The 136,651-nt window shown below is 33.9% G+C and overlaps 11 protein-coding genes and 3 long non-coding RNA genes across 26 annotated transcripts in view; 10 read left to right on the top strand and 4 right to left on the bottom strand.

The window, feature by feature from the left end:
- Positions 1-5,202: 5,202 nt before the first annotated feature.
- ccl34b.9 (chemokine (C-C motif) ligand 34b, duplicate 9) lies at positions 5,203-6,655 on the top strand. Its single transcript, NM_001177936.1, is given in 5 exon segments — positions 5,203-5,283; positions 5,458-5,499; positions 5,870-5,990; positions 6,088-6,169; positions 6,592-6,655. Coding segments are annotated over 5 exon segments (351 nt in total). The 5' UTR covers positions 5,203-5,204; the 3' UTR covers positions 6,619-6,655.
- An 8,524-nt stretch (positions 6,656-15,179) lies between these two features.
- Positions 15,180-18,886, top strand: ccl34b.8 (chemokine (C-C motif) ligand 34b, duplicate 8). 2 transcript variants are annotated; one of them, NM_001386569.1, is given in 5 exon segments: positions 15,180-15,302; positions 15,458-15,497; positions 15,939-16,058; positions 16,159-16,240; positions 17,534-17,812. In NM_001386569.1, coding segments are annotated over 5 exon segments (357 nt in total). In that variant the 5' UTR covers positions 15,180-15,223; the 3' UTR covers positions 17,570-17,812.
- A 1,890-nt stretch (positions 18,887-20,776) lies between these two features.
- Positions 20,777-21,175, top strand: LOC141380699 (uncharacterized). Its single transcript, XR_012399375.1, has 2 exons — positions 20,777-20,893; positions 21,101-21,175. It is a non-coding gene; the product is annotated as an uncharacterized lncRNA (long non-coding RNA).
- Positions 21,176-28,123: 6,948 nt separating this feature from the next.
- LOC108182577 (uncharacterized) lies at positions 28,124-28,493 on the top strand. Its single transcript, XR_001797855.4, has 2 exons — positions 28,124-28,211; positions 28,419-28,493. It is a non-coding gene; the product is annotated as an uncharacterized lncRNA (long non-coding RNA).
- A 9,562-nt stretch (positions 28,494-38,055) lies between these two features.
- LOC100002392 (chemokine CCL-C17a) lies at positions 38,056-41,296 on the top strand. Of its 2 annotated transcripts, none has more exons than NM_001361396.1 (4): positions 38,056-38,190; positions 38,276-38,393; positions 38,636-38,710; positions 38,826-39,416. In NM_001361396.1, the coding sequence occupies exons 1-4, from the start codon at positions 38,118-38,120 to the stop codon at positions 38,983-38,985; spliced, it is 426 nt and encodes a 141-aa protein (NP_001348325.1). In that variant the 5' UTR covers positions 38,056-38,117; the 3' UTR covers positions 38,986-39,416. The 2 variants fall into 2 exon arrangements, with proteins under 2 accessions (NP_001348325.1, XP_068073943.1); XM_068217842.2 differs by having other exon boundaries at positions 38,060-38,190; positions 38,829-41,296.
- A 6,724-nt stretch (positions 41,297-48,020) lies between these two features.
- LOC100141478 (chemokine CCL-CUa) lies at positions 48,021-51,649 on the top strand. The gene is made up of 4 exons (XM_073940878.1): positions 48,021-48,170; positions 50,478-50,604; positions 50,858-50,932; positions 51,087-51,649. The coding sequence occupies exons 1-4, from the start codon at positions 48,101-48,103 to the stop codon at positions 51,148-51,150; spliced, it is 336 nt and encodes a 111-aa protein (XP_073796979.1). The 5' UTR covers positions 48,021-48,100; the 3' UTR covers positions 51,151-51,649.
- Positions 51,650-53,208: 1,559 nt separating this feature from the next.
- On the top strand, positions 53,209-55,843 carry ccl34b.4 (chemokine (C-C motif) ligand 34b, duplicate 4). Of its 2 annotated transcripts, none has more exon segments than NM_001115049.2 (4): positions 53,209-53,417; positions 54,596-54,722; positions 55,389-55,456; positions 55,547-55,843. In NM_001115049.2, coding segments are annotated over 4 exon segments (297 nt in total). In that variant the 5' UTR covers positions 53,209-53,338; the 3' UTR covers positions 55,570-55,843.
- A 2,233-nt stretch (positions 55,844-58,076) lies between these two features.
- On the top strand, positions 58,077-67,567 carry LOC137489252 (uncharacterized). Of its 4 annotated transcripts, none has more exons than XM_073940871.1 (9): positions 58,077-58,407; positions 63,101-63,215; positions 63,295-63,369; positions 63,678-63,737; positions 64,287-64,399; positions 65,492-65,606; positions 65,690-65,764; positions 66,095-66,154; positions 66,267-67,427. In XM_073940871.1, the coding sequence occupies exons 2-9, from the start codon at positions 63,115-63,117 to the stop codon at positions 66,403-66,405; spliced, it is 738 nt and encodes a 245-aa protein (XP_073796972.1). In that variant the 5' UTR covers positions 58,077-58,407; positions 63,101-63,114; the 3' UTR covers positions 66,406-67,427. The 4 variants fall into 4 exon arrangements, 3 of the variants coding, with proteins under 3 accessions (XP_073796972.1, XP_073796971.1, XP_068075499.2); XM_073940870.1 differs by lacking the exon at positions 58,077-58,407 and adding an exon at positions 62,032-63,017 and having other exon boundaries at positions 66,267-67,567; XM_068219398.2 differs by lacking the exon at positions 58,077-58,407 and adding an exon at positions 62,032-63,017 and having other exon boundaries at positions 63,104-63,215.
- Positions 67,187-79,301, bottom strand: LOC141380721 (uncharacterized). The gene is made up of 8 exons (XM_073940872.1): positions 79,284-79,301; positions 79,114-79,192; positions 78,596-78,940; positions 78,335-78,475; positions 78,208-78,263; positions 70,276-70,334; positions 68,273-68,363; positions 67,187-68,145 (listed from the first exon to the last, which is right to left on the bottom strand). The coding sequence occupies exons 2-8, from the start codon at positions 79,136-79,138 to the stop codon at positions 68,095-68,097; spliced, it is 768 nt and encodes a 255-aa protein (XP_073796973.1). The 5' UTR covers positions 79,139-79,192; positions 79,284-79,301; the 3' UTR covers positions 67,187-68,094.
- Positions 71,278-73,945, top strand: ccl34b.1 (chemokine (C-C motif) ligand 34b, duplicate 1). 2 transcript variants are annotated; one of them, XM_021470202.3, is made up of 4 exons: positions 71,278-71,398; positions 71,481-71,592; positions 71,679-71,753; positions 73,744-73,945. In XM_021470202.3, exons 1-4 carry the CDS (start codon positions 71,326-71,328, stop codon positions 73,772-73,774), a joined length of 291 nt encoding a protein of 96 aa, XP_021325877.1. In that variant the 5' UTR covers positions 71,278-71,325; the 3' UTR covers positions 73,775-73,945.
- A 2,916-nt stretch (positions 79,302-82,217) lies between the features above and the next one.
- Positions 82,218-85,400, bottom strand: LOC141380722 (uncharacterized). Of its 3 annotated transcripts, XM_073940875.1 has the most exons (6): positions 85,046-85,400; positions 84,901-84,939; positions 84,415-84,768; positions 83,943-84,041; positions 83,805-83,860; positions 82,553-83,063 (listed from the first exon to the last, which is right to left on the bottom strand). In XM_073940875.1, exons 2-6 carry the CDS (start codon positions 84,920-84,922, stop codon positions 82,989-82,991), a joined length of 606 nt encoding a protein of 201 aa, XP_073796976.1. In that variant the 5' UTR covers positions 84,923-84,939; positions 85,046-85,400; the 3' UTR covers positions 82,553-82,988. The 3 variants fall into 3 exon arrangements, with proteins under 3 accessions (XP_073796975.1, XP_073796976.1, XP_073796977.1); XM_073940876.1 differs by lacking the exon at positions 85,046-85,400 and having other exon boundaries at positions 83,943-84,101; positions 84,230-84,768; positions 84,901-84,950; XM_073940874.1 differs by lacking the exons at positions 84,901-84,939; positions 85,046-85,400 and having other exon boundaries at positions 82,218-83,063; positions 83,943-84,101; positions 84,415-84,834.
- Positions 85,401-85,914: 514 nt separating this feature from the next.
- LOC141380723 (uncharacterized) lies at positions 85,915-91,963 on the bottom strand. The gene is made up of 5 exons (XM_073940877.1): positions 90,481-91,963; positions 89,930-90,277; positions 89,627-89,767; positions 86,158-86,213; positions 85,915-86,083 (listed from the first exon to the last, which is right to left on the bottom strand). The coding sequence occupies exons 1-5, from the start codon at positions 90,494-90,496 to the stop codon at positions 86,015-86,017; spliced, it is 630 nt and encodes a 209-aa protein (XP_073796978.1). The 5' UTR covers positions 90,497-91,963; the 3' UTR covers positions 85,915-86,014.
- A 22,821-nt stretch (positions 91,964-114,784) lies between these two features.
- Positions 114,785-136,651, top strand: part of LOC141380719 (uncharacterized) — a 34,160-nt gene continuing 12,293 nt past the window's right edge. The window contains exon 1 of the transcript XR_012399437.1: positions 114,785-114,862. The gene's annotated coding sequence lies outside the window, so the exon portion shown is untranslated. The remainder of the gene's footprint in view (positions 114,863-136,651) is intronic.
- LOC141380720 (uncharacterized) overlaps positions 135,713-136,651 on the bottom strand; it is a 22,800-nt gene continuing 21,861 nt past the window's right edge. For 3 of the 4 annotated variants that reach the window (XR_012399439.1, XR_012399441.1, XR_012399440.1), the window contains one exon: positions 135,721-136,651. This exon is cut by the window's right edge and continues 3,048 nt beyond it. This is a non-coding gene — a long non-coding RNA (uncharacterized lncRNA). The other variant, XR_012399438.1, reaches the window with a different exon arrangement.

Below are 136,651 nucleotides of genomic sequence, written 5' to 3'. Positions count from 1 at the left end.
ATGTTGTTCTGTTTATGATAAACTTTGGCTGCAGTTTTGTACCACCTTTTTCTACCACTTTCAATACTTGAGTTCTTTATAGTAGACTGAATTCTGACTGGATCAAAAATTGTTCTTGTTGCTGTTATTTGTTATAGCTGTTGTGTGGATTTTTGTACACATTTAAAACAAATTCTAGAACTGTATCTTAATCCTAATCTTGTGAATGGGCCTTTAGTGGTCTTGTTTCTGAAGCCTGAAATTTAATTAAAATGGCAAAGTCTCTTATTTATAAAGTTTTTTCTGTCTTTTTTTGCAGCTGTTGACCAAAAAGGCAAAATCTGCTTCAGGAATCCCACAACAGAAGAACCACAGATTGAAATCAGAGCTTGTTTCAACCTTCGAAAAACAAGACATTGTCCTGCGTGTTGTGTGTTGTAAGTTAGTACAGAAACCTTCAAAAATACAATCTCCCCGTCAATAATATACAGTGAGTGGTCACTTTATCTTTACAGGTTTATTGATAAAAAGAACAGGATGTGCTGTATAAATCTTAAAGCACCTTGGCTCAGTGCAAAGATAGAACATCTAGAAAAGGTTAGAATTGTAAATATAATAAAATGTAATATGGAAAAGCTAAACTGAATATAATACATAAACCTCTCACAAGGATTTAGACAAACATATTGCAATCGTATTGGCAAATCGAGCAAAAACACGTTCTAAACAGATTTATGTTGTTGTTTTTGTTGTTCTTATTCAACAGAAGGGGATAAAGTGTAAAAATAAACACTGAAAACTAGGCAGCTGTGAATGTTATCCAGAGTTTGAACTTCAGCACCCACACTACAAAGAAGAAGGGGGGGGGGGGGGTCTATGCTACGCTATACAATCCTGCTTATTTCATTCATTTTCTTTTCGCCTTAATCCCTTTATTAATCTGGGGTTACCACAGCAGAATAAACCGCTAATCTATCCAGCATATGTTTTACGCAGCGGATGCCCTTCCAGTCGCAACCCATACTGGGAAAATCCTGCTTCTTTCTATGCTGAAATTTTTTTTTTTTAAAGGAGTGGTCCAGAATGTGATTTTAAGGCTTGGTTGTGTTTATTAGATGCAAAGCAATGTATGCTCATGTTTCACTTGAAGGAAATCATGTTATTTTTTCATAAATCTAACTTTAAGTGTACACAGCTACTCAGATAACATGAAAACGGCTGACATATTTCCTAGTTCCTTTGAAAGGCTCGCCCTCAAGTGACTCTGATTCGTCATCGTCATAATGTGCTGCGATTAGTGGATCGACTCCACTTCACGCCCGTACAAGCACGTGATTTTCTGCTGGTTAACAGTCAGTCAACCTCCTGCCTGCTCTCTAAAATAAAATCTGACAAGTGTCTGTAACAAGTGAAAATGGGGTGCGGCTCCTTTAAGAGACATTTTTATTGCGTGTGTCTATGTGTGTGCGTGAATGTGTGAACTTTCTGTAGACATGTGTAACGTGCACGGGAATTTCTTTTTCTCTGATGTTCGGATTAAGTTATTTTCTGTAATATATCGTGACACTGTTGACAGAAGAATAAAACACAAGATGTGGGATGTGACCTGTATGAGCCTTGATTTATTTTTCTGCTGCTTCACGAGTTAGGCGAGCTCTCCTGTTTTTTTTTTTTTTAACTTAACACGTTACACGACGTCTTTCACATATATCCGGAATATGCAGGTGTAAGTAATATGAATCATCCACATATCTTTTGCGACTTCATAATCTGAGATGTAAAAATGCATGGAAAAGCTGCCTATAGAGAAACAATGCAAAGTCGCGCACACACATAGAGAGAGGCTGCACGCGCTGGTTAAGTGTGTGTCTGTTTACAGCAGTTTGACTGATAAATATGAATTTGTAGCTAAATCATTTGTGGTGCAAAACAGCATTTCCCGTTGTTTACATTGCTGCTACAGCATACCGTTAATGCTAGACATTGTACAAGTCATGATCAATTTTAACAAATAAAAACACCTGCAGGTTGTAGTTCACAGCTTCTGCTTTGAGGAGATTTTAACCAAATCCACCACTGAACTGGAAGAGATTCTGGAAGCTGTTTTGTCAAATCATGCTTGTGGAAATAGCGTTTGGACGCATTTTAGCTTTTCCGCTGCAACCAGTTTGTTCAGTAGCTCGTCGTGTATGTCGGCGGACTTGAGACGCAAAGAAGAGCTGACCACCACCACGAAGATGACGATGACCGGGTTTGAGTCCGGGGAAGAGTGGTTTCAGAAATCAGGTAAGACAAAAACAGAATCCCAAAAAAAAAGTGAACAAGTTCATAACAGGGTGAGAATGTGGTAAAATCCAACAACTTGGTAAAAATCAGAAGAGGGCTTTTCTTTTTCAGGACAGCTTTTGTAAATTTTTGGTTGGGTTTAGGGAAGTAAGCGGGTGGGTCAATCTGTAAAATTAATTAGGTTCAGGAAAGGAAGAGGGTGGGTCAGCAGCCGAATGGCCGGTCGCCCAGTCAATCATTTTGCCAGACGAACAGATGGTCGTTCGACAGCGGCCTCTGGTGGGTTAACGCGAGAACAGCACGGGCACTAACAGCACTCGCGATAGACATTTGAGATGTGAAAAAGCGCACACAGCGGCCTCTCATGGATTAGCGAAAACAAAAACTGCAAAAATATGTACCTCCCGGGACGTATTTCGCGGTCTCTCTAGAAACGTCCACGGGACTACGTTTTCAGAATGAGCCTGGGTTGCTTGAATTCATCAGGAGGGGAGATATATTCTGCAATTTTATTTATTTAATATTTTGGGTAATTGTTTCTCATAGGAACATAATTGATTTTCACCATTTACAGTAGTAGATTGTGATTTTACACCCATCTAAATCCAAAATGTCTTTTTTCTTATCTGACGACTAGTGTAAAAACCTTTAATTAACTCCAGACCCATTTCCAGTCTTCTTTTTTAATTAAAATTCATCCCAGAAAACTATAGGCACAATTAGATAAAATTAGCAGAGGTGCCCGACGTAGGGCCTGTGAGCCAAAGTTGGCCCATGGCAACCTTTAGTTTGGCCCACCATCCCATCTGAAAAAAGAGAGAAAATGATGGGGAGTTGGTTGAGTCAAATGAGAGAGATCGTCATTTCAAATTTAATGTACCCTTTACTTTCTTAGTTTAATCGAGGAGCTACAAAAATATTATGTTTTAATTAAATGTTGTAAATGAATCAGACTTTTTAAACGTAAATACTGTCAGTTGACAGATACAGGACAATGCACAAGACCTCAGTGAGCAAATCGAGGTAAAGGCAGGAGCAGCTTGACTAGTGTATTCAGCATTGAACACTATTGTGTTATAAATGGAATTATTTATGTTTCTACTAAAGAGTTCATTATAAAATGTTCAAAATATACTGCATTATTAATTGATATCTTTTAAAGCAATGCTTTCTAGTTATTTTTAAATATTAGCAAATAAATTGGGAACTAACCCATGGCAAATTTAATGTAATATGGTTAAGAATGTTTAACTTTGGCCCACAGCCCTCAATCAAGTTTGGTTTTTGGTCTTTTATAAGAAAAGGTTTGGGCACCCTTGATCTATAGGAACCACTTCTGTCTAGATTTTTTTTCTCTTCATAGTACAGAAACTGCCCTTTTAAGAGTAGGGAATGAACTCATCCTCTCTGACTCAGATGATTTTAGCTTTCTGGTTTTGTAAATGCAGCTTTTCACACAGTTCACCATTCTGTACAATTAGATTTAGTCTTCAGTGGCTAGGTTCATATGTTTTGAATAGGGAACAGTTCATTAACAGTGAGTACATTTACATGGAAACCAATAATCAGATGTTAATATGATTAAAATAATACTCTGATTAAGAGTCTACATTGTAAACAGCGATTTTTGATTAATTTAATCCAATTAAGGTCATAACCGAACTAAACAGAAATCGAATTAGCACATGTGGAGTATGCCGATTTTAGTTGCATTATTGAAGTGTAAGATATGTAAACACCGCAATCAAGCTATTACCGTCATGTTGGATTTTTGCCGCATTTGGCGACAGGATAGTCTACACACACACGGCTGTTTGACACTATTCTCTGCACTATGGAGTCAGTAAAGAACCACAGACACCTGCATTGTAAAATGCAGAGTTTTTGTTCCATACACCTTGCGGTATCAAATTTTATTAAAACAACACTCTTCCAGCAGTTCATACTTGCATCCAATATCTCAGTTTGTCACGTGGACATGCATGAAATGTTCCTGAATGAAAGTGAAAGTGCCAATCTTGAGTTTAAGTCGACAAATTAAAAATGAAACACCTGAAATTACATGAAACGTGGAAAGCGCAATAACCCACTGACATTAATCAAATTATGTGCCATAACATGTAAAAATGGATCATGAAAGGAACATTCAAAAGCAACTCATGTAAACACCTTCATATTATTGTCTTATTCAGATTAAGGCAAACAATTCGATTACTGGTGTATATGTAAACATAATCATTGATAAATATAAATCTGATTATTTATTTTTTTCTAGAAGTATACCACAAGTTTCTGTCCTTGGTCCACTCCTATTCTTAATCTAAAGCATGCTTTAACTGGGTCAGGTCAACCTCCCACGTTTTCTAAATGCATGCTTTGTCTAACAGACTGAAACTAACATCTACGTTTTTTTTTTTTTTTTGTTTTGTTTTTTCATGACACCTTTAAGCTTGTGTGATATATACATTTTGTAGAAGGCCTAGATAAAGTTACGCTCCTGTAGTCCACACACACACATTCACCTATCAAATATTGTCCTGCAAGACTCACGAGACTCCTGTGTGAATGCAGGCCTTTAGTTCAGTCACTTATTTTACACTCCTTTCCACATTCTAGTTTGAGGCTAAGGCCTTTGTTAAAATGCACATTGAGGCCTTAGACACATTTCAGAACATCCCTACACATGATGATAATTGCAAATGCTTGATTTGTCACATCAAAAAAAAAAAAAAAAGTTTCAATGTAACTATAGAACATTGGTTCTGATAACCATCTTTGAGAAGCAAATGTTTTGAAACTTCCCGGAATGATTATTCATGTTTTTGTATTTACTTAATTCTTATAAAGTATGAAGAAAGACAAAACTTCCTTCTTCTGAGCAAATAAAAAGCTAGAGATGATCAGAGGTAGGAGATCATTCGTGAAATCATTCAGCAATCATGCATCTGTCCACAGCTTCTCATCAATTGATCATTTCATCGGCTTTGCTTTTGCTTCTCTGTGCTTCTGCATCAGGGGGTGAGTATCATTTACTGCATGCAAAAATATGTTTATCATTTTAGAAAAAAAGTTCATGTTTTACGTCATAAATTAATTTCCCAGTGGGTTAAGAAAAAAAATTACCTAAAAAAATTGTATTTTAATTTTCAATCAAATGTATCTCACTTTAAGGATTTTAAAATCTTTTAATAGATTATTTTATGCCGGTTATGAGTCCTGTTACCCCACCGGAATGTAAGTATATTGAAATATATTACTACATTGATGCTTACATCAGTAAACTAAAGATTGTTCTGTTTATTATAACAGTGCTGCAGTTTTTTACCCTTCTAAAACCTCAAATTGTTGATTTATTTTTTATTATTCATCATCAGTTGGGATATAAATGTTTTTACAGTGATTAAATTGCAATGTGGACTACTGTAGTTTCTCTGTGCTGCTATTGTTTAAGTTTCGATGTGAACTCATTGTTTTAAATTATTTTTAAAACTGTTCCTTTATCCTGATCGGATATCATGTAAATAGGCTTTTAGTGTTTATTCAGCAGAAGTCCTGAACTCATGGGAAAGTCTTTTATTTCTGGAGGTTTCTTTTCTATTTGCAGCCGCTCCTATGGACCTTAGAGGTATGGTTTGCTGCAAGAAATTTACAAGAAAGGAACCACAGATCAAAATAAATAGTTGTTTCTTTGTTCAAGAAATGAGCAACTGTCTTAAGAGTGTGGTGTAAGTCAGTCCAAAAGCTTAAAAAAAATCTACTTAATAACTCCTGGTCAAAGATCTGCAGATGTATTTGTAAATGTATTTTATTTCATCTTTACAGATTAATTGATGAAATGAACAAGATGCACTGCATTCATCCTAAAGCTCCATGGCTCAGTGCAAGAATAAAGCGTCTAGAAGAGGTGAGAATTTACAGATTAGGTTTTTGGGGGGAAAATGTGGATAATATAAGGAATACTAAGGAAAAGTTAAAAATGAATGAAATACAAATCCTCTCACGAGTTCATATAAACAATCTTACAGAGCTCAGCATAAGTAAGTATACCCCATTTTGAAAATGAATAATCTTATGCATTTCTCAGTAAATTGGTAATATATTATGCATTTTAACAACATAGATTTGTTAAAAATATATATTTCTTACAATAACATTTTTGTCACCTTGATTTTTGCTTTTTTTACAGTTTGTATTTAATATTTTTCCTTATATATAAATTTGGGTGTATTAGTTTATGGAGTGTTATTGCAAGTTTTTTGTTACATAAGCTGCAGATTTGGCTTCAGTACTATTTTGTACAGTTTTTCTACCATTTTTATTCAACAGATTGGAGTACAGTGTACAGTATATTAAAAAATAGGAGTGGACATCTTGATCTTCACCTTGCAGCCACACCGGAAAGGAATTTCCATCCAGTCATGTTATACTGTACTACACAATCCTGCTTTAAAATGTAAAAACACACGATTCTGTTTGAAAAAAAATATGCTCAATCTATTGCACAAGCAATGGCTTGCTGCCATGTAGTCTAACTGTGGTTATCACTTTGTCTTGTCTTCAAATTTTTTTTTGTTCTTTCATTATTTTAATGCATTACCCAGTTTCATTAAATACTGTTTTTGCTTAATGAATTTGGTTTATTTAGTTTGTTAACAGCATCATATTTCTTTCTCAATTATGACATCAGTTCTATTTATTAAAGTGCTTAAGTTTCTGAGGAAAAAAATACATATATTTATGCAGTTTTAAGTTTGATGTTGGAGAAAATATAAGTGGTCACTAACTTTAACAATTATTTATCTGTGATGTATTCATTTTTGTAAGTCTTGTGGATACTGTTATGCAGCCCACACACACATTCACCTATCAAATATTGTCCTGCACTACACTCAGGTGCATCAGCTCCTGCGAGACTCCTGTGCGAATACAGGCTTCCAGTTCAGTCCCTTATTTTACACTCCTTTCTGCATTCCAGTTTGAGGCTTGTCCAAAGACACATTTCAGAAAACCTCTGCACATGATAATAATTGGAAATCCTTGATTTGTCACATCAAACAAATGTACATTTGGCTAATTTTACTATATGGAGCAATGATTATGACAGTCATAAATGGCCATATTTAACCCTCTGGTAGGCTTTTGTCATTTTAGACCAGATTATTTTGCGTTTTGAAATTTAAAAAAATGATAGAATCAACCTAATGGTCTACATCTCATTGACTTTGTTGGCATTTTGAATGTGAAGGCCATTATTGCAGCAAGTTTAATAGTGGTTGTTACGGTCCCTAACTTAACTAAGACTCGTGACCAAAAGACAACGTAACATAATAAACAACGGCCAAAGTGCTCCAGCTAAATTATTTATTAACATAACATAACCAACAAAACAATCCAAATACTGTATACTGTAAGAAGGCATCAGGTGTAACAAATGCCGAGATTTCCTTTGCACGTTGAGTTAATGGCACCTGCCAAAATCCTTTAAGAAGGTCTAACTTTGTCACAAACACAGCCGACCCCACACGGTCAACACAGTCTTCCAAACAAGGAAGAGGGTGACAGTCAGGTTTTGTGACATTGTTATCCCTTCCAAAGTCTGTGCAGAAACGTTCAAATCCATCAGACTTCATAGCCAAAAGACAGGGCGAGCTCCATGAGCTAATACTAGGTTCTGCAATACCATGCGCCAACATATAATTGACTTGATTTTGTAGTCGCTGACGTTTCACAGGGTTGACGCGGTATGGATGTTGTTTAATCGCAGCATTAGCACCAACATCGATGTCATGCTGCAGCACATGAGTCTGAGATAGAACATCTGAAAACAGGGAAACATGACACTTAATTAATTTAATTATGTCTGTTCTCTGTAAATCAGAAAGATGCAAAAAACAAGAGTCAAGATTAGCAAGCCTCTCAGAATTTTTTAAACATCCTTGAACTGTAGCCACAGATGGACTCTCAATGACAACCCGGAAAATGATTGTACCTGCAACACACTTGAGACAGTTGAACACTAAGTGTTAGGCATAGATGGAGCTGTTTTTATTTTTTTAGAGCTGTGAGGAATCATTTGCCCACGATCATAATAAGGTTTGATCATGGCAGAGTCTGCTACGACGAACACGGTCGGGGGTAGCAACCACATAATCCCTATCACTTACCCTTTTTTCAATGACATAAGGTCCACTATACCTCGCTTAAAGGCTACAGCCAGGAATCGGTAAAAATACCAAAACTTTGTCCCCCGGCTTAAACTGTCTGTCCACACTGTTCTTATCAAACCAGTTTTTCATCCTGGATTGAGCAACTGCTAAATTCTGTTTAGCCAGATCACATGCACGATGTAGCTTGTGCCGAAAAGAGCTAACATGATCCAGTATATTTTTTTGTTCCGATTCATTCAACCAATTGTCTCGCAGCAATTTCAAAGGGCCACAGATATTATGTGCAAACACCAAGTCTGCTGGGCTGAAGCCAGTAGATTCCTGCACCACTTCTCGAGCTGCAAACAAAAGCAAGTGCACACCCTCATCCCAATCTTTTTCAAACTCCAGGCAATATGCACGAAGCATTGATTTAAGGGTCTGATGAAATCTCTCCAATGTGCCCTGGCTTTCAAGATGGTAAGCACTTGAAAAGTTATGGGATATTTTCAGCTGATTGGTGACCTGTTTAAAAACACGAGACATAAAATTTGTCCCCTGGTCTGTTTGAATTACCTTGGGAAGCCCAAACAGTGAGAAGAACTTGGTCAGTGCTTTTACTACTGACGCGGCCGTAATTTTGCGCATGGGTATGGCCTCAGGAAAATGTGTTGAAGCGCACATAATGGTCAACAAAAATTTACTGCCAGATTTGGTACGAGGCAATGGGCCTACACAGTCCACCACGACATGGTCAAACGGCGAGTCTACAGCTGGAATAGGATATAAAGGGTAAGGTGGAATCAGTGGATTTGACTTTCCAGCTATTTGACAAGTATGACATGTTCTACAATGCCACTTCACATTCTGTTATAGACCTGGCCAAAAAAAATTATGCAAAATACGATCATAGGTTTTGGTGACACCCAAATGTCTAGCTAAGGGGTTGTCATGAGCTAAACTGAGTATTTCACCTCGAGCTTTTTTGGAACAACAATTTGTGTTACAGTGCTCCAATCATCATGCAAAGAAACAGAAGATGGCGTCCACTTGCGCATTAAAATGTTATTTTTGACAAAATAACCAGACACATTGTCGATAAGCTTCTCTTCAGGGACAGCCAATTCATACAGAGAAACGAGCGAATCATCACTCCTTTGTTCAGAAATTAGATGTTCTTTTGACATACGAACCCCACTAAAGCTCTCAGACAGCTCGGAACGTTCTAGCACATTGTCAGCTGATGAGTTTTCACATTTTTCATCCAACTCTGTAAAATCAGAGACTGAAGATGGAGAACTCAGAACAGGGCCACTATCAGAGTCTACTTTAGGTTCTCTGTCAAGATCTATCATAAAACTATCCTCCAAGCCATCAGAGTCTATCAAGTTAGCTTTAGCCATTGACCGAGTGACAGCACATACAGGAAACACTGTTGGATACTTCACCTGCAGTTCATCTGGGCCTTCAGACAAAAAGGGCACAGCAGTTACTTCAGGATTCACTAAGATTTTGCCCCCAGCAAGATCATTCCCCAAGAGAAAATCCACTCCTTTTATTGGAAAAGCTGTGCATGCTGCTACTGCTACTGGACCAGACACCAGATCAGACTCAAGCTGGACAGAATGCATTGGCAGGTAACAAGTTTCATTCCAAATCCCTGAACAATCTCATTGCAGTTTAACGAAGTTTTATCTGAAAGAGGCAACACACTTTGTAGAATGATAGATCGAGAAGCAGCAGTATCACGCAAGATGGTTACAGGAACTTTTACATCACTGTCTGACACAGAAACAACTCCCTTCATTATAAATGGTGAGTAAATCTCCAAATCAACACACCCAGACTGAAAAAGGTTTGATGTTGAGACTTTTTCTACCAGTGTCACAGTTTTAGGCTTCTTTTTATTCAACAAAAAACAGCTGTTGATTAAATGACCACGTTTTTTGCAATAAGCACCTACTGGCCTTGGCCTAGCCGCATATTTAGCACTGTGCTCAGTGTGAAAGTGCGTGACAGGACTACGCTGCAACGGAGAGAAAGATGGCTTTTCAAAGCTCTCTCTGTGAGTCAGAACATATTCATCGGCTAATACCGCAGCATCTAGTACATTAGTGACTTTCTGTTCATTCAAGTACGTTGCAATTTTGTCTGGTAGACAATTTTTGAATTCCTCCATTAGAATTAGATCAAGAAGCTGTTCTAAATTTTTCACTTCTTGTGCAGAACACCAACGTTCAAAAAGTACAGTTTTTTCACGACCAAATTCGACGTAAGTTTGGCTTTCAGCTTTTTTATAACGCCTAAACTTTTGCCAATAGGCCTCGGGTACTAATTCATAAGACCTTAAAACAGCAGATTTCACCTGATCATATTTTAAACTTAATTCAGGTGAAAGAGAAGCAAATGCCTCCTGGGCATTTCCTGTGAATACACATTGCAAAATAATAGTCCATATTTCTTTAGGCCATTTCAATGTCGTAGCCACTCGTTCAAAAAGTACAAAATATTTGTCCACATATCTCTGTGAAAAAGGAGGAATTAAACAAATGCATTTATTAATGTCAAAGTCTGTTTCCGGATCAAAATCCCTTGACTGCCTAGACAAACGAGCAGATTCTCGTCTTCCAATTTCCTGTATCTCAAATTTACGCAGCTCAAATTCATGCTTTAGCTCTTTTTCCTTGAGCTCCAATCGCCGTATTTCTACTTGCAACTCAAGTCTACGCAATTCAGAGTCAGGCTGCACATCAGCACGTGAAGTGACAGCACTAACAGGAGGAAGGATACTCATTTCACATAAGGCTGTATGCAATTCATTTTTAATTTTCTGTTTTTTCTCTTGTTTAAAGAGTGGTACATCAAAGTGAGCAGCAATAGAGAACAGATTACTTTTAGTACACTGTTCAAGTTTCTCTATGCTCGGATGAGCAACAAATTCATCTAAACTAAACTCCATAATAAGATTGAAAAATACGCAGTCAAAGTATTAATAACAAATAAGCAAAAAAATCAAATCTGCGTCAAATCTTAATCATCCAACAGCAAAATACAAACTTCCGCAAATTAACTATATAACAAAATAGAAAGATAATGCAAAGGAAAGTGAAGTGACAACAAACGTTACAAAGTATACTAAATGCGAGCAAATACACCCCTCTATCTGCGCCTGCCTAACGGAACTTCACCTGTCTAACTCACCTAGTCTTCACGCAGTTCAGCGGCGGGTTATTATGCACTAAAAACCAGCAGGATTGTGAGACAATCTATAATAGACGACCCCACAAAACCCTACGGACGTGCTCCCGAGATATCTGCGTTAACAGATAACACTAATCGCCTCTTTGCGACACTACAAAAACAAAAAAACAGACGAAGTCCAAAGGACAACGCCTCTTCAACCTAACGGGAGTAGGCCGCTATGCAGTTAACAGTATACAAAAACACTTCACTTACCTGCATTTCCAGCAAGCTTTGCCATGCAACCGCGTTGATAAAGCAAAACAAACACGATGTTCACACACACATGCACACGCTCCGGTGTGACACGCTACGCGGGATTCCCTATGACGTGAAATTACGTTATGAGGAATTCCCCATGAGAACCAAACATAATAGTCTAACGATCTATCGTTCAGTATACTCAAACAAGTTTGGTATCAAAAAGAGAACAAAGTGAAACAACTTAAAAAGAAGCGGACGAGCCCCCAATTATGTTACAGTCCCTAACTTAAATAAGACTCGTGACCAAAAGACAATGTAACATAATAAACAACGGCCAAAGTGCTCCAGCTAAATTATTTATTAACATAACAAAACCAACAAAACAATCCAAATTGACAAGAGATGGGGAGCCCAACAACATAATAAAGAACAACCAAACAAACCTAAAGCAGGTTGGAGCTCCCCACTCCAAACAAATATCAAAAGGAAAGCATAAAGAAGACACAACAATAAAGCCGTCAAAGACTGTGGTGACGTGGAGGAATGAGGGGCCGTAGAAGTCCGCTTCCGTTCGTTTTAAAGGCCTGACGCCACCCGATTAACCAATAGAAAACTGAAAAGGGAAAAAGACAAACAAGATCAATTGAAAGTAATTATTAAGGGCAGGAGTGAACCCCACCCGCAACAGTGGTAATAAAATAGTCACACTTGTGGACTTCGCCAGTCAAAAATGACTGTTATAGGAAATGAATGGGAAATAAGCTAAAATATAAACATTCAGAAAATATTTTGTTTGCAAAATACAAATCCACCATGATGTTGAAAATGTGCTCAGCAGTGAAGGGCTGACACTCAAAGTGTAAAATAGAAACACACACTCATATAATGTCACCATATACTGTAATGTCATGCTTTTCTTTTTTGTTACAACCATTCATTCATTCATTTTTTTTTCAGCTTAGTCTCTTTATTAATCTGGGGTCGCCACAGCAGAATGAACCACCAACTTATCCAGCATATGTTTTACACAGCGGATGCCCTTCCAGCCGCAACCCGTAAACGCTTGCATTCACACTCATACATTACGGCAAATTTAGCTTATTCAATTCACCTGTATCACGTGTCTTTGGACTGTGGGGGAAACCAAAACACCCAGAGGAAACCCAACACGTGGAGAACATGCAAACTCCACACAAAAATGGCAATTGACCCAGCCAGGACTTCAACCAGCGAATGTTTTGATGTGAGGCAACAGTGCTAACCACTGAGCCACTGTCACTGTCAAAATATGGATATTTAGAGAATATTTTGTTTTCACAATCAACACATCTACCATAAAGCTGAAAGAAAGTGCACAGAAATAAAGAGGTGACACTTTAAGTGTGAAATACACACACCATCATACAAAATGGCAAGGCTTTTCTGTAGTCTCTTTATAGCAATATGTACAGTTTTACTGTAATCATAATATAAACAGTAACACTTCAAATGACATTTTCAAACAAAAACTTGTCAAAAAATTGTCTAAAGCAGAGGTGCCCAAATTAGGGCCTGCAGGCCAAGTTGGCCCATGGTAACCAATTATTTGGCCTGCCATCTGAGAAGAGAGGGAGAATGATTGGGATGGTTTCGAGATTGTCATTTAAAATGTAATGTAACCCTTTATTTGTTTATTTTATTGTTCAACTCCAAAATAACAACTAACTAAAATTAAATGTAAATGCAGATTCTGCTTGACTAGTGTATTCAGCGCTGAACTCCACTGTGTTAGAAATGTAATGTATTGCAATAAGTTTTAATCAAAACTAAAATTTATTCTGCATTAGTTAATATTTCAAAGTGAAGTTTTCTATTTATTTTTAATTATTTTGAAATATTACACAAGGCAATTTTTTTTGTAAAATAGTTTGGCATATTTATCTTCGGCACACAGCTCTCAATTATGTTTGGTTTTTGGCCCTTCATACGAAAAAGTTTGGGCACTCCTGGTCTAAAAGTATATTCCAAATCCACAGTTGCTTAGTAATGTCTAAATAACTAAGGAATTCACAAGCAGCTTTGTACAGATAGTAATAGGCATGGGCCGGTGTAAGATTCTAACGATATGACAACCTTGCATAAAAATATCACGGTTTCATGGTATTGTGATTACTGCTCTAAAATATATACTTTTAAATGTCTGAGTAAAAAAACAAGAACTTTTTCTGCTTTGAACACAATGGCCCACATTACACACTTCCATACTATGTAGTTGGAAGTAGTTTATGTAGTTTATGTAGCTAAAAACAGTATGCGAGTCGAGTAGTATGTCCGAGTTCCTAGAATTCAAAAAACAGTATGCGAGAAGTACTCGGATGACCTGCTTTGGGCGAGATTCTGAAGTGTGTATCCGATGGACGCAACAGTATGCTCTCCCATAATGCACCACAATAGAATTTATTAATGGGAGTGAAGAGGATATGTCACATGCTGATGACAAAATGACATCCGTAGTACGTCTGAGCTCATATACTACTTACATTCATACTGTATAGAACGTACTTTTCTAACGGTCGAGTAGTAAATCAAATTTGAAAGCTGTACCGACTGAGTAGTAGGTGAATTCGGACGCAGTCAACATATTTGATTTTGCTGTCTTTATTAGTTTCATAAACACAAATTTCTTTACAATTTAAAACAACATCTTTGGATAACTTTTCTGCTGGAGATACTGTTGCCCTAAGAATGTAAAAAAAAAATAAAAAAAATAAAAAATCTCAGAAATATAGTGGGAATGGAATGACAGAACATTTTAGGGGTTTTAAAACACTGACTTGTCCAAACCATGGTATATCTTGAAAACAGTTATCGTCCCATGCCTAGATAGTAATACTAGAACCTAGTGGTTACACCATATTGTTATAACTAGATGATGCTAATCTGCCTTTTGATTTTGAATGGCACAGTCTCTATTTTAACAGGGAATACTGCAAAATTAATAAAAATAATAGACAATAAAAATGACAAAATGGGAGAAAGTGAATGTTAATTACTGCATAAACAATAATTATTACCACAAACCCTCTCCAAATTCTAAATAATACAGGAAAAATGTATGAAACAAAAACTTGACTGATTTTACTAAAACAAAACAGAGGGTACTTTACAGGCATTCGTCTATTTTTAAGACCACAAGTGTGATTCTCAATAAGGAACGCCAGTGGGTTTCGAAGCAAAGATTATGAAACTTCCCGGAATGATTATCCATATTTTTGCTTTCACTTAATTCTTGTGAAGTATGAAGAAAGACAATACTTCCTTCTTCTGAGCAAATAAATAGCAAGAGTGGATCAGAAGCAGGAGATCATCTGTGAAATCATTCAGCAATCATGCGTCTGTCCTCAGCTTTTCATCAAATGATCATTTTGTCCGCTTTGCTTTTTCTCCTGTGTGCTTTTACATCAGGAGGTGAGTATACTTTACTGCATGCAAAAACAAATGTTTATTTTTTATCCTTTTAAAAAAAAAATCTATGTTTTATTGACCTAATGATTTAATGTCATTTTAATATTTAAGCAAATTGATCTCACTTTTAGGTTTTTCACATTTTATTATTTTTATAGATCATCTTTTGCAGGTTGCGTACCCTGTTCCCACCAGGGATTGTAAGTATAATATATGAATATATTGATGTTTAAATCAGTAAATTACATATTGTTCTGTTTATTAATTACTTGTGATGCAGTTTTTTTTATCCCTTTAAAACTTTAAACTATCAATGTTTTTGTTATTCATTAGAATGTAACTGTTCTGACAGGCATTCAATTGCTATACAATAGTCAACATTTGAAGTGGATCAAAAAACCTTTCATAAAAGTTTTCCTAAAACATATTTGAATCTTTAAATGTAGACTACTGTAGTTTCTCTGTGCTGCTATTGTAAGAGTTTTGATGTGAGCTCATTATTTAAAATATTTTTTTAACTGTATCTTCATCCTGATCTGCCTTGATGTGAATGGGCCTTTAGTGTTTATACAGCAGAAGTCCTGAAATCATGGCAAAGTCTTTTATTTCTGGAGGTTTCTTTTCTGTCTGATTTGCAGCTTCTCGTTTCGACCGCAAAGATACAGTTTGCTGCAAGACATCTACGACAAATGAACCACAGATCAAAATAAATAGCTGTTACTTCCTTCAAGAAATAAGCAAGTGTCTTAAGTCTGTGCTGTAAGTCAGTCTAAATACTTTAAAAAGTCACTTGCTTAATAACTCCTGGTCAAAGAGTTGTTGATGTATTTGTAAATGTATTTTTATTTCATCTTTACAGGTTCATTGATGTAAAGAACAAGATGCACTGCATAGATCCGACAGCTCCATGGCTTGAGGCAAGAATAAAGCGTCTAGAAGAGGTGAGAATAAACAGATTACAATTTTTTTAAACTGTGGATAAAATAAGTGATATGGAACCATTATAATTTGATAGAATAGAAAAATGTATTTATGGTTTATGCAAGCATAAATGAGTACACCCCAATTTGAAAATTAATATTTTTATCTATTTCTCGATAAATACAGGTAACATATTATGGTGCTTTTGAACAAAATAGGTTATATACAGTTGAAGTCAGAATTATTAGCCTGCCTTTGAATTTGTTTTAATTTTTTTAATATTTCCCAAATTATGTTTAACAGAGCAAGGAAATTTTCACAGTATCTCTGATCATTTTTCTCTGGAGAAAGTCTTATTTGTTTTATTTTGGCTAGAATAAAAGCAGTTATTAATTTTTTAAACACCATTTTAAGGACAAGTTATTTGCCCCTTTAGGCTAATTATTTTTCAGATGGTCTACAGAACAAACCATTGTTATACAATAATTTGCCTAATTACCCTAACCTGCATAGTTAACCTAATTAACCTAGTTAAGCCTTTAAATGTTGCTTTAAGCAGTCTCGAAAAATATCTAGTCAGATATTATTTACTGTCAATATGGCAAAGATAAAATAAGTTATTAGAAATGAGCTATTAAAACTATTTTGTTCAGAAATGTGTTGAAAAAAATCTTCTCTTCATTAAACAGAAATTGGGGAATAAATAAACTCTAATAATTCAGGGGGGCTAATAATTCTGACTTCAACTGTATATATATATATATATATATATATATATATATATATATATATATATATATATATATATATTTATATATATATATATATTTATATATATATATATATATATATATATATATATATATATATATATATATATATATATATATAATTTATTATTATTTATTTATTTTTTTATTTTTTATTTTTTTCACCAAACATCTGTAAGAATAGAAAGATAATACATTTAAATAAATAAAAAATACAGACTACAACATTTTAATTTCATAAATTGTTTGTTTTTTTCTCGATTTTTGCTGTTTTTATTTGATCTAATAATTTTCCAAAACATATAAATGTGGGTGTACTAGTTTTGGACAGTTATTGTAAGTTATTTTGTTGGACTAGCTCCAGATTTGGCTTCAGTACTGACCAAACTCTTGTATATGCACAAATATATATTGTAAAGCGTCAAGTTAAAAAATATTCATTTAAAAGATAGATTTGTGTGGGGTGTACTCATATATGCTAAGCACTGTATATTGGCATATCAAGCGCAAAGCCACAGTTTGTCTTCTGTTTTCATTCAACAGAATGGGGTAAAGTGTATAAAAACAAAAGCACATTAGGACTGGACATCGGAGAACTTCACTCAGACCTTGATCTTCACTATGCTGGAACTACACCAGAAAGAGATTTTCATCCAGTAGTGTTACTTTACAACATATTCCTGCCTTAAACTGTAAACACACAATTCTGTGCTGGGATATAATAGATTTGAGAAAAGCTTTTTGGTTTACTTTTTACTAAACTGTACTGTAAAAGTTGTCCTTTGACTTGACATAGCGAAAATAAAGAAAAACAACTTATAATAATACACAAATAGCATGAGAGTGATTTATCTTCATTGTTGGAAACTTAACTTCATATGTTGTTAGCAGGTGTTTCTAAATCTCAAGTCTCTTCCCAAACTGACTACTCCATTATGATAGATGAGCTATAGTTCATCCCTCTTCTATTTTACATATAGTTTTGTTGAACTACTGTATAATCTACATTTTAAATCCCAAATCAATCAAATCAAAATCCAATCATGTTTTTTTACCTTTGTAATATTGTAATATTAACTGTTAATTTGGTTGCAAACGAAAAAAGTATTTATTTAAACCTCAGATACATAAGACAAGAAGTCAAACTCGACAATATTGGCAGGTCACAACCTTTTTTATATTTCAAAGGTACTGTAAACATTTAGCTGCTCATGAACTTACATTAACTAAACAGCGAATATTACTCCATCTTTGCAGCAATTTTACAAGCAAAAATCTTGATTTACAGTAACTCCCCATTACTGTATTCAGTTTAAGAGTTTAATTTTTATACCCATGATAGTTTAGCACATTTCTTCCTATCAAGCTCTGAGAATTTGCTTTCAGTAACCAAATTCTGGCTAACTGGTGTGGGTGGTAGGGCTTTCTGTGCCTTTGCTGCCACATTTCGGAATGAACTACAAAGTCTCTGGATTATTTCCACACTTCAGACCTTTAAAATTCCTCTCAAATCTGACTTATTTATAACATGTTTCTTATCAGATTTATTGCCTTAATCTTGTATTAAGTCATTGAAATAGTGCCTATTATTGTATCTCTGTCCACTGATGGGTTGCTTATGTGCTTCTTTTATCTCCATTCATTCTAGTCTATAGATGAAAGCCTTTTTTTAAATTAATAAATGTCAACTTTATGCTGTGCACATGTATTTTTTAGGTTTCTTGTTAATGGAAAACTGTTTGTTTTTTATACATCTGACTAAATGCAAATACATTTAGAAAAAAATGTATTTAAATTTCCTCAAAACAATCCTAATATCACATGCATTTTTGATTCTCGTTTAACTTTGTTCTTCTTTAGATGTTATCACATAAAACACACATTTTGCCATCAACCAAAAAAAAAACCTTCGTATGGGATAACCTAAAACACAGTTAACACAACCACAACATTTGTGTTGAGCTTAGCAAACACAAATGTCACCCTATTTATTGTATTGCTGATGTCTTTAAGCTTATGTAATTTAATCATTTGGTAGAAGTCATGTGGACACCGTCAGTTATGCTCCCGCAGCCCACACATATTCACCAATCAAATATTGCTGTCAATGCAGGCCCCTAGTTCAGTCCCATTATTTTACATTCCTTTCCACATTCCAGTTTGAGGCTTGTCCGAAGACACATTTCAGAATCCCTACACATGATTATGATTGCAAATTCTAGATTTGTCACATCACAAAAATGTACATTTGGCTATTTCACTATGGAGTAAGGACTACCCGGAATGATCATCCATGTTTTTCCATTCACATGTTTCTTGTGAATTACGAAAAAAGACAACCCTTCCTCCTTCTGGTCAAATAAATAGCAAGAGTGGATCAGAAGCAGAAGATCATTCGTGAAATCATTCAGCAATCATGCGTCTGTTCTCAGCTTCTTATCAAATGATGATTTCGTCCGCTTTGCTTTTGCTCCTGTGTGCTTTTACATCAGGAGGTGAGTATACTTTACTGCATGCAAATATATATATATATATATATATATATATATATATATATATATATATATATATATATATATATATATATATATATATATATATATTGTATTTGTTATCATTTTAGAAAAAAAGGTTTATGTTCTACTCCATAAATTAATTTGCCAGTGGGTTAAGAAACATTGACCTAATGATTGAATGTCACTTTAATATTCAAGCAAATTGATCTCACTTTAAGTATTTTCACATTTTATTATTTTTTTATAGATCATCTTTTGCAGGTTGCGCACCCTGTTCTCACCCAGGATGGTAAGTATAATAATATATGACTATATTAATTCTGAAATCAGTGAATTACATATTGTTCTGTTTATTATAAACTTATGCTGCAGTTTTTTTAGCCTTCTAAAACCTTAAACTTGCAATGTTTATTATTCATCAGTAAACACTGTAAACATTTTCCTATAGAATCTAGCATACTGGCAGCAGTTTGCTAGTAATTTACTGTAAATCAATTACAGTAAATATACTGCATTTACATTTACAGCACCATTTATCTGACTGTATATGTATTATAGTATTGTATATCTTTACTGTGAAATATCCTGTCGTTTTTACAATGCAATTTAAAACACAATAAAATACTTCATAACTGTCCTGCAGTAAAATACAGTTCATATTACAGTTCAATTCTGTGATATTGACTACAATTGTTAACAATGTAGAATTAAAGTGTTCTCACAGTGATTTAATTGCAATATAGTAGTCAACATTTGGAAGTGGACAACACATATTTGTGTCTTAAGACAATGTGGATCCACATTTTGATTTACTTACAATGTAGATACTGTAGCTTCTTTTGCTGCTATTATTAGAGTTTTGATGTGAGCTCATCATTTAAATGATTTTTCGGACTGTATCTTTATCCTGATCTGCCTTGATGTGAATGGGCCTTTAGTGCTTATACAGCTGAAGTCCTCAAATCAAGCTAAAATTAGTAAGTATTTTATTTCTGGAGGTATCTTTTTTTGTCTGATTTGCAGCCACTGATTCGGACCCTAAAGAACCAGTTTGCTGCAAGACACTTACAACAAATGAACCACAGATCAAAATAAATAGTTGTTACTTCCTTCAAGAAACAAGTGACTGTCTTAAGTGTGTGCTGTAAGTCAGTCCAAAAGCTTTCAAAAATGTAATCTGCTTGTAAGTGACCACTAAATCATTATATGCCTTTAAATAATTTTAGAGCATCAGAGCATGTCACGTGTTTCGGTAGCCTAGGTGACTAATAGGTTAATCAGGCTAGCAGGAGCGAAGAGAAGACACGTTGCTGTGCGATTTATGGAAAAAAGGAGGCTTAATCCTGCACAATTTATTTAATAGAACCCTTTGGGAAAGCGGAGCGAGGTATGTGAAGTTAATATTTAAGTCACATGAGTTCATTTGTATGTATATGTTAATCGTGAGCTCTGCCTTCTTATTAGTTGTTTCAAACTGTCGTTATATACTTCATTGTTTCACTTTCATATGTCGCTCTGTACATTATATCTTTATTTGTCGTATTATTCTGTATACAAGTTGTTTTTATTGATTTTTTGTTGTTTCTTTGTGTAGTTTCACGGTGCTACGCAACGAAAGTTTAATGGCTCTCGTCTTGAGCATAATAAAGAATCAAGCACCCGTCAGAAACTCTCTGTCTCGTTCATGGAAACCAAAGGGCATCTACAGTGAAACTCGGCGCTTAAAGGAACCACGCATCTGTTTCATCGAGACGCAGGCTGGCAGCTGGCAGGGTCGTGACGTCATCGCACAGGCTGATCGGAGGCTGCAGTTACCCATACTAGTCGGAGGTGGCGCGCGTGCTGTCATTCACTGTTGCAGATACAGTGGGAGACTTTGAGTGGCAAGAGAGTTTAAGAACAACATATTCTTACGTAAGCAGCATCAAGTCATCTTGAACTTAGTAATTTTAATGCTTTAAAGGAAAAGCAAATAATTTATGGACATTTGAGTTAAAAGGGTTACATTTAAAAAGGACTTTAAATAAAAGGAAATAAATAATGTTATAAAGAACATTTACTTCATAGTTTAAGATTTGAATTACATTATTTGAGTAGAATTTAAGAGAAGGAAAAAAAAGAACTTAATTTATTTTATTTAGCATTAGAAAAATTACAATCAGTGTTAATGTTAGCTGTACTTATTTGAAAACTGACATTTCCTTGTTATTCCTGTTACAAGCTAATATTTTGGATGTCATATACTGCTGTTTGCATTTATATTGATCTTGTTTGCTAATTTATTTGGGTGCTTACGTGCTAGAGGTCTGGTGAGAGTGTTATTATTCACTGCTTAAGTTCCTCTTTAATTATGGAAGCTGTACACGCTGAAGAGGCTATGGAAGATACACATAGTACACATGAAGAAGCGCATGCAGTCAAACAAGCAGATGAAATGTCACTCCCAACAGTAGAAATAAGCAACCCAGTTGTGCAGCAGGTCAGATCAAGCACACGTGAAAGAAGCTTCACAGAAAGGGGTCTGGAAATGCGTGAACAGGAAGCCAAGCGACAAGAGAAAGCTTTCCATAAAGCTTATAACAGTTGGAAAGAGACTGCAAAAGATTGCAGATCAACACTAAAAATGTTCTGTTCACGTGAGAATCTAGAACAAATTCAGCAAGACATTCAAAATCAATGTAATCTAGTCCATCAGCATTATGAGCCAATATTGCGTAACCATGCTACATCTCCAGACATTGTCAATCGTATGGATGCTTGTGCTGCACTGACTGCTGAAATTATTGATCTTGTGAGTAAGCGGCTGGAGACAATAGGTGAAGATTACAATGAAGAGCTTGTGAAGGAAAGAGTGAGACAAGTCTTAAATAAAGATGAATATGGATCAATCTTTGGATGCACAAAAACAAACACAGTTATGTCAGAGTCATCGCTAGGATCAGGTAATCAGTCAAAGACCTCTTCCAAGATATCAAGTAAGCGAGCTGAAGCAGAAGCTGAACTTGCAGCAAAACAAGAGCAAGCTAAAGCTATGCAGGAAATCCATGATCAACAAGCAAAACTTAATAAAATGGAGAGTGAATGGAAGCTTTCTGAAGCTAAAATGCTAGCAGAAATAAAGCAAAGGGAGGTAGAAATGCAGCTTAAGCTTGAAGAAGAAAGAAAACGGCTGCATCAGTTGCAAGTAGACAAGGAAGTAAAAGTAGCAGCAGCTCGTGTGAAAGTGTACAATGATCTTGAAGGGATCAGTCAATTTAATGATAAAGAAATAGATTCTAGCATTCACAGATTTCAGTTAAACCCAGAAGCTGAATTGTTCTTGCCTCAGCAAACATTCAAGGCAGAGCATGAAGCCCAGCCATCTCAGAATAATGTTTCTTTAGCTCAAGCAATAGCAGACTCACTAAGCACACATCGACTGCCTGTGCCTGAACCCATGATCTTCGCTGGTGATCCATTGAAATTCATAGATTGGAAGATGTCCTTCATAGCTCTTATAGAAAGAAAGCCCCTCCCACCTGGTGAGAAGATGTTCTATCTTAAAAAGTACCTTGTTGGAGAAGCTCGTAAGGCTGTGGAGGGATATTTCTATAGAAATTCAGAGGATGCATACCATGGAGCATGGAAGGTCCTGCAAGATAGATATGGGAATTCATTCATACTACAAAAAGCCTTTAGAGACAAGCTGATGAGGTGGCCCAAAATTGGGATAAATGACCCACTTGCACTGCGAGACTTCACAGATTTCCTGCAAGGATGTGCTGAGGCAATGCCACACATTAAGGGATTATCTATTCTAAATGACTGTGAAGAAAACTACAAGCTACTAAAGAAACTTCCTGAATGGGTTGTACACAAATGGAATCGAATTGTGACGGAAGAATTAGATGCATCAGGGGACTATCCAAGTTTCAAGTGTTTTACAGAGTTCTTGCAAAAGGAAACTAGAATAGCTTGTAACCCCATTACTTCCCCATTCATGAATATGAAAAATTCAGATGAAAAGTTCCCCAAGCGAGCTAAGGCGCTCAGTACAAAGACTGACGTGAAAGAGTTCAGTTCTAAAGGGCTTAATACATCTAGCGTAAAGTCAAAAGTATCATGCATTGTCTGTAAAGATGAAAACCACAGCATTGTCCAATGTTCTGCATTTGGAGAAAAAACCATTGAAGACAAGAAGAACTTCATTCAAGAAAATCAGCTCTGTTATGGGTGTCTCAGGAAAGGGCACATTGTAAAAAAATGCAGAAGACGACATAAGTGTGGAACATGTGGCCGCAATCACCCCACATGCTTACATGAAGAAAGACATATGGTGTCTCCAAAACCATTAAATAAAACTTCAACAGAAGTACAAGCAAGTCAGGAAGTTCAGAAAGTTATGGCCCATGCACTCACACAAAGCTCTTCTGCTACTTCCAGTATTGTGCCAGTCCTTATTTCAACAGTGGAAGAGCCTCAAAGGGAAGTACTCACTTATGCGCTACTGGACACGCAGAGTGACTCAACATTCATTTTGGAAGATCTTCTTGATGATCTAAATGCAGTCAAGCAACAAGTTCAACTTAGATTAAGCACTATGACAGCTGTGGATACTATAACGGCAAGTAACAGGGTTTGCGGTCTGCAAGTTAGAGGACTCCAAGCAGCAAACTCCATTCAGTTACGGCAAGCATATACAAGAGACTTCATTCCTGTTGATAAGTCCTATATCCCAACGAAGAGCACAGCATTGGAGTGGCCTCACCTAAAACATCTGGCCAATCAATTGCCACCACTGCAGAACTGCGAAGTCGGATTATTAATCGGATATGACTGCCCTTCAGCTCTAGCTCCCCTTGAAGTCATAATTGGTCATGAAAATGAACCATTCGCACAAAGAACTGAACTTGGTTGGAGCATTATAGGTCTCTCTAATCCACACCTAGACAGGCAGGGAAATCAGAGCTTTGTCCACAGAGTTGCAGTCAAGGAGATATTTGTTCCATCACCCAATGATGTCTTGAAAATTCTTGAGTCAGATTTTAATGAGAAAGGTTATGAGGATAAAAGTGTGTCTCAAGAGGATGTTCGTTTCATTCAACATCTCAGTACCAACATCAAACAGAAGGATAATGGACATTATGAACTTCCCCTCCCTTTCAAGAGTATCAGCCAACCATCACTGCCAAATAATAGAAGGCTGGCAGTTGCCCGGCTGCAGCAATTGAAGAAAAAGCTCAAATCTAACAAGCAATATTCGGATGACTACAAAGTCTTCATGAAGGAAGTCGTTGACAAAGGTGATGCTGAACTAGCCCCTGAGATATCAGAAGGAGAGACTGTATGGTATATTCCACACCACGGAGTATACCACCCTCAGAAACCAGGTAAGCTGAGGGTTGTGTTCGACTGTTCAGCTAAGTTTAGTGGTATATCTCTAAACGACACTCTGTTGACTGGGCCTGATCTAATAAATTCATTAGTTGGAGTACTCTGCCGCTTCAGAAAGGAGCTAGTCGCAGTCACCTGTGATATAGAAAAGATGTTTCACCAGTTCCTTGTTCCTCCAGACGAACGTAATTATCTGAGGTTCTTATGGTGGGAGGATGGAGACTGGGAGAAAGAGCCTCAAGACTATCGCATGACAGTCCATCTCTTTGGCGCTACATCGTCTCCTGGGTGTGCCAATTTCGGTTTGAAGTACCTGGCACAGCAGTACGAAGTTAAACACCCAACAGCTTCAGAGTTTGTTAAAAGAAACTTCTATGTAGACGATGGGCTAGCCAGTGTTCGTTCAATTGATGAAGCCAAGGAACTAATTACTGATGCTCAAGCACTCTGTAAACAAGGAGGTTTACGGCTTCATAAATTCAACTCCAATAAGGAAGATGTTCTCTGCTGCATAGACCCATCTGAAAGGGATATTGTCTCTAAACCTCTCAATTTAAACCCTGAAGCAACACCAACAGGACGTGTACTTGGTGTTCAGTGGTCAACAAGGGATGACAATTTTCAATTCAACATCAACTATAAAGATCAGCCATCGACCCGCCGTGGAATCTTGTCTGTCATTAGTTCCCTGTTCGACCCAATTGGGTTTGTGGCACCATTTATTCTTCAGGGAAAGTGCATTCTGCAGGAACTATGTCGGAAAAACATTGGATGGGATGATCAGCTACCAGAAGACATGTATTCACGGTGGGAGGATTGGAAAGGTGGACTTCAAAGGCTTAAAGAAGTTGTCATACCAAGATGTTATCACCCTGACACCTTCAATGAGATCATTGAAACGGAGCTGCACCACTTCTCCGATGCGAGCAACATTGGATATGGAGCTTGCTCTTATCTTCGTTTCAAAAATGACAAAGGTAAAGTGCACTGCAGTTTGGTAATGGCAAAGGCTAGAGTCGCACCTACAAAAGTCACAAGTATACCAAGACTGGAACTTGCGGCGGCTGTTCTATCTGCAAAGATAAGTGTCATGCTAAAGACAGAGCTTGAAATGAAGATTGACAGAGAATTCTTTTGGACAGATTCACAGGTTGTTTTGGCTTATATTAATAACGAAGCAAGACGGTTTCATGTATTCGTTGCTAACCGTGTCCAACTCATAAGGGACATTACAGATCCAAGCCTGTGGTACTATATTAATACCTTAGAGAACCCGGCTGATCATGCTTCTCGAGGGTTTCATGCCTCTGACAGTGCTACTTCAACCTGGTTAAGGGGTCCCAAATTTCTGTGGGAACAAGAAGTGAATCCAACACCACATACCTCTGCCAATTTGCTTGTTGGTGACCCCGAAGTTAAACCAGTCCAAACATTTGTGACCACAGTTAGTGACAGTTCCGACATTTTAAGTCGTTTCAGACGATTTTCTTGCTGGTCAATGCTTCTGAAGGTTGTGGCAAGGATAAAAAGACTTGGATTGAAACAGAAATGCTCCACTGACCATATAACTGTTGAGGAGCGTCAGAGAGCTGCTGAAGTGGTGATCAAGCTCATGCAGCAGGAAGCATTTTCCAAAGAAATGAGAATGATTGAAAATGGGATTGCTCTTCCAAATTCTAGTGCGTTGTATCAACTGGATCCTGTTTTGGACAAAGGTCTTCTTCGGGTAGGGGGAAGATTGAAGAAGTCATCACTCAGTCAAGACCTCAAACATCCTGTGATTCTACCAAGGGATAGTTACATCACCAAGCTAATTCTGTCACATTATCATGCCAAAATTTGCCATCAGGGTCGAACTCAAACTCAAATGCAGCTTAGAATGAATGGATTCTGGGTCATTGGAGGTAGCAAATCAGTTGCTAAGCTGATACACAAGTGTGTGCAGTGTCGAAGACTTAGACGACCGACAGAAGAACAACGAATGGCCGAACTTCCCAAGGAGCGTGTCGAAGTATCTGCTCCCTTTACATTTTGTGGCATGGACTGTTTTGGGCCATTTGTCGTGAAGAGAGCTCGCAAAGAATACAAGCGATACGGTCTAATTTTCACTTGTCTGTCATCTCGCGCAGTTCATATTGAAATGATTGAAGATTTGTCCACAGATGCCTTCATCAATGCATTGAGATGCTTTATAAGCCTCAGAGGAGCAGTTTGCAAACTTTATTGTGATCAAGGTACAAACTTTGTCGGGGCCAGGAACGAATTCAAAGATTGCCTGAAACAAGTCGACATCAAAACTCTGGAAGTCTTTCTCGCAGAGAAACAATGTGAGTTTGCCTTTAATGCTCCTTCTGCAAGTCACACTGGAGGTGTCTGGGAACGACAAATACGAACTGTGCGCAGTGTACTTAATGCCACAATTGCACTGTGTCCTGGTAGACTTGACGATGCTTCACTTAGAACATTGTTCTATGAGGCAATGGCCATAGTTAACAGTCGCCCGCTTACAGTAGATGGCATTAATGATCCAAATTCACTAGAGCCTCTAACTCCAAACCACCTAATACTTATGAAGTCTGATGTTGCACTTCCACCTCCAGGAAAATTTGTTAAAGAAGACATGTACGCTACAAAAAGATGGCGAAGAGTCCAATACTTGGTTGAGCAATTTTGGAGTCGCTGGAAGAAGGAATACTTGCTTAACATTTCAACACGCCAAAAGTGGCACACTCCTCGCAGAAACCTCAGAGTAAATGATGTTGTAATAATCAAAGAGGATATGCTCCCAAGAAGTCAATGGCAGTTGGGCAGAGTGGTTGAAACTGTCAAAGAGAGTGATGGATTTGTGAGACGAGTAAAGGTACGAGTAGCAGAACGAAAGCTCACTAACAAACGTAATCAGACCCCCAAGCTCTCAATCATTGAAAGACCGATTCAGAAATTAGTTGTACTTCTTGAAGAAGACTGACTGTTAGTAACTGGGATGATACACTCTCATCAGACCAAATAATTATTTCTGAAATACTTGATAGTCATGAAAAGTAAAGTGGTCATGTTATAGTTCAAAATCATGTTCTGATTAATTTCAGTTTGTTCTTTCAATTCATCATAAAATGATTGGTGGGAGTGTAAGTGACCACTAAATCATTATATGCCTTTAAATAATTTTAGAGCATCAGAGCATGTCACGTGTTTCGGTAGCCTAGGTGACTAATAGGTTAATCAGGCTAGCAGGAGCGAAGAGAAGACACGTTGCTGTGCGATTTATGGAAAAAAGGAGGCTTAATCCTGCACAATTTATTTAATAGAACCCTTTGGGAAAGCGGAGCGAGGTATGTGAAGTTAATATTTAAGTCACATGAGTTCATTTGTATGTATATGTTAATCGTGAGCTCTGCCTTCTTATTAGTTGTTTCAAACTGTCGTTATATACTTCATTGTTTCACTTTCATATGTCGCTCTGTACATTATATCTTTATTTGTCGTATTATTCTGTATACAAGTTGTTTTTATTGATTTTTTGTTGTTTCTTTGTGTAGTTTCACGGTGCTACGCAACGAAAGTTTAATGGCTCTCGTCTTGAGCATAATAAAGAATCAAGCACCCGTCAGAAACTCTCTGTCTCGTTCATGGAAACCAAAGGGCATCTACACTGCTTAATAACTCCTGGTCAAAGAGCAGTAGACGTATTTGTAAATGTATTTTTATTTAATCTTTACAGTTTCGTTGATGACATGAACAGGATGTACTGCATAGATCTGACAGCTCCGTGGCTCAGTGAAAGAATAAAACGTCTAGAAGAGGTGAGAACTTACAGATACTGTAATATGGAACCGTTGTAATTTAATAAAATACAAAAACCTCTTATAGGTTTATCCAAACAATCGTACAGAGCTCAGCATAAATGAGTAAACCCACTTCTGAAAATGAATGTTCTTATACATTTTTTTAGTCAATATAGGTAATAAATTCTGGTGCATTTGACCAAAATAGATTTTATAAAAATAAAAAACAATTATAAAATAATATTTTTGTCACTAAACATCTTTAGAATTAGAAAGATAACAAATAAAAATAAAAATTACAAACTACAAAATTTCAACTAAATTTGATATATTGTGGTTTCTTAGACTGAATTTAATATTTTTCTCAAACAGATAAATATGGGTGTACGAGTTTATGGAGTGTTATAGTACGTTACTTTGTTAGACTAGATTTGGCTTCAGTACTGACCAAACTGATATATATTGTAAAGCATCCTATTAAAAATATTAATTTAAAAGATAGATTTGCGTGGGGTGTAATAGTATATGCTAAGCACTGTATATTGGCATATCAAGTGCAAACACACAGATTTTCTTCTGTTTTTATTTAACAGGATGGAGTACAGTGTATAAATAAACCTAATAATGCACACACTGGGACTGGACATCTGTGAACATCAACCAGAACGTGATCTTCACTATGCAGGAACTACAGAAGAAAGAGATTTTCATACAGTCATGTTATACTGTACTGCAAAATTCTACTTTAAACTGTAAATGCATGATTCTATGCAGGAAAAAAATATGTTGAATCTATTGCACAAAGAAAATAATTTGCCATTTTCTTTTCTTTTTTCTTTGCTCTCTGCCATGTAGTCTAACTGTGGTTATCACTTTGTCTTGTCTTGTATTTTTTCTTTTTCTTATATTATTTTAATGCATTACCCAGTTTCAATAAAACTGTTTTTGCTTAATATATTTGGTTTTGTTTAGTTAATAATATTTTAATTTTCTCAATTATGACATCAGTTCAATTTCTAAACATAAAGTGCTTAAGTTTTTGGCATTTGGGGGGTAAAATAGATATATTTATGTAGTTTTAAGTTTGATGTTGGAGAAAATATAATTTTTTGTTTACTTTTTACTGAACTGTACTGTAAAATGTATCATATGGTATGACATACAGTAGTAAAAATAAAGAAAAGCGACTCTCAATAATATACAAATAGCCTGAGAGGGATTTATCTTATTATTTGTACACTTATCTGTCATTCATTCATTCATTTTCTTGTCGGCTTAGTCCTTTTATTAATCCGGGGTTTGCCACAGCGGAATAAACCGCCAACTTATCCAGCAAGTTTTTATGCAGCGAATGCCCTTCCAGCTGCAACCCATCTCTGGGAAAACACTTATCTTTATAGAGTGCTATTTAGTTTAGATGAAATTATGACCAATCTTTTACCAATGACTTGTCAGACTTGTTGGACACTTTCATTAAACTGGATTGTCAAAACTTAATAACATCATAGTGTTTCAATAAAAATATGTGAAATATGTACCATTCTGAGATCTAATAGGGGCACATCATGGGTTTCACAGGGGGCTTCAGTCACATGATCTCGAATGAGTCCTTCAACTAATAAAATTATTATAACAAGAGGTTAATAGAAGAAGAAATGTTAACCATTTACTGCATATTAATTAAAGACAATACAAATTATATTCATTTTTGCCATGTGTGACAGTGAAAAAGAAGTCATGTCAACAACTCAAATACAGTCAAGTGTGTGTGCAGATAAAGAGAAACTTTAAATAAATTCTTACTTAAAGTTGGCCTTTTTTACAGAAAAAAAATCTGTAACACTACATATTGAGGGTGCATTAGTTAACGTTAATCAATGCATTAGTTAACATGAACTACCAATGAATAACGCATCCATTAAGCATTACATAACCTTTGTTAATGCTAACTAAACATTCATTTATGTGTTAGCTAAAGCATCAAACATGATCAAACAGTAAACAAGGACTTTGTTCAGCATTTCTTAGGCCCCTTGGCCCTTCTCCTTACCCCTGCCCCTCGATTTTCGCGTTCCCGTGAAGGGGTAGGGGTGTCCCAATTCTCTTTAGCTTGAAGGCGTGTCCAGAGGATCTAGCGAGACTTGGTGGTGTTTCAGTAGTGAACAGCTGTTCACTGTTACTAGAAATGTACAGCTACAAACCAAACCACCTTCAGATTGATGTGTTTCAACAGATATAGACAGTTTCTACTGTATTTTAAGTTTACATTTAGGGTTGGTTGTTTATTTTAATGGATATAGATCAATAGATGAATAGAAGTCTGATTCAAAGCTGCAGCAGTGTTTTTGCCATCTCCTGTAGTCCTGTCAGGTTCCTTTACTGATAAAAAGTCTCAAGTACTCAAGTACTAGAGTATTGAGTGAGCAATTATATATATATATATATATATATATATATATATATATATATATATATATATATATATATATATAAGGGAATAACAAAAGGCAAAATAAATGTTTTGCCAATAAATAAAGCTTTAAAATATTCTTTTTCTCTAGACAATTGGTTAAATCCTTTAAAAAGTTTTCAGAGGAAAAGGTGGGCCTCGAAGTGAAAAAGGTTGAGAAACCCCTGCACTTAACAACGTACTTGTTAATAGATGATTAGATAACTTAACCTATTAATGAACAACACATTTATAAAGCAATACCATATCCTTGTTCATAAGAACTTACAATGTTAGTTGTGTTAGTTAACATAAACAAAAAAAAATCAGGTTCAAATACAAAAACTTTGCTCATTTTAACTACTCTACCAATTGGTAGAGCTTATGATAAGTGTATAGTTCCTGATCAGCGTCAGAGACAAAGGGGGGCTCTGTTGAAGTGCTTTACATTGAAACCTCAGCTTCATCTGTTATTCATGTTTGTTAACTATTTACTAAAACGATTTATCATTAATAAAGCATTTGTTAATAGAATTGAGAACCTTATTGTTAAGTGTACACCGTTAATGTATTAAGTAAACATTAACTAATTAATCTGTTCATGTAAAAAAGATCCATTAAGTGTAAATTAACATAAACAAGATTAAGTAATGCTGAACAAAGGCGTTGTTTACTGTTAGATCATGTTTACTAATGCTTTAGCTAACACATAAATGTTTAGTTAGCATTAACAAAGGGTAAGTAAGGCTTAATAGATGCGTTATTCATTGTTAGTTTATGTTAACTAATGCATTAACTAACGTTTACTAATGTACTCTTATTGTAAAGTGTTGCCAAAAAAGGTAACACTTTACAATAAGGTTCATTAGTTAATGCATTTACTAACATGAACTAACCATGAACAACACATGTACAACATTTATTAATCATAATTGAACATTAACTAATGCATTATTAACATCCAAGTCCATGCTTGTTAACATTAGTTAATGCACCGTGAGTTAACATGAACTAACAATGAACTACTGTATTTTCGTTAACGTTAACTAACATGAACAAAAACAGTAGTAGATGTATTGTTCATGGTTTGTTCATGTTAGTAAAAGCATTTATTAACATTAACTAATGAACCTTATTGTAAAGTGTGACCGTGATTTGTAAATACTGCAATACTTAATTTAGTTATGAAAAATTAATCAGTAACAAAGTATGAAAGTGAAGTTATTAAAAACATTATAAATGGACTTTTAAGTCAATAACACATCATTTGTATGTAGTTATAAACTGCTTACTAATGTCTTATAATGTAGAGCTAATGCTTAACAGATGATGACTAAACTATTTGCTAATGCTTAACAAATGATTCACAGTGTGTAGTTATTATAAAGTGTTACAAATATTTCTCTGAAATCAGTTTAACTGAATGAAAGTATTATAAGTTATTTTCTACTTCCACCTCACAATGAGTAAGCTTACATGGACGCCAATGCTCCGATTTTAATATGATTAAGACAGTACTCCATGTAAACAGCGATTTTTGATTAATTTAATCCAATTAAGGTCATAATTAAACTAAACAGAAATCAAATTAAGACATGGTGAAGTATTTTAGTCACATTATTAAAGTGCAGTCCAGACATGTAAACACCGGAATCACAATAATACTGTCACTCATGTAGAGCAAAAGTAAATGAGCAACATCTAATAAAATGATTGGAAAGAATCAGACTGTCTAAGGAGGGTCTTTGTGGTTTGTGTGTGTGTCAGTAGCTTTCTGAGACAGATTTTATACAGAGGTCACAGTAATCAAGATGAACACACACACACACACACACACACACACACACACAAACACTCTATGACTGTCAGATGAAACGACTGTGTCATACGTTCCATTTCTCTGTAACACCCTAATGATGGGAACTGTGCATCATCTTCCTCTAGTAATTGTCAGACATATCTAAGAATGTGCATTTGCTGATTTACTTTGAAAAGATCAGCAGAAACAACTTGACTAAAGTATAACTACATGAAAATGTATTTTATGTTAGCTGTTTGCTAACTGAACTCCCACCAAAAACGTAACATACTGTATAATAGTAAAAATAACACACAAGCACTTAGTCTTGCTTCTAAACTAATTTCTCTCTCAATACATAGTGTTCAAACAGAGATCAACCTCAATTTTCTTTAAGCATGACACAGATTTAAGAGATAGTTATAACTGAGTTGCATATTAGGCATGAAACGATAATCGTTTTCAAGGTATAGCAGTTTGAAAAGTCAAGGTTTTAAAAACGCCAAAATGTTTTGCTATACTGTTCCTATTGGTACTGTATGTAGATTTTTTTTATTTTAATGTTTTTAGGACAACTGCATCTCCAGCAGAAAAGATATCCAAAGATGCCATTTTAAATTGTAACGAGAACAGCAAATGTCAGTGAATTATTATTATTATTATTATTTGAATTATTTAGTGTAACATGTTTACAGTTACAACATAGTTTAAATGTTTCAAAGGGGAAAAAAGTTTTAGTTTTTTACCCAGACATTTAAAAAGCACATATTTTACAGTGGTAATCACAATACCGTGAAACCTGATATTTTTATCCAAGGTTATTATACCATTAGAATCTTATGAGAATCATATACATCATCAGTGTCAGTCAATAATAAGCATTATTAAAGCCGATTTTAAAGCAAAGTCCCTTTAAGGCAAGTCATTTTACTCTGTGGCCATCTTTGAAACACCTCTCGAGCAGTATGCTCAGGCATTCTGTCTAAATGAGGAAACATTAAATTCTCCAAAATTGCTTACCAAGCTTATAATAAAATTCATATAAGGAATCACCACTAAAATTACTGTAACAACAACTGTCTCTTTAGTTTCATTTGTAAATGTTCGAATCACACACAATCGGCAGAAACTCACCTAGAAACGAACAAACGGAAAATTGTCAGTCTATCGTGATCGATGTTTGTCTCCTTTACTAGAGGGTGGGGCTTTATTTGCCATATTGACCGTAACACTTTTCCCCATTCAAAACTATACAAGTGACACAAATCTGTGTGAAGTTATATCCGTTTATGAGTTTTTTATGTGTTAAACACAAAAGAAGACATTTTGAAAAAAGCCATTGACATCCAAAGTAGGAAAAACAAATACAATGTTAGTCAGAGGTTACAGGTTTCTAGCATTTTTCAAAATAACTTCCTTTGTGTTAAAAAAACTCAAGAAACCCAAACATAAGAGCTTCACACAAGTAAGCTGTCTTCCAGGCAGGTTTAATTCACAAGGTGATTCAAATGAAAGTGATTTGACATCATTGGTTTAACATGAATTTTGCTCTTGGGTTCCAATTAAGATGTAAATTCTCCATGTGGTGAATGTGCAAAGAGTTTTTGAGAGTGTTTAGATCAGAGGTCACCAATCCTGGTCCTGGAGGGCTGGTGTCCCTACAGGGTTTTGCTCCAACTTGCCTCAACACACCAGCCTGGATGTTTCAAGTATACCAAGTAAGAGCTTGATTAGCTTGTTCAGGTGCTACTTTTTGAACGGGAGGTAGGACAATTTGACAAAGTAGGAGAATACAGAGGGACAATGTAGAACAATTGGATACTATATCAGTTGGAGACTGTACCAAAAAGAGGGAATTCTGTAAATTTACAAAAGTTTTCCAGTATAGATAACAAGACGGGAGGGTGGTGGGAGATGGGTGTAAAATACGGGAGACTACCGAGAAAAACAGGAGTGTTGTTAGGTATGGTTTAGACCTTCTGAAATTTTATTTATTTCTAGCAAAAATAAAATGTAATAACAATAATAATAATAATAATAATACAAATATTAATAATAAGAGCTATTCAAAATGATCAGAGCACCATGCTCGGGAAATAAACACAAAAGCACAGAACTGAATCTAATACTGATACTGGCATCCCAAGTTACAACTACAGAGCCCAGCCTATAACATGCTTATAGTTGTGTATTTTTTTCCATCTTTTTTTTTTTTTGTTTGTTTGTTTTTTTTGATGTTGGGAGATATTGCATGTAGCATAATTTGCATGTATAAGCAAGCTACAATCAACATTGGAATGATTAAATTGACCACATGCATTAGTTTTTTGGTGCAAACATGTATTTTTCCCTAAAAGGCCCATACACGTTTTAAAGCAGAAGTGCTGCTAAAAAAAGCGCCTGGGTAAGATGTGTGGATTTAGGGTTTTTTATGATGTGGTCACATACTGATGAAGCTCTTCATTGGTCAGTTTGAATGGCTCAGTTTTTGAGCTTTGGTCATATTGTCAAGGAATTGACAATTCTATGCTGTTATTTTATAACTCAGTTGTAATCACAGCAAATTATTCTTATTAAATCATTTCATTTTCAAGCACTCTGTGAATTACTTTTGATTTAACTTTAACACTAAATTGCCTTGTAATATCACATAATAGTAATGCTCTCCCACATATTAGGCTATTATAACTGCCCTCATTTCCAGTTTTGGTATAAGATTGCAGAAGAATGTTTTAACTAGAAATGTCAAGCTTTTCATAATCATACTGACTTGTTTAAGTTATTAGGCAAAACTACGGTTAGAACCACTGTAGTTAAACCTCATTCTTACAATATTGAGGTCATTGAAACAGCATTTGAATGTCCATTTATGTTTGTGATCTGGCATACCATTTATACAATGAGCACATTTTACAAGATAAGATGATCAGTATCAATTAAAGCCAAACTCAACTTTAGTCTTTCAGCCATCTTTCCTTACTCTCATCAGATGATTAGTGATGATTACTAGATCTGACTGACTGTGTTTATATAGCAAGAGCTGATGCTTTCATATTAGAATTGTTACAATCATAATACTTCTAAACTAAACGACAAACAGTGTAGGTGGTGCGATGGTGGCCTTGTAAAGTAAATATAGCTGTGGGACAGATTTTAACCTCAAATAGAAACATCATCACAGCCTCAGGTCATAAGATATCAACACGCACATCCTACACGATATACATGACCTTAAAATGATAATGTAGATTATTTTGCTTTACCCTAACCCCAACCTAACAGTCTACTTATAATCTATTGAGAATTAGTTGGCATGTAGATGCAATGTAACTTAAATTCAACAAACAGACCATCAAAATAAAGTGTGACCTCTGTTTTTGTGTTAATGTCCATACAATGAATTCTATCGAATCCAAAACAGCACTGAACATTAATTCTCAAATATTTTGAGAAGACAAATTAACACATTAACAAAAATATATTTACAGTTTTATCTAAGGTATTTAGTTATTAAACATTATATTATATTACACAAACTATTATATAACTCAATAACATTACAGGGTTATTTTACCCAAAAATGAAAATGCTGTTATTATTTACTCACCTTCCTGCTGTTCCAAAACCCTGATACCTACATTCATCTTAAAAAAAAAAACCTCCATAGACATCAACAATCCTGAGACATAAAAAAAAGACATTTCATGTGTCTTAAGTGGTTCAAATGTAATCACACAAAAACGTTTGCCACAAACAGTCACAATCACCAGCGATTTAACCCTGGAGAACATTCACCATCACCCAGACAATCCTGTAACCAAAGGAACTACAAATCCTGCCATCCACCACACACTCACACCTGTTCCAGTTCTTCTTTTTATTACACACACACACAGCAGGGAGCTGCTTAAAAACTGATTACATGGACCATATATATATATAGCACACAAACACATACGTTGCTGAGTCTTGTTGTCTTGGAACACTACGCAGCATTCTCTTCTCGTCTAGCCTATAGCCATGTTTTGAACCCTTGCCTTGTTAACTCGTTTTGATTCCTTGCCAACTGTATTGACCATTCACGATTCTGAATTATCTGTATGTATCTGTTTACTCCTGTTTTACCATTGCCTGTCTGACTAATCTTATGAATAAACTGCATTTTTATCCTTAACCCTGTTGTCCAGCACTGTTTGCTCCAAAAACACCCTAATGCCTTTGTATCTAATGGCAAATATATACATTGTATTGTCTGTTGTGCGCACCCTGACCTAACATGAAAGTAAAGAAATTGGTTATTTTACAGGTTTTTCTGGCGCACAAAAGTGTTCTTGGAGCTTCGTATTATCTTAGAACTGTTGTTGCCTATAGAAGGTCAGAGAGCTCTCAGATTTCATATAAAATGTCTTAATTTGCATAATTCTGCATCTCAGGGGTTGGAAAGGATATGAGGGTATGATATGAATTATTAATACAATTTTCATTTTTGGGTGAACTCACCCATTAACCTTGTATTTTATGTGTGTTAAAATCGCTCAGTAAGCATGCTGTCATACTGCCAGTGAAACAGTCTTGTATTTCAAGAGAAAATGACCATATGGAGAAACTAAGAGAGAAAACATTGTGAAATGGAAAACTAGGCCCTTGCCATACTGCTAACTTACCAGAAAATTTCCCCAACAAACCCCAAAGATGAAGAAATAGTAAATGGTCAGCTCTCTTCCTTCCTTCCTATTTTGCTTTATTCAAATGAGCAGCGTTTCAAGATGAAATACTTTTAGCCAATGAAAAATCTAATCTAATGTACACTATCTATTGACATTTAAAAATAAATACTATTTATTTTGCCAAGCATACAAGGAATTTCTATCTATTAAATTGCTGACACCTACTGTAATGTTAAACATTAAATCGAGAAGCTCTTTTTTCAGAGATCTCCCATCTGCATTTGAATATTTTGATTGAGCAGTTCACATTTCACATCTACTGTGAAAAATGACTTCACTCCCTTCATGGAACCAAATGGAAATCCAAATACAATGATGAAATCATCTACAAAAATAAATGTGGCCGCAGTTAAGAGGATGTAGCCTATGCATTCAAGTTCCGCTTTATTGACTACTTAAGACGAACTAGTACGAGTCCTGAATGCATTCTCTCTCAGACACAAGAAGCGAGAGTTCAGATTTTAAGAACGACTGTGACAATGGAAACACAAAGAATCCTCGTGAGGAGTTTGACAATTGTTGTTATTGCATCTGTTATCTGGGGTGTAACAGGTAAAGCACTCTTAACTGTTTTTATATTATTCTACCTGAAAAAAAAGCTAAATATTGAGGTTTATCTTGTTTTCTGTCTTTGCAGATGCCATTGAAGAAAAGGGGACAAATTGCTGTAAATCAGTCTCCACAGTAGTGGTGACTGATCCGATCATCGGTGTCAGGATGCAAAATCAAAGTCTTCCATGTGTGAAGGCCATCATGTAAGAAAGGGTTCATTTCTTAAAAAAAAAAAAAAAAAAAAAAAAAGATAACATTTTTTGGAAAAGCTACTTTTATTGGAGAATGCTTTATAAAAAAAATCAACATTTGAATAAAAAAAATATTTCACATTTATTTAAATCCATTAATTGAAATTTCTTTTTAATTTAATGTGAAATAAATATACAAGCAACTTTATTTAGTTTAGTTTATTTTTTTTTTATGTTTTCATTCTCTTTGACAGCTTTGAGACTGATCGAGGGGATTTCTGCTCTGACCCCAGACAGCCATGGGTGCGGAGGAAAGTCATGCAGTTTATGTAAGTTAAACAAAACTATTTTGATACAACTTGTAGCAAAATAGGAGCTTTAATATTATTTTGTTCAAGCTGTTTAATTGTTTGTAATTTATTTTATTTATTGCCTTTTTAACAGCAGAAATTTCAAAACCAATCAACAGACATCCACGCAAACACTGACATCTACACCAACACTGACATCCACGCCACCACTGACATCCACGCCACCGATGACATTCACGCCAGAACCAACGTCATCCATTAGTGAGCAAACTAATGGGGAGGGATCTGCTTAAGCTCCAGACAGATTGTGAATCAAGAATATCTAAGAGTAAACTCATTATGACATATCATTATATTTCCATGAAGTTATTTTTAACCTTGTTATAAAGTTTTGCTGTTGTATTTTGAAAATGTGACATTTACTAAGTTAAGCCTATTTAAATTTAATATTTAAATGTTATGTTGTCAAATAGAAGCATAACTATTATGTAGAGAAACCTGAATGAGACAGTTCTTAATTTATTAAATTATTTCAGAAAATAAACTATGTGAAACATATTGTTAGCTTGTATTTTATTTCACATTGAAATATAAGTCACTCACTTTACTGATAATGGACTTATGCCATTAAAGTGTGACGCAAGTCTGAGTGAATTGCAGATTGATTTGAAAGAGAACAAACCTGGATTTTATTATGAGTGTATGTTGCAAATGCAATATGAAACTTCAAATAAACTGTGATCAGCAGCTACTGTTTGCTTGTGGTTGATGTTTCTGAATGTATGAAGGATGTTCTTCCTCTGGCATGAAGACACTTTTTCTCTTTGTCATATTTTTCTTTGTAACTGAACTCTGGCTGTGTACTATTTCTGTGCTGTGTGGGATTTTGGTCCCTTTCCCCCTACATTTATGTTGTTAATGGACATTTCTTCAACCTTAAAAATTACTTTTGCTATATAAAGGTCACATTAAAACTGTGTCAATTTTAAAGCTGCTTATGTCCTTTATGTGTATTTAATAAACCATAACCATAATTTCCTCCACACAATGACATAACACAAGACAAATGTGAGGAGTAATGGAAATGGGTATAATCTGAAAACATCCACATAACCAAAAGGGCTCATATAAAGAAAAAATAGGTTATAGATGATTAAATATTACATCAAAACATCAATAAATAAACATTACCCAACTTATTAAAGTATAAAAAATCTTTAAAAAAAACATCTAATATAGCAGGATGGTGCCAGAATGAACCAGAAGATGATAAAAAAATGCAGTGTAGCGATGACCAAGGAGAAAATGAATGGGAGGATGTAATAAGGAGAGCTAGAATTAAGAAATTGACTGATCATGAGAGAAAGAAAATATTTCAGATGGGTGAATCATAGAGTTGACTCAAGGTCTGATTTGTTAAGTATGGTTGTGAGGTTTGAGGGAGTAGGAAAAGGTAAAGAAAGTTAAAGCATTGAGACTCACAAACCAAATTTGCATCTATGGAGAGAGTACTGGGAGAGAGAAATTTGATGATTGGTTATTGTAGTCCAGGGAAAGTTGTAGAAGGTAAAGACAGTAAGGTAACAAAAGTGACTGTATGAATACAAAAAAAGACTGCTGCATAGTAATAGAAAGAGTCCCATATTTAGATGGTTTTAGGGTGGTGAGACACTGCAGATCTCAAATTTGCCAAAAGAATAAGGTGAATAGAAAGAGATGGGCCCTGAAGTGAAAAAGGTTGAGAACCCCTGCACAAAAGTGTTCTTGGAGCTTCGTATTGTCTTTTAACTGTTGACTATGGATGGTGAGAGCTTTCAGATTTCATCTAAAATGTCTTAATTTGCACTCTACATCTTAGGGTATTGGAAGGACATAAGAAGAGCAGCAATTGGAAAACTTGAACCTTGCCATCCTGTCGGCACCAATAGCCTGGTTAAGTGCACCGACATAGAGCACTCTGGTGTTCACAGTGATCTGAGTTGGATTCCTGGCTTTAGGTCCTTTTCCGATCCTTCCCCCCTCTCTGCTCCCAATGCTTGTCCTGTCCCAATAAAATGTGATAACCCCCTAAAAAAATCATTACTAAGACCCTTGCCATCCCACTAACCAGCAAAACTCCAACTAAGTCCTAAGATGAAAAAAAGCTAAATGTTTTCCTTTCTTCCTATTTTGCTTTATGAGCAAAACCACAAGATAAAATACATTTGAACTTTTAAAAAAATATATAATATACTGGTCATCCTTTATTGGTATTTAAAAATAAAAATATTTTATTTTACCAAGCATCCAAGCAAGGTGCTTTAACTATAGGCTGAAAACTTCAATTTGAGGGTATTTATATCCAAAAACAGGTAACCAGTGTATGAATTACAGTAGTTTGCATATGTGCCTCCCACTTGTTAAAGGGCCAAAAGTAATTGGACAATTGGCTTCTCAGCTGTTCCATGGCTAAGTGTGTGTTATTCCCTCATTATCCCAATAACAATAAGCAGATACGAGTTCCAGATTTAATTTCAAGTGTGCTATTTGCATTTGGAATCTGTTACTGTCAACTCTCAAGATAAGATCCAAAGAGATGTCACTATAGTGTAGCAAGCCAAAATTAGGCTGAAAAACAAACAAACAAACCCATCAAAGAGAAAGCAAAAAAAAAAAACTGTTTGAAACATTCTTAAAAAGAAAAAAAAACGCATCAGTGAGCTCAGCAACACCAAAAGACCCGGAAGACCAAATAACTGTGGTGGACAACTGAAGAATTATTTCCCTGGTAAAGAAAACACCATCCACAACAGTTGGCCAGATCAAGAACACTCCCTAGGATGTTGGTGTATGTGTGTCAAAGTCAACAATCAAGAGAAGACCTCACCAGAGTGAATACAGAGGATTCACGACAAAATGTAAACCATTGGTGAGCCTCAAAAACAGGAAGGCCAGATAAGCCTCTAAAAAAGCCTTCACAGTGCTGGAACAACATCCTATGGACAGATGAGATCAAGATCAACTTGTACCAGAGTGATAAGAAGAGAAGAGTATGGAGAAAGAAAGGAACTGCTCATGATCCTAAGCAGTGAAGCATGGTGGTGGTAGTGTCATGGTGAGGGCATGTGGGCGTATGACTCATTCTTTTGTATTTATTGATGATGTGACTGCTGACAAAGGGATGAATTCTGAAGGGGTTCAGGCAATATTTTGTGCTCATATTAAGCTCAATACTTCAGAACTCATTAGACGGTCCTTCACAGAGCAGATGGACAATGACCCAAAGAATACTGCAAAAGCAACCAAAGAGTTTTTGAAAGGAAAGAAGTGGAATGTCATGCAATAGCCATGTCAAACCCCAAACCTGAATCCGATTGAGCATGCATTTCACTTGCTAAAGACAAAACTAAAGGGAAAATGCCCCAAGAATAAGCAGGAACTGAAGACAGTTGTAGTAATGGACCCCAGCATCTGGTGATGTCTAAGGATTCCAGACTTCAGGCTATAATTGACTGCAAACGATTTGCAACCAAGTATTAAAAAGTGAAAGTTTTATTTATGATTATTATTCTGTCCCATTACATTTGGTCCCTTAACAAGTGAGAGGCACATATGCAAACTGTTGTAATTCCTAAACTGTTAACCTAATTTGGATATAAATACTGTATCTTCAAATTAAAGCACGTCTTGTTCATTTCAGTTTATATCCATTATGTTGGTGTATAGAACCAAAAATGTTAGAATTGTGTCGATGTCCCAGTATTTATAGACCTGACTGTATAACTATTAAATTGCTGACACCTACTGTAATGTTAAACATTAAATCAAGAAGCTCTTTCTTCAGAGATCCCCTATTTGCATTTGCATATATTAATTTAGCAACTGACATTTCCCACCTACTGTGAATAATGACTTCACTCCCCTCATGAAACCAAATGGAAATCCAGATTCAATGACGAAACAGAACATTGATGAAATCATCTACAAAAATAAATCTGGCCGCAGTTAAGAGGATGCAGCCCATGCTGTTCAAGTTCCGCTTTATTGACTACTTAAGACGAACTAGTTAGAGTCCTGAATACATTCTCTCTCAGACACAAGAAGCGAGAGTTCAGACTTCAAGATTGACTGTGAAAATGGACAAAAGGATCCTCATGAGGAGTTTCGCTATTGTTGTTATTGTGTCTGCTATCTGGACTGTAACAGGTAAAATACTCTAAACTGTTCCTATATTATTCTAACTGATGGAAAGATGCAGAAAGTTGAAGTTTATTTTGCTTTTCTATCATAGCAGATGCGGAAAGGGTGATAAACTGCTGTAGATCAGTCTCCACAGTAGAGGTGACTGATCCTATCATCGGTGTCAGGATACAACGTAAAAGTCTTCCATGTGTAAATGCCATCATGTAAGAATCACAATTCATTCCAGAAAACCCATGTTTGATCAGAAGTGATTGAACTTTTTTTGAAGAAGCAAACATTATTACAGAATGTTTTACATAAATAAAACAGTCTTTCAATTTAAAAACAGCATACGACTTTAAATATTGGTTTGTTAAATGTTTTATTATTCTTGACAGCTTTGAGACTGATCGAGGGGATTTCTGCTCTGATCCCAGACAGCCATGGGTGCGGAGGAAAGCTCAGCAATTTCTGTAAGTAAAACACAACAATTATGTAGCAAAATAAAACCTTTAAAATGATTCATATTGTCACATATTTCATAGGAAACATTTGTGTTCGCATTGTTGTATTGTATGTTATTAATTTATTTATTTGTTGCTTTTTTTAACAGCAGAAATTTGAAAATCAGTCAACAGACATCCACGTCACTGCCAACATCATCTATTAGTGAGCGCAATGTGGAGGGATCTGCTAAAGCTCCAGACAGATTGTAAACTAATTTTCTAAGAGTCAACTTATTATGACATATTAATATATTTCTATAAAGTTATTTTTAAGCTTGTTATAAATTTTTGCTGTTGTATTTTGAAAATGTAACTATTACTAAGTTATGCCTATTTAAATTGAATATTTAAACGTTATGTTGTCAAATAGAAGCACAATTATAATGTAGAGAAATTTGAATGAGACTGTTCTTAACTTATTAACTTATTTTGGAAAATGAACTATGTCAAACATACTGTAAGCTTATATTTTATTTCACATTGAAATATACGTCACTCAATTTACTGATATTGGACTTATGTCATTAAATTGTGACGCAAGTCTGAGTGAATCACAGATTGATTTAAATGAGAACAAACCTGGATTTATTGTAAGTGTATGATGCAAATGTATTGCAATATGAAACTGCAAATAAACTGTGATCAGCAGCTACTGTTTGCTTGTGGTTGATGTTTCTGAATGCATGAAAGATCCTTTGGCATGAAGACACTTTTCTCTTTGCCATATTATTTATTTATTTAAATTTTGTAACTGATTTCTGGCTGCGTACTTTTTCTGTGCTGTGTAACATGCAGTGTGATTTTGGTCCGTTTTCCCAAAATCTATGTAATTGATGGACAAATTTTTAACCTTATAACCTTTAAAAATACTTCTGCTATATGAAGCAGACTGCTATACTTCTGCACATTAAAATTGTGTGCATGTAAATGCTGCTTTTAAAATGTCCTTTATGTGTAAATTTACAGTAATTAAATGTGGTCCACTTAGTGTAAATAATAAGAAAATATGGGTGAAAATATGTATTTATTATGCAAACCATTGCACTTTCAACTTTTCTTACAGTGTAAATTTTAGTATAATGACCACGACTATGACTTTCAATTGTAAATGTGCAACAAAATAATTAAAATTTAACTGTATGTATTTATAATGCATAAAGTTCAGGCAACATGCAAATAAACTCAAAATTGTAAAAATAAAGTTATTTTAAAACTCCCAGAATTTTTTTAACCATAATTTCCCCCACAACATGACAGTAAACACTGAAAATGGACTCTTTGAAAATAATCACATAACCAAAAGGCCTCATATGAAAAAAAAAAAATTTATAGATGACTTAAATATTAAATCAAAACATCAATAAATGAACATTACTAAACCTATTAAAGTATAAAATACCTTATATATATATATATATATATATATATATATATATATATATATATATATATATATATATATATATATATATATATATATATATATATATATAGCAAGTTGGTGCCAGAATTAGCCAGAAAATGATTTTTTTTTTTAAATTGCAGTGTAGCGATGACCAAGGAGAAAATAAATGGGAGGATGTAATAAGGAGAGCTACAACTTAGAAACTGACTAGTCATGAGAGAGAGAGAATAAGTCAGATGGGTGAAGCTGGGTAAGCAAGAAAAGTTGATTCGAGGTTTGACTTTCTAAATGTGGTTGTAAGGATTTGAGGGGTTATTGGTAACAAAACTGTTGCATAGGAGTGGTAGAAAGAGTCTCCTATTTAGAGTGTTCTAATGTATGAGACCTTAAATTTGCCAAACTGAATAAAAAATTAAACAGAGATTCTTCTTGCTAATATTGACAGACAAAAATACCACCTAAAGAAGTAGTCTTTAGATTTATAAGTCTAATGTAAGGAAAAAGCCTGTGAGACATTATACTGTAACTGCCAGAAATTTTGTCATAAAGGGACGTAAAATCAGAGAAGATGTGCTAAATGTGGAGGAGATCATGAGTACTGGAAATGTGGGGAGGGTGTTAAGCCAAAGTGTTGGTATTGTGGAGGCAACCATAGTACTGCTTTCTGGGGATGACGAAATCCAGCATAATCCGTTGCTTATGCTGAAACCATTAGAGAGAGTAAAGGAAAATGCAGAATTAGGATTCTATATATCACAAGTGTAAAACTATGTTCCTGGAGGGCCACAGATCTTGAACAGTTTAGCTTTAAACCCAATTAAACATAGCTGATGAAACTTAAGAATTTAGTCTTTCAGGTTTGTTTTTAAATGTATTTGAAATATGTGTTGAAGCAGGGTTGGAACTAAACTGTGCAGGGCTATGGCCCTCCGTTGGTCTATATCAGTGTTTCTCAACCACTTACCTGGAGGACCACCAACACTGCATGTTTTGGATGTCTCTTTTGTCTGTCACACCCATTACAGGTCTTTCCGTCTCCGCTAATGAGCTGATGATCTGAATCAGGTGAGTTTGGTTAAGGAGACATGAGTGGCATCCCAAATGGCACACTATACACTAATGTACTATGTACTTATGCACTGACACACTCAACAGCATAGTATATTTATGTAGTATCATCCCAAATGCAACACTAGTGCTACATCCCAATTCGCATACTATCCATCCAAAATAGTATTCGAAAATAGAATTAGTATGTCCCAAACCCTAGTATGTTGAAAAGAGTCTGTCGTAGATTCCCGGATGGCCTACTATTTACAGTAAAAATACAAAGTGTAGAAGCGTCCATACTCTAACCGCCAATATTGCCCACGTTGGACCTGAATTTGGCTTTGGTAAAGTTGCTTTAGACTGTTAATCAATATCTAGCCAACTGAAACATATTTAAACCAAGTTTTCCATGTTATATTTCATCTGCAACAAAAATGTGAACTTATATCAAGATATGTTTGGACATTACTTCAGAATGCATAATAACAATAATAACAACAACAACAACAACAATAATAATAATAATAATAATAATAATAATAATAACAGTAATAATAATAATAATAATAATTCCTTACATTTCATTCCTTACACTCAAAGCACTTTTACACATTTTTGGGGGGGATCTCCTCCTCCTCATCCACCTGCATGATGTGACGGCAGCCATATTGCGCCAGACCGCAGGAGAGGAGACAGAGTGATGAAGCCAATTATTATATGCAGATGGTAAGGAGGCCATGATGGACAGAGGCCAGTGGGCAAATTTTGCCAGGCTCCCGGGGTTAAATCCCTACTCTTTTTTTAAAGGACATCCTAGTATTTTTAACAACCACAGAGAGTCTTGGTTTAACGTCTCATCCGAAAGACGGTGCTCAATTACAGTATAGCATCCCCTTCGCTATACTGGGGCATTAGGATCCACACAGACCGCAGGTAGAGTGCCCCCTACTGGCTTCACTAACACCACTTACAGCAGCAACCTAGCTTTTCCATGTGGTCTCCTATCCAGGTACTTAGCTTTAGTGGGCAAACATGAGAGTTGCAGATACTGTAGCTAGCTGCCAGCAAATTACCCAAAGACTTGAGATTTATCTGCATGAAGACTACGAATGACAGATTATCCTGCTGCTCATTCTCCAATATGATAGGTAATTAAACATGAAAGAAATGTGAATGATGTGTTGAGACGATTGACAAGGAATGTACCCAAGCAAAATAACAATCTGTTAACGAGGAAGTATGTCCCAACGCTTGCATACTCTTCTGTTACACTCAAAGGTGTATACTTTTCCTTTACAAAAAAGTACATACATTTAGGGCATAGTATAAGTATGTTAATTGGGACACGGCATAATTTTTTTTTTACTAAGCGAAAATTCAAACCATTTTTTTCTGATGAGGTTTGACGGTTGCCAAATATTGACATAAATAACTAAACTACCAAATGATACCTGCCATGAATATAACCACATTCACTATAGGTGCTATAATCACTCTAGTGGAAGAATTTTGCTTTAACAATCCAAAATAAATAAAGTAATACAACATCAGTGCCAAAAGCTCTGCTCCTTCCGCTATGCGAGCAAAGCAGCGGCCGTTGAGTGTGTGAAATGTCCAACAATCCACACTTCATTTTACCACTTGAATATGTGCATAACCCGGGAATTGAAAGTGCACTTATTCTTTTTAGAGTTTTCAGTGTGAATGTACTACTCACACTATTTATACTACAAAACGGCATAGAATAGTGCATATGTATGGAAAATGTGCAGAGTTGGTGGTCCTCTAGGAACATGGTTGAGAAACACTGCTCTATATGATAAAGGAAGAAAGTAAAATTAATATATAAAAAAATAAGTTAAGATTGTGTTGGAATTGTCTAAAAAGAGTTGAAAGTAAGCATTTTAGGGAGTGTGGTTTGAATCACAGCTAACATGGAGAATTAATGTTAAGGACAAACATTAAAAAGTGACACAAGATTAGATGTATTGCAAGTGTTGACAGGGAGCAGATTTGAATGGGAATCAGATTAATTACAATACTTATATAATTCCCTAATAATATCTAGAAAGGATTATGGGAGCATTTGGGTCTGCAGCAAAATCAGTATTAGCAAGGCTGGATAAATGAGGTACATGGGAAGTAAGCATCTCCAGAAGATGGCAGTAATGCAATATGTAAGTTGCTATTAAAACCCAAAGAAGAAGTAGTAGTAGCAGCGCTTTCACAACAAACTAGTCTGAAGACTTCTTCCTCTTGTCTTTATCTTAATATTTTTCACAAAACATGATGAGTATTTGTTGGAAATTAGCTCTGATGATGATGGTGGTTCTTGTTACATCACAGAAGGCTTCAAGTAAGTTCTAGGATATCTGTATCACTGGATTTATAGTTTATAGTACTGCTTTATAATAATCTACTGATCAATGTGAAGTTGCTTATTTAAATTTTGATTATAATGATAGGTTTAATTCAATTGATGCCAACATGCTTTAATAGTCTAGTATGAGGCACACACAAAAATTAAAATGTCATAAAATGGGATGTTTTACAGTATTCAATGGTTTAAAAAAAAACAAATAAATGTATACAGTACAAAACAAAATTAAAACAAGGGGGTCCTGATAATACCTTGAGGTCTCCAGTCATAAAAGGGTGTGTATAAATTCTGCTGCACATTGTTTATAATGCTACTTGTGCTGTCATTTTAGCATTTTAGTGACCATTATGTGTCTAATCTAAATGGTTTTTATTACCATAAACAAGACAACATGTCAGCGAAGCGCCACTGTGGTCAAGTATGTAAACGTAAGTGTGACAGCGATATGCCAGTTCAATCCTTTAAACTGTCATGGTGATATCATGAGTCAGATTTTCACCCTTAACATGAAAAATTACCACAACCTCAGGCCACAACAAGATCTCAGCACACTATTCATAAATAATATGCATCACAAAATATTGCTAAAAATGGCTTTCTTCTGTGAAAAGCACACAAAAAAACTTAGGAAGAGGCTTTGTTTTGAATAATTCCATGGTCTGTTGAAAATTGTGATTCTGATTGGCTAGAAGTTGTGCAATAAAACTGTTTAAATGTACAGGTAGCTTCAGTCAGTTTTGATCACAGTGTGAAATTAATGTTTCCCTCAAACATTAATAGGAACCACAGGAACTAACAGTTGCCAGAGCATTAATTCCTCCAAGTAATCTCAACGTGTGCTTCAAAAGAGAGCCAACACAAGTAACTATGGGCTGTTAGATATGGTTGTATCATTTACATGCACACACACAACATGTCTGCCTGTGACTGATTCAAAATGGGCACTAAGGGATCTAACATAACTGATTAAACTTCAGTCACATAATGCAATGCAAAGAGCAAACTAGTTTTAACTTGTCTATAGCTTATCTATTACTTGTCTAATAAGCAAATGAACACATAATGTTGGTGTAACAGTTGGGGATATACAATGTCTGCTTCATGTTTGGCAGTTCTTTGCCTCCACTTCTTGCATTTAAAATTCTTCAGCAACTCCCTCACACATTTGAAAAGTGTGCATCGCTTTACCACAGCAAATGGAATAGCGGGAAAGAGGCTAATTCTTTGTACCTTGATTACAATCTGTTACATCCTAGCTGCCTTTTGCATTATTTCTTCCATCTCGTGGACATAATGCAGGCGCAAATTGAAAGCACGAGGTGGTTCATCATTTCCAGGACGGGCACGCAGAGCTCGGTGGGCACGATCCACAAGTGGAGATTTCTGTAGTGACAAGGCTTCTGTCAGGAGTTGGGCAGAGAATCTCTAGGCTTCACTCCGAATTCAGCACCCTCTTTAATGTTCAGTAAAGATCTATACATTTTTTAGTAAGTTGCTCCATGGTGAGCTTCAGTTTAACCAGATCATGTTCCATCTTAACTATAGTGTCCGAAGAAGTGGAAGTGTAACTAGGCTTAATTTCGCAGCATGATCATCCGTCGTAACTTTAATCTCCGAAATTGCCAAGTTCTCCTCTGATAGTGACAGCAAGTTGCTGTCTTCGTATCTAAAATTTACCCAATGTTTGATTTGATTGAGTGACGTTCTGTGTGGAGGGAAGATATCGCGTTAAGGATGACTGAACTTTCCGCCTCTGGAGCATCCTCTTCAGGTGTTTCTTCCACACAAGACCCGGAGGTCTGTCATGGGCTGGTCTGGGTTTTTCCAGATTTTGCCGGCTTAATAAGAAAACTAGACAAATTAAATCCTGAAGTCGGTTAGTAGTTTCTAGAATGTGAGACTATACATATATTAGTGCTCACAATCTTTTACAAGATGTTCTGACAAAGTTATATTAGATTTTTCACTAAGCTGTCTTGAGGTGCATGGTACCCTCTCATATCGAAACTGGAAGTCCGTCTAAAATCCTTTAAAAGGTTAAGTATCCCTTACATGTATTTTTGTCCATATAATGAATAATTTATTTAAATTTGTAATAAGTTCTTAAAATATTTTATTTATAAAAAACTTATTCAGATTTGTATGACTTTTTTTTTATTTATGCTTATTTTAAGAGTGGCTGTGTTCAAATCTGTCAGTAAGCATGCCCTGAAAAAATGCCTTGTGTGCTGTTTCAAAAGAATCTAACCAGCAAAACTTCCCAACAACTTCCCTGTTTTTCAGTCTTTACAGATGCCACTGATAAATATGGGACAAATTGCTGTAAATCAGTCTCCAAAGTGGAGGTGACTGATCCTATCATTGGTATCAGAATACAACGTAAAAGTCATCTATGTGTAAAGGCCATCATGTAAGAATCACAATTCATTCCAGAAAACCCATGTTTGATCAGAAGTGATTTAACTTTTATAAAGAAAAAAATAACATTATTAAAGAATATTTTACAAAATAATTCAACCTATCATTTTAAAACTAGAAATTTAATGTTTTATTTATATTTCGTAGTAATTAATAGTGAATTAAGTATTAAAGCAACTTTTTAAGTCTTGAGCTCAACAACATACTGTACGACTTTAAGTATCGGTTTTCATTTATTTTGACAGCTTTGAGACTGAACAAGGGGATTTCTGCTCTGATCCCAGACAACCATGGGCGCGGAGGAAAGTTCAGCAGTTTTTGTAAGTAGAACAAATCAATTCTGAAGAAACTAGTAGTAAAATAAAAACTTTAAAATGATACATATTGTCACATATTCCATAGGGTACATTTTTATTCACATTGTTTAATTGTTTGCATTTACAGTATTTTATTTATTTATTGCTTTTTTCATAGGAGAACACTTTTCATAAAAACAATTTCAACGCCACCACCAACATCATCCATTAGTGAGATGTGAAATGTGAAAGGATCTGGCAGGATTATGGATCATAAATGACTAAAAGTAAACTCAATATGAAATCAACATATAGTATCACAAAGAAAGTATTTTTAAAACCATTTTTAAAGTTTTGCTGTTGTATAATCGAAATATTTACATGATTCACAATAAATATAGTATATTGTAAATTACATTGATGATACAAAGCAAGTTGACAGTGATGATTCCTGAACTGAACTACAGTCAAACAAATTGTTAGCTTATATTGTATAGTATATTGTATTTCACATTGAAAAATAGTTAATTCACATTACTGACAATAGACAATTGACTAATAGAAGTCTGAGTGAATTGCAGATTGATTTATATGAATTTCTTTGTCAGTCTATTATGTATTATGTATTATTAGTATTTTTACTTTTCTTTGTAACTGGTTTCTGGCTGTGTACAATTTGTTACAGAAGTACATTTCATCCATAATCAAGTTATGTTGCATAAATAAATTGGTTCAAGTCTTTTTTCCAACATTTATTTAAAAAATGGATGTTCCATCAATTTGAGAAATCCTTTATCTTACAATCTTTTAATCATAAGTTGTAATTATTATTATGGATTTTGTTTGTTTTAATTAATTAGGCAACTTTAAAATGTATTTTGTGTAGATTTAAAAAAAAAGTTGATTCAGTGTACAGAAAGAAAGAAAGAAAGAAAAAATGTAAAAACAAAAAAGGATGTGTATTATTTTTTCACAGTTGTTTTCTCCAGAATGTTTAATTATTCATTATGAAAAACATTTACATTTGAAAACGAGCAACTGGTTGTTGATTATTTGGGAGAAAATGGATCTACTGAACTTAAACTATTCTCAGTTAAGGAGACCCAAAGTTATAGGTGATAAAAATATATATATATAAATTATATATAATTATTTTTTTGTCTTAGGACTATTTTAAATACTATTTTTGATTTATTTATATATTATTAGTAGTATTTGTTGTTATTATTATCATTATTATTATTATTATTATTATTATTAAAATAGTATTGCATTTTTTAACAAGTGTTTTTATTTGTTTTACATTTTTCAATAATTACCAAGCAACACAACAACAATAAAAAAAAATTAATACACAAAATAATCATGATAGTACAACAAAAATAATGGTGATAATAATAATAATTAATAATAAATTGATAATAAATAAGTTATTATTAAAAAAACAATTAGGGCATATAAACATAAAAAGTTTTCAACGAAAATACAAAGAGGCAGTCAATAGGGGTAGTGAGCATAGCATCACACTGCTGCTCAGAATCCACGTTATATTGGTCCAGGTGATCAAAAAATGGTTGCCATATATTGTAAGCCTATCAAGATTATCAGTAACTCCTTAGTGGACTCTTTCCATGTGCAATATTTGAATGAGATGATTTAATCATGTCTTAAATTAAGGAAAAGAGTCTGATTTCCGGAGATTCAGAAAGACACTCTTAGCAATAATCATTTAATAAATTATGATTTTGTATGGACACATTATAATCCTGTAGAGAACCAGAGTACCCACATTTCTGGGTTGGGTGTAAAGGGAAAACCATATCAGAAAACCATTAAATAGTATTGTGTTTTGATAAGTTTAAAGCTTTATAGTGTTTTCATTACAATTTTATCCGTTTTATATATTCTATTTTATATTTTCATAATATTATCTACTTTATCTAGTTTTTATTTATTTTAGTTTTAGCTATTCTAGTACATGAACTGAAACAAATGAAATACTAAGCAATTACGTTTTAAGAAAAAGATTTTTTTTAATAAAGTAAACAAGTATTTTATTTTAAACAGTATACGTGTTGTTTTTATATAGATTACAGTTATAGTTAACTATAATAACCCTTAGTTAACACAAATTAAAACCTACGTGCCATTGTGGTTTGTTAGTTCATTTTCCTTCTGGGGGGATATTGGTTTCTCATAAATTATGCTGATTCGTAAAACTGACTGTTTTGTGGGTGCGAAGTGTGAAAACCTGTGAAGGCAGATGATCACTTGATGCAATGGTTTCAGAATTATGCTGGAGCATTTTGTGACACATTCATTCCACCTGCTGTAAAACTTTTAAAAGATCTCCTCCTAATTAAGTACCCACATTATCAACACACGCACAGCTGACCTTCACCAAACACCTTGATCTGGACACCAAGAACTATGGCCTGGACTGCTAGATTACTCACCATTGCTGTTTTGATCGCCCTAATGGGATGCTTTACTGGAGCGCAAGCCAACTGTAAGTAACTAAACATGCATCATTTTAGATATCAATATCAGTCATGCAGTCTCTTTGTGTATTACTGCTTATAGAAAATAAAAAAAATAAATTTACAGGATGTCAAACTGCTTTGATCATGATTTATGGCTAGTTTGTCACATGACTCTACAAGTTACTCTGGCTAGAGATGCACATCCTGTTGTAAAAAACATGTATAAAAGGACTCAGGGCTAGATAGCATCTTCAAAAAACATACTTGCCTGCAGACTTCTTCCTCTTCTCTTTATCTGAACATTTTTTCGCAAAACATCATGCATCTTAGCTGCAAATTAGCTCTGATGATGATGGTTTTTGTTTGTGTTACCGCACAGCAAGGAAACTGTAAGTTCTTTACTGTATTCATATTTATGGATTTGATTATTATTATTATTATTATTATTATTAATATTATTGTTGTTGTTTAGGGGTTGGTTATACTCAAACATTTTATTTATTTTATTTAATTCACATCAACAGGCATTCGTGAGGCATAATATTCTAGTAATGATGTTTAAACAAAGCCAAAAATGAATATTGTGATAATTTACTCACCGTTTCTGATATTCATTTAGTTTTGCCTGTAATATATAGAGTTATTAGTAAATAATTATTTTATTATTATGATTTTTTATTCTTTTTCAAAGATTTGCCAAATGATGTTTAACAGAGCAAGAAATTTTTCACAGTATTTCCGAGAATATTTTTTCTTCCGGAAAACATCTTAAATGTTTTATTACGGCTAGAAGGAAAGCAGTTTTTAATTTAAAAAAAAACAAAAACATTTTAAGGTCAATATTATTAGCCCCCTTAAACATTTTTTTTTCAATTGTCTACAAAACAAACCACTCTAATACAACGCTTGCCTAATTACCCCAACTTGCCTATCCTTAACCTAATTAGCCTTAGTACTTTAAGCTGAATACTAGTTCTACTAATAAGCGTAAATACAAAAATAACTGCAAATTTGTTCATTTTTGCATGAATGTCCTTGTATTGTTAGTGACAGCACTGCTGCACTATGCCGTTAAGCTGTTATGCAGTTTTGTTTTCTTTAATGGTGCCCTTATCAAGCTCACGATCTTCTCGTTTTCACACATATACGCTACACTATGTCTAGAGCATGATGTTGGAAATTAAAATCTCTGCATTTCTTTCAGATCGTCGCCCCACTCGAGTTGGAGTAACATGCTGTAAGGAGGTGTCCAGGGGAAGAATCCCTCCTGATATTAAACTGACTGCGTACAAGCATCAGCCTGCTCTGAGTCCATGTGTTGATGCTATAATGTAAGTTCTCACTTCATAGTCTACATTCCTTTATACAGCTGAAGTCAGAATTATTAGCCCCCTTTTAATTTTTTTTTTTTTTTTTTTTTTTTTTTACGTTTCCCAAGTGATGTTTTACAGAGCAAGGAAATCTTCGCAGTATGTCTGATAATATTTTTTTCTTCTGGAGAAAGTCTTGTTTGTTTTATTTCAGCTAAAATAAAAGCAGTTTTAAATTTTTTTGAAACATTTTAAGAACAAAATTATTAGTTCTTTTAAACTAATTAGATTTTTCCAATAGTCTACAGAACAAACCGTTGTTATAAAATAACTTGTCTAATTACCCTAACCTGCCTAGTTCACCTTATTAACCTAGTTAAGCCTTTAAATGTCAATTTAAGCTGTATAGAAGTGTCTTAAAAATATCTAGTAAAATATTATTTACTGTCATCATGGCAAAGATAAAATAAATCAGTTATTAGAAATGAGTTACTAAAACTATTATGTTTAGAAATTTGTTGAAAAATATCTTCTCTCCATTAAACATAAATTGGGGGGGGGGGGGGATAAACGGGGGCTAATAATTAAGAGGGGCTAATAACTCTGACTTCAACTCTATGTATATTATATCAGTTTTTTATATGTACAATATTGTGTTCATCTCATTACTGTATTTCTGTCCTACAGCTTCTACGCAGAGAAGGAAAGGTACTGCACTGACCCAAAAGCACGCTGGATTCAAAACCGACTGCAAGGTAAAACACCTGCATTATTATGGTATCTTAATACAATGATTATTCTGGTTTTTAAAAACAAAACTAAATACATGATCATCTTTTCTCCAGGTCTGAAAGAATTGAATGACTGAGTCAATGAAGGCCTTGAAGATGCTGCAAAACTGTCTATATATCATTCCTAGATCTTTATCTATGCATTTTTTATTATTTATGCCAAAAAGCATCGTTACATTATTTAGCTTTATTAAAAGATTAGTTTACGTAATTGCTTTGTTTTGACTGTTTTAAAATTACATGTAATTTTTGCTAATTAACAATTTAAGTTCTGCTTATTTCAGACAAATATCCAACCTTCCCTCTGTATCATATTTAAGCTGATTTAATAAATAAACAGTTCACATTTTATGAAATGGAAATGCGTGATTACTTACCCCTTTATGTCATTCTAAATTCATGTATTTTCTCCTTTGATATACTATAATGTGTTTTGATGCTTCAAAGATTTCCTCCACCAATACCTAAAAAGGAAAATACAGACAATTTTGAGGGATGTAAACAATAACAATTGTCCCAACATATTTATTGATATACATTTTTAATTTCAGTAGCTTTTGAGAATCTAAAAAAAAATCTATACATTGATAAATATTATTATGATCACTGTTATAATACAATAGTTATGCAATAGTTTAACAATAAGCTGTAAATGTTCATGGGCCAATTACAACACTACATTGAAATGGTTTATAATATTAAGTAAAATATTCCTTTGCCTACTAACATTTATTCCAGTAATAACAAGTGCGCCATCTAGTGGTGAACAACAACTAATGCTGAAATTAGGTATACAATGTTTTGTTTTGATTTAGCTCATTAATGGTAATAACGATTGCAGCTTAGCCAGAAACGAAATTGATACATATAACTGCATTTATAAACAGCCTGTGCCATAAAAAGTAGAAACTTTGCATACATGAAGTAAAACATGCTAAAAATACGTTCAATTACGAGAGAAAAGCATCACATACAATGAGTTAATTCGTTTTATTGTATACACTTATTTAAACTATATTTAATTGTATTATATATCAGTTTGACCATATAATTATAAACCTTATAAAATATGAATCTACAGGGAGTGCAGAATTATTAGGCAAGTTGTATTTTTGAGGAATCATTTTATTATTGAACAACAACCATGTTCTCAATGAACCACAAAAACTCATTAATATCAAAGCTGAATATTTTTGGAAGTAGTTTTTAGTTTGTTTTTAGTTTTAGCTATTTTAGGGGGAAATCTCTGTGTGCAGGTGACTATTACTGTTCATAATTATTAGGCAACTTAACAAAAAACAAATATATACCCATTTCAATTATTTATTTTTACCAGTGAAACCAATATAACATCTCTACGTTCACAAATATACATTTCTGACATTCAAAAACAAAACAAAAACTAATCAGTGACCAATATAGCCACCTTTCTTTGCAAGGACACTCAAAAGCCTGCCATCCATGGATTCTGTCAGTGTTCTGATCTGTTCACCATCAACATTGCGTGCAGCAGCAACCACAGCCTACCAGACACTGTTCAGAGAGGTGTACTGTTTTTCCTCTTTGTAAATCTCACATTTGATGATGGACCACAGGTTCTCAATGGGGTTCAAATCAGGTGAACAAGTAGGCCATGTCATTAGTTTTTCTTCTTTTATACCCTTTCTGGCCAGCCACGCTGTGGAGTACTTGGATGCGTGTGATGGAGCATTGTCCTGCATGAAAATCATGTTTTTCTTGAAGGATGCAGACTTCTTCCTGTACCACTGCTTGATGAGGGTGTCTTCCAGAAACTGGCAATAGGACTGGGAGTTGAGCTTGACTCCATCCTCAACCTGAAAAGGCCCCACAAGCTCATCTTTGATGATACCAGCCCAAACCAGTACTCCACCTCCACCTTGCCGGCGTCTGAGTCGGACTGGAGCTCTCTGCCCTTTACCAATCTAGCCACGGGCCCATCCATCTAGCCCATCAAGACTCACTCTCATTTTATCAGTCCATAAAACCTTAGAAAAATCAGTCTTGAGATATTTCTTGGCCCAGTCTTGACATTTCAGCTTGTGTGTCTTGTTTAGTGGTCGTCTTTCAGCCTTTCTTACCTTGGCCATGTTTCTGAGTATTGCACACCTTGTGCTTTTGGGCACTCCAGTGATGTTGCAGCTCTGAAATATGGCCAAACTGGTGGCAAGTGGCATCTTGGCAGCTGCACGCTTGACTTTTCTCAGTTCATGGGCAGCTATTTTGTGCCTTTGTTTTTCCATATGCTTTTTGCGACCCTGTTGACTATTTTGAATGAAATGCTTGATTGTTCGATGATCACGCTTCAGAAGCTTTGCAATTTTAAGAGTACTGCATCCCTCTGCAAGATATCTCACTATTTTTGACTTTTCTGAGCCTGTCAAGTCCTTCTTTTGACCCATTTTGCCAAAGGAAAGGAAGTTGCCTAATTATTATACACACCTGATATAGGGTGTTGATGTCATTAGACCACACCCCTTCTCAATACAGAGATGCACATCACCTAATATTCTTTATTGGTAGTAGGCTTTCGAGCTTATATAGCTTGGAGTAAGACAACATCCATAAAGAGGATGATGTGGTCAAAATACTCATTTGCCTAATAATTCTGCACCCCCTGTATAAATACATAAGTGTTTTGATACTTTCAGTGGGGAAAGTGTTACCTGCCGATCAGGGCCCAGATGGTACACATGTTGCCTGCTGAACTATAAATGACCAGAAGTAAACGAGAATCGCGCTAACGAGAAGTTAATTCTGCGCGTTATTAACTCTGTTGTAAAATCGATGGTTCCAAGCTGTGTGAACAAGTTGCTCAAATATCTCCAATAGTTTCTGGATACTGCAGAGAGATGTCAGCACTCAGTGGAACGAGTGACGTCACTGAAGAAGGCTCGGTAAAGTTTTATTTAGCATAGTCAAGTTGATCTTTCTGAATCGTGTGTTTTTTGCGGAATGGATGTTGAGACTGTTATGCATTTGTTTGTTTTTTTGTTTTTTGATTGTATGCATGTTAAACATTTCTGGTTTGATGTTGAATGTCTATTTAATATACTTAGTGGTCATAGAATTATTATTAAGAAAAGAGATGTCATATTTTATATAGATAAAAAGAAATAGATAAGAATATCCTGTTTATGTTAAATCTGTTGATATAATTGGGCAAGTTACATATACACAAGTGTAAATGGTCGAAGAGGAAGCCTAACATTTTCTGTTTTAAGGCTGATTTAAAAATTTTATTTTGAGACTCTTAAAGGACTTTCAAGTCGTAATGTACTGCGACCAGAACTGTGAATATACTTAAAAAGCTAAACTCCTCTTCTCTATGGTGAATGTTATGTATACCCGCTCTTGTTCTTTATTTGTTTTTTCTTTTTTGTTACTTTGTTTATACATGTTGTGCTAAAATTTGTAATATTGTAAGACTTGTTATGCATTTAACTGGAAATGTTCAGCAAATACAATATATATATATATATATATATATATATATATATATATATATATATATATATATATATATATATATATATATATATATATATATATATATATATATATACATAAATGTAAATTTAAATGTAAAATTGAAAATGTTAAATTTTCAAACTTAAAACCGTTTTTATAGATTTATGTCTAACTCCTTTACAAAAGGCTTTAAAAACATCTGAAATTTGTAAATTTTATAATCTTTTTCTTTAATGAGAGATGTTTATACAGCTTCAGTTTTTTTTTTTGTTTTTTTCAAAATGTTTTCTTTTTGTTTCTCCATCTTCTCCATAATGTACTGTATTTGTTTAGTCTTACTTTACACATATTAATAAAATAATAATAATAATAATAAAAGCTCGGTAAAGTTGGTTTTAAAGGTGCAGGTGATTGTCTTCAGAAATATTTTTGTTGTGCTGGTTGTGGTTAAAAGTCTCTTCACATTCCAATAGTATTGATTAAAGTAAATGACCTAAATGTTTTATGTATTTTTTATGTTCTGGGTAAGTCATTAAACAAAAAAATGTTCATCCAATCAAATATTGTTGATTTGTACATCTGTGCATCCATTCCCGCAAAAATAGCATGTAAGTATATGGCTTAGTAATAAGTGTAATTCCTGCACACCGCCGGCCAACTACTAAGCATACAGGTTGATGAACTACAGGAAAGTGACTATGTCTCTTCATAACTATACTGTACACAAGTAGAGATTGGCAATACCTCTCATCATAAGTACAAGTAATGATAATAATAATAATAATAATAATAATAATAATAATAATAATAATAAGTCTTAACATTTATATAGCGCTTTTCTGGGCACTCAAAGTGCTTTACACAATAGGGGAATCTCCTCATCCACCACCATTGTGCAGCATCCACCTGGATGACACGACGACAGCCATTTTGCACCAGACCGCACACCACACAGCAGCTGACTGGTGGAGAGGAGACAGAGTGATGAAGCCAATTATGACATAGGGAGGGTTAGGAGGCCATGATAGACAGAAGCTAGTGGGCAGAATTGGCAAGGATGCCAGGGTTAAACCGCTACTCATTTTCGAAGGACATCCTGGGATTTTTAATGAGTACAGAGAGTCAGGACCTCGGTTTAACGTCTCATTCAAAAGACAGCACTCAGTGAGCAGTATAGAGTCCCCGTCACTATACTGGGGCATTAGGACCCACACAGACTGCAGGTTGAGCACCCCCTGCTGGCCTCACTAACACCGCTTCCGGCTGCAACCCAGCTTTCCCATGTGGTCTCCCATCCAGGTACTGACCGGGTGCAGCCCTGCTTAGCTTCAGTGGGTGATTATGTGAGAGTTGCAGAGAGATAGCTGCCGGCGAGTAGTAAAAAATACATACATATGTATATTTACATATATCACTTAAATGTTTTTTTTTTCTCACAACAAAGGTTATAGCTTATTCACAGAGGTCAGACTGACTTGTGAGATTACCAATTATTATAAATGACAAATTTTCCCTTCATGTATGTACATCACACTAATATTTGGGAAAAATATTTACAGCAATTCACCTAAATGTAATATTCTCATTCTAAAGTGTGTAGCACATTCTTAGAGGCAAAACTGACTTACTACAGGTGAGAATTTACCCATATTTTAAATCATTTATGTAAAGTACACAAATAATGAAGAAATACATCAGTGTTAAGATGTCCATTTTACGAAAAAAGATCGGTATAACAACATAGCTGAGTGGGGAAAAAATATGTGTTTGGCAGCAATGCGTCACCGTAGTCTCAAGATGCACACAGTAATGTGTTTTTAATTTTGATAAAAACCGTCATTTAAATTTAAGAGCAAGATTGGTCTTAGTCTAAGCCCTGTTTGTGGAGCCATGCAGCCATTAATACTATGTATTTCATATTTCCGCTTGTTTATCATTGAAATTATCACTTGCTGTTTTCTGTTGCACAGTCAGCACATTACTCAGAAGAACAAAACAGGATGTGGTTAATTTTCCACTGAAAATCATCTAAATGTAAAAAAAAAATCTTAATATAAAAAGTGAAATGCTTTCAGACTTTAAGCACAAGCAAATGCATCCAAAACACTGCTTTCTTCTAGTTTTCTCTTATTTAGTGCATATAGAAATAGTAGGCTATATATGAATAAATTCAGCCGAATGTCCAATCTGTTTGTCTAATCTCAAAAAAGTATTTGAGTACTTATATTTTTACAGTAAATGCAAAACATTGTTCCAAAAAAATTCTATTTTAAAGCATATAATCCATGAAATATTTCATAAAAAAGTGTAAACCTGGATATGTAATACAATATTCAGATATTGGTCCCACTGTATATTAAGTGCCCTTAACACTATGCACCACAGTCCAAAAACAAGTAGTATAGGTGAATTAAATAAACTAAAGTGGCCATAGTGTATGAGTGTGTGAATATGAGTGTGTATGGGTGTTTCCCAGTGCTGAGTTGCAGCTGCAAGTGCATCCATTGTGTAAAACATACGCTGGATAAGTTGGCTGGATAAGTGACTCACAACCACTACTATTCTCGGGGGTGGTTATAAACACAAGCATTGCACACAACAGTGCACACACACCAGTAGGAACTATATAAACAAGCTTATTGACATCACACTCGCGCCAACAGCTGATGTGATGAGCGCGACTGTTTAAAATACGTGCGAGCTCCCGTTTCCTTGATTGAAACAACCTGTAAACGCAACTGGTGTGATCTGTTCTCTTTCAAATAGACTAGACAAAAAGTTAAGCTCATGCACCCACAGTCCTGCTGCTTTCAAGAGCTCCAGATTAGTCTTTTTGTAAGTAGCACCGGTTGCTTTCGCGTTAACCAATATTAAAACAGGATATAGGATATTAACTTCCCATTTATGTGTAGTTAACTCATGTCAACTGTTTTTTTAAGAAATATTTTGTTAAATAAAAAGTATAGTGTACAGGTATGTTTTGCTTGTTTTGACACATTATTAAAAATTTGTGGCTAAGAAATAATTATTTATTAATTTTTTTGGGGTGGTTTGAGATAAATTTGGTAAATCCGTTGAGCTCTGAAAAGTCATGTGAAATAAAAACAGTGTAATACAACACTATGAAACCATGACCCATGTGCTCGTGCTTACTGAGCAAGCTCATACTGTAAACAACATACACAAAAAGTAAAACGAATGAGAAGGCATGTGGACATTCCACAAAATCTAAATCAAGTAATTTTAGCATGTCAAAGTCATATTTATGCATATAAAATTTATTTTCCTAACAACTAAATTGTGGCTAGTGAAAATGACTAGTAATGTTAGCTGGGGATCAAAAAAGTAATGTCAAGCCCTGGGCACATCCATGTTCAGTCATGGCCTTTACTTTTAATATACGTGAGTGATGTTAAGGTGTCAACATTTAGCATTGTGCCATAAAATCAATCTGCTGCAACTAACGCTATTGCTGTGTCATTGATCCAGCAGAATAACCGCAGGGGTCGCAATCCAATGGAAAAAAAAATAGAAAAGCTAATGGCTTTTAATATGCATGTTGTTTTTTATCTAACTATGATAAGCTGTTTTAATCTTCTGTATATTATGGATAAAATATGGTAAATCTAATAGTTTAATAACATAAACTGTATGAGATTTTTGGAAATCACCAAGCGACCCCCCTTATAGTTTCAAGACCCCCACTTTAGCAAGAACTGATCTAAATGATGGTCATTTAGTAAGTATTATTCAGTAGTAGTATACTTGCTTATTTAGAAGTAAGCTAGTTTTAGAGGTGGTGTTAAGCAGATCGAAGATTAAATCAGCGCCAAAAATAGAGACACTTGCAAAGGACCGGATACAGCCTTGGGATTTTTTTTTTATTGAATATATTCGCCAAGCAAAAGTCTTGAATATATCCTTTCAGAGCATAGCAAGAGTGAGAGTTGAAATTCTGTGAGAATGGAGACACAAAAGATCCTCGTCTTAAATTGGGCTGTTGTGCTTATTGCATCTGTTATCTGGTGTATAACAAGTAAAAAGCTTTTAACTGCTTATAGTATTTTGATGGAGCTTTGCAAAATTTGGAGCTAACTTTTGTTGTGTTTTGCTTTTTAGCAGATGCTAAAGACATGATGCTATGCTGTACTTCAGTCTCCAGATTAGAGGTGACTGATCCTATCATCGGTTTCAGGATCCAGCGTGAAAGTCGTCCTTGTGTGAATGCCATCCTGTAAGAATGACAGTTTCTGCAGAAAACACATTACAACTAGTGATCATTTGATTCTGGAGTTATTTTTCTGTGTGCTCAGATTTGAGACTGAAAGAGGTGCCTTCTGCTCTAGTCCGAGACAACCATGGGTGCGAAGCAAAGTTATGCAGTTTTTGTAAGTAGAGTTATTGCTCATGATGTGTTCACATTTTTAGTGTGGTGGTCTACATAGTTTTTAGTGTGTGGTAGAATTGTAGCTATAATCCCACATGTAACTACTTATGGATCAAGATTGAACACCCAGCCGGCAGCTGTTTAGAGCACCCTAATATCTCCAGTATAAACCAAGCCATATATCACAGCTGCAAGATCAGACTTAGGGCAGTTGCTTAATCCAAAGTAAAGATGCTAAAAGTAATGTTGTGGCATCATGACAGATGCTGTGGTAAACAGGACTCTTTTTATATCTTTTGTTTACTGCAGAGCTCAAAGAAATAGTCCAACCTCCCCGCTGCCACCATTATCATCCGCCACCAGTAACGAGTAAGTAAAATAAATCATCTTTTTAGTTTTACCCTGACAACTGTCTACTCAAAGTCTAGCAGAACACCATATACACTGAAATAAATATCTGTAAACTAGCAGTTTTACATATTTTGTGATTTTTTTTTTAATTGCATTATGAGACTTTGATCTTACTTCCAACAAATTCCAACAAAAAGTGACTTTTATTACCATTTTAATAGTTTAAAGTGATATATTGTCTGGGCTGGTATTGTGTATATATTGGGTTATGAAAACCTTAAAATAAGCTGCCACTACATTTTACAGACTTATTTCTTTATATATTATTTCTTAAACATTATATTATTTCAAACTTCTGAAATGTCAATAAAAGTCACTTTGTTAAACTTTGGTTTTCGACAGAGTCGACACAGCAGAGATCAACATCCAATAATGCAAATCACAAGCATAAATAAACAGAAAACACTTGTGAATCTCAGAATACAGAAACTGTTAATGAACAGACATTAAGACTTAGGTAAATGTACCACTGTCAGATAGTTTAGTCCACAGTTTGTTTTCTTTTAGAAAACCTACAATAACTAAACCAGATGAAAGCAAAGGGGTCCAGTTCCCGGGTTCCTCATTTCCAGCAGCATCACCCAAGTCAACCGTGTCTTCCATGACCGCCTCATCTCTAAGTACTGTATATATAAAGAGTAACACATGGCATGAAGGCTGATGCAGCACTGACTTGTTTGAAAGATGATGTAAAAATACAATTAAATGAATGCCCAGCTATTGCGCTTTGCTTGTAGCACTTGTGTTTGAGAAGAAAAAATGCACAGTAAGTCATATGAAGAATATCAAAGATAATCTGCTGAAGATCAAACAGAGCTGAATGATTTAACCTTCCACAATTGCACTTACATATTTTACACCATATTATGACAGTGAAGCTATAAAACATGAAAGCTTTGAGATTCTAAAATTTGGTTACTGATTTTTAATATTATTGAGCAGCAGTCAGTTATTAATTTGTCAAGATCAAAATTTGCTGCAGCAATCCATGAAAAACAGGGCAAAATCTCTGTTAATTATTTTATTTTTATCGTTTATTTATTATACTCATGAAGTTAAACTAACATTATTTTATCGTTATCTAACGGTTTGAACTTTTTACTGCAGCTACAATACAAGTGAAACACATTGAAAGCACTAAAGTATATTTAAAGCATAATTAACATGCTGTTTTCACTTCTGTGCACAAAAAGAGAGAATTAAGCAGATTTTTTGAATAGATAATCTACAGCAGCAGAAGAAAACAGCAGTGTCTCTCATGCATGCTAACGACAGCAAACCAAAGTTACAATTTAAACAGACTCGCAAAAACAGGACAGAAAAAGATTGTTTAGGTTTTTAAATCTCAATTTCAACTGCGACACTTGGACGTTCTGGTGAAGATTTGGCATATACAATATGAAAGCCTGCATACATCCTGCAAGGTCAACAGTCAACAGTTTCGGGAGAGATTTTCTTGCTACACACTCTGTTAAAAATGTTGTGTTCCACACAATTTCTTCATGTTATCCCAACACAAATTGATAAAATTAACATTTGTTTTTACACATTTAAAACAGTTATGTCAAAAGATTCTCATCTCAAGTTGGGCTGTTGTGCTATAGCATCTGTTATCTGGTGTATAACAAGTAAAGAGTTTTTAACTGGTTTTACAGTATTTTGATGGGGCTTTGCAAAATTTGAAGTTACTTTTGTTGTGTTTTGATTTTTAGTAGACGCTAAAACCGTGATGCCATGCTGTACTTCAGTCTCCACAGCAGAGGTGACTGATCCCATCATCAGTGTCAGGATCCAGCGTGAGAGTCCTCCATGTGGGACTTCCATAATGTAAGAAGAATCACAGTTTTTACAGAAAACACATTACAACTAGTGATCATTTAAATTTAAGACTTATTTTTTTGTGTTTTCAGATTTGAGACTAAAGAGGGTAAAATCTGCTCTGATCCAAGACATAAATGGGTGCTTAGGAAAGTTGTGCAGTTTTTGTAAGTAGAGTTATTGCTCATGATGTGTTCACATTTTTTTACTGTGGTGGTCTAATTTTTAGTGTAGCAATACTTCCATATGTAACTACTTATGGATCAAAATTAAACACCTAGCAAGCAGCTATTCAGAGCACCCTTATATCTCCAGCATGAACTAAACCAAATATCAAAGCTGGAAGAACAGACTTTTTTTTTTTTTTTTTGGGGCAATTGTTTAATCCAAAGTAAAGATGCTAGAAGTAATGTTGTGACATCATGACAGCTGCCGTGGTAAACAGGACTTTTTTTATATATCTTTTTTGTTTTGTTTTGTTTTGTTTTTTGCTGCAGAACTCAAATAAATAGTCCAACTTCCCCGCTGCCACCATTATCATCCACCACCAGTAATGAGTAAGTAAAAGAAATCATCTTTTCAGTACTTTATTAAGTCTTGGGTTAATGTACTATTGTCAGATTGTTGTCCACAGTTTTTTTTTTTTTTGTTTGTTTGTTTGTTTTTTAGAAAAACTGCAATAACTAAACCAGATGAAAGCAAAGGGGTCCAGTTCCCGGGTTCCACATTTCCAGCAGCATCACCCAAATCAACCATGTCTTCCACGACCACCTCATCTCTAAGTAACTACTGTATATATAAAGAGTAACTCATGACAAGTAGGCTAATGTATGAGAAAATGTTGAACTGTTTCAATGATGATATAAAAATACAGATAAATAAATCCCCAGCTATTGCTTTTGCTTGTATCACTTGTGTTTGTGGAGAAAATGAAATGCACAGAGAAAGTCATAAGAAGAATTTCAAATATACAAGACGATCTGCTGAAGCTCAAACAGAGCAGAAAGACTTAACTTCTCACATTTGTGCTTACATATTTTACACCATACTATGACAATCAAGCTATTTATAACATGAAAGCTATGTAACAAACCTCTCGTTTTTGCTGTTGACTTTATTGATCTGTCATAGAGATATGAATTATTCAGTTGTGACTATGTATTAGTGTTAGGAAAAGGTACTTTTAAAAAGTAATATACAAACTTACATTACTTTTTTTTAAAGAGTAATGTGATAAGTACTTATTAAGGAATGTATGTGCTACATTTTCTATTACTTTTTCATACTAGCTATGCTTGCTTAATTTTAAATAATGCTTGCGATAATATATATATTAAATATATATAGTGCTCTGCATTTTGAAAATGAATATTTCTCCTCCATTTCTCAGTGAATGTAGGTAATGTATTTTGGTGAATTTAAACGAAACAGATTTATTGAACAATTTTTTTTTTTATTAAAATAATATTTACTCACCAAAAATATTTAGAAATTGAAAGATAATACAATTAAATTCAAGCAAAATATTGCAAATAAATTACGACCCACAATTTTTTTTTTTTATTTCAGATTTTTTACATTTTTCTTTTAAATTTGTATTACATTTTTTTCTATAACATAAATTTGGGTGTACTTGTTTTTGGACTGTTATCGTAGGTTATTTTGTTAGATAAGTTCAGATTTGGCTTCAGTACTGACTAATCTAATGTATATGGACACATATTGTATAGCTTCCTAGTGAAAATATGAATTTAAAAGAAAGATTTGTTAGGGTTGTACATAAGTATGCTGAACACTTAAAAAAAATAAAATAAAGCCCATTTACACCTAACATCGAGTGTGAAGTGAATGAATCTCAGATGAAAGCACATGGTAATTCATGTCTGTACAGTTGAGGCACAGCTAAAACAAACCTTTCTGAACTGCATAAAGGATAGGGTGCATGATTAAAAAAAATAACTCTCTTCTGCAATGAATTCCTGTTTGCTTTTTAATTTATTCAAATCAAAATTAATCTCAGATATTTTTAATTAAGATATCAGTGTTATTGTTTTTCTTTTCTCAAGATGCACACCAGTAATGTGTTTTTCATTTTTATAAAAACTGCTTAAAAACCATCATTTAAAACTTAAATCAATTTAAAGTCCTGTTTTACTAGTCTAAGCCCTGTTTGTAAAGTCATGCAGCTGGTAATACTACAATTACAGTATGTATTTCATATTTCCCCTTGTTTATCACTGAAATTATCACTGACTCTTTGACCCTGCTGTTTTCTGTGGCAGTCAGCACATTACTCACTTAATGAGCCCATATTATATATGAAATAGGGTCATATCTTGGTTGTAAGGGTCTCCAACAACAGTCTAATATGCATGCAAGGTCAAAAAACACTTTTATGGTCTTATAATCTGCATTTATTTTTACCTAATTATCCCAGCGACTCCCGTATGAATCGTCCAGTGATTCATTTGTTCCCAAACCCCTCCTTAGCGCGAAGCTAATCTGCGCTGATTGGACCGATGACAGTCTGTCGCGATTGGTCGACTGCCTTCAGTCAGAGAGTGAAATGGCCAATAGCTAATCAGCAATATAAAAAGTAATCACAGTTCATACACGCTCGATAGTGTAGGCGTGGATTTTAGCTGCCACACACACACAAAAACACACAAACACACCTCCGGACGACAACGCTCCCGCTTCCGCCCGCACCCGCCAGGTTTTAGCCTGAGAGCCCGCTTTGTTTTCTGCCCGCCGCGCCCGATCTCGCTAGAGCGGGGGAGAACACAACCAAAAGTCACCCAGCTATTGACCTTATTCTAAAATGCGGAAGTGCGCCTGTTTTTGCGATTGTCTTAGAACTTCCGATTCAGTCGCCTATGGTAGAAATGACTAGGAATAATAAACGGCAGAAAATGGCCAAACTACTTGCTCAACAAACAAATGTTTGCATGACTACACAGACCAAGTAGCATAATATAATAGGAAAATATTAAATTGCAACATCAAGCAGCGTAACGAGCAGTTGTTAACGTCAAAAAATGAATGGAAGTGAATGTGACCGGAAGTCGCGAGACAAAAAGATTCAAATCGCAGCGCCCACTCGACAGCTGAGAATAAGGTGAATACAGTCCAGACAGCCAAGATGTCTGTATAAACACACACACAGCACCAAGCACACAAACTCGCTCTCGCTCGCTCTCTCTCTCTCATACGCGCGCGTGCGCACTAACACACACACACACAAGCACCAAGCAGACTCTCTCTTTCTCATTCGCATAGCAATATCCGTGATATTGCTAGACAGCCCGCTCCCGTCCCAAATTAAACCCGTTACCGACCACTCCCGCGATTTATTCGGAAATTTATTCCCGCGCCGCAGAAATCTGGCGCTGGGACAGCCGCGGGAATGCAGAACTCTACCACGGAGCTCCATAAACAAAGCAGCACGCGTCGCGTTTTTAACGTGACTTTGCACGCGATAAGAGAATATAGCCAGTTAACCGGATACAGTACACGCGGTTACAAGTAACAAATCACAAATACAAATACATTTGCAAGCTAGAGTCAACGAGGCAACAACTTTAACCGCACGTACTTACACTTGAGAAATGGAAACCCATCCTGACGTCTATCAGTAAGTTACTCTTTACTGATCCTTCCTTTAACAAACGCAGATGAAGTATTCTTTGTAGCATGCAGTTTCCAGAAGTTTCCAGTAGTTTCCAACTGCATGGTTATAATGCTGATGTTTCATCTTTGGGTAGAGACTCAATATAATATCCATCTGCAGTGTGACTTCAATCGACCGGCATGTTTGTGTGTGTGTTTGTGTTTGTGTTTGTGTGTGTGTGTGTGTGTGTGTGTGTGTGTGTGTGTGTGTGTGTGTGTGTGTGTGTGTGTGTGTGTGTGTGTGTGTGTGTGTGTGTGTCTGGGTTTCTGCGTCAGAGGGCGGGGCCTCAGGTTTGAAATCTCCCGGGTTTGCGCGTGCACGTGAATAACTTGGTTTCTTTCGTACGTCATGGCGAAACACCTAATGAATCGGTATCAAGGCGACTCGTTTGAAGCACTATGAGTCGACTCTTTTATAGATGAATCAACCGTTTTAAACACTGTATTCTTACAGATTTAAGCCTTAGCTGGATACTTCACTTCACTTAGAGCTGTGTTACACACTACATGGAGGGGAATTTTCAAAAACCCATAATATGGGCTCTTTAAGAGAGCGAAACAGGATGTGGTTAATTTTCCACTAAAATAACATAAATGTAATATTAAAAGTGTAATGCTTTACGGATATAACCATAGGCAAATGCACCCAAAACACTGCTTTCTTCCTTTTTCACGTATTCGGTGCATACACAGAAATAAACATGAAAAAATTCAGTCAAATGTCCAATCAGTTTGTCACATGTAACCCACGATACTTGTGCCAACACATGCCTCCCACCAGTGCTGATATACACCCATATCGCACTGCTACGAGTGTGATATTGCTTATATATATATATATATATATATATATATATATATATATATATATATATTGTGTGTGTTTGTGTGTGTGTGAGAAATCATTTCAGCATCTTCTTAGTGGTAAAATTTCACAATTAATACGCAATTTAAACAATAAACGATATAAATATAATAGTTTTCTACTGTTAACAATATAACAACTTACATCTCTTGCATTCCATTGGCTTGCAAACACTGAACTTTCATAGCAACGGTATACACAAGCTAGAGGACAAGAGAGATCTGTTATTGTATGTACAGCAGAACTGAGGAAGGCACAATGATGTCATTCCAAATAGCTATTTCCTTGGATGCTGTATACTCTATTATAAGTTATTTATATAAATAAATAATTTTAATATATATTATTTAATCAAGTATCCTGGCAGTGTTTTTTATATTTATAAGGGTATTTCTATTTGCTCTGTTGCTGTACACTTCCAACTAGTAACCTGGGTTACACATCTCACATTGGATTATGAAAAAAAACTTTGTGAAATATTTCAAAAAATGCATAAACCGGGATATGAAATAAAATAATTGTGAATCAAATATTGGTCTCACTATTTATTAAGTGTCCTTAACACTATATATTAACATTTTTTTTATTTTGTTTATAATGCACAACACCTACAGTATGGTGCTGGTATATAAATGCAAGAGTGTTTGGGTCTTTCCCAGTGTTGGGTTGCGGCTGGAAGGGCATCAGCTGAGTAAGACATATGCTGGATACGTTGGCGGTTCATTCCACTGTGTTGACACCTGATTAATAAAGGGACTCAGCCGAAAAGAGAATGAATCAATGAATGAATGAAGACACAGCAGCCAGTTACTTTCAGTTGTCGAGTTTTTGACATTAAAAAGGTGTGTTTGTGTATGAAACGTGCATGTGTAGTCCCAATTTACACTCTGATAAAAGATTTTACAGCCAATTGGTTTACAGAGTTTACTCCAAAGTAAAATAACCAACAAACCAGATGCTAATAATCAAACAGAGTTCAATTTGATATACCTGAATGATTTTAAGAATGTGTGTGTTTACTTAATTTGTTACTGAAAACCGTTTTAAGTTAAGTAGTGGATCCAGTTCTTTACTTTTTTACAATGCAGGATGTCTCTCATGTGATTTCCGCTTTTCTTTCTGCTTATTTACTGCTTAAGTCAAACAAGCCAGAACCTTGAATGCATTTCAGATACCAGAAGTGAAACTGTGACAATGAAGACACAAAAGATCTTCATGAGGAGTTTGGCTGTTGCACTTACTGCATCAGTGATCTGGACTGTTACAGGTAAAATGCACTTAACATTTTCCATTTCACCCAATAATGAAGTATTCTGAAGTTTACTCTATCTTTGTTTCGTTTTTAGCAGTCGCTGATAATGTGGAATCATGCTGTACCCCAGTCTCCACACCAGAGCTCACCGATCCCATCATGAGTGTGAGGATCCAGTTTGAAAGTCTTGAGTGTGAGACGGCCATCGTGTAAGACTCACTGATCCTCTCTAGGGAAAAATCAGTGCAAGAATTTTAAAAATACTGTATGTTTATGTATCTGTTCTTTCTGTCAGCTTCAAGACTGAAGAGCGGGAGTTGTGCTCTGATCCTAGACAACTGTGGGTGAGGAGGAAGGTCATGCAGTTCTAGTAAGTGAAAGCAAACACATTTGATAAAACTACATTTTTCAGAACATAAACTGCTTATAAAGTGTTCAAACATCAGGTGTCCTGCACATTTAGTAATGCTTTTAGTGATGCCCAGAGAGGGAAAAATGTACATAACCATAGTACATCTTTTGTTTTGCTAACACTTTATTTTGATGGTACATCTGAGTATTTGTAGATTGTCTGCTTAATATCTGTTGACACTGCTCCTTCAACAAACATACTGACTATAAGAAACTTTGCAAATACATGTCAACTTACACTAACCCTAAGCCCAATTACGGTATAATCTAATGAGAATTAGTTGGCATGTAGATGCAATGTAACTTAAATTCAACAAACGGACAATCTCAACAAAATGTGACCTTTGTTTTTATTTTTTTATAAGCTACAAAAGTGTAAATTGCCTCTTAAAATAAGGGGAAAAATCAGATGTGTGGGCAGGTAAAATCTAAATATTGGGCATTCATATGCAACACATGAAAAAGATTTATCTTGCACTTACAGGTGGCATTTGAGCCTAATAATGGCAAAAAGGGGGCTATTTTGTGTATATTTATTTGAAAGAAAAAGTTCAGATTTACATTAAATTTGTGTTAGAGTGAGATTGTGAAAGAGTGTGAAGTCTACACATGCTCACATATACAGTGGAGATCAAAATTAGAGCATTATCTACAATTTCCGGATGGTATGTCACTGCTTAGTCTTGTTTGTGTGATCCTAACAAGAGTAAAATAGCATAGATAAAATGTTATGTTTATGTTTTCTGAAGAAGAAGCACAGTATTAAAATCTTAAGTAATATATTTGGAAAAGGACACTGATCAAAATCAAATAACACATGATTAATCAATATGAGAGGACAGGATCATTCATATACATAAACAACTGATCTTAATGGTGTATTTAAAATAGTATTTTATGTCATGTTATGTGCCAATTGGACAATGCATTTCCTTCTAATAAAGTAAAATCAATCAATCAATCAATCAATCAATCAGTAATGTGAAGAATCTCAGAAAACAATAGGTATCAAGGATGTCAGTATATAGTGTCTCAGAGCATTTAAAGTAATTCAATTTATTTAGGTCTGATTGGAAACATAATGTTCATCATCAAATTGGTGAGAGGTCGAACACAAAGTGTGTGAAAGATTGGTAAAAAGTGGAGAAATTCATGCTGTGAGAGACCAACTGAAGAGTTCAGATGCAAAAACCTCTAAGTGCTGTCTGAAATTTCCATCAGAAATTAAAAACATTCTCAGCCTCCTTTGTTTATGTTGAGATATTTTACTTTGAAGAACAGGAAAAGGACTTATTCTTTGCCATAAAAGTGATATTACTGAACATACATACATGGAGCCTGATAAAAATACTAATTTTAAAGGAAAATTTCAGACGACACTTTTTGCATCTGAACTCTTCAATGATTTTTTTTTCTTTTTTGAGAAACAGTTTTACCGCTATGGTATTGCTGCAATTAAAAATCCTACAATTTTGTAACTATGAAGTTTACATTATTTCTGGAAAATAAATAATCTCTAATTTTAATCTCCACTATGCTACTTTTTGTGACTCAAATGTTGGCAAATAACTCAACCACAGGTGTGGACTCGAGTCATTGACCCAATCGAGACTTCACTTGGTTGGTCTGACTTGACTCAAGATTTAAATGCAATGACTCAAGACTTTACTTTTGAATTGCAAAACTTTGACTTTGTCTCCCCTCTAAACTCAAACATCAGTCAAATCTGAATTATAGGCAACGTCAGCAAATGTCCTTACAGCCTAGCAACAATTCACAGCACAATAGTATGTGTAACATGATCTAACAATATCTACAGTAAAAGCCAGAAGAATAGACTTGGGTCATTTTTAGCCCTTATTGTACAAAGTAAAGAGGGAAAACACTGAAGATTGAGGTATTGTGACTGTCATAGTAAACAGCACTGTGTTTTCTTTCTTGTTTTGCAGCAAAAATAAAGTAACCAAAAAGACCAACTAAATCCTATGTGACTTCCACGATACCACCATCATCATCATCATTGATTAGTAATGAATAACAACTCAGAAAAAGAATAATGTATCTTAGAAAAAATATATAAATGTGATGTACAATGATGATGTGTGGAGCAACTGCAGCTTGAATCTGCAAATAAAGTATGATCAGCAACAACTGGTTTGGCTTGATGTTTTTTTTTTAAAACAATTTTTATATAGGCTTTTCCGATTGTTCCGAATTTTCCTGTTGTTTACCTCAATTATTCTTCCTCATGTGGTTTTAAAACTATTTGAGTTTCCTTCTTCTGTGGAACACAAATACAAACTGGTCACACTTCTTTCCTCAGGAAAACTTTGTATATATTTATATTATATGTATCATTATTTTATAGTTTAATTTATTTCACAATAAATTTCATTTGTTCTCCTGTGATGGTATGTATGTTTGTACCCAGTTCCTTGTGTGTTTGGGCACACTTGGCAAATAAAACTCATTCTGATTTTTCGGTAGGTAAAAAATTACCATAGAAGTTGATGAGGTGCCAGCTACAGAATATTTCTGAATATGTTCTTTTGTATTTAATGAAGGAATAAACTTAAATAGGTTTCTAACAAGAGGAAGTGTGAGTAAATTATGACAAAATTTTCATTTCTGGGTGAACTATCCCTTTAAGTATGGAAGCAGTTTAAAATGTTTGAATACATAACACTGAAATAAAATGAAATATTGAAGAATAACTATTTATAACTATGCATACATATGTTAGGCCTAATTGCACACATCCCTATTCAAATGTAAATATATTCAAGAGCAAAAAGGTAACACCACATTTTAAAAACTATATGTGAACAATTATATGCTGCACATTTCATAGATGTTTAATATGGGAAACGGCTGGTATAGCATTTCAAAAAGTTATCTCAGTTACCTCTGGTATTTTAAAAATCCTTCAAAAAGCTACAAATTGTACTGTGGCTATATAAACCAACCTGAGGTAAAACTATGATTAATGTTTTATTAAATAATTAAATGGGATAAATTTTTTATTGTACGTTTTTTATATTACAGAACTAGCACATGTAAATGTCTTTAAAAAATTATATCAAGCAGTTATTCCTAAAACAGAGACAGCCACCTACTCCCCATCCACATGTAATGACTTTCTCACAAATAATTTTACAGCCAATGAGTTTAGGCTTCTAAAATTACTCCAAAACTAAAATAGGCAGCAGTCCAGACGCTGACCTAACAGAATATTGTTGCATGGTCTTGCATCGGACAGGGTGTCTTTCATGCGATTTCCTCTTTCTTTTCCCCTTTACCACTTTCTTTCTGCTTTACTAAGCAAACTACTGTAGAAAGAACCCTGAATTTATTATACAAGACGCACATACAGGCAGTGTGACAATAATGCTGCCACTAGAGGTCAGTATAAAAGATATAATAGCAGGCCAGCAGAGTGCTAATTCCTGTTAGCATTCTCAGCAGTACTGACAGAGGCATTTTTATAGCCTGCAGTTATTTTATTAGAATTTCCTATTAGAATTAAGAATGTCCTTTTAAACAGCACACGATGCATTAATATTTACTAAGCAGAAATAAACTGCAGTTTGCATTCCCTTTGCATTCTCAGTGGTGTTGATGGTTAGCCATCTTTCCATCCACTGACCTCTAAACTATCATCTTCTGTAGAACAATAGACACACCACAGCACATTTCTGCTGCTGTGGTTCACTGTGGTAATGTGATAAATTGGGCCAACCATAAACCATTGTGATTTCCAGTGTAATAACTAAATTGTTTAAACTAAAGAGCGCCTATTCTACATGAAATAGGGTCATATTATTGGTTGTAAAGTTCTCCAAGAACAGTCTAATATGCATGCAAGGTCAAAAACACTTTCATGGTCTTATAATCTGCATCTATTTTTACCTAATTATCTCAGCGACTCCCATATGAATCGTTCAGTAAATCATTTGTTCCCTAACCCCTCCTTTGCGTGAAGCTAATCTGCGCTGATTGGACCGATGACAGCCTGCTGCGATTGGTCGACCCTGACAGCCTTCAGCGCAAGACAGTGAGACAGTGAAATGCCCAGCAGCTAATCAACAATATAAAAGTAATCAGAGTGCATACACGCTTCATAGTGTAAGGCGTGGATTTTGGCTGACAATGGGTGAATGTAAATACAGACGATGGACATGGAAATACTGACGACTAACTATTTTATTGAGCAAAAACTCCAAGAACTGGCGGGGAGATCTCCTAGCACACTCTACCTGCTCTTTTAACACACAAACAAACACGTGCGCGCACACACACACATACACATTACCCTCCTCCACAACACACACAAAGACATACATTACCCTCTTCCTCAGAGGACACAACACACACACACACACATTACCCTCCTCCTCAGAGGTCCGTAAACAAAGTGGCATGCGTCCTATTTCAATGTGGCTTGATATGAGAATATAGCGAGTTAACCTGATACAGTACATGTGGTTACAAGTAACGAAACACAACTAAATACATTTGCAAGCTAGAGTAAACGAGGCAACAACTTTAATCAGCACTCTTTACTGATCCTTTCTTTAACAAACGGCCGATCTTCTTTGTAAGCATTTAGTTTCCAGAAGCACACAAACTGCTCAAAGCTGGGCTATAATGCTGATGTTTGGTAGAGAATCAATAATATCCATCTGCACAGCGTGACTTCATTCGACGGGCGTCTTTGTGTGTGTGTGTGTGTGTGTGTGTGTGTGTGTGTGTGTGTGTGTGTGTGTGTGTGTGTGTGGGTGTGTGTGTGTGTGTGTGTGTGTGTGTGTGTGTGTGTGTGTGTGTGTGTGTGTCTTTTTTTCTGTGTTAGTGGGCGGGGCCACAGGTTTAAAATCTCCTGGGTTTGCGCACGCAACTACTTGTGTTTCGTGGATACGTCGTGAAACACAAAATGACTTGTTAACAAGACGACTCATTTGAAGCACTATGAGTCGACTCTTTTATAGATGAATCAACAGTTTTAACACTAAATGTAAGCCTTAGCTGGATATTTCACTTCACTTAGAGCTGTGTTACACACTACATGGAAGGGCATTTTCAAAAGCCCATAATGTGGGCTCTTTAATGTCACTTACCAAGTGTTAAGCTTGAAAATATGTTTAACTTTTAACATCAAGCTTAAGCAAATACTTTAAATATACTGTATTTATTTTTGCATTTTAGTTCAGTTTATAGGCACTTCATTTAAATTGTTGCTATAATTATTATTAATCAACATATAAATTATACAATTCGTTCATTTTCTTTTCGCCTTGGTTTTTTTTATTAATCAGGGGATGCTACAGCGGAATGAACCACCACTTATCCAGCACGTTTTACGTAGCGGATGCCCTTCCAGCTACAATCCATCACTGTGAAACATACACACTCATTCACACTCATACACTACAGAGAATTTAGCTTACCCAATTCACCTATGCCACATGTTTTTTGGATTTGTGGGGCAAACTGGAGCACCTGGAGCAAACCCACGCGAACATGGGAGGAACATGCAAACTCCACACAGAAATGCCAACTGACCCAGCTGGGGCTCGAACCAACCTTCTTGCTGTGAGGCAATTGTGCTACCCACTGCGCCACCATGATGCCCTCTTTATAAACATAATAATAATATAGAAGATTTAGAGTTATTGGCTGGGAGCAATTTGCAAAGGACATCTTGCTTTACAATTAATTTCTTTAAATTTAATTTTTTTTAATTTATTAATTAAACAATTAGTAAATTATTAAATTATCATTACAATTACTATTATTATTATTATTATTATTATTTTAAATGTTACATAATTATTATTATTATTGAGTTTTTTTTTTTTTGGTAGAATTAATATTATTACTGTTGTTGCTGTTGTTATTATATTAAAAGTATTCTTTATTTTAAATATTTTTTTTGTTGGCACATTGCGTTTTGTCAGAAACCACAAGCAGGAAACAAGCCGACCCTGTTAAAACATAGTATGTGAGAGAAGAGTATGAATGCCATATAATAACAAATTTAATTCCTAACAAAAAGATTTGTTTGTCATTATTTATGTGCATAAAAGTAGCAAAACAAGTAATACATTGCACAAACAGTGAAGTGCTCAATGCACAATTCATTTATTAGCAATCTATTGTATAACATGAAAAAGAGACATACAGTTTTAAAACATACATACATACTTACATACATAGAGATATTGAAGTTTACAATGCATATCAAGTAAAGAAAAAAAACAGGTGCTGAAAGATATAGGAATAGTAGGAATTATTTCTATGTATAAAGAACTTCAGTCCATACTTCTTGGCCTTTTTTTCTCTATAAATCATGAAAAAATAGAATTAAAGTAAGTGCAAACTACTAAGGAGATGACAAATATAAAAGAGATTCTGACCTGAACATTTTTGAGCATCCATTCCTGGTGACTGAGGTCATGAGTTGTTCCACAACCTTTAAATAAAAACACAATAACATATTAATAAAACAATCAAGGAATTAAATCACGATTGAGTAAAATTCACCTTTCTGCATTTCTGCTGCTCTCCAACACACACAGACAGTTGACAGCAGTAACAGCAGCAGAAGCACACACATGGCAGGAAGCCATGGGCAGATGAGCACTGCATCAGGACTGAAAAAATCTGCATCTTCAGTGCTTACTTCTAATATTACAGAAAAAATGCAGATTTATAATTTAGTGCATTTTGGTTCATATGAATCAAAGTAATGGCTGTGGACACTTTTGTCTCTTCTTAATTCAAAACTAGGGGGAAAAAAATTACGTTTATAGTCCAGTTTTGTGCAGTGAGTTTGTTGCAGAGTATATTCAGTGCAGCAGAAGAGCAGGAGATCATCTTCAGTGATGTTGAGCAGAAGCAGAGAGTGAGTATTTGTGGATGAACTGACAGATCTGATACGTCCAAAGTAATGTGGGTGAATATTAGTGGGTTCTAATTCAAACTCTGGTCCATAATTATTTTCAACACTCATAATTCGGATAAATGTTTGGTTTCCATCAGTAATAATCCAGTTAATCTCTCTATCATCTTTAATACTGCAGGGTAGTGTTGTGTTTCCTCCTAGGTGAACCATCGATGATGAGCCTTCAGCGACAATCAACAAAACAACTGAGAAATTGGAAGAGAAATAATTGTGAATCTGTGATGAAATGATAAACACAATCTGAATCAAGGAAAAATAAATTTAATATTAGATGCTTTAATTACAAGTGAATAACATTGTAAATATTGGATCATACAGAGTCAGCACTATTCACAAAACACTTAAAGGGATAGTTTACCTATAAATGAAAATTCTTCCATCATTTGCTCACCCTTGACTTGTTTCAAACCAGTCTGATTGTTGAAAACCTGTAAATACTGACATATAGTTGGAAAAATAAATACTGATATAACAATATTGGGTGAACTATTCCTTTATCTAATATCATTATATAACATCAGTACTCACATGTGAATTGTCTATTCTTGCTATGGCTATTCTCGCTCTCTCGCATGTGTTGGAAACCACAAGCAGGAAGCAGCAGTAGACATCTTTTGACTTATTCTAGTACTAATCATTAGTAGACTTTAGTAAAACAACTTTAAAGCTAAGATTTGCCAAAAAAATTCAATATGTTGTCATCATTTACTTACACTTGTGTCATTCTAAGCAAATCAAATCTAAGGCTAATATTTGAAACTTTTAGTAATATATTTAAGGTCCAGGTAACAAATACTTTGAAGATACACATAATCGTGCACATAGATATACAGAGCACAAGACAACTAAAACCTAATTAGGTTATTGCATCACATGCATGTTTTGCCCTAATTAAATAAAGAAACCAGAATCCTCTTTTGGCTTTATTTCTAAGCTAGAGTTTTGTTTAGGATCTATTGTAGATATATCATATTACAATACCATATCACATTACAATATCTATTGTATTGTTGTTCATAATAAATTACAGCACAATCTCAGGGCAATTCATAACTTTTTGATTTAGAGGCTAATTCGTATGAATTCGTACGATCTAATTCGTACTATTTAGTACAATTTGCTCATCACCCAATGACGGTTGGGGTTAGGGGTGGGGTTAGGTGCCACACCTCCTTTTTAAAATCGTATCATATGAATTAGCCACTAAACTGACAAAACGTAAAATACTTACGTTTCCTCGTGAGATCAGGCTGTAAATTACCACACATGGTATATTGATGGGTTCTGCAAATAAAGCCATGTCCACTTCAGTGAAGAAAATTAATAAAATATACTTTTTAAAATACAATAAATCCAACCAGTGAAAAAGAGGAATAAAACAATCACAATAACAAAACAAAATCCTTGAATTTATCTATACTTGAGGATATCTAAATTTTTATATACTTGAGGATATCTGTTTTTGCATAGAAGAAATCCCTTTGAGCACACAGCAAAGTAGCAAACAGTGTTTGATACTTGACGATATCTAAAGTTTGATATTCTTGAGGATATATGTTGATACATAGAAATCATTTTTTGCTCTTATATAATAATATAAAAAATCAATATATACAACCATGCCTAACATCAGATGGCCAGAAAGCTATTTATTTTTTTATAAATTGTTAAAATATTGATGCTGTGATGGAGCAAGTCCAACAGTCCAGAGACTGTTTTGTACAAATTTTATTTTAAAAAATCATTTTAATGAGTTATGTGACTAAAAAGGAGTCATAAACAAACATTTTCTCAATTCAACTGAAAAACAAATTACACATTGAAAATAAATAATCCACAATCAATAAAAAATGCCAATAAAATGTGCTAAAAACATTAAAACAGAGAAAAGTGGCACAGTGCTATCAAAGACCATTTAAAATAAGCAGGTCTTAAAGTTATAGTTCAGCCAAAAAGGGGAAATTCTGTCTTCCTTTACTCGCTTTTCACTTGTTTCAAACATGTTTGACCTTCTTCTTCTTTTAAAAGCAAATGAAGATATTCTGAAAAATCTGTAACTGCTGACTTCTGAAGTATTTGTTTTTCCAAACTATGGAAGCTAATTGTTACATGTTTTCAGATTTCTTCAGAATATCTTTGTGTGTGTTTAACAAAAGAAAGGAAGTCGTAAAGGTTTTGGAACAACTTGAGGGTGAGTAAAATTTGGGTGAACTATCCCTTTGAAGTTGCTGTGTTGTAAGCTTTTGACTCTTCTGAAGCATAAAAATACAATAATATGTTTGGCGATATTAAAGACCTGCAAAGTGAACATTCTTGTTTGAGCTGAAGATATTCTTCTTAGAAAATGTCTGTTATGTGTCAGAACATCTGTCTTTGTTTTGGTTCTTTTAACACGCCCAATATGCCACTTTAGCCAATTATATTTCAGCAGCCTGAGTCGCCTTGAACAAAACTGTAAAACAGCGTATTTTATTCATTCATTCAGAAAAACTCTCAAAGCATTTGTTTGTGACTGAAATGGGACCTTTAGTGGACAGTAGCAAACTTTGAAATGAGATGCAGATTTAAAGTTCTACATGAGGTTATTAATTAGAAAATAATATAAACATTACTGGTGTTAACATTAGCAGGTTACATTGTAACCGTGTGTCCTAACAGCACGTTATGTGATGAGATTTCCAGGGATAAGCTTGTTTGCACCAGAAGAAACACAAAAGAAATTAAATACAGCCATTCAGGAGCACAGAATAGTGCACTTACAAAATGGTAAGGTGTCTAATCTAATACATATTAAACCTCTTTGCCTCAACCTGCACTTGGGTTTGTGTTTATCCTGGAATGCAATACCTAGTTCAACCACTGGGTGTCAAACTTACAAATTGCACCTTTAGAGCAAAAACGTAAAACCCTTGCAATATATTTACTCTGATAAACGATTTGAGAAGTTTTGTGAAAATGTGGACAGGAAGAATTTTCATGAGAAGTTTGTTGTCGGTGGTTATTGGTCTTCGTGTTATACTGTCTGCAATGCATATAAACTGCACATATCACCAAACTAAGTCACAGTCTCTTTTTCTCTAAGTTTTGTCTATGTTTAAGTGGTGACTATGGGCAATAAGTATTTTATGTCTAAAATATTTACTCTCATTAAACTTTTTGTCTATGTTGCATTGTTCATGTTTAACAGCCGATACAGAAGTATAATCAGTAAACGTAAATAGCAGCCCTGCCACTAGATGTCAGAAAATGGCTGAACCAAACAGACCCAATAAGAGATGCTGTGACTGAGCTACAGTATCTGTTAGCATCTGTTAGCATTCTTATTCTACTACAATGTGTGTAGTGGCAGATGTGTTTCTTTCCAGGAATTATATTGTTATTTAATTCGAAATCTATGTCAGATTGTATCCACGTGCATCAGTGATTGTAGTCCACAATAATGCCAAACAGCCTCTAAACATTGATGCATTCATGTTTACTGAAGAAAAATAAAGCTCAATTTGCATTCTCAGTGGTTTTGACCATTTTCCATCCACTGGTTCGATCAGGCTTATAGACTGTGGTCTTTAGCACATACACCACAACATATTTGCTCCATTAGTAGCTCAGTCTTGTGAAGCGCAGTGTGGTTATAAATGACCAGCATGAATTTCCAAAGAACAACAAGATGTGGTTAACAATCATTAACCAAAATTAGTTTTGACATGAAAACAATTAAGACTCCTAATTTTAGACATCACTGTCAAGCAAATGCCTGCAGAAGTCAAGACTCTTATTCTTCATTTTTGTTCTGTTTTATAGGCACTTTATTTGAAAGCATTGTAGTATTTAGAGATTTTCTATTCAATGTGAGTGACAGCCTTACTTTTTTAACAACTGGCACAAGACTTACAGTACATTTTGCCAACAAGCACAAATAAAAAAACAGGCTAAATGTTTGTCAATCTGCAAGGAGCTTTTTGATGCTAAATTACAAAAAGCAGTGTTTAATACAGAGATATAAAACTATGTTGACATTATTCATTATGACAAGTTGTTTTAATTTGTCAAAAATGCAATACATAAAGCGGACACAAACAAAAAACTGTCAAGTGATCATTACACAGTTCAATGCATCAAAAGAGGGGGTCATACACATGTTTAAAAATATATAATTATTGTTTCTACAGCAACACTAAAGCTTTTCAACTATACAAAGGGGGAAGTTAAGTGCAATAAAGGACATTAAACGATTTATGAGGACTTATTACTCTGTATAGGTGCATACAGAACTTCAGCCAGTGTCCAATCATTAAGGCTCTTTACTCCCTAGACAGGATGAAAAAAGAACAAAAGTGAAGTTAAAGCAAATTACAGTAACACTCTGCAATAACAGTACATAAAAAGTGATGTATTAATAAGTGAACTAAACATTACCCTATTATTAACTAATGATGAGTTAATGCATGAGCTAATCATGAACTAACTTTGACTACAATATGAGTCACAAGTTCTTGTATGTTCATAGTTTATGCTTTATTTAAACAGCATGGATTCATGGACATGTTAATGTATAATTATACCATGACTTTACTTGGAGGGGCACATCATCATTAACCAATTCTTAACTACTCATGAACTCCTTATGCAAGTCCGTCTAGCATGGTTACAGTGAATAACAATAGAAAAGTGTTCTGTCAACATCAACAGTTCATAATTAGTTAAGGATGAGTTTATGGTGATGTGCTCCTCGAAGTAGAGTCACAACATAATTATATATTTACAGGTCATCTGTCCATGTTGGTTACATTTAGCTTAAACTTAAATGTTAATTAGTACATTAATTTACAACATGTACTAATAACTAATCAAGGTAGCCGTCATGTATACATTAACTTATGTGACTCATGTTGTAGTTAAAGCTAGTTTGTGATTAGAGCATTCCTTAACTCATCATTAATTTATAAGAAAGTAATGTTCAATTTATATATTAGTGCACTATTATTCATACTGTTACTGTAAAGTGTTACGCAAATTGCTAATAAACAGACTAATATGAGAGATTCTGACCTGAACACTGTCAAGTGTCCATTCCTCATGACAGCGACCACAAGTTATTCCACAACCTTTAAATAAGAACACAGTTATAAATATCAAAAATATACAAGGAATTCTCATGGGAATAATATCATGATTGAGTAAAATCACCTTTCTGCATTTCTGCTGCTCTCCAACACACACAGACAGAGGACAGCAGTAACAGCAGCAGAAGCACACCGACAACAGGCAGATACACACTGATGAGCACTGCATCAGGAGTGACACAATCTGCACGGTTAGCACTTTCGTCTACTTCATTAATCCACTCTTAAAGAATTAAGGTATAAAAAATATGTCACAGGGGTGGTCTTTTCCAAAAGGTACAGTTGTGTATCTAACAGGATCACATTTGTACCTTAAAGGTATATATTGATACCTACAAAGTTATACTGTACCTTTAATTATGTGCACCTTTATGGTACTAAAGACATTCTTTTCAAAAGGCACTGCCCCAGTGTCAGGTTTCGTGAGTGTGAAAAAAGCCAAAATGTTTATGGACATTTTTTGTCTCTTCTTAAGTCAAAAACTAAGGGGGTAAAACTTGAAATGTGTTTAATATAGTAATATGAAAAACCCATACCTGCAGAGTCTAGTTTTGTACAGTGAGTTTGTTCAAGTCTGCATTCAGTGCAGCAGAAGAGCAGGAGATCATCTTCAGTGATATTGAGCAGAAGCAGAGAGTGAGTGTTTGTGGATGAACTGACAGATCTGATACGTCCAAAGTAACTTGGGTGAATATTAGTGGGTTCTGGTCTAGATTGTTCCCCATCAGTATATTCAAGTTTCATAATTCTGATAAATGTTTGGTTTCCATCAGTAATGATCCAGTTAATCTCTCTATCAGCTTTAATGCTGCAGGGGAGTGTTGTGTTTCCTCCGTTGTGAATCTTCACTGATGAGCCTTCAGCGACAAACAACAAAACAACTGTGAAATCTGAAAGATGGAAAAACAACATAATTGTCTACCAAAATGTGTGTATCATTAAATGTTTACAATATAACATGCTTTTCCAAAGCAATTTACAAAAGTAAAACATCACAATAAAATATAATTTCACATACTCACTCGTAAATTGTGTCAGAAACATTTTCTCAATCTGTCTCTCTGTGGTTTGTAGTGAAAGACACACAATGATAGTATTATCATCACTGCTGCGGGTCTTCAAGTGTGGCTTCCGTCACAAATGTTTGGTTTATATTGCACTTCTTACCTTCAAAGAACTCAGATAGAAAGTCTTGGCTTGCAGGACCCTTAAACTACATTGATATGTGCCCCATACATGTTAGACTATCATTGACTAGCATAATAACAAACAATCTGAAAGAAGTCTAACCATGCATCATTCAGTAATTTTTCTTTCTTCTTTTTTGAGATATATTGGTGTCTATTGTACATACCACAGCAATTAATGCTTTAATTAATGCACAGTATATTCCAAAATGGGTGTTTTTGTTAGATTTAGCAAAATTTTCAGTCAGGGTTATGAGAAATAGTATACATACAGAAAAGTTAAGTACAGAAATTCTCCATAAACTATGCAAACAGTTTTGAGCTGTTTAATGAGTTATGATTAACATGCTTACATTAATTTTCTTAACTAAATTAAGAATAAATTGTAATTTAATCTAGTTCTTCCTGTTATTTCCAGCCCTGAGAGACTTTTATTTTTGTGAAAGTAAAGTCTTGTCGACACACGCTGCTTTTTTAAAATCTGATCACAATCGTACAACACTATTTAACCACCTCCAGATGTAGTTTAAACCCATTCATCTGAATAAGCTTTGTAAAATCTTAAGTGTTGTGGTTTAAAAAAATGTAGAAAGCACAGTGGTTCCTTGCCAGTCATGATTTTAATACAAACCCTTGCCATTGGTGTAGTTCATATCTGAATCTGCGTTTTTTTCCCCCCAATATTAGATTGAAGGCCCAAACATTTTAATATTTTGTCCCACAATTCCTTTACTTAATAATAAATCGTATGTCATAACAAATATATAAAGATATAAAGATATAATATATATCATTGACAGTAACTTTGACATGCTTAATAAACTACACAAATCATACAACATTTTTTTTGTCATACAATTATTTATTTTAATCGAGACATTGACTGTATTTACAAACTGTATTAAGTAAAAAGATTAAATGGTAAAAGCATTTAGAAAAAAAATTATAATTAGGAGTCATTCTCAGTACATTTATATAGAATTCCAGCCAGTGTCCAATCATCTTGTCCTTTTTTTCTCTAGAAAACATTAAAAAAACAGAATTGAGATAAGTGCACACTACTAAGAACACAAATACAATAGAGATTCAGACCTGAACAATGTTGAAAATCCATTCCTTGTGACTGGGAACATAAGTCATTTCAAAACCTTGAAACAAAGAACAGTTATACAGTACAAAGTCATAGTATTGAAATATTTATGCAACCCCAAATCAGAGAAAAACTCAAATAAAAAAGAAAGAAGTAATTTCTTAATTTACTTTGACTTGTATTTCATTGCAGAAAAGACAACAAACATTATTTAATGTGTTCCTCATGATTTAAAAAATAAATAAATACATATTCCAATTTTGGTTCTTGCTAAACATATCCAAAAAAGTTGGAACAGTAAAGCATTTACCAATTTGTAATGTTGCCATTTCTTTTCACAACACTTAAAAGACATTTCAAGAGTTCACACTTAGCTGATGATTTATGAAAGCTTGTTTGGCATGCTGTCCCGGGAGAGAGCCCCGAGCTCAAGGGCTCCTCGAGCCCGGGGCTTCCTCCCGTTGGCAGAGCAAGAAGGGAGCCCGAGCTCGGTGGATCTCAGAACTCCCCTGCTGCTGTAGCTAAGGGAACGTAAGGGATTAGACAAGCTTAATTGTTATGTATGCTGAATGTCTTTGGATGGTGGGAGGAAACCGGAGAACCCGGGGAAAACCCACGCGGACATGGGGAGGACAAACAAACTCCCCACAGAAACACCCACCGGTCCTATGGAACTAGGGCCGGCAGTATTCTTGCTGTGTGGCTCGCAGTGCTAACCACTGGACCGCCGTGCCGCCCAATCACAGGTAAAGGAGGAGAATAGGGGAGGAGGGGGGTTTCTTCCAAACGAAGATAAAGTGAACTGAAAACTGAGGCTATTTATAGTGGCTTAGGGCTCATATGATTGGAAGGTTAGTGATTAGCAAATGCAAGACTGGCCGTGATAAATCATAAGCAGGTGATCCTCTCGAAATTAGTTTATGAATAAACTTCACTTAGGGACTGAAGAAACCAGGTTATGAAATGTTTCAGGTGTAATTTTGTCCCATTCTTCCTGCAAACAAATCTTAAAGGACCAGTAATCAAATTATTTGACAAATTATTAAATGGTGGACTTTAACTGCAGTTTGGCACTTTTATTCAGGAATTTCAATCATTCTCCTTGTGACAAACGAGATATTTGATTCAAGGAACTGCTCTAAGCGTGTATTTTTCATGCAATGTTTGTTACCGCACGGCGAATGAGAGAAAAAAAAACTTTTGCATTTCTCTGTAACTTAGATGCACTCGGTAGGTAGCGTCAGAAAGCCGTGTGTGCTATTCCTGTCACAAAATGCGGTGAAAATCCTACACGACAGTAATAGTTTGATTGCGGTGGTTATATGTTTACACTTGGAGTGCAGATCGGATCTTTCAGTCCATAATATTGTAGTGATATTAACGTACGGTAAACTTTATTAACTTTATCATTTGACTAAGTTCCGTCTTTAAACACTGAAAGAGTACTGCTGATGATACAAACAAATTTTGCTCTGAATAAACAAACAAAAACCACTGATCACTTACTTACCAAATCTGTAGACACAGGATAATCAACACCAACTGGAGCCGCGTCTTTATTAAAAGGAGACGAGCAGCAAATCCGGATTTCCCCATTTCCAAAAAAAAAAAAAACTCTCAGGTAAACAATGTACCTTAGAAACGCATTTCTGTTGCGTGCACTGTAATCCACACGTGAGTCCAACTGCGCTCTCATAGACGGAAAACAAAAATAAAACCTACACTGCAGCAAATTATAAAAGAAACACTGCACACTTGTTTTGGCAACACAACGTGGCGTCTCTCAGCCGTCTGAACACTGTAGCTGGTAAAAAAAAAAGTCTTGGAAGCTATCATGCATATTAATGAAGCTGCACCGCTGATTTGAACCAAGTCTTACTCCTGAATAAATGCAGCACACTTAAAGACGTAATAAGGTACTCCCAGGTACAGACGTCCAGTCTACACGCTGGAATACACGCTAAGATCTCATGGACGTGACGCAGCTTCAAAAATCTGTTTCAAACCGGAAGTACGAATTTGTTCAAAATAACGCAAAAACAACCAATTTTCACTTTTTAAAGTAAATTATGTTGGTCCTAATAGTGTTTTCAGCAGTGTGGGACACATATATGACTGTCAACAGCTCAAAATTGTGTTTTGGGGTTTCGTGACCCTTTAAGGTCAGCAACAGGCTCATTGTAGTTGCATTTTCCGTTTAAAATGTGCCACACATTCTTTATTGGAGACAAGTCAGGATTTTAGACAGACCAGTCAAGTACTTATATCCTTTTCCTCCACAGCTAGGACTTTGTAATATGTGCAGCATGTAGTTTTGCATCATCTTGTTAAAATATGCATGGGCGTCCCTATAAAAGACGTCTTCTTGTAAGGCAGCATACTGTGCTTCAGAATCTCTATGTACTTTTTTTCAGTAATGGTGCCATTACAGAAGTGCACGTTACCTTAGATAGAGGCTTTGACACAACCCCACACCATGACAGACCCTGGCTTTTTGACTTGTTGCTGGTAACAGTCTGAATGGTCCATTTCTCCCAAAAATGACCTGAAATACTGATTCATCTGACCATATTTGAATAGAACACAGCCAGGAACTATGTTTCTAACAACAGCTCCAGCGGTGTAGTTGCAAGCACAGAAGTTTGCCACGCAGTTTGCGAATGTTCGTTGGACTGATGGATTTGGGAAATGCCAAATCAACAAACTATGTTTGTTACGACAACTTGTGACCGTAGCTGGCTAACGATGGTTTTCTGAAATGCACCCCAGTATGGGAAACAACCACACTCCTATTCACATACTAAGTTTAGCAAGTCTTTGGACTGTGGGGGAAACCAGAGCACCTGAAGGAAACCCACAAGAACACGGGGAGAACATGCAAGCTCTATACAACCACTCAAACGTTCTAACCAATTAGCCATAGTACACAGTTATTATGTGATTGTCAGTCCAAGATGCTGCCAAGCCAAGAGAAGTTGATGGCGCTTCTGGACACTGTTAACATAAGGCTTCCTTTTGGCACAATACAGTTTTAACTTGTTGAAGGTGAAATACCCAAATTTAAGGAACATTGTTCTTAAACATTCCATTTGTTTTCTCACATATATGTTGGTAAACTGGTGATCATTGGCCCATCTTTGCTCCTAAAAGAGTAGACCTTTCTTGGATGCTGTTTTTGTACCAAATCATAATTACAATCATCTGTTGACATCACCTGTTCCTAATCAAATAATTGTTTCGCCAATTTACCTGATTTTTTGGAATGTATTGCAGATCTCAATGACAGGAAAGGATAAATATTTACATAAACAACTTATTTTTTTGCATTCATATTTTATGCAATGAAATAGAAGTCAGTGTAAATTTGAAAATCACTATTCTCTTTTTTATTAGCATTTTCCATACTGTCCCAACCTTTTTTCTGATTTGGGGTTGTAGAATTCTCAAGGAGATAAATAAAGTTAATTTTACCTTTCTGCTTTTCTTTTGCTCTCCAACACACACAGACAGTTGACAGCAGTAACAGCAGCAGAAGTACAAAGAACACAGGCAGCCACCCACTGATGAGCACTGCATCAGGACTGACAGAATCTGCATTTCTAGTGCTTATTTCTACACAACAATACAGAAAAACACACATTTCTATTTTATAATGTGTTTAAATTAACATTTCACAAAAAAATTATGGGTCATTTAATTTTATATGGAAAATCTAGCAATTAAATCATTAATAAAGAAAATTGTATAATGGAATATTAGGAAGAAAACCACAACCTTTATAATCCAATTTTGTACAGGTACACTCAATTTTATAGTCCAAGCAGCAGAAGAGCAGGAGATCATCTTCAGTGATGTTAAGCAGAAGCAGAGAGTGAGTGTTTGTGGATGAAATGACAGATCTGATACGTCCTGAGTAATTTGGGTGAATATAAGAGAGTCTTAATTTAAACTCTGGTCCATAATTATTGTCAACCCTCATAATTCTGACAAATGTTTGGTTTCCATCAGTAATAATCCAGTTAATCTCTCTATCATCTTTAATGCTGCAGGGGAGTGTTGTGTTTCCTCCAGGGTGAACTTTCAATGATGATCCTTCAGTGACAATCAATAAAACAACAAAACCTGGAGATAAATAATTGTGAATATGTAATAGATTTATCAAAGCAATAACATGACAATCTGGATGAAGTCTACTAACATTTAATAATTTGTTTTTAGTTTTAAGAAAATCATTAATATTTTAACATTCAGAGTCAAGAACAATATTCATTCAAATTAGAGCACACTTAAAAATTATAGTTACATGGTATAATATCAGTACTCACATATCAATTGTTTCATGACTATGTTTTGCTTCCTCTCTCTATGTGGTTCGATGCCAAATAAATGAACCACTGTGATGGCTTTAACAGGAAGCAGCAGAGTGTAATCATAGGGCTCAAAATTGACATTTGAAGTTGGACACTTCCTGAATCTCACTGTTTTGACGCCTGCAAACGTCACTAATAAAGAAGATCACATTTGCACTTTTTTTCTAAAAAATGCACATGAATGACCATATAAAAAAATACTAGCCTAAAGAAATTTATAATAAATAGATGGGGACGCAAATGGTGGACCATGGAGAATATGATAGTGATAGGCAGGAAGTTTATTTTCTAAATTCCCAGCCATTTGGTGAATTGTATTACCTTGACCCAGCGATAGACAAATCAATACTTTTGTTTATACCACATTTTGGTTGTATTTTAAAGACAACATATCAGTTAGAGTAAATTTCTGACAATGTGCAAACTGACATCACCGCTAGCTATGGCTGAAAAAAGGAAGAAAGACAAAGTTTCAAAAAACAATCTCAAGAAGTGTAATTGAATGCTGAGCAGGATGTTGTGGAGGAGCACAAATATACAAAACAACCTTAAACCAAGCTCCGCAAAGGCTACTCCTAATTTTAAGAAAATGAGGAATGAACCATCCCTCGTCAACCTGCAAACTGCATCATCAGGATACTGACAGAAAAAAAAATTATGAAAGAGCAGATGGTTTGGGGGAAAAAAATCCTTAAAAAGAGTTCAGATAAAACTGAGACTCTTCAAAAATGTACCGAATTCATGCCCCAGAGGATTAATGACATCAAGTCAGACCTGACTGGCCTGAAAATCTTGGTAGCCATGAAAAAAAAAAATACTGGGACTGGAAACAAAGGTGAATGAAATGGAGAGATATAGATGGCGTTGAAACTTTATGGTCTCCAACATGAAGGTGAAGATTTTAAAATCTTTAAAACAAGTCACATTACTTTTGTTATATGAAATATTCACCAGTGACTAAAGACTTCAATAAAGTGCTGTTAAAACACTGGCATATTATTTCAAGTGATCCCACCCTCAAAGAATGTTTTGATAAGTCACCCCATTTAGTACACAAAAAAACATCTAATATCCGAAATATGTTAGTAAGAGCTGATCTAAAACCCGCTCCACATTTTTAAACACCATACCACAGGGTTATTTTAAATGTGGGAATTGTTAACAGTGTAACTTCACATATAAAACATCTACTTTCACAAATCCTCATACAGCGAAAAAATTTATTATTCGAGGCACTATTTTGTGTAAAACAGCGAACGTAATCTATATGCTGCGGTGCCCGTGTGTTATGTAAGTTAGACGAATAGACCTTTGAAAATCCGTATTTCTGAACATCGATGCGCTATTCGACACCATGATCCTAGAAGTCCGGTTGCGCAACACTTTTCAGTTATGAGACATTCCGTCTCTATAGGGATTGAAGTTGTGAAGTGTCCATGTGATAACCTGATTGTATACATTTATATTATGCAAGCTATATTAGCCTACATTTATTCAGATTTTCATAAAACGTTTATTGTTATTTTTATAATATTGTTAAAATTTCTATTTGTTTATTAGCACTTTAAAGGAGGAGAAATAAGTATTATATGCGTTTTTCAAAAAAGAGATATTTTTGTCACCGCACCTGCGTCATGACGTCACTGCGCGCGGCAGCGCGCCCGTGATGCTCTTCATACATGCTGAGTGAACAATAAATGAAGACATCACGAGAGCGCTTGTGTTCAGTGTTTTATTTCTTTATTCTTTATAACTTCATTTCAGGTACTTGCACACATACAAATGTACGGAACCCCGGAAGGGACGTAGTGGAGGAGAAAAAAAATGGGTGGGTAAAAAAAAAATAATGGGTGAAAGAAAAAAAATGGGTGGGAGGAAAATATATATTTCTAAGTTTTTTGCGTTCTCTCGCAAAGTTTTGCGTTCCCTCGCAAAGATGTTTTGCGTTATCTCGCAAAGATGTTTTGCGTTCCCTCGCAAAGATGTTTTGCGTTCTCTCGCAAAACTGTTTCTCCACAAAACTTCCTGTTCACTGCACTCACGTAAACCCTCCCGTTTTTGCTGAAATTCTCCCATATTTTACCATTCTATCTCACTTTCTTTACATTACTGTGCGCTGATTGTCGCCTTTCACTTTGCAACCTCTGAACCAGTGAATGCATGTTTAAGCGCTGACTGACAGACGCGCTCCATACAATAAACTGATCCCAGATCAGCGTCTGTACGCGCCATTGAAATACTGCGGTCAAGCCAGCCGCGGTTCGGAAAAACACAGTCAAGCCAGCCGCGCTTTATATTTCGGTGCGCGCGTATTATTATCATTACGGTAATGTCAGCAGCCACACAGAGAGCGCTCCACAGAGCACCCATTTCGCCCAGAACAGAGAGATAACAACGAAATATAAGTTTATCCCCCTTTCCTCCCACGTATGCTTTATTAAACAATTTATTAGCTTTTTTTTGACTGTTGTTATTTTAAGAAATTGGTTTCTGGGCTTACCTTTAATTTCCTCAAGTTTATCTTTTTGCTTCAAATGATTTTATAGCAGATCAAACGGACAGAATAAATATACGATTTCTAAATACACAGAATGCGTTTCTACTTCTCCTAGCCAACTACAGTACATTGCAAATAAGGTTAAATGCAATTTTATACAACGTGGCTAACCTCAGAAAGTGAAAACAATCATAAAGTAGTCCAACAAAACATTATTTGAATTACAAATTTATGTTTATTTCATTTAAAGGGGATTTAAAAGGTTATGCTTCTTTCAGTATATGGGATATGGGGCATTATTACACTTTAGATGACTGTAAAGACCTTATTTGTTATAAGTAGAATAGAACAACAATAAGATCTGATGCAGGAAGTCAAATACTAAGCATACATGATATGAAGCCTGTTTAACTGCAGCATTTTGGAGAAATGTACCATTAACACACTTTAAAGTGCTATAAAGAAATAAGTAGAAAAAAAACAAAGTTTGGTTCTGATACAGGATGTACATGAATACCTCATGTAAAAGACCTCATTTAGGTGAGCAGAAGAAAACAATGGACAGGACATCCAATATTATATGCATACCTCATAATAACTTACTGCAGCATTTTGGAGAAATGTGCTATTATTGAGCTATAAAGTCTTTAAAGTGCTATAAATACATTGTTTGACATAAGTTAAATAAAAGACTGATCTGGTTTGATTCTGGATGTCCCATGCTATATGCATATATACTACATCTGAATACTTTTTACTTCAGCAATTTGGAAAAAAAATTGCTCATTTAAAATATGTAGAAAAAAACAATAGTCAGGTCTGATACAGGACATCACATTCTAAACTTCAAATAAAGACTTGTTACTGCAGTGTTTTGGAGAAATTGGGTATTAACATTACTCAGTGTTATAAAGACCCAATTTCCAATAAGTAGACAAAAACAATGATCAGTTCCTGTACAGAACATCCCATGCTATATGTGTACTTCATATGAAATCTTTTTACTGCACTGTTTTGGAGAAACGGGCTAATAACCTAATAAAAAGTGCTATAAAGACTACATTTCAATTAAGTAGGAAAAAACAATGGTCAGTTCTTATACAGGACATACCATACTATATCTGTACTACACAAAAAAACTTTTAACTACAGTGTTTTGGAGGAACAGGGTATTAACATATTTTAAAGTGCTATAAAAAACCCAATTCAAATAAGTAGAAATAAACAATGGTCAGTTCTTATACAGGACATCCCATACTATATGTGTACTTCACATTAAATCTTCTTACTGCACTGTTTTAGAGAAATTGTATATTAATATGATTTAAAGTGTTATAAGGACCCTATTTCTAATAAGTAGAAAAATAACAATGGTCAGTTCTTATACAGCACATCCCATACTATGTGTGAACTTCACATGAAAACCTTATTACTGCAGTGTTTTGGAGAAATTGTATATTATTATATTTCAAAGTGTTATAAAGACCCCAATTTAAATAAGTAGAAAAAACAATGGTCAGTTCTTATACAGGACATCCCATACTATATATGTACTTTACATGAAACCTTTTTACTGCAGCATTTTAAAGAGACTGGGTATTAACATAATATAAAATACTATAAAGAACGCATTTTAAATAAGTAGAAAAAAACAATGGTCAGTTCTTACACAGGACATCCCATACTATATATGTACTTCACATGAAACCTTTTTACTGCAGCATTTTAAAGAGATGGGGTATTAACATAATATAAAATACTATAAAGACCGCAATTTAAATAAGTAGAAAAAAACAATGATCAGTTCTTATACAGGACATCCCATACTATATATGTACTTCACATGAAACCTTTTTACTGCAGCATTTTAAAGAGACGGGGTATTAACATAATATAAAATACTATAAAGACCGCATTTTAAATAAGTAGAAAAAAACAATGGTCAGTTCTTACACAGGACATCCCATACTATGTGTGGACTTCACATGAAACCTTATTACTGCAGTGTTTTGGAGAAATTGTATAATATTATATTTCAAAGTGTTATAAAGACCCCAATTTAAATAAGTAGAAAAAAACAATGGTCAGTTATTATACACGACATCCCATACTATATCTGTACTTCACATGAAACCTATTTACTGCAGCATTTTAGAGAAATGGGGTATTAACATAATATAAAGTGCTATAAAGACCCCATTTCAAATAAGTATAAAAAAACAATGGTCAGTTTTTGTACAAGACATTCCATATTTTGTGTGTACATCACATGAAACATTCTTACTGCACTGTTTTGGAGAAATGAGGTATTAACATAACATAAAGTTGTATAAAAACCCTATTTCAAATAAGTAGAAAAAAACAATGGTCAGATCTTATACAGGACATGGTAATCTATGTGTGTACTTCACATGAAACCTTTTTACTGCAGCATTTTAAAGAAACGGGATATTAACATAATATAAAGTACTATAAAGACCCCATTTTAAATAAGAAGGAAAAAAAAAAACAATTGTCAGTTGTTATACAGGACATCCCATACTATATGTGTACTTCACATGAAAACTTCTTACTGCAGCATTTTGGAGAAGAGGGGTATTAACATCATAATATAAAGTGATATAAAACCCCCATTTCAAATAAGTAGAAAAAAGAATTGTCAGTTGTTATACAGGACATCCCATACTATATGTGTACTTCACATGAAAACTTCTTACAGCACTGTTTTGGAGAAGCGGGGTATTAACATGATAATATAAAGTGATATAAAAACCCCATTTCAAATGAGTAGAAAAAACAATGGTCAGTTCTTACACAGGACATCCCATACTATGTGTGTACTTCACATGAAACCTTTTTACTGCAGCATTTTGGAGAAACGGGGTATTACATAGAAAAAGTACTATGAATATCCCCTTTCAAATAAGTAGAAAAAAACAATGGTCAGATCTTATACAGGAAATCCTAATCTATGTGTTTACTTCACATAAAAGCTTTTTACTGCAGCATTTTAAAGAAACAGGGTATTAACATAATATAAAGTACTATAAAGAGTTTATTTTAAATAGGTAGAAAAAAACAATGGTCAGTTCTTATACAGGACATTTCATACTATGTGTGTACCTCACATTAAACCTTCTTACTGCACTGTTTTGGAGAAATGGGGTATTAATATGATTTAAAGTGTTATAAGGACCCTATTTCTAATAAGTAGAAAAAAACAATGGTCAGTTCTTATATAGGACATCCCATACTCTATGTGTACTTCACATGAAACCTTTTTACTGCAGAATTTTTCAGACATGGGGTATTAACATAATATAAAGTGCTATAAAGACCCCATTTTTAATAAGTAGAAAAAAATAATGGTCAGTTCTTATACAGGACATCCCATACTATGTGTGAACTTCACATGAAACCTTATTACTGCAGTGTTTTGGAGAAATTGTATATTATTATATTTCAAAGTGTTATAAAGACCCCAATTTAAATAAGTAGAAAAAAACAATGGTCAGTTCTTATACAGGACATCCAATACTATATATGTACTTCACATGAAAGCTTTTTACTGCAGCATTTTAAAGAGACGGGGTATTAACATAATATAAAATACTATAAAGACCGCATTTTAAAAAAAGTAGAAAAAAACAATGGTCAGTTCTTACACAGGACATCCCATACTATATATGTACTTCACATGAAACCTTTTTACTGCAGCATTTTAAAGAGACGGGGTATTAACATAATATAAAATACTATAAAGACCGCATTTTAAATAAGTAGAAAAAAACAATGGTCAGTTCTTACACAGGACATCCCATACTATGTGTGGACTTCACATGAAACCTTATTACTGCAGTGTTTTGGAGAAATTGTTTAATATTATATTTCAAAGTGTTATAAAGACCCCAATTTAAATAAGTAGAAAAAAACAATGGTCAGTTATTATACAGGACATCCCATACTATATCTCTACTTTACATGAAACCTATTTACTGCAGCATTTTAGAGAAATGGGGTATTAACATAAAATAAAGTGCTATAAAGACCCCATTTCAAATAAGTAGAAAAAAACAATGGTCAATTCTTATACAGGACATCCCATACTATATATGTACTTCACATGAAACCTTTTTACTGCAGCATTTTAAAGAGACGGGGTATTAACAAAATATAAAATACTATAAAGACCGCATTTTAAATAAGTAGAAAAAAACAATGGTCAGTTCTTACACAGGACATCCCATACTATGTGTGGACTTCACATGAAACCTTATTACTGCAATGTTTTGGAGAAATTGTATAATATTATATTTCAAAGTGTTATAAAGACCCCAATTTAAATAAGTAGAAAAAAACAATAGTCAGTTAATATACATGACATCCCATACTATATCTGTACTTCACATGAAACCTATTTACTGCAGCATTTTAGAGAAATGGGGTATTAAGATAATATAAAGTGCTATAAAGACCCCATTTCAAATAAGTAGAAAAAAACTATGGTCAGTTTTTGTACAAGACATTCCATATTTTGTGTGTACATCACATGAAACATTCTTACTGCACTGTTTTGGAGAAATGAGGTATTAACATAACATAAAGTTGTATAAAAACCCCATTTCAAATAAGTAGAAAAAAAACAATGGTCAGATCTTATACAGGACATGCTAATCTATGTGTGTACTTCACATGAAATCTTTTTGCTGCAGCATTTTAAAGAAACAGGATATTAACATGATATAAAGTACTATAAAGACCGCATTTTAAATAAGAAGGAAAAAACATTTGTCAGTTGTTATACAGGACATCCCATACTATATGTGTACCTCACATGAAAACTTCTTACTGCACTGTTTTGGAGAAGCGGGGTATTAACATCATAATATAAAGTGATATAAAAACCCAATTTCAAATAAGTAGAAAAAACAATTGTCAGTTTTTATACAGGACATCCCATACTATATGTGTACTTCACATGAAACCTTTTTACTGCAGCATTTTGGAGAAACAGGGTATTACATAGAAAAAGTACTATAAATACCCCCTTTCAAATAAGTAGAAAAAAACAATGGTCAGATCTTATACAGGACATCCTAATTTATGTGTGTACTTCACATAAAAGCTTTTTACCTCACATTAAACCTTCTTACTGCACTGTTTTGGAGAAATGGGGTATTAATATGATTTAAAGTGTTATAAGGACCCTATTTCTAATAAGTAGAAAAAAACAATGGTCAGTTCTTATATAGGACATCCCATACTCTATGTGTACTTCACATGAAACCTTTTTACTGCAGCATTTTTCAGACATGGGGTATTAACATAATATAAAGTGCTATAAAGACCCCATTTTTAATAAGTAGAAAAAAATAATGGTCAGTTCTTATACAGGACATCCCATACTATGTGTGAACTTCACATGAAACCTTATTACTGCAGTGTTTTGGAGAAATTGTATATTATTATATTTCAAAGTGTTATAAAGACCCCAATTTAAATAAGTAGAAAAAAACAATGGTCAGTTCTTATACAGGACATCCAATACTATATATGTACTTCACATGAAAGCTTTTTACTGCAGCATTTTAAAGAGACGGGGTATTAACATAATATAAAATACTATAAAGACCGCATTTTAAAAAAAGTAGAAAAAAACAATGGTCAGTTCTTACACAGGACATCCCATACTATATATGTACTTCACATGAAACCTTTTTACTGCAGCATTTTAAAGAGACGGGGTATTAACATAATATAAAATACTATAAAGACCGCATTTTAAATAAGTAGAAAAAAACAATGGTCAGTTCTTACACAGGACATCCCATACTATGTGTGGACTTCACATGAAACCTTATTACTGCAGTGTTTTGGAGAAATTGTTTAATATTATATTTCAAAGTGTTATAAAGACCCCAATTTAAATAAGTAGAAAAAAACAATGGTCAGTTATTATACAGGACATCCCATACTATATCTCTACTTTACATGAAACCTATTTACTGCAGCATTTTAGAGAAATGGGGTATTAACATAAAATAAAGTGCTATAAAGACCCCATTTCAAATAAGTAGAAAAAAACAATGGTCAATTCTTATACAGGACATCCCATACTATATATGTACTTCACATGAAACCTTTTTACTGCAGCATTTTAAAGAGACGGGGTATTAACAAAATATAAAATACTATAAAGACCGCATTTTAAATAAGTAGAAAAAAACAATGGTCAGTTCTTACACAGGACATCCCATACTATGTGTGGACTTCACATGAAACCTTATTACTGCAATGTTTTGGAGAAATTGTATAATATTATATTTCAAAGTGTTATAAAGACCCCAATTTAAATAAGTAGAAAAAAACAATAGTCAGTTAATATACATGACATCCCATACTATATCTGTACTTCACATGAAACCTATTTACTGCAGCATTTTAGAGAAATGGGGTATTAAGATAATATAAAGTGCTATAAAGACCCCATTTCAAATAAGTAGGAAAAAACTATGGTCAGTTTTTGTACAAGACATTCCATATTTTGTGTGTACATCACATGAAACATTCTTACTGCACTGTTTTGGAGAAATGAGGTATTAACATAACATAAAGTTGTATAAAAACCCCATTTCAAATAAGTAGAAAAAAAACAATGGTCAGATCTTATACAGGACATGCTAATCTATGTGTGTACTTCACATGAAATCTTTTTGCTGCAGCATTTTAAAGAAACAGGATATTAACATGATATAAAGTACTATAAAGACCGCATTTTAAATAAGAAGGAAAAAACATTTGTCAGTTGTTATACAGGACATCCCATACTATATGTGTACCTCACATGAAAACTTCTTACTGCACTGTTTTGGAGAAGCGGGGTATTAACATCATAATATAAAGTGATATAAAAACCCAATTTCAAATAAGTAGAAAAAACAATTGTCAGTTTTTATACAGGACATCCCATACTATATGTGTACTTCACATGAAACCTTTTTACTGCAGCATTTTGGAGAAACAGGGTATTACATAGAAAAAGTACTATAAATACCCCCTTTCAAATAAGTAGAAAAAAACAATGGTCAGATCTTATACAGGACATCCTAATTTATGTGTGTACTTCACATAAAAGCTTTTTACTGCAGCATTTTAAAGAAACAGGGTATTAACATAATATAAAGTACTATAAAGAGTTTATTTTAAATAAGTAGAAAAAAACAATGGTCAGTTCTTATACAGGACATTTCATACTATATGTGCACTTCACATGAAACATTTTTACTGCAGCGTTTTTGGGAAACAGGGTATTAACATATGATAAAGTGCTATAAAGAGCCCATTTTAAATAAGTAGAAAAAAACAATGGTCAGTTCTTATACAGGACATACCATACTATATGTGTACTTCACATGAAACCTTTTTACTGCAGCATTTTGGAGAAAGGGGGTATTAACATGATATAAAGTGCTTTAAAGACCCCATTTCAAATAAGTAGAAAAAGACAATGGTCAGTTCTTATACATGACATACCATACTATATCTGTACTTCACATGAAACCTATTTACTGCAGCGTTTTGGAGAAAGGGGGTATTGACATAATATAAAGTGCTATAAAGACCGCATTTCAAATAAGTAGAAAAAAACAATGGTCAGTTCATATACAGGACATACCATACTATATGTGTACTTCACATGAAACCTTTTTACTGCAGCATTTTGGAGAAAGGGGGTATTAACATAATATTAAGTGCTTTAAAGACCCCATTTCAAATAAGTAGAAAAAGACAATGGTCAGATCTTATACATGACATACCATACTATATATGTACTTCACATGAAACCTTTTTACTGCAGCATTTTGGAGAAACTGGGTATTAAGCCAATATAAAGTGCTATAAAGACCCTATTTCAAATAAGTAGAAAAAAACAATGGTCAGTTCTTATACAGGACATATCATACTATATGTGTACTTTACATGAAACCTTTTTACTGCAGCATTTTGGAGAAAGGGGGTATTAACATGATATAAAGTGCTATAAAGACCCCATTTCTAATAAGAAGAAAAAAACAATAGTCAGTTCTTATACAGGACATCCCATGCTATATATGTACTTCACATGAAACCTTTTTACTGCAACATTTTAAAGAGACAGGGTATTAACAAAATATAAAATACTATAAAGACCGCATTTTAAATAAGTAGAAAAATAACAATGGTCAGTTCTTATACAGCACATTCCATACTATGTGTGAACTTCACATGAAACCTTATTACTGCAGTGTTTTGGAGAAATTGTATATTATTATATTTCAAAGTGTTATAAAGACCCCAATTTAAATAAGTAGAAAAAAACAATGGTCAATTCTTATACAGGACATCCCATACTATATCTGTACTTCACATGAAACTTATTTACTGCAGCATTTTGGAGAATTGGGGTATTAACATAATATAAAGTGCTATAAAGACCCCATTTCAAATAAGTAGAAAAAACAATGGTCAGTTCTTGTACAGGACATTCCATACTATGTGTTTACATCACATTAAACATTCTTACAGCACTGCTTTGGAGAAATGAGGTATTAACATAATATAAAGTGGTATAAAAACTCCATTTCAAATAAGTAGAAAAAAACAATGGTCAGTTCTTATACAGGACATCCCATACTATATATGCACTTCACATGAAACCTTTTTACTGCAGCGTTTTGGAGAAACAGGGTAATAATATATTATAAAGTGCTATAAGGAGCCCATTTCTAATAAGTAGAAAAAAACAATGGTCAGATCTTATACAGGACATTCTAATCTATGTGTGTCACACCTGTTGCAGTGCCCTAGTTTGGACACTTGAGGGCACTAGTTTGTTTTGTAGTTTCACTTCATTTTCCATAATCCTTTGTATTACTGATTGTGTTATGTTACAGCTGTTTTGTGTTTGGTAATTTAGTCCTGTCTTTATAAACCCTCTTGTCCTCTGTTTTAGTTGCCTTAGGATTTTGTTAGCTCCTCACATTTGGTATGTTTGTCTGGTCATCTAGTTTTTGTATTTTGATAATTCTTGGATTCCTGTTTTGTGTTTTTTTTTTTCGTTAGCACTCTTTAGCACTCCTACCCTGTTTTTGTATTTACTCGTTTTTGGATTTTTGCCTGTTCTCTTGTTTGGACTAGATTTTCATCCTGCTTTAGTTCTGTTCAAGTTTGGAAACCTTTGTCTTTTGGAAACCTTAGTCTTTGTTATAATAAATTGCTGCACTTGGATTTTTTGCATTTTGTGATCATTCCCCATTTCGTGACAATGTGTGTACTTCAAATAAAAGCTTTTTACTGCAGCATTTTAAAGAAATGAGGTATTAACATAATATAAAGTACTATAAAGACTTTATTTTAAATAAGTAGAAAAAAACAATGGTCAGGTCTTATACAGGACATCCCATGCTATTTATGTACTTCACATGAAACCTTTTTACTGCAGCATTTTAAAGAAACAGGGTATTAACATAATATAAAGTACTATAAAGACCTTATTTCAAATAAATAGAAAAAAAAACAATGGTCAGTTCTTAAACAGGACATCCTAATCTATACGTGTACTTTACATGAAAACTTTTAACTGCAGCATTTTAAAGAAACAGGGGAATTAACATAGTATAAAGTACTATAAGGACCCCATTTTAATTAAGTAGAAAAAAGAATGGTCAATTCTTACATATGACATCCCATACTATATGTGTACTTCACATGAAACCTTTTTACTGCAGCATTTTTCAGAGATGGGGTATTAATATAATTTAAAATACTATAAAGACTGCATTTTAAAAAAGTAGAAAAAAACAATGGTCAGATCTAATACAGGACATCCCGTACTATATGTGTACTTCACATGAAACCTTTTTACTGTACTGTTTTGGGGAAACGGGGTAATAACCTAATATAAAGTGCTATAAAGACCACATTTAAAATAAGTAGAAAAAAACAATGGTCAGTTCTTGTACAGGACATCCCATACTATACCTGTACTTCACATAAAACCTATTTACTGCAGCACTTTGGAGAAATGGGGAATTAACATAATATAAAGTGCTATAAGGACCCCATTTCAAATAAGTAGAAAAAAACAATGGTCAGTTCTTATACAGGACATCTCATACTATACGTGTACTTCACATTAAACCTTCTTACGGCACTGTTTTGGAGTAATGGGGTATTAACATACTATAAAGTGATATAAAAACCTCATTTCAAATAAGTAGAAAAAACAATGGTCAGTTCTTTTACAGGACATCCTATACTTTGTGTACTTAACATGAAACCTTTTTACTGCAGCATTTAAAAAAAATCGGGTATTAACATATTATAAAGTGCTATAAGAACCGCATTTCAAATAAGTAGAAAAAAACATTGGTCAGTTCTAAAACAGGACATGCCATACTATATGCGTCTTCGACATAAAAACTTCTCACTGCACTGTTTAGAAGAAATGGGATATTTGCATAATATAAGGTGATATAAAAACCCAATTTTAAATAAGTAAAAAAGAAAACATTGGTCAGTTCTTATTCAGGACATCCTATACTATATATGTACTTCACATGAAACCTTTTTACTGCAGCATTTTAAAGAAACGGGGTATTAACCTAATATAAAGTGCTATAAAGACCACATTTCAAATAATTAGAAAAAAATAATGGTTAGTTCTTATACAGGACATCCTATACTTTCTGCACTTGACATGAAACCTTTTTACTGCAGCGTTTTGGAGAAATTGGGTATTAAAATATTATAAAGTGCTATAAAGACCGCATTTCAAATAATTAGAAAAAAAACAGTGGTCAGTTCTTATTCAGGACATCTCATACTATGTGTGTACTTGACCTGAAACCTTTTTACTCCAGTGTTTTGGAAAAATTAGGTATTAACATATTATAAAGTGTTATAAAGACCCCAATTCAAATAAGTTGAAAAAAAAAACAATGTCAGTTCTTATACATGACATCCCATACTATATCTGTACTTAACATGGAACCTTTTTACTGAACAATTGGGTATTATTATAATTCAAAATGTTATAAAGACCCCATTTCTAAAAAGTATAAAAAAAACAATGATTAGTTATTGTATACAGGACTTCCCATACTAAATGTGTACTTCAAATAAAAACCTTATTACAGCAGGGTTTTTGAGAAATGAGGTTTAACATAATTTAAAGTGTTTCAAAGACCCAATTTCTTGTAAGTAGAAGAAAACAATGGTCAGCTCTTATGCAGGACATCCTATATTATAAGCATACTTCACATGAACACTTGTTACTTCAGTTTTTTGGAGAATTGGGACATTATTACTTTTCAGATGGATATAAACACCCAATTTCTAATAAGTACATAAAATCATCAGTTCTTGTACATATGAAGACTTCTTACTGCAGCAAGTTCTATAATGACCCAATTTCTACTAAGTAGAAGAAAACATTGATCAGTCGTACAGGACATGCAATGCTATATGCATATCTCAGACGAAGACTTGTTACTACATCGTTTTGGAGAATTGGGACATTGTTACCTTTTAGATTGCTACAAACACCTCATTTCTAATAAGTAGAAAAAGAACAGTCATTTCTTTTACAGGACATCACATACTATATGCATACCTCATAGGAAGACTTGTTACTGCAGTGATCTGGATTAATGGGGCGTTATTACTCTTCAGATGACTATAAAGTGTCCATTTCGAATGAGTAGAATAAAATAATGGTCAGTTTTGATACAGGACGAATGTGTCAAGGACAGACAGCACATCACAGTTTTCCACAACTCCAAATGAGTCAGGGATACACAAAATTGCAGTTCCCTTCCTGCTGTGGAACTATATTTATTGACCTCCATAGTAATTGTTTTTTTTTTCTAAAATGGAAGTCAATGGTTACCAGTTTTCAAGTTCATTCTAAATATCTTTTGTGTTCAACCAAAAGAAGGAACTAATAAATGTTTGTAACCATTTGATTGCCAGTGCATAGTGCGTTCATTTTCACTTTTGGGTAAACTATCTCTATGAAATTAACCAAACATATTTGTTTTGTCTTTGTCTTTGTACCCTACATTTGGAGCAGCACCACTCATCATCCCCAATAATATCATTTTGTTGTAATAGTACAATAATAGCTTGAGACAGTTGGGATGATGCCATCAACCTAACTGACCACTGAATTGTCCATTGAAGAACTGACCGTTTTTTTTTTTTTTTTTACTTATTAGAAATGGGATCTTGATAGCCATCTAAAAGGTTATTATGTCCCTTTTCTCTAAAACGCTGCCGTAAGAAGTCTTCATATGAGGTACGCCTTTAGTATAGGACGTCCTTTTTAAGAACAGACCATTGTTTTCTTCTACTTATTAGACATTGGGTCTTTATGACACTTTGAATGTTATTATTCCTCCATTTCTCCAAAATGCTGCAGTGACAAGGTTTCATGTAAAGTATGCATATATTATGGAATGTCATGAATGTGAACTGCCCATTGTTTCTACTTATTAGACATTGGGTATTTAAAGCACTTTATATAATGTTTATGTCCAAATTCTCCAAAACACTGCAGTAACAGGTCTTCATCTGATAAATACATGTAGTATGGGATGTCCTGTACAAGAACTGATCGTTGTTTTTTTCTACTTATTAGAAATTAGGTCTTTATAGTACTTTAAGTTGATACCTATTTCACCAAAATGCCGCAGTAGGATGGTTTCATGTAAATTATGCATACAGTGAGGGACGTCCTGTACAAAAACATAAAGCACTTTATATTATGTTAATGGCCCAATTCTCCAAAAAGTGGCAGTAAGAAGGTTTCATATTAGGTATGCATACAGTATGGGATGTCCTCTACGAGTATTCAGCAATAGGAAGAGCTGAGCATTGTTATTTTTTTCTACTTTTTAGAAAAGGGGTCTTTAAAGCAATTTATAAGTTTAATACCCAATTTCTCGAAAATGGTGCAGTAATAAGTTTTCACATGAAGTATGCATAAAGTATAGGACATCCTGTATGACAACTGACTATTGTTTTTTCTACTTATTAGTAATGAGGTCTTTATAGTACTTCATATTATGTTAATACCCCATTTCTTCAAAATGCTGCAATAAAAAGGTTTCATGTGAAGTACACACATAGTATGGGATGTCCTATATATGAACTGACCATTGTTTTTTCTACTTATTTGAAATGGGGTCTTTATAGCACTTTGTAATATGTTAATACCCTGTTTCTCCAAAACACTGAAGTAAAAAGGCTTTATGTGAAGTACCCATATAGTATGGAATATCCTGTATAAGAACTGACTATTGTTGTCTTCTACTTATTTAAACTGTGGTCTTTATAGCACTTTATAATGGGTTAATACCCCATTTCTCCAAAATGCTGCAGTAAAAAGGTTTCATGTAAAGTATATATATAGTTACATATATAGTATTGGATGTCCTATATAAGAATCAACCATTATTTTTTTCTACTTCTTTAAAATGCGGTCTTTATAGTACTTTATATTATGTTAATACCCCGTTTCTTTAAAATGCTGCAGTAAAATGATTGTATGTGAAGTACACACATAGTATGGGATGTCCTGTATGAGAACTGACAATTGTTTTTTTCTACTTGAAATGCGGTCTTTATAGCACTTTATATTAGATCTATACCCCATTTCCCCAAAGCAGTGCAGTTAGGAGGTTTAGTGTGAAGTACACATATAGTATAGGATGTCCTGTATAAGAATTGACCATTGTTTTTTCTACTTATATGAATAGAGGTTTTTATAGCACTTTATAATAGGTTAATACCCCCGTTTCTTTAAAATGCTGCAGTAAAAAGTTTTCATGTAAAGTACACACATAGATTAGGATGTCCTGTATAAGAACTGACCATTGTTTTTTTCTACTTATTAGAAATGGGCTCCTTATAGCACTTTATAATATATTATTACCCTGTTTCTCCAAAACGCTGCAGTAAAAAGGTTTCATGTGAAGTGCACATAGTATGGGACGTCCTGTTTAAGAACTGACCATTGTTTTTTTCTACTTATTGGAAATGGGCTCTTTATAGCACTATAAAATATGTTAATACCCAGTTTCTTTAAAATGCTGTAGTAAAAAGGTTTTATGTGAAGTAGATATATAGTATGGGATGTCCTGTATAAGAACTGACCATTGTTTTTTTTACTTATTTGAAATGGTTTTTTTTATATCATTTTATATTATTATGTTAATACCCCGCTTCTCCAAAACAGTGCAGTAAGAAGTTTTCATATTAAGTACACATATAGTATGGGATGTCATGTATAAGAACTGACCATTGTTTTTTTCTACTTATTTGAAATGGGGTCTTTATAGCACTTGATATTAGCTTAATACCCCGTTTCTCCAAAACGCTGCAGTAAAAAGGTTTCATGTGAAGTGCACATATAGTATGTGATGTCCAGTTTAAGAACTGACCATTGTTTTTTTCTACTTATTGGAAATGGGCTCTTTATAGCACTTTATAATATGTTAATACCCCGTTTCTCCAAAACGCTGCAGTAAAAAAGATTTCATGTGAAGTGTACATATAGTATGGGATGTCCTGTATAAGAACTGACCATTGTTTTTTTCTACTTATTAGAAATGGGGTTTTGATGTCACTTTATAATAGGTTAATACCCAGTTTCTCCAAAACGCTGCAGTAAAAAGGTTTCATGTGAAGTGCACATAGTATGGGACGTCCTGTTTAAGAACTGACCATTGTTTTTTTCTACTTATTGGAAATGGGCTCTTTATAGCACTATAAAATATGTTAATACCCAGTTTCTTTAAAATGCTGCAGTAAAAAGGTTTTATGTGAAGAGCACATATAGTATGGGATGTCCTGTATAAGAACTGACCATTGTTTTTTTCTACTTATTTGAAAAGGGGTCTTTATAGCACTTGATATTAGCTTATTACCCCGTTTCTTCAAAATGCTGCAGTAAAAAGGTTTCATGTGAAGTACATATGTAGTATGGGATGTCATGTATAAGAACTGACCATTGTCTTTTTCTACTTATTTGAAATGGGGTCTTTATAGCACTTTATATTATGTTAATACCCCCTTTCTCAAAAATGCTGCAGTAAAAAGGTTTCATGTGAAGTACAGATATAGTATGGGACGTCCTGTATAAGAACTGACCATTGTTTTTTTCTACTTATTTGATATGGGGTCTTTATAATGTTTTGAATTACATTAGTAACCTAATACTCCAAAATGCTGCAGTAAAAAAGATTTAATGTGAAGTGCACATATAGTTTGGGATGTCCTGTATAAGAACTGACCATTGTTTTTTTCTACTTATTGGAAATGGGCTCTTTATAGCACTTTATCATATGTTAATACCCTGTTTCCAAAAAACGCTTCAGTAAAAATGTTTCATGTGAAGTGCACATATAGTATGGGATGTCCTGTATAAGAACTGACCATTGTTTTTTTCTACTTATTTGAAATGGGGTCTTTATAGCACTTTATATTATGTTAATACCCCCTTTCTCCAAAATGCTGCTGTAAAAAGTTTTCATGTGAAGTACACATATAGTATAGTATGTCCTGTATAAGAACTGACCATTGTTTTTTTCTACTTATTTGAAATAGGGTCTTTATAGCACTTTATATTGGCTTATTACCCCGTTTCTCCAAAATGCTGCAGTAAAAAGGTTTCATGTGAAGTACATATATAGTATGGTATGGCATGTATAAGAACTGACCATTGTCTTTTTCTACTTAATTGAAATGGGGTCTTTAAAGCACTTTATATTATGTTAATACCCCCTTTCTCCAAAATGCTGCAGTAAAAAGGTTTCATGTGAAGTACAGATATAGTATGGGACGTCCTGTATAAGAACTGACCATTGTTTTTTTCTACTTATTTGAAATGCGGTCTTTATAGCACTTTATATTATGTTAATACCCCCTTTCTCCAAAACGCTGCAGTAAATAGGTTTCATGTGAAGTACATATATAGTATGGGATGTCCTGTATAAGAACTGACCATTGTCTTTTTCTACCTATTTGAAATGGGGTCTTTATAGCACTTTATATTATGTTAATACCCCCTTTCTCCAAAATGCTGCAGTAAAAAGGTTTCATGTGAAGTACACATATAGTATGGTATGTCCTGTATAAGAACTGACTATTGTTTTTTTCTACTTATTTGAAATGCGGTCTTTATAGCACTTTATATCAGGTTATTACCCCGTTTCTCCAAAACAGTGCAGTAAAAAGTTTTTATGTGAAGTACACATATAGTATGGGATGTCCTGAATAAGAACTGACCATTGTTTCTTTCTACTTATTGGAAATGGGGTCTTTATAGTACTTTATATTATGTTAATACCCCATTTCTCCAAAACAGTGCAGTAAGAAAGTTTCATGTCAAGTACATAGTATGGGATGTCCTATGTAAGAACTGACCATTGTCTTTTTCTACTTATTAAAAATGGGGTCTTTGTAACACTTTAAATCATATTAATATACAATTTCTCCAAAACAGTGCAGTAAGAAGGTTTAATGTGAAGTACACATATAGTACGGGATGTCCTGTATAAGAACTGTCCATTGTTTATTTCTACTTATTTAAAACGGGGTCCTTATATTACTTTATACTATGTTAATTCCCCCGTGTCTTTAAAATGCTGCAGTAAAAAGCTTTCATGTGAAGTACACACAGAGATAAGGGTGTCGTGTATAAGATCTGACCATTGTTTTTCTCTACTTATTTGAAAGGGGGACTTTATAGTACTTTTTTTCTATGTTAACACCCCGTTTCTCTAAAATGCTGCAGTAAAAAGGTTTCATGTGAAGTACATATTTAGTATGGGATGTCCTGTATAAGAACCGACCATTGTTTTTTTCTACTTATTTGAAGTGGGGTTTTTATATCACTTTGTTGTGTTAATACCTCATTTCTCCAAAACAGTGCAGTAAGAAGGTTTCATGTAATGTACACACATAGTATGGGATGTCCTGTACTAGAACTGACCATTGTTTTTTTCTACTTATTTGAAATGAGGTCTTTATAGCACTTTATATTATTTTAATACCCCATTTCTCCAAAATGCGGCAGTAAAAAAGTTTTATGTGAAGTACAGATATAGTATGGATGTCCTGTATAGGAACTGACCATTGTTTTTTTCTACTTATTTGAATTGGGGTCTTTAGAACACTTTGAAATATATTATATACAATTTCTCCAAAACACTGCAGTAAAAAGGTTTCATGTAAAGTACAGATATAGTATGGGATGTCCTGTATAAGAACTGTCCATTGTTTTTTTCTACCTATTTAAAATGTGGTCTTTATAGTATTTTATATTATGTTAATACCCCGTTTTTTTTTAAATGCTGCAGTAAAAACGCTTCATGTGAAGTACATATATAGTATGGTATGTCCTGTATAAGAACTGTCCATTGTTTTTTTCTACTTATTAGAAATGGGGTTTTTATATGACTTTATAATAGGTTAATACCCAGTTTCTCCAAAACGCTGCAGTAAAAAAGATTTCATGTGAAGTACACATATAGTATGGGATGTCCTGAATAAGAACTGACCATTGTTTCTTTCTACTTAATCGAAATGGGGTCTTTATAACACTTTATATTATATTAATGTCCCACTTCTCCAGATTGCTGGAGTAAGAAGTGTTTATATGTAGTATGCATATTGTATGTGATGTTCTGTACAGGAACTGATCATTGTTTTTTGTCTATTTATTGAAAATTGGGTCTTCATAACACTTTGAGTAATGTTAATGCCCAATTTCTCCAAAACGCTGCAGTAACAAGTCTTTATATGAGGTTTAGTATGGGATGACCTGTATAAGACCTGACTATTGTTTTTTTTTCTACATCTTTTAAATGAGCAATTTTTTTTCCAAATTGCTGCAGTAAAAAGGATTCATATGTTGTATATATGCATATAGCATGGGACATCTAGTATCAGACCTGATCACTCTTTTATTTAACTTATTCCAAACAATGTATTTATAACACTTTAAAGACTTTATAGCTCATTAATAGCCCATTTCTCCAAAATGCTGCAGTAAGTTATTATGAGGTATGCATATAATATTGGATGTCCTGTCCATAGTTTTCTTCTGTTAACTTAAATGAGGTCTTTCACATGAGGTATTCATGTACATCCTGTATCAGAACCAAACTTTGTTTTTTTTCTACTTATTTCTTTATAGCACTTTAAAGTGTGTTAATGGTACATTTCTCCAAAATGCTGCAGTAAAACAGGCTTCATATGATGTATGCTTAGTATTTGACTTCCTGCATCAGATCTTATTGTTGTTCTATTCTACTTATAACAAATAATAAGGTCTTTACAGTCATCTAAAGTGTAATAATGCCCCATATCCCATATACTGAAAGAAGCATACATTTTTAAATCCCCTTTAAATAAAACCAACATATATTTGTAACTTAAACAATGCTATGTTGGACTACTTCATGATTATTTTCACTTTCTGAGGTTAGGCACGTTGTATAAAATTGCATTCAACCTTATTTGCAATGTACTGTAGTTGGCTAGGAGAAATAAAAACGCATTCTGGGTGTTTAGAAATCGTATATTTATTCTGTCCGTTTGATCTGCTATAAAATCATTTGAAGCAAAAAGATAGACTTGAGGAAATTAAAGGTAAGCCCAGAAACCAATTTCTTAAAATAACAACAGTCAAAAAAAGCTAATAAATTGTTTAATAAAGCATACGTGGGAGGAAAGGGGGATAAACTTATATTTCGTTGTTATCTCTCTGTTCTGGGCGAAATGGGTGCTCTGTGGAGCGCTCTCTGTGTGGCTGCTGACATTACCGTAATGATAATAATACGCGCGCACCAAAATATAAAGCGCGGCTGGCTTGACTGTGTTTTTCCGAACCGCGGCTGGCTTGACCGCAGTATTTAAAGGGACACTTCTGTTATCAAACAAGTGCGCAGCAAATGAATCTCATGTTTTGTTTAGTTTGATAACAGAGGTGTCTCTGTAAGAATGCACAGATCTATAATGAAAGCAGTCCATTACTTTAGAAACTTCATATTATTCAGTGTATTTGTCTGTTTAAACATACACCCGCTCCTCTGTAAATGGCGTGGACGCTGATCTGGGATCAGTTTATTGTACGAAGCGCGTCTGTCAGTCAGCGCTTATACATGCATTCACTGGTTCATAGGTAGCATACGCACAGTAATGTAAAGAAAGTGGGATAGAATGGTAAAATACGGGAGAAACTCGGCAAAAACGGGATGGTTTACGTGAGTGCAGTGAACAGGAAGTGTTTGTGGAGAAACATCTTTGCGAGATAACGCAAAACATCTTTGCGAGGGAACGCAAAACATCTTTGCGAGGGAACGCAAAACTTTGCGAGGGAACGCAAAAAACTTAGAAATATATATTTTCCTCCCACCCATTTTTTTTCTTTCACCCATTATTTTTTTTTCACCCACCCATTTTTTTTCTCCTCCACTACGTCCCTTCCGGGGTTCCGTACTAATGCACAAAGAACACTTTCGTTGAGAAAATAAACCGTTTAAAATGATAAGAAGTTATGTTAAGTAGTTAATTAATGAATGTATGCTATCAGTTTGCATGTTAGAGCACATGTTTAGTATATAGCCTCGTGCTTAGCGCGTTAGCCCGCTATCAGATAATAGATCGCCAAATACCAATGTTAATTGAGTGTATTATTTAAAATAATTAGTGATTATTAAATTATATGTACATTAATCTGTATAGATGTGCCCTCTTTGCTAGTAATGTGGACTGCACTTAGTTTATATTCATTTAATGTAATGTGGAGCATATTAAATGCAATGTTATAAGCAGTATATATATATATATATATATATATATATATATATATATATATATATATATATATATATATATATATATATATATATTAATGTGTAATTTAGTATTCTTTGTTGCATCTTTAATATGTTTATTTTCACCTGAGTAATGTGTGTAGGAAGAGTGCACAAGAGTATGTGTTAATATAAATGTGTTTTATTAATAGTGTGAATATGTTTAAGTATTATACTACTAAACTTTACAGATATAGTGTTAAGGCCAAGTGTGTGTATTTCAAAGTGAGAATGTTAAATAAGTGATTCACTGAGTGATTAGTGTGATCATATTTCAGTGATCAAAAGGGTTTAGTTGTAGTTTTCTGGTTAATAATAATAATTGTGTTTCATTACATTTACTATAGGAAACCATTTGGTTATTCATGATGTAATGTATTGTGTATTGAGTAATCACTGATATACATGCTGAGTGAACAGTAAATGAAGACATCACGAGAGCGCTTGTGTTCAGTGTTTTATTTCTTTATTCTTTATAACTTCATTTCAGAAGTACTACATCCACGTCGGTGTGGTGATCTTAATAAATTGCTGTTGCAACGCGAAGCTTTCTGGATTTTTTTACTTTAGACACATGTCTCCCAAAAGGTTTAAATGAGGAGTTTGACATTCGCCCTTTTCTGTAATAATTTTTGGAATAAGTCTTTAATATTTAATTAGTTTCCCAGAGATGGGTTGCAGCTGGAGGGGCGTGGAAGTGTGTGGGATGAGTTGGCGGTTTATTCCGCTGTGGTAGCCCCGGACTGGTGAAAGGACTAAGCCGAAAAGATAATGAGTGAATGATGAATGAATGAATGAAGGTTTAAGTACTGTAGGGGTTTGGTTTAAAGGTTTTTTGGCTATATTTTGTTGTATAGTCTGGTGTATCCTGGTATATACAGTATATATATATATATATATATATATATATATATATATATATATATATATATATATATATATATATTTTTTTTTTTTTTCTTTATTATAATTTGTGATGTAATATTATAGTTTATATATATATATATATATATATATATATATATATATATATATATATATATATATATATATATATACACAGCAAATTCATCAGAGTTAAATTCTCGGTGTTGAAGCATTTCAGAGTAAAGTGTTGACGTTAAAGAGTTAGATTTTGATAAATGAATATAATAAGAGTTAGAATTGATTTTATTCAGTGCGAAATAAAGGAGAAATCTTTTCAACACTTGGTGGTGTTATTTCCAACATCCGGGAATTCATGCAGCCCCAGTCACTGAAGAATTTTCCAGACGCCATTTTCCATCTGAGGTTTAGAACAGCAAGTCAAACTACCTAAATGTTGGTATTTTAATGACTTTCTTTAAGGAAATACAGTTGTCAATCAAATGTACATGTTCAACACATTTTTGTCACGCTTAATGCTATTTTGTGCGTTGTTACCCATCTGTAAAATAAAATCGACACTTCTCCTTTAATTCGAAGCAAACTAGCAAGGGAATCCCTGGAGCCGCCTAGCCTACTCTGCCCGAATGCTAACGGCAACACAGGATGGTTTCCATGAGCTCTGGAGAGTTTCTAAAACATATCTGGTGAGTAAATGAACATATGCTTACTTGTAAAAGGCTTTCTGACTAAAACATATGATTGTTTGTTATTCGTGTATGTGAAGTGGTTATGAATTATTAGAAATTGAAAATCCAAGTTTATTTGTCTTTCTAGTCCGTACACTTTAGTTTTATTAAGTAGAAAATAGAAAATAAATATTGTAAATTAATGTAATGTGATGCTATGATTTACATTTTTCCGATTGGCTACTTCTACTTCATACGTAATGAGGGGGAGGGGCTTGCTGCTCAAAGAATACACAGACTCTGACGTGAAGCAGCAGCAGCTCCGTGTTTCCTGTGATTTTATTAACATTATTGTCCCTTATCAGGTATGAAATATTGAAATCGTTATCAAAATGTGTTGAATATACGTTAGATATAAAAGCAACAAGTGTCATCTATTAAATTAACCTGATAGTGTATATTAATATATAAGAGTTCATATTAACTGTATATTTATACGCTCTGCACTGTAATTCCAACGGTAACAGTGATGATTTAAATGCCAACTGAAGAAACGGTCAAGTGAATGTATATTATATGTATTAACATAACAACTAACAAAGGGAATATTGTTACAAAAGTAATTATAAAGTCACAAAGTGCTATAATTTCCCATAGTTGGTTACAATGTATATATAAAGAGAGATATATGTGTAGGTCGGTTATATGCCTTTGTGTGTGTTCTAGAATAATTAAACTGTGAATAGTTTATTTAGGAAGAATCATATAATTACTTTATAGTAATTTATAACAGTAATGTGCAGGGAATATGTATGTGATTATTTTGTGATATGTGTATATATATAATATCTGTGAAGATGTTTACATATGTTGTTCTACAATGTGAAAGTATACTTTTAAGTGCATTCATTTTTTTTTTTAATTGAAAATACAAAATCCAAATACAACAAAATGGGATTCAACTTTACAACTTGTGTGTCATATATGGAAGGCTCAACACAAAAAAATATACAAAGATACAAATGTAATATACAAAAAACATTCAAGTTAAATAAATTCAAGAGTGAAAGGAAAACGCAAAAATTAAATAAATAAATAAAAATTAAGTACAACATATATATCATCTATGGCAAGTTATATACTACAAATAAATTAAACATTTTAAGGCAATTTTTGTTTTCATTTTAACCAGGGCATCTGAAAATATTTTAAGTTCTTTTTTAAATACAATAAGTATAGGAGGAGTTTTGAAATATCTACATTTATGAATAAAATATTTGGCTAACACAATTATCATATTTATCAAATCGTGCAAAGTAGAGCAAACTTTAGTAATTCCATATAGTACATCTTGTAATGTAAAAGTCAAACCTTCAGCATCCACGTTTTTTATTATCAACCAGTCTTGTACTTTTTTCCAAAATGATTGAACGGCGCTGCAAGAGAAAAATATGTGTTCTGTGTCTTCACTAAAGTGTTTACATAAATGGCATGGTGAGTTTTCTAAGTTAAATTTTACATGTACGAATCTATTAGAAGGGTATATATCATTTTATATTTTAAATTGTACTTCTTTTGCCTTGGGGAGAATTGGAAATTTAAGATATGTTGTTCTAAAATATTTAACAGTATTTTTATCCACTGAATGAAATAACCTATTTCTTAATACTTGATAAGGAAAACAAGATTGGATAATAATTTGTCTTAAATGTTTATTAGTGCAAAGTTTATTATCAAATTCAATCTCACCAGTATATAATAAGGGAAGAACTGGAGTAATTTTCGAATAGGATAGGTAACTTTTCATTAACATTTTTATACCTGAGGGTATAGCATTAATAACAGTGAAAAATTGCTTTGGATGACAAGCAAATCCGTGTCTTAGAGTGAAAGTATTGTAATCTAGAATATTGCCCCTTCCATCCATTAAGTCTGTTACTGACCAAATATTTTTATTTAACCATTCTTCATAAAAAATGGATTTGTTCCTGTGTAGAATATACTTGTTATTCCAAATAGGGGTATTGTGAGGTGTAAAATTGTGTGTGTGCGCTAGTTTCCAAGACAGCAAGACTTGTTGGTGGAATGCTGAAAGCTTCACCGGGAGTTTAGGCAAGTCAAAGTCACATCTGAGAAGAAATCGGATGCCACCTAGTTTGTTAAACAAGGCACAAGGAACAGTGTACCAGAAACTTTCAGTATTACTCAAAAACCTTTGAAGCCATTTCAGTTTTAACATAGTATTCATACTTTCAAACTCAATAATATTAAGACCACCTTCTTCATACGATTTGATAATATCAGATTTTTTAATATAATGGGTTTTGTGTCTCCAAATAAAGTCATACATTTTTGGTTACTTGTTTTTATGATTGCTGAAGAGGGAGCTAAAGCCTGAGCAGGGTAAATTAGTTTTGATAGATATTCAACCTTGGATAGAAGAATTCGTCCAAAAATTGAAATATCTCTCTGCAGCCAGCAATTCAGGATACCATTAGCTTTATGTACTTTATTTTCAAAGTTTTTTTTTTTTATGTTAATGTTTGAATCTTTTGAGATCAAAATGCCTAAATATTTCACAGTTTCTTTTACTGGGATGTTAAACAGGGATAGATCTGGACTAGGGTGAAGAGCTAAAAGTTCACATTTGTTTAAATTTAATTGGAGGCCAGATGCTTTACAAAAAGAACTAATTAAAGAGATAGCTGGAGAAATTTGGTCTTTATTTTTTAAAAATAATGTGGTGTCGTCCGCTAGCTGACTAATTCCTATTGTTTTTCCGAAAATATTTAATTTCTCCACTGAATAATCATATTTAATTTTTGTGGCTAACATGTCTACCGCTAAAATAAATAAAAACGGTGACAAAGGGCACCCCTGCCTTATTCCACAGCCAATCGGAAATCTATGTGTAGTGCCAGAAGGGAGAGATACTGAACTATTCATATTTCCATAAATCATTTTGATAATATTAACAAATTTATCACCAAAGCCAAATAATTCTAAGGACTTGAAAATAAAAGTGTGCTCAATCATGTCAAAGGCTTTCTTAAAATCTAAAAAAAGGATAAAACCATCATCCTCTATTAAGTCACAGTACTCTACCAAGTCCATCACCAACCTTATATTATTATGAATCGACCTACCTTTCAGAAAGCCAGATTGGGATTAGTTAATTAAGTTATGAATACCTTTTTTTAATCTATTAACATATGCGTGTGTGAAAATTTTATAATTACTGTTGAGTAAAGTGATTGGGCGAAAGTTATCAATCAATTTTAAGTCTTTATCAGGTTTTGGAATTAGTGTGATTAAACCTTGGTTCATACTTGGACCTAAAGATCCATCTTCAATAGATTCACGGAAAGCATCAAATAGTAATGATCTAATATCATTCCAGAAAAATTTAGACCGTCAGGACCAGGAGATTTATTCAATTTAAGCTTTTGAACAGCAGAGTCAAGTTCTTCAATTTGTAAATCGGCCTCACAGCCTTCTCGCCACTCGTTGTTGATACGGGGAATATTAGGTAATATTTTATCAAAAAATTCATTTAAATCAGAATGAGAGAGGTTGGAAGAATACAAGTCACTGTAGAATTTAAAAACGTTCTCCCTGATTATAGTGGGGTCTGAGCATTCTGTGCCATTTATTAATAGAGAAAGTATAGAGTTATTCTGTTGTCGTCTCTTTTCTAATCTACAGAAATAAGAAGTACTTTTCTCACCTTCTTCTATCCATTTAGCCTTAGAACGTATATAGGCACCCTTAGCTTTTTTAATGTAGAGGTTGTCAAGTTCTAATTGTAAATAAATTATTTTAGTCTTTTCTAACTCAGTTAATGTACTATCATTACAACATTTATTAATTTAGTAAATAATATTAAGTTCCTGTTGTTTCCTGACTTTGGCAAGTATTTTGCTGTAATTAATAGAGAATTCACGAATTTTATATTTAAGAAATTCCCATCTGGCTTTATTAGAACAAAAATTTTTACTGTTTTTAATATCTAGAATTAGCTCCCTTAATTTTAGACAAAATTTTTCATTATTAATTAAGTCAGAGTTAAATTTCCAATAACCCTTAGTTTTTGATGAGGTATGATCTGTTTGTATTATTAAGGAAATGGAACAGTGGTCTGTTAAAGGTGCTGCAGACATTTTACAGTCTTTAGCAAATAAAAGTAAGTTATCTGATAATAACCAATAATCGATTCTTGATTTGCTGGCTGCATTGGGTCTAAACCATGAGAATTGCCTAAGGCTAGGATGAAGATATCTCCAGACATCAATTATTTTAAGGTTAGAACAGAATTTGGAAACCAAGGGATTTAGCAGAGAAAATGTGCTTTTAGGAGGATATCTATCATAAGTTTCATCCGGTACCACATTAAAATCTCCACCCACAACAATATTTTCTGTAGGGTATGATCTCTTTAAATCGGAAATTACTGAGGATATTTCCTGCAATAGATTTTGATTCAATTTAGAATTATTGTAACCATATACGTTTACCAGAATGAAAAAAAAGTGCTCAATATTTAACACCACTGCTTGCCAATGTCCATTAGGGTCATATTTAGCAGAAATTATTTTCCCTGGACAGTTATTAAATAAAATTGCAGTACCAGCCGAGTGGGAGGAACCATGGCTAAGTAAAACTTTATCTCCCCATTGACTAGACCAAAACGAAGAATCTGAAACAGTTGAGTGTGTCTCTTGTAAAAAAAATGCATTGAGAACCACTACTTTTACAAAATAAGAACATTGCTTTACGTTTGACTTTATCTTGGATGCCCCTGACGTTAAGTGACATGAGAGAAATTTTGAACTTAACTGCAAACATAACAAAAATAGCAAAAGATGAAATAAAATAACAGAAATTTGTTCACAAAAGAGGAAATCTCAGAACGGGTGGTATAAACCCCAAACAGTTATAACCACAACAGAGCATACCTCCCAGCCTACCGTTTCTTAACAGTCATATTTCAAACTGTCCTACCATAAAAGGACAACTACACAGTTATGCGGCGTCAATGCGCTTCCCTTCAATATACCCGAACAGACCACGGTAGTAGGCTATCTTTCCTGCTTTTCGCGCCTGATCGATCAAAGGCCCCACAGCGCAGCGCGTCATATCCTCCGTGAAACGAACTCCGTGGTCGTGGCACGCTCGTCCTGATTTTGCCAAGTGCTAGTTGTCCTGAGACCAACATATTTTATGATGACCCAGGGACATCATCACTATCAGCCAATCAAACGTTATTACGTCATCATTATGAGCCTCCTGCAGAGTCCGCCAAAAACGCAAATTCAAAAAAGAAAACACACACACACACACACACACCCACGCACAGGCAACTGCCATTTTCACCAGTGAAGAGGACAGGTGAAGAGGACAAGTGAAGAGGTGAGATCACCGGTTTTCTTCTATAAGTTTACAGAAGCATTAATGATTGTAAAATTCATATGTGTTTATGGATTTGTCCTTTTTTCAAGCGAAGTAAACGAGCAACGTTTAACTTTTGTTTGCATTAAGTTAGCCTAATTAGCCGTCCCTACCTAACGTTAGATTAGCGTGCTGCTCTTCCGCTACTGTGATTTACTTTCTGGTATTAATTAAAACAAGCTAACAATATTGTTTTGAATATTTAAATCTAGCAAACGTTATTAAACGCGACTAAACTTACCCTCTTGCTAATTTAGCGACCTTTTTTTCTAATAATTCGGTTTTTAGCATGTATTATGTCAATTTCATTTAAAGACACGCCAGAAATGTGGACCAACACAGCACTAACGTTAGTTTAAACACAAGACAGTAGGTTATTTGAGGCGTTAACTACTGTGAATCGCTGCAAAAATTCAACTAACGTTAGTGATTTAATAATTTATTCTGTTAAATATGTTGGCATCATCACAGGTTTATTAATATCATTTATATTTTAACCTCAGGTCATCATCACTGATTTATTAATATGTTAACCTTAGGTCATCATCACTAATTTATTAATTTATTTAATATGTTAACCTCAGGTCATCATCACTGATTTATTAATATATTTAATATGTTAACCTCAGGTCATCATCACTGATTTATTATAATTATTATGTTAACCTCAGGTCATCATCACTAATTTATTAATTTATTTAATATGTTAACCTTAGGTCATCATCACTAATTTATTAATTTATTTAATATGTTAACCTCAGGTCATCATCACTGATTTATTAATATATTTAATATGTTAACCTCAGGTCATCATGACTGATTTATTAAAATTATAAATATGTTAACCTCAGGTCATCATCACTGATTTATTAATATTATTAATATTTTAACCTCAGGTCATCATCACTGATCAATTAATATTATTAATATGATAACCTCAGGTCATAATCACTGATTTATTAATATTATTAATATGTTAACCTCAGGTCATCATCACTGATGTATTAATAATATGTTAACCTCAGGTCATCATCACTGATTTATTAATATTAATAATACGTCATCATCACTGATTTATTAATATTATTAATTTGTTAACCTCAGGCCATCATCGCTGATTTTTTAATGTTATTAATATCTTAACCTCAGGTCATCATCGCTGATTTATTAATATTGTTAATATCTTAACCTCAGGTCATCATCACTGATTTATTAATATTATTAATATCTTAACATCAGGTCATCATCACTGATTTATTAAAATGTTAACCTCAGGTTATCATCACTGATTTATTAATAATAATAAAATATTAACCTCAGGTCATCATCACTGATTTATTAATATTATTAATACGGTAACCTCAGGTCATCATTGATTTATTAATATTATTAATATGTTAAGCTCAGGTCATCATAGCTGATTTATTATTATCATTAATACTTTAACCTCAGGTTATCATCGCTGATTTAATGTTAACATGTTAACCACAGGTCATCATCACTAATTTATTAATATATTTAATATGTTAACCTCAGGTCATCATCACTAATTTATTAATATATTTAATATGTTAACCTCAGGTCATCATCACTGATTTTTTAATATTAATATGTTAACCTCAGGTCATTAGCACTAATTTATTAATATTATTAATACGTTAACCTCAGGTCATCCTCACTGATTTATTAATATTATTAATATGTTAACCTCGGGTCATCATCCCTGATTTATTAATATTATTAATATGTTAACCTCGGGTCATTATCCCTGATTTATTAATATTTTAACCTCGGGTCATCATCACTGATTTATTAATATTATTAATATGTTAACATCAGATCATCATCACTGATTTATTAATATTAATAATATCTTAATCTCAGGTCATCATCACTGATTTTTTAATATTATGCTAAACTCAGGTCATCATCACTGATTTATTAATATTAATATGTTAACCTCAGGTCATCATCACAGATTTTTTAATATTATGCTAAACTCAGGTCATCATCACTGATTTATTAATATTAATATGTTAACCTCAGGTCATCATCGCTGATTTATTAATATTATTAACATGTTAACCTCGGGTCATCATCCCTGATTTATTAATATTATTAATATTTTAACCTCGGGTCATCATCACTGATTTATTAATATTATTAATATGTTAACCTCAGATCATCATCACTGATTTATTAATATTAATAATATCTTAATCTCAGGTCATCATCACTGATTTTTTAATATTATGCTAAACTCAGGTCATCATCACTGATTTATTAATATTAATATGTTAACCTCAGGTCATCATCACTGATTTTTTAATATTATGCTAAACTCAGGTCATCATCACTGATTTATTAATATTAATATGTTAACCTCAGGTCATCATCGCTGATTTATTAATATTATTAACATGTTAACCTCAGGTCACCATCACTAATTTATTAATATTATTAATACATCATAATCACTGATTTATAAATATTATTAATATCTTAACCTCAGGTAATCACTAATTTATTAATATTAATAATATCTTAACCTCAGGTCATCATCACTGATTTATTAATATTACTAATATCTTAACCTCAGGTCATCATCACTGATTTATTAATAATAATATGTTAACCTCAGTTTATCATCACTAATGTATTAATATTAAGATGTTAACCTCAGGTCATCATCACTGATTTATTAATATTATTAATACATCATCATCGCTGATTTATTAATATTATTAATATTTTAACCTCAGGTAATCATCACTAATTTATTAATATTAATATTATCCTAACCTCAGGTCATCATCACTGATTTATTAATATTACTAATATCTTAACCTCAGGTCATCATCACTGATTTATTAATAATAATAATAATATGTTAACCTCAGTTTATCATCACTGATGTATTAATATGTTAACCTCAGGTCATCATCACTGATTTATTAATATTATTAATATCTTAACCTCAGGTCATCATCACTGATTTATTAATATGTTAACCTCAGGTTATCATCACTGATTTATTAATAATAATAATAATATGTTAACCTCAGTTCATCATCACTGATGTATTAATATTAATATGTTAACCTCAGGTTATCATCACTGATTTATTAATAACAATATGTTAACCTCAGTTCATCATCACTGATGTAATAATATTAATTTGTTAACCTCAGCTCGTCGATTTAATAATATTATTAATATGTTAACCTCAGGTCATCATCACTGATTTATTAATAATAATATGTTAACCTCTGGTCATCATCACTAATTTGTAATATTATTAGTACGTTAACTTCAGGTCATCATCTCGGATTTATTAATATCATTACACACACACACACACACACACACATATATATATATATATATAGATAGATTTTTTTATTTTTATTTTTTACATAAAAACAAGCAATAAATATTTTGTTCAGACTTCCTTAACTCTTTAAAACCTAATGAACTCTTTAAGTCGTTTTAAAGCTATAATTTTATACACATTTTAAGGATTGAGCTTCTAGATTTTAGTTTTGTGTAAAACCATTTCAGATTTACTATGCCCAGCAGCACAAACTCTCTTTTGGCATGAAAAAGTAGCAGTTTTTGGAGATGTTATAGTGTTTTATTAAACGTGATGTGTTTTATTGTAATATTAACATAGTACAAACCTTTCAGCCTGTTGTCTAGTCCCTTTATCAAAAAGTCAATTTATCAACTAGAAAATCAAAATCTAGCATCTTTTGTAATTTTGTATAACAGGCAACTCGTGATTGCAAGTAATATTATTGTTGTTTTTTTTCAGGAGGAGCATTGAACAAGATAAATGTGCAAAACCTGGGCCCTGAATCATGCTTTGATTTGGCAACTCATTTCTTGGGACCTCTCGCAGTTGATGTTTTCTTTTCCTTTCTAGAGGACTGCCTGAAATAAGCTTAGTACACAACTAAGGTGGTAAACAAAAACAAAACTCAATTACGTTTTTACAATTAGAATTTTATTTCATTTTAGACAGTTGTTCTATTGTAAATGTTATGCTCTAAACTGATATCAGATATACTGTACAAAATAAAATAAATAAAAATACTTGTTTTCTTTGCGTTTTCTTCTTAGTTCTTCGTACATGGGGTTAGTTCTTCGTACATGGATTACTCAGTTAGCTGGTTTTGGATAATGATGATTTGACACGATCCAGGATCATTTCGTTCTTCAAAACTGATCCGAGAGTCGCTGTCATAGCAACAGTTTTGGTAGCTCAAACCTGGTCGGGAGCAGGTTCAATTCATATAAACAGGATTAGATTGGGTCAGTTCAAGCAAAGATAATACAGAAAGAATGTACCAGATTCTGACATTTTCTTACAGTAGTTGTTATATACACTTGGGAAAATAGTAAATATTTATTTATATTTATATATTTATTAAATATTTATTATAAATAAATATTTATAAATAAAATATTTAATATATTTACTATTTTAAATATAAATATATATATATATATATACACATACAATTACACACAACAGTTCTGTCTGGATTTCGAAATTGACTGATAGCCGTGATATATTTAAGTAATATAAGCATCCGTACTACCTTTTTACCCTTTGTGTATAACTCCGCCCACATACAGCAGACACTAGTTTGACAAATATTAATGCTGTGAAACAACAAAATATACTTTTGAGGCTTTTTTTAGTCGAGAATGTAGTTGTTTTGATTGCAACTATGCAGTTTATTTGCAAGAATAGTGCTTATTTTAAAATATTTACAATTTCTGAGAGACAGCTCGTCAGCGACAGTTGATGTTTTCTATCCACAAGATGCAACAGAACCGCATAATAAGTCCTTACGGCTGTTTCACACTGCAAGCGAAAGCAGTGCGTGAGCAGCGCGTATGTCGAGCAGTAGCAGCACGCAGGTGTTTGCCTTTTACACCAGCTGCGTCTGCAGCGCGCAGCTCTTCGGCAGCTGCTGCAGAGATCAACATATCGCTGTCTATTCTATCTAGTTACCCATGTCTCTCTATATACAAATACACTTTTCAAACTTTTTATCTGCAACAAGACCAACGGCAACCTCCTCCTATGCTGTTTCTTTAACCTGCAAATCTTTATTTTACAAATTTTATAGATCAAACAGTACTGTATGCTTCTCAAACTCTATGAGGAGTACGTCAGAAGACAATCGCCAGTGATATGTCATTTGGTTTTTGATTGACAGGATGTTGTAAGCCTATAGTTATAATATCTATACAGTATAGTTATAATTATATTTTTACATGATCCACTTCAGTGATGTCCAGCGGCAGAGTAACAGCACGTTAATTCATGCTCGTGCAAAGGATGAGATGTATAAAAGTGATCAATGCATGCCCTTCTTTTTATTATTTTTGTGTTGTCAGGTTCACAGTGCAAACAGCTCCCAGGTGAAATAACTTGAGCGAACATAAAGCAAAGCCGAATAAAGCTTTCTTCCTCTGCTTGAGCAGCACAGCACACAGCGAGTTCACATCATCCAGCATGCATGTCGAACTACACTACCCACAATACACTTTGCTATGGACTACAATTCCCGTAAATCACTTCCCCTCGCCAAGAAAACATACTAAAATTGTTTAACTATTGGTTTTGTAGTTTGGGCCGAAATAAAGGTTTGTTGCAGTTTTTAATGGTTTAAGTTCATTTGATTGACTATATATAAATCAGTTGATATTATTGACGAATTTATTGAGTAAAATTGTTACTTTTTACTGTCATTTAATGTATTTAGGTCATTATCAATGCACTGTCACTTTAATTGAGCGTGAGCAGCACGTCAAAAATAGACCCAGCGCCGAAACTATCGCTGCACTGCTGCTTCAGCGACGTATGAAAGCTCTAATCTGTTAACACGGACGACAAAAAAACACGCACCGCTGACGCTTGCGGTGTGAAACAGGTGTTACGCTTAAAAGATATAACAGTCTGATTTGTAACTATAGCAGATCAAATATTAAACTGGTAAGCACACCTGCCAACACTTCCGTTTTTCATGGGGGTATCATGTATTTCAGACCAGTCTCCCTGTTTGTGTCAGAGTCTCTGTTTATAGCATCTTCCAAAGTTAGACCACAGATGACCAATTGTCTCCAAGTTGTTCCTGAAGTACTTGCAGACATATTTGAAGTTCCTAAACTGGCAGTGAAACATCTCAGCATTTTCCTTAAATTCTTGTGCCTGTAAAAATTTACAAGGAAAATCATGTTTCATGTTGTTAGCATAAAAACTGCTGTAGATTTTTAGGTCATTAAATAATCTTTCACACAGATATATACCCCAGTGTGTGCGGTAAATCTACTGAGAATCTTTATTGTTCTTATACTGTCTAAATCACTGTAGGTCTATGACTGGATAAACCAACATAACATAATACTATTTGCAGTAACTAAAACAAACCCACCAAACAATCCATGTTTATAACAAAAAAGAAAAGTTGCAAAGTTATCATAAATTATAAAAAGGCATCATAGTTTCACATTTAATCAAATTATAATAAATTTAATCAATTCCTTTTGGACTATGTAAGATCTATGATCTGAAATGTTATTCAGAACAGAATTAAAATATATCTTTATTTAAAACAAAAAAATGTAGCTCATGCTGTGAAATGCACTTTAAACTGACCTAAAAGGTATCAATTATGAATTAAGGTTGTTAATATAAATTGAATGCTTACAAATGTGTGTAAAATATGTAAAGTTAATCTATGAAACTCTGCACACCTAGCCTAGTTTATATCTGAACACAGTTGATAAGCAGCATAAATTCATTTTTGAAGGAGAGTAATTGTGTGTGAGTGAGAAGAGGCCAGATGCAAGTGTTATCTGAAAATTTCTCTTAAAATTAGAATTTTTTCTACAGCTCCTGTGTGTAGGTTCTGTAATTGAACTTTTGTGGTAAGGTGTGTTTTTTTCATTGCCTTTAAAGTTAAATAACAGCATAAACAATAAGGCTGGAAAATATGCTAATTTTCAGCGTACGACATTAGAATGTAGTTTGGGTAACTTTATTGACGTTGCTGGCAATCGTTCTCAATATCATTCTTTTTGGTAAAAATAAAATAAAGAGGGGATAAGGATGTACATATTTACTTTAACATGTTTAATAAAGCCAACAGTAAAATTTTACTAATACACATTTATCCAAATCTTAATATGTATATGTGGAAAATCTATTCATAAGACCATTTGAATCGAATATTAGCAAAACTATCATATTTACACAAACATGTGTAAGCCATAAAAAGGTGTTTGTACAACAAAGTACAGGGGGTATAAAACTGAGTATAATTAAATGACCCTTGAAAATTTACAAAAATAGAGCGCTTACGTACATAATTTTCAATGTTTAAATCAGCCCCGGAAATAATCTGTTTGTGTTACTCTTGACCGCACACTGAGGGAAATCGAAAGTAACCCTGTCACTTAAAATGTAACTTTAAATGTCCAGTAGGTGGGGAGTCAAAACCAGAAGTATGTGATAGCACAACAATGATAGCGATTCAAAAATATATGTTTTGATGGGCCGAATATCATTATATTTTTGATGTCAGTTGTGGGCCGGATGGAGGAGGCAGGGCCGCAAATGGTTTGAGGGTCGGCAGTTTGAGACCTGACTTAGAGGCTTTTGCATCTGAACTCTTCATACTGTATGTGGGTTACCATTTTATATTAGCTGTCATTAACATTATTTTTTCACATATTAAAAATGCATGTTACAAGCTTGTTACCAAAGTAGAATGACACATTAGAACATACAATTGTACTATAAGGGTGCTTTCACACCTGTGAATCGATTCAGTTGTTCCGAAACAGAGATTACAAATGTTACATTGTTGCTCTTTGCTCTTGGAGCGGTTCACTTTCACACTGCAAAGTTTCTAATCGGACCAAAAGAGCTAATACGAGTCACGTGCGAGTAAACTCTCCTCACATTGGTCAGAGTGTCAGGGTTTATTTTGCAGCGTTCCGCTCAGCTGTCATGAGAGGTGGTGGTTTGGTGGTGGTTGACAAGGCGCGCACGCGCAACGTGTCTGAGGAGAGATGCAGTGGGGAGGGGTGAGAAGGGTGCGCGACGATGCCTATTTGAGGACCGGGAGGGAGACGCGAGATTACCGGGAGGTCATCACTTGTTTTTGGGCATCCGGAGACCCGTGAAACTTCCCACCCTACTCATAATTCTCTCTTCATTTAGCCGTATGCCTATTACATATCCATAAAACACTGTGATATAACCGCGCTCGGATCGGAACGCTTTCTCACTGTAATCGAACCGCTCCAGGGTTCGTTTCTATCGAGACGAGACTACCTCACTCAGGCGGTCTCGGAGCGATTACTTTGGCGTGGAATAGAGCGCAATTGCCTTGTTCACATATGCCAAACGAACCGCGCTAACTGGCCAAACGAGACAGGTTCTGAAACAGAAGTGTAGGTGTGAAAGCACTATAAAACAAATAGCAACACACCTTTAAACAGCATTTCATCTCTAACATAAACTGTATGATGTGCGCTCTTGAATCTGCCTTTTCAGGTCCACTCACACCAGATTCAGATATTGACAGCCAACAAGTTACTGCCTGTGTGTAATAAATGGTGGAAAAACGTAACACAACATATTTAATATGGTCAGAACTTCCATGACACATTCGAAATTAGGATCAAGCATTATAAGCTTCAAGTTAAGGGGTACTCAAATCAAAGTAAAAACAATATATGTTATTGCTTATTGCTCCTTTTTTTTTTTTGCTTAAGTGCATCGATGACTGACATAAATGCACAATAATACCCAGATAATGTCAAGTAATATTACAGTATGTTGTGTGACATGTTGCAATGTGAAATAAGCTTAAGCTTAATCCACTGATTCATTAGCAACTGAAGATGAAAAAATGTGAATGGTAATCCTGTTAGAGATTTACATAAAAATATATTAATATGACAGTTGATAAAAATAGAATATGAATCTATAAAATGAGGAAAAACAAAAGCAGTATCTTAACTTAGTACTTACTTGCGTTACATGGCACCAACAAAGGAGACTGTCTGACTCGTTGAACACCTTACGGATGGCATTGATTTCAGCCTGGTCTTTTTCAACCATAAAACACCTAAAAAATAAATACTTTAAACTTTAAGATAGAGAAAACAAATACAAAATATTACAAATGTTTGCTCTCCAAAGAATGCATTTTGTTGTTTACTTTTATTTACCTTCTCTAGAAAAAAAACAATTTATGCATGAAATCAACATCTAGCAAATACCAATTCTGACCCGAATTTGCTAATATAAAGTAAAAATCCACAATATTAACAATGATGACCTGAGGTTAACGTATTATTAATAAATCAGTGATGATGACCTGAGGTTAGCATATTATTAATATTAATAAATCAGTGATGATGACCTGAGGTTAGCATATTAATAATATTAATAAATCAGTGATGATGACCTGAGGTTAAAACATTATTAATAAATCAGTGATGATGACCTGTATATTAATAAATCAGTGATGATGACCTGAGGTTAGCATATTATTAATATTAATAAATCAGCGATGATGACCTGAGGTTAACATATTAATAATATTAATAAATCAGTGATGACCTGAGGTTAACATGTTAATTATATTAATAAATCAGTGATGACCTGAGGTCAACATATTAATAATATAAATAAATCAGTGCTGATGACCTGTGGTTAACATATTAATAATATTAATAAATCAATGATGACCTGAGGTTAACATATTAATATTAATTAATCAGTCAGTGATGATGACCTGAGGTTAATGTATTAATAATATTAATAAATCAGTGATGATGACCTGAGGTTAACATATTAATAATATTAATAAATTGACGACCTGAGGTTAACGTATTAATAATATTAATAAATCAGTGATTAAGACCTGCGTTTAACGTATTATTAATATTAATAAATCAGTGCTGATGACCTGAGGTTAACATATTAATAATATTAATAAATTGACAACCCGAGGTTAACGTATTAATAATATTAATAAATCAGTGATTAAGACCTGTGTTTAACGTATTATTAATATTAATAAATCAGTGATGATGACCTGAGGTTAACATATTAATAATATTAATAAATCCGTGATGATAACCTGAGGTTAACAATTTATAAATAATAAATCAGTGATGATGACCTGAGGTTAACACATTAATAATATTAATGAATCCGTGATGATGACCTGAGGTTAACATATTAATAATATTTATAAATCAGTTAAGGCCATGAGGTTCACATGTTAATTATATTAATAAATCAGTGATGACGAGGTTAACATGTTAATAATATTAATAAATCAGTGATGACCTGAGGTCAACATATTAATAATATAAATAAATCAGTGATGATGACCTGTGGTTAACATAATAATATTAATTAATCAGTCAGTGATGATGACCTGAGGTTAAAGTATCAATAATATTAATAAATCAGTGCTGAGGACCTGTGGTTAACATATTAATAATATTAATAAATCAGCTATGATGACCTGAGGTTAACATATTAATAATATTAATAAATCAATGATGACCTGAGGTTAACATATTAATATTAATTAATCAGTCAGTGATGATGACCTGAGGTTAATGTATTAATAAATCAGTGATAATGACCTGAGGTTAACATATTAGTAATATTAATAAATTGACGACCTGAGGTTAACGTATTAATAATATTAATAAATCAGTGATGATGACCTGAGGTTAACATATTAATAATATTATTAAATTAATGATGACCTGAGGTTAACATAATAATAATAATTAATCAGTCAGTGATGATGACCTGAGGTTAATGTAGTAATAATAATAATAAATTGACGACCTGAGGTTAACTTATTAATAATATTAATAAATCAGTGATGATGACCTGAGGTTAACATATTAATAATATTAATAAATTGACGACCTGAGGTTAACGTATTAATAATATTAATAAATCAGTGATTAAGACCTGTGTTTAACGTATTATTAATATTAATAAATCAGTGATGATGACCTGAGGTTAACATATTAATAATATTAATAAATCCGTGATGATGACCTGAGGTTAACAATTTATAAATAATAAATCAGTGATGATGACCTGAGGTTAACAACACATTAATAATATTAATAATTCAGTAATGATGACCTGAGGTTAACATATTAATAATATTAATGAATCCGTGATGATGACCTAAGGTTAACATATTAATAATATTTATAAATCATTTAAGGCCATGAGGTTCACATGTTAATTATATTAATAAATCAGTGATGACGAGGTTAACATGTTAATAATATTAATAAATCAGTGATGACCCGAGGTCAACATATTAATAATATAAATAAATCAGTGATAATGACCTGTGGTTAACATAATAATATTAATTAATCAGTCAGTGATGATGACCTGAGGTTAAAGTATCAATAATATTAATAAATCAGTGCTGATGACCTGTGGTTAACATATTAATAATATTAATAAATCAGTGATGATGACCTGAGGTTAACATATTAATAATATTAATAAATCATTGATGACCTGAGGTTAACATATTAATATTAATTAATCAGTCAGTGACGATGACCTGAGGTTAATGTATTAATACATCAGTGATGATGACCTGAGGTTAACATATTAATAATATTAATAAATTGACGACCTGAGGTTAACGTATTAATAAAATTAATAAATCAGTGATGATGACCTGAGGTTAACATATTAATAATATTATTAAATCAATGATGACCTGAGGTTAACATAATAATATTAATTAATCAGTCAGTGATGATGACCTGAGGTTAATGTAGTAATAATATTAATAAATCAGTGATGATGACCTGAGGTTAACATATTAATAATACTAATAAATTGACGACCTGAGGTTAACGTATTAATAATATTAATAAATCAGTGATGATAACCTCAGGTTAACGTATTAATAATATTAATAAATCAGTGATGATGATATGAGGTTAAAGTATCAATAATATTAATAAATCAGTGATTGTGACCTGTGATTAACGTATTAATAATATTAATAAATCAGTGATTATGACCTGAGGTTAAAGTATCAATAATATTAATAAATCAGTGATTGTGACCTGTGATTAACGTATTAATAATATTAATAAATCAGTGATTATGACCTGAGGTTAAAGTGTTAATAATATTAATAAATCAGCTATGATGACTTGAGGTTAAAATATTAATAAATCAGTGATGACGACCTGTGGTTAACATATTAATAATATTAATAGATCAATGTTGACCTGAGGTTAACATAATATTAATTAATCAGTCAGTGATGATGACCTGAGGTTAACGTATTAATAATATAAATAAATCAGTGATGATGACCTGAGGTTAACATATTAATAATAATATTAATAAATCAATGATTACCTGAGGTTAACATAATAATATTAATGAATCAGTCAGTGATGATGACCTGAGGTTAATGTATTAATAATATTAATAAATCAGTGATGATGACCTGAGGTTAACATATTAATAATATTAATAAATTGCCGACCTGAGGTTAACGTATTAATAATATAAAAAAATCAGTGATTAAGACCTCTGGTTAACGTATTATTAATATTAATAAATCAGTGATGATGACCTGAGGTTAACAATTTATAAATAATAAATCAGTGATGATGACCTGAGGTTAACACATTAATAATATTAATAAATCAGTGATGATGACCTGAGGTTAACATACTAATAATATTAATGAATCAGTTAAGGCCATGAGGTTAACATGTTAATTATATTAATAAATTTTTTTTGTTGTTTGATGAACTGAGGTCAACATATTAATAATATACATAAATCAGTGATGATGACCTGTGGTTAACATATTAATAATATTAATAAATCAATGATGACCTGAGGTTAACGTATTAATAATATTAATAAATCAGCGATGATAACCACAGGTTAACGTATTAATAATATTAATAAATCAGCGATGATAACCACAGGTTAACGTATTAATAATATTAATAAATCAGTGATGATGACATGAGGTTAAAGTATCAATAATATTAATAAATCAGTGATTGTGACCTGTGATTAACGTATTAATACTATTAATAAATCATTGATTATGACCTGAGGTTAAAGTTTTAATATTATTAATAAATCAGCTACGATGACTTGAGGTTAACATATTAATAAATCAATGATGACCTGAGGTTAACGTATTATTAAAATTAATAAATCAATGATTATGACCTGAGGTTAACATATTAATGATTTTAATAAATCAGTGATGATGACCTGGGGTTATTGTATTAATGATATTAATAAATCAGCGATGATAACCTGGGGTTAACAAATTACTAATAATAATAAATCAGTGATGATGACCTGAAGTTAACATATTAATAATATTAATAGATCAATGTTGACCTGAGGTTAACATAATATTAATTAATCAGTCAGTGATGATGACCTGAGGTTAACGTATTAATAATATAAATAAATCAGTGATGATGACCTGAGGTTAACATATTAATAATAATATTAATAAATCAATGATTACCTGAGGTTAACATAATAATATTAATGAATCAGTCAGTGATGATGACCTGAGGTTAATGTATTAATAATATTAATAAATCAGTGATGATGACCTGAGGTTAACATATTAATAATATTAATAAATTGCCGACCTGAGGTTAACGTATTAATAATATAAAAAAATCAGTGATTAAGACCTCTGGTTAACGTATTATTAATATTAATAAATCAGTGATGATGACCTGAGGTTAACAATTTATAAATAATAAATCAGTGATGATGACCTGAGGTTAACACATTAATAATATTAATAAATCAGTGATGATGACCTGAGGTTAACATACTAATAATATTAATGAATCAGTTAAGGCCATGAGGTTAACATGTTAATTATATTAATAAATTTTTTTTGTTGTTTGATGAACTGAGGTCAACATATTAATGATATACATAAATCAGTGATGATGACCTGTGGTTAACATATTAATAATATTAATAAATCAATGATGACCTGAGGTTAACGTATTAATAATATTAATAAATCAGCGATGATAACCTGGGGTTAACAAATTACTAATAATAATAAATCAGTGATGATGACCTGAAGTTAACATATTAATAACCTGACCTGAGGTTAACATATTAATAATATAAATAAATCAGTGATGATGACCTGAGGTTAAAATATTAATATTAATTATTCAATCAGTGATGATGACCTGCAACGTATTAATAATATTAATAAATCAGTGATGATGACCTGAGATTAACTTATTAATAATATTAATAAATCAGTGATGATGACCTGTGGTTAAAGTATTAATAATAATAATAATAAATAAGTGATGATGGTCTGAGGTTAACGTATTATTAATATTAATAAATCAGTGATGACCTGAGATTAACATATTTAACAGAAAAAAATATTAAATTAAATCACTAACGTTAGTTGAATTTTTGCAGTGATTCACAGTAGTTAACGCCTCAAATAACCTACTGTCTTGTGTTTAAACTAACGTTAGTGCTGTGTTGGTCCACATTTCTGGCGTGTCTTTAAATGAAATTGACATAATACATGCTAAAAACTGAATTATTAGAAAAAAAGGTCGCTAAATTAGCAAGAGGGTAAGTTTAGTCGCGTTTAATAACGTTTGCTAGATTTAAATATTCAAAACAATATTGTTAGCTTGTTTTAATTAATACCAGAAAGTAAATCACAGTAGCGGAAGAGCAGCACGCTAATCTAACGTTAGGTAGGGACGGCTAATTAGGCTAACTTAATGCAAACAAAAGTTAAACGTTGCTCGTTTACTTCGCTTGAAAAAAGGACAAATCCATAAACACATATGAATTTTACAATCATTAATGCTTCTGTAAACTTATAGAAGAAAACCGGTGATCTCACCTCTTCACTTGTCCTCTTCACCTGTCCTCTTCACTGGTGAAAATGGCAGTTGCCTGTGCGTGGGTGTGTGTGTGTTTTCTTTTTTGAATTTGCGTTTTTGGCGGACTCTGCAGGAGGCTCATAATGATGATGTAATAACGTTTGATTGGCTGATAGAAATGATGTCCCTGGGTCATCATAAAATATGTTGGTCTCAGGACAACTAGCACTTGGCAAAATCAGGACGAGCTCGTGGCTCACAGATGAATTTTTTGTAGACCTCCAAATTTCGTCCCTGTATTTACGCATTGTGAACTGCACAATCACTTGCCTGGGTTTACCTAGCTCCTTCTTGCCAACTCGGTGCACTGTGTCAATAATGTCTTCTAATTTATTAATCAAATGCGGAGCAATTTCAGCGATCATGGCAATCGTTTCTTTACGAGCATCCTCCTCGGGCTTCTCTTTCATCCCGTTGATCCGGAGATTCCATCTCCTTTTATATCGCTCTATCTCTGACGTTCTGCTCGCCAAGTCTTTGTGTGATGTTAGATTTAGGAGTGATTTGCTCGTTTCTGCACATTTTTCTTTGCAATCTTTAATTTCAGCAGCACTGAATTCAACCGCCTTAGAAATCTCTGCCACCATGATGCTGTTCTTTCGCATCTGATTCGCCATGTCTTCTAACTGTTCATTTTGTACGTCAAAACGAGCTGTCAATGATGTTATGGCTTGCAAGTGAGTTGCATTAGTGATGTCGTCATCATGAGGTTTTAGCTTTTTTTTTATTGTTGTCTTTGGTCGGGGTGAAATGGGATGCATCACGCCTTTTGTCTGTTTTAGCCGTTTGTACCTCCATTTCTGGATCTGAGGCCACGTCCTTCACTGAAGTGATGTATATCTTTGGGTGGGTAGTTTGCTGTGAAGATTTCGGCATTTTGACGACGTAAAACACCCCTATGGTGTTTAATTGTTGTTTTAGGTAGGTGAAGATGAGAATTTTTTGAATTCTAAAGATAAACTAGAAGTTTCGCTAGGCTGCTCAGTGAAAACGCATGCGTTCAGCCTGCCACCTTGTCCCCCTTAAGTGCATTCATTTTAAAAAAACAATACACAGACTCTGACGTGAAGCAGCAGCAGCTCCGTGTTTCCTGTGTTTTTATTAACATTATTGTCCCTCATCAGGCGGTGAGGGCGCTACATTAGCTTCCTCTTATGGCGAAGATATCACTATTCGACTCGTGCTCATCATTATCAGTCCTTTACACAACAGTTCTGTCAGTGTATTATTACAGTGACTGAATAAACCGAAATACGCTTTTACCTCCAACCAGACTGCATGTCAGACAGGTTATAAAGTAACTTAAGCAATTTGTGGATTTGTGTTTACTTGAAAAAGCGAGCCGTTCAAATGATTCAGTTCGGTTAAGTGAACTGAATCGACCGGTTGAAAAGACTCATTTATGCATCGGCTATCCCATCTTGCAAACAAACGAGACTAACTCTTTTACAGCGACTGTATTTTTGCGTACAAATCGAAATACAATTTTACTTTAAATCAGACAGTCTCAGACAGGTTATAAAGAGAGCCATTTGTGGATAAGTTTTGTTACTGAATAAGCGAGCCGTTTTAAATGATTCAGTTCGATTAATTGAACTGATTCGATCAGTTCACTAATATGAGCCGGTTAAAAAGATTCATTTGTGATACGGCTAACCCCTCTTGCT

The sequence above is a fragment of the Danio rerio genome, chromosome 24 (assembly GCF_049306965.1).
Source record: "Danio rerio strain Tuebingen ecotype United States chromosome 24, GRCz12tu, whole genome shotgun sequence".
NCBI classification, from domain to species: Eukaryota; Metazoa; Chordata; class Actinopteri; order Cypriniformes; family Danionidae; genus Danio; species Danio rerio.
The sequence above is the reverse complement of the archived record's forward strand: the minus strand, read 5'-3'. Positions and strand labels throughout refer to the sequence as shown.

Bases quoted from the DNA above. Each gene is read 5' to 3' on its own strand.
- ccl34b.1 (XM_021470202.3), top strand. From the start codon at position 71,326: ATGAAGACACAAAAGATCTTCATGAGGAGTTTGGCTGTTGCACTTACT. The intron at 71,399-71,480 runs GTAAAATGCACT...CGTTTTTAGCAG, and splicing joins AGTGATCTGGACTGTTACAG to TCGCTGATAATGTGGAATCA. The intron at 71,593-71,678 runs GTAAGACTCACT...TCTTTCTGTCAG, and splicing joins GAGTGTGAGACGGCCATCGT to CTTCAAGACTGAAGAGCGGG.
- LOC100141478 (XM_073940878.1), top strand. From the start codon at position 48,101: ATGATGAGTATTTGTTGGAAATTAGCTCTGATGATGATGGTGGTTCTT. The intron at 50,605-50,857 runs GTAAGAATCACA...TTATTTTGACAG, and splicing joins CTATGTGTAAAGGCCATCAT to CTTTGAGACTGAACAAGGGG. The intron at 50,933-51,086 runs GTAAGTAGAACA...CTTTTTTCATAG, and splicing joins AGGAAAGTTCAGCAGTTTTT to GAGAACACTTTTCATAAAAA.
- LOC141380723 (XM_073940877.1), bottom strand. The intron at 89,768-89,929 runs GTTGTGGTTTTC...ATTGTTGTGTAG, and splicing joins TACAAAATTGGATTATAAAG to AAATAAGCACTAGAAATGCA. The intron at 86,084-86,157 runs GTCTGAATCTCT...AATGTTTTCTAG, and splicing joins GGATTTTCAACATTGTTCAG to AGAAAAAAAGGACAAGATGA.
- LOC141380722 (XM_073940874.1), bottom strand. From the start codon at position 84,790: ATGTTGTTTTTCCATCTTTCAGATTTCACAGTTGTTTTGTTGTTTGTC. The intron at 83,861-83,942 runs GTGATTTTACTC...TCTTATTTAAAG, and splicing joins AGCAGCAGAAATGCAGAAAG to GTTGTGGAATAACTTGTGGT. The intron at 83,064-83,804 runs GTCAGAATCTCT...CATCCTGTCTAG, and splicing joins GGACACTTGACAGTGTTCAG to GGAGTAAAGAGCCTTAATGA.
- ccl34b.8 (XM_073939963.1), top strand. From the start codon at position 15,224: ATGCGTCTGTCCTCAGCTTTTCATCAAATGATCATTTTGTCCGCTTTG. The intron at 16,059-16,158 runs GTAAGTCAGTCT...TCATCTTTACAG, and splicing joins AAGTGTCTTAAGTCTGTGCT to GTTCATTGATGTAAAGAACA. The intron at 16,241-17,533 runs GTGAGAATAAAC...TTCATTCAACAG, and splicing joins GAATAAAGCGTCTAGAAGAG to AATGGGGTAAAGTGTATAAA.
- ccl34b.4 (XM_005162795.6), top strand. From the start codon at position 53,711: ATGCATCTTAGCTGCAAATTAGCTCTGATGATGATGGTTTTTGTTTGT. The intron at 53,781-54,595 runs GTAAGTTCTTTA...CATTTCTTTCAG, and splicing joins TACCGCACAGCAAGGAAACT to ATCGTCGCCCCACTCGAGTT. The intron at 55,457-55,546 runs GTAAAACACCTG...TCTTTTCTCCAG, and splicing joins GATTCAAAACCGACTGCAAG to GTCTGAAAGAATTGAATGAC.
- LOC137489252 (XM_073940870.1), top strand. From the start codon at position 62,945: ATGGAGACACAAAAGATCCTCGTCTTAAATTGGGCTGTTGTGCTTATT. The intron at 63,018-63,100 runs GTAAAAAGCTTT...TTTGCTTTTTAG, and splicing joins TGTTATCTGGTGTATAACAA to CAGATGCTAAAGACATGATG. The intron at 64,400-65,491 runs GTACTGTATATA...TTTGATTTTTAG, and splicing joins CATGACCGCCTCATCTCTAA to TAGACGCTAAAACCGTGATG.
- LOC100002392 (NM_001361396.1), top strand. From the start codon at position 38,118: ATGGAAACACAAAGAATCCTCGTGAGGAGTTTGACAATTGTTGTTATT. The intron at 38,394-38,635 runs GTAAGAAAGGGT...TCTCTTTGACAG, and splicing joins CCATGTGTGAAGGCCATCAT to CTTTGAGACTGATCGAGGGG. The intron at 38,711-38,825 runs GTAAGTTAAACA...CCTTTTTAACAG, and splicing joins AGGAAAGTCATGCAGTTTAT to CAGAAATTTCAAAACCAATC.
- LOC141380721 (XM_073940872.1), bottom strand. From the start codon at position 79,138: ATGATGGAAGAATTTTCATTTATAG. The intron at 78,941-79,113 runs GTAAACTATCCC...CCAATTTCTCAG, and splicing joins GGAAGAATTTTCATTTATAG to TTGTTTTGTTGATTGTCGCT. The intron at 78,264-78,334 runs GTGAATTTTACT...TTTTATTTAAAG, and splicing joins AGCAGCAGAAATGCAGAAAG to GTTGTGGAACAACTCATGAC.